This window comes from Oncorhynchus nerka, linkage group LG17 (genome assembly GCF_034236695.1).
Source record: "Oncorhynchus nerka isolate Pitt River linkage group LG17, Oner_Uvic_2.0, whole genome shotgun sequence".
NCBI lineage: Eukaryota > Metazoa > Chordata > Actinopteri > Salmoniformes > Salmonidae > Oncorhynchus > Oncorhynchus nerka.
Window position 1 is genome coordinate 15,012,554 of NC_088412.1, and position 121,896 is coordinate 15,134,449.

The 121,896-nt window shown below is 44.7% G+C and overlaps 3 protein-coding genes across 7 annotated transcripts in view; 2 read left to right on the forward strand and 1 right to left on the reverse strand.

The window, feature by feature from the left end:
• Positions 1-1,518, forward strand: part of LOC115144802 (ATP-binding cassette sub-family C member 8-like) — a 165,653-nt gene extending 164,135 nt beyond the window's left edge. For both annotated transcript variants that reach the window (XM_065002992.1, XM_065002993.1), the window contains exon 39: positions 1-1,518. This exon is cut by the window's left edge and continues 1,981 nt beyond it. The gene's annotated coding sequence lies outside the window, so the exon portion shown is untranslated.
• An 8,152-nt stretch (positions 1,519-9,670) lies between these two features.
• LOC115144759 (ATP-sensitive inward rectifier potassium channel 11-like) lies at positions 9,671-13,254 on the forward strand. Its single transcript, XM_029685804.2, has one exon. It carries the CDS (start codon positions 10,081-10,083, stop codon positions 11,248-11,250), a length of 1,170 nt encoding a protein of 389 aa, XP_029541664.1. The 5' UTR covers positions 9,671-10,080; the 3' UTR covers positions 11,251-13,254.
• Positions 13,255-14,816: 1,562 nt separating this feature from the next.
• On the reverse strand, positions 14,817-120,412 carry LOC115144760 (MOB kinase activator 2-like). Of its 4 annotated transcripts, none has more exons than XM_029685809.2 (5): positions 119,843-120,412; positions 23,502-23,662; positions 22,277-22,370; positions 15,598-15,722; positions 14,817-15,309 (listed from the first exon to the last, which is right to left on the reverse strand). In XM_029685809.2, the coding sequence occupies exons 1-5, from the start codon at positions 119,857-119,859 to the stop codon at positions 14,996-14,998; spliced, it is 711 nt and encodes a 236-aa protein (XP_029541669.1). In that variant the 5' UTR covers positions 119,860-120,412; the 3' UTR covers positions 14,817-14,995. The 4 variants fall into 4 exon arrangements, with proteins under 4 accessions (XP_029541669.1, XP_029541667.1, XP_029541668.1 ...); XM_029685807.2 differs by lacking the exon at positions 119,843-120,412 and adding an exon at positions 66,570-67,360; XM_029685808.2 differs by lacking the exon at positions 119,843-120,412 and adding an exon at positions 60,933-61,259.
• Positions 120,413-121,896: the final 1,484 nt, after the last annotated feature.

Genomic DNA, 121,896 nt, shown 5'->3' on the forward strand with positions numbered 1-121,896 from the left:
TTCAAACTTTTTTAACAAATCAAAAACTGAAAAATTGGGCGTGCAAAATTATTCAGCCCCTTTACTTTCAGTGCAGCAAACTCTCTCCAGAAGTTCAGTGAGGATCTCTGAATGATCCAATGTTGATCTAAATGACTAATGATGATAAATACAATCCACCTGTGTGTAATCAAGTCTCCGTATAAATGCACCTGCACTGTGATAGTCTCAGAGGTCCGTTAAAAGCGCAGAGAGCATCATGAAGGAGAAGGAACACACCAGGCAGGTCCGAGATACTGTTGTGAAGAAGTTTAAAGCCGGATTTGGATACAAAAAGATTTCCCAAGCTTTAAACATCCCAAGGAGCACTGTGCAAGCGATAATATTGAAATGGAAGGAGTATCAGACCACTGCAAATCTACCAAGACCTGGCCGTCCCTCTAAACTTTCAGCTCATACAAGGAGAAGACTGATCAGAGATGCAGCCAAGAGGCCCATGATCACTCTGGATGAACTGCAGAGATCTACAGCTGAGGTGGGAGACTCTGTCCATAGGACAACAATCAGTCGTATATTGCACAAATCTGGCCTTTATGGAAGAGTGGCAAGAAGAAAGCCATTTCTTAAAGATATCCATAAAAAGTGTTGTTTAAAGTTTTCCACAAGCCACCTGGGAGACACACCAAACATGTGGAAGAAGGTGCTGAGTCTGGGACGGAGATTTGTCTTCCAACAAGACAATGATCCAAAACATAAAGCAAAATCTACAATGGAATGGTTCAAAAATAAACATATCCAGGTGTTAGAATGGCCAAGTCAAAGTCCAGACCTGAATCCAATCGAGAATCTGTGGAAAGAACTGAAAACTGCTGTTCACAAATGCTCTCCATCCAACCTCACTGAGCTCGAGCTGTTTTGCAAGGAGGAATGGGAAAAAATGTCCAGTCTCTCGATGTGCAAAACTGATAGAGACATACTCCAAGCGACTTACAGCTGTAATCGCAGCAAAAGGTGGCGCTACAAAGTATTAACTTAAGGGGGCTGAATAATTTTGCATGCCTAATTTTTCAGTTTTTGATTTGTTAAAAAAGTTTGAAATATCCAATAAATGTCGTTCCACTTCATGACTGTGTCCCACTTGTTGTTGATTCTTCACAAAAAAATACAGTTTTATATCTTTATGTTTGAAGCCTGAAATGTGGCAAAAGGTCGCAAAGTTCAAGGGGGCCGAATACTTTCGCAAGGCACTGTAAGGAATTTGGCTAAAAAAAGACATGATTATTTGTCTCTCTGAAATGAAACCATCAAGTGATAGATTTTAAACAAATACATGCCTGTCACTGAAAAACCCCATGACATGATTAGATTGGTGAGTGTTTTCACTATCTCTTTCAGAAGTTCTTTAATCAAGAAAAGCTCATTTATCAACATTTCTGAAAATGGATATATAGCAATTTAGAATGAAACTCTTTACTTGTACCATGGGCTGTATATTATTATTCTATTTTTGTACATAAAATGTTAATTCTATGTTAATAAAAAACATAATCATTGCACAGCAGTGTTTTGCCTACAGTTTATTGACAGGAAGGTAGTTTTGTGTGACCTCACAATGTACAAAGCCAAGCAAGTCAGCTGTGGAAGTCTGGGTTAGAATGACACTTCAACTGACTCTGGGCTGTGATCTAGAAATAGTCAATCCTATCTAGCTGAAGCAGCTCCCAGACAGACAAAAGTCCCAGGGACAGTGTGTCTTTTTGGAGTTTAGGGTGAGATTAGGGTTCATGTAAGCGTTGGACTTGAGGTTAAGGGCTGTGAAACATGTGACACCAGGGTATCACAGTGCCAGTGCCTGCAATGTGAAAGTGACTGCTGCAAGCAAGGTTTATATTGGACGTGTTTATGGGAATGCCAAGGTTAATATTAACATTTATGGAGTCCCCTGGTTTGTTATGGGGGCCCCAGCACCCATGGACATTCTGGAAATGTGAACCCAGTTCAGCATGGGTTTTGTGTATCGTGACTGAGAAAGTTACACAAGGGATGTCAGAAACAAAGATTTAGGACCTGAATCATAGCCTTGAAAAACAGCATGAGAGGGATTCAGATTCCATGTGTATGTAATGGGCCTTCTCCAGGGTTGCTGGACAATGGTCCACAAACACCAACACAGTCGTGAAGAGGCCACGACAACATCTCTTCCCCCTCAGGAGGCTGAAAAGATTTGGTATGGTCCCTCAGATCCTCAAAAAGTTCTACAGCTTCACCATTGAGAGCATCTTGACTGGCTGCATCACAGCTTGATACTGCAACTGTTTGGCATCCGACCCCAAGGCGCTACAGAGGGTAGTACATAGGACCCAGTAAATCACTGGGGCCAAACTCCCTGCCATCCAGGACCTCTACACCAGGCGGTGTCAGAAGATGGCCCTAAAAAATTGTCAGACTCCAGCCACCCAAGTCATAGACTGTTCTCTCTGCTACCGCACGGCAAGCAGTACCGATGCACCAATTCTACAACCAACATGACCCTGAACAGCTTCTACCCCCAAGCCATAACATGACTACAACATTGTTTAAATAGTTAACCAAATAGCTACGCTGACTATGTGCATTGACCCTTTTTGCACTAACTGTTTTGATTCATCACATATGCTGCTGTTAGTTTATCATACGCTGCTGTTCGTTTATTATTGTGTCACGTTATTCCTAGTTACATGTACATATCTAGCTCAATTACCTGTCACGGTCGTCGTAAGAAGCGGACCAAAGCGCAGCGTGGTGTGAATGCATCATTTAATAGATGATAAAAAACACGAAGTAAACTGTACAAAAACAATAAACGACCGTGACGCTGTCATAAGAACTGAGCTGACACAAGCAACTAACATAGACAATCACCCACAAACAAACAGTGAAACCCAGGCTACCTAAGTATGATTCTCAATCAGAGACAACTAATGACACCTGCCTCTGATTGAGAACCATACTAGGCCGAAACATAGAAATCCCCAAATCATAGAAAAACAAACATAGACTGCCCACCCCAACAAACATAGACTGCCCACAAAACAAAGGAAATAAAGGTCAGAACGTGACATTACCTCGTAACCCTGCACATCGACTCGATACTGATACCCCTTGTATATAGCCAAGTTATTACCTCGTAACCCTGCACATCGACTCGATACTGTTACCCCTTGTATATAGCCAAGTTATTACCTCGTAACCCTGCACATCGACTCGATACTGGTACTCCTTGTATATAGCCAAGTTATTACCTCGTAACCCTGCACATCGACTCGATACTGGTAGTCCTTGTATATAGCCAAGTTATTACCTCGTAACCCTGCACATCGACTCGATACTGGTACCCCTTGTATATAGCCAAGTTATTACCTCGTAACCCTGCACATCGACTCGATACTGGTACCCCTTGTATATAGCCAAGTTATTACCTCGTAACCCTGCACATCGACTCGATACTGGTACCCCTTGTATATAGCCAAGTTATTACCTCGTAACCCTGCACATCGACTCGATATGGGTACCCCTTGTATATAGCCAAGTCATTACCTCGTAACCCTGCACATCGACTCGATACTGTTACCCCTTGTATATAGCCAAGTTATTACCTCGTAACCTTGCACATCGACTCGATATGGGTACCCCTTGTATATAGCCAAGTTATTACCTCGTAACCCTGCACATCGACTCGATACTGGTACTCCTTGTATATAGCCAAGTTATTACCTCGTAACCCTGCACATCGACTCGATACTGGTACTCCTTGTATATAGCCAAGTTATTACCTCGTAACCCTGCACATCGACTCGATACTGATACCCCTTGTATATAGCCAAGTTATTACCTCGTAACCCTGCACATCGACTCGATACTGGTACCCTTTGTATATAGCCAAGTTATTACCTCGTAACCCTGCACATCGACTCGATACTGATACCCCTTGTATATAGCCAAGTTATTACCTCGTAACCCTGCACATCGACTCGATACTGGTACCCCTTGTATATAGCCAAGTTATTACCTCGTAACCCTGCACATCGACTCGATACTGATACCCCTTGTATATAGCCAAGTTATTACCTCGTAACCCTGCACATCGACTCGATACTGGTACTCCTTGTATATAGCCAAGTTATTACCTCGTAACCCTGCACATCGACTCGATACTGATACCCCTTGTATATAGCCAAGTTATTACCTCGTAACCCTGCACATCGACTCGATACTGGTACCCCTTGTATATAGCCAAGTTATTACCTCGTAACCCTGCACATCGACTCGATACTGATACCCCTTGTATATTGCCAAGTTATTACCTCGTAACCCTGCACATCGACTCGATACTGGTACCCCTTGTATATAGCCAAGTTATTACCTCGTAACCCTGCACATCGACTCGATACTGGTACCCCTTGTATATAGCCAAGTTATTACCTCGTAACCCTGCACATCGACTCGATACTGGTACTCCTTGAATATAGCCAAGTTATTACCTCGTAACCCTGCACATCGACTCGATACTGGTACCCCTTGAATATAGCCAAGTTATTACCTCGTAACCCTGCACATCGACTCGATACTGATACCCCTTGTATATAGCCAAGTTATTACCTCGTAACCCTGCACATCGACTCGATACTGTTACCCCTTGTATATAGCCAAGTTATTACCTCGTAACCCTGCACATCGACTCGATACTGTTACCCCTTGTATATAGCCAAGTTATTACCTCGTAACCCTGCACATCGACTCGATACTGGTACTCCTTGTATATAGCCAAGTTATTACCTCGTAACCCTGCACATCGACTCGATACTGATACCCCTTGTATATAGCCAAGTTATTACCTCGTAACCCTGCACATCGACTCGATACTGGTACCCCTTGTATATAGCCAAGTTATTACCTCGTAACCCTGCACATCGACTCGATACTGATACCCCTTGTATAAAGCCAAGTTATTACCTCGTAACCCTGCACATCGACTCGATACTGATACCCCTTGTATAAAGCCAAGTTATTACCTCGTAACCCTGCACATCGACTCGATACTGATACCCCTTGTATATAGCCAAGTTATTACCTCGTAACCCTGCACATCGACTCGATACTGGTACTCCTTGTATATTGCCAAGTTATTACCTCGTAACCCTGCACATCGACTCGATACTGATACCCCTTGTATAAAGCCAAGTTATTACCTCGTAACCCTGCACATCGACTCGATACTGATACCCCTTGTATATAGCCAAGTTATTACCTCGTAACCCTGCACATCGACTCGATACTGGTACCCCTTGTATATAGCCAAGTTATTACCTCGTAACCCTGCACATCGACTCGATACTGATACCCCTTGTATAAAGCCAAGTTATTACCTCGTAACCCTGCACATCGACTCGATACTGATACCCCTTGTATAAAGCCAAGTTATTACCTCGTAACCCTGCACATCGACTCGATACTGATACCCCTGTATATAGCCAAGTTATTACCTCGTAACCCTGCACATCGACTCGATACTGGTACTCCTTGTATATTGCCAAGTTATTACCTCGTAACCCTGCACATCGACTCGATACTGATACCCCTTGTATAAAGCCAAGTTATTACCTCGTAACCCTGCACATCGACTCGATACTGATACCCCTTGTATATAGCCAAGTTATTACCTCGTAACCCTGCACATCGACTCGATACTGTTACCCCTTGTATATAGCCAAGTTATTACCTCGTAACCCTGCACATCGACTCGATACTGTTACCCCTTGTATATAGCCAAGTTATTACCTCGTAACCCTGCACATCGACTCGATACTGGTACTCCTTGTATATAGCCAAGTTATTACCTCGTAACCCTGCACATCGACTCGATACTGATACCCCTTGTATAAAGCCAAGTTATTACCTCGTAACCCTGCACATCGACTCGATACTGATACCCCTTGTATATAGCCAAGTTATTACCTCGTAACCCTGCACATCGACTCGATACTGGTACTCCTTGTATATTGCCAAGTTATTACCTCGTAACCCTGCACATCGACTCGATACTGGTACTCCTTGTATATTGCCAAGTTATTACCTCGTAACCCTGCACATCGACTCGATACTGGTACTCCTTGTATATAGCCAAGTTATTACCTTGTAACCCTGCACATCGACTCGATACTGGTACTCCTTGTATATTGCCAAGTTATTACCTCGTAACCCTGCACATCGACTCGATACTGGTACTCCTTGTATATTGCCAAGTTATTACCTCGTAACCCTGCACATCGACTCGATACTGATACCCCTTGTATATAGCCAAGTTATTACCTCGTAACCCTGCACATCGACTCGATACTGGTACCCCTTGTATATAGCCAAGTTATTACCTCGTAACCCTGCACATCGACTCGATACTGGTACTCCTTGTATATAGCCAAGTTATTACCTCGTAACCCTGCACATCGACTCGATACTGGTACTCCTTGTATAAAGCCAAGTTAATTGTATTATTACGTGTTTTACTTTATTATTTCTCTATTTTTTTCCCTCTCTGCATTGTTGGGAAGGGCCCTTAAGTATCCATTTCACTGTTAGTCTACACCTGTTGTTTACGACCCAGTTTCTACCCCCAAGCCATAAGACTGCTACATGATTGTTTAAATAGTTAATGGGTGTCAGAAACACAACACCTGCCCAAGACATCACTGAGACATCACTGAGACATCGCTGAGACATCACTGAGACATCACTGAGACATCGCTGAGACATCACTGAGACATCGCTGAGACATCGCTGAGACATCGCTGAGACATCGCTGAGACATCACTGAGACATCACACTCTTTTCCCTTCTTTAGCCCCTGTTTCTTGTTTTGTTTTAATCTCTGTTTTTTGTTTAGTATCTACTATTGTAAAGCACTTTGGGTTAATGAAAAATCGCTATATAAGTCCCATCTATTTGTATTATGTTCAGGTCTATTGTCTGAGATGGATGTAGTTTGATTGTGTGTTGTCTAATTATTTTCTTATTAATATATTATGGCATTAGTGTTTGGGAAGATTGTCTATAATTGAGAATGAATAAATAACCTTCCATATGTGAAAAGGTTCTATCTAATTCAATCATTTGAGTTGAAACATTGACTAACTAAATGTAGTTCATTGATCCCTAGAGGGAAATGCCATCAGCATAGCCCAGACTTTCAGATGATGTTTCATATTAGGCTACTGATCAAGTACAGCTGAAAGAGGAACAGTTTCTTCTGCCTAATGCCTTCCCTGCTCAAGCTCTGGTTTCAGCCAGGTCACACCAGATGGTGCACAGGACGTCGGGAGATGTCTTTAATACCGGCCACTAGGGGCAATGTGAGCCTCTATTACCATCTAGTAACATAATTGTCAATAATTGATTGGACTTATACAATGCTTTTTCTAGTCACCCAAAGCGCTTTAAGGGGGAAGCTCATCTCATCCACCACCAATGTGTAGCACCCAATGTCTTGAGGCAGAATGCTCACCACACATCAGCTATCGGGTGGAGAGGTGAGGAGGGATATATACCTATTAGTAATGAGGGGGATGATTAGGTGGCCATGTTGGAAATGGGGTCAGGTTGGGAATTTAGCCAGGACACCAGGGTTAACACCCCTACTCTTATGATAATTGCCATGGGATCGTTAGTGACCACAGAGAGTAAGAACACCTGTTTAACATTCCATCTGAAAGACAGCATCCTACACAGGGTGATGTCCCCATCACTACCCTGGGGCCTTGGGATATGATCTTAGGAATAGTTCCCCCTTCTGGCCCTCCAACACCACTTCCAGCAGCATCTGATCTATGGCTTAAACCACCAGCTCTGGCTCCCAAGATTGCGCCTTCAATTCCAGTGCTAGGGACTTGTTTTTATTTTTTCTGTCACTAACCTTAACCCTTACCTAACCAGTCAAAATTCATGCCTAAATTTAACCGTCAAGTTGTTCTGTTTTAACCCTATCCCAAACCTTAACCCTTACCTTAAAACAGTCGGATTGAATGGCTAAACTGAACCATCGAAATACTGAAGAGATTCTGTGAGATCTTGTTGCTAATTTAGCAGCACTGAGCTTCTTCTAACCTGCCTGTCTCCCATAGAGATAGTTAGATGACACAACATTGTATCTGTTCTATTATGGCATCTGTGAGAGCGTGGGCAGCGCCATTGAGGCAATCTCCATTTTGAAGTAATCAATTATCTTCTTCTACTACTTCTATGAGTTAGTAAACAAACTGGAAGGGTGCATACTGCCACTGAGTGTGTTGTTTGAGCAGGTATAAAGCCAAGGTTGGCAATTTACTGCCACTGAGTGTGTTGTTTGAGCAGGTATAAAGCCAAGGTTGGCAATTTACTGCCACTGAGTGTGTTGTTTGAGCAGGTATAAAGCCAAGGTTGGCAATTTACTGCCACTGAGTGTGTTGTTTGAGCAGGTATAAAGCCAAGGTTGGCAATTTACTGCCACTGAGTGTGTTGTTTGAGCAGGTATAAAGCCAAGGTTGGCAATTTACTGCCACTGAGTGTGTTGTTTGTTTGAGAGTGTATAAAGCCAAGCCAGGTTGGCAATTTACTGCCACTGAGTGTGTTGTTTGAGCAGGTATAAAGCCAAGGTTGGCAATTTACTGCCACTGAGTGTGTTGTTTGAGCAGGTATAAAGCCAAGGTTGGCAATTTACTGCCACTGAGTGTGTTGTTTGCCAAGGTTGGCAATTTACTGCCACTGAGTGTATAAAGGTATAAAGCCAAGGTTGGCAATTTACTGCCACTGAGTGTGTTGTTTGAGCACTGAGTGTGTTGTTTGAGCAGGTATAAAGCCAAGGTTGGCAATTTACTGCCACTGAGTGTGTTGTTTGAGCAGGTATAAAGCCAAGGTTGGCAATTTACTGCCACTGAGTGTGTTGTTTGAGCAGGTATAAAGCCAAGGTTGGCAATTTACAAGGTTGGTTTGAGCAATTTAAAGCCAAGGTTGGCACTGAGTGTGTTGTTTGAGCAGGTATAAAGCCAAGGTTGGCAATTTACTGCCACTGAGTGTGTTGTTTGAGCAGGTATAAAGCCAAGGTTGGCAATTTACTGCCACTGAGTGTGTTGTTTGAGCAGGTATAAAGCCAAGGTTGGCAATTTACTGCCACTGAGTGTGTTGTTTGAGCAGGTATAAAGCCAAGGTTGGCAATTTACTGCCACTGAGTGTGTTGTTTGAGCAGGTATAAAGCCAAGGTTGGTAATTTACTGCCACTGAGTGTGTTGTTTGAGCAGGTATAAAGCCAAGGTTGGCAATTTACTGCCACTGAGTGTGTTGTTTGAGCAGGTATAAAGCCAAGGTTGGCAATTTACTGCCACTGAGTGTGTTGTTTGAGCTATAAAGCCAAGGTTGGCCTGGTGACCTGTTTGATGGTAAAAGCCAAGGTTATGCCACTGAGTCCTTCCAAGGTTGGCAACTGCCACTGCAGTTATACTTCATTGGCTGAAGTCCCACCCAGTTGACTACTTAAAAATGGCGAAAGTCCTCTAAAATGGGCTTTTGGGAAATGGAGTCCTCTATGTATCTCTATGCTCCCTCATCAGAACAATGGGGCCGGGGTAGTTGTATCACCTCTGGGTAAAACACTCGGGTTAGTAGACGATTACACCACTCCTGTTACGATATATCTACCTCGTTAAAGGTTGGCCTATACATGAGCGAATTCTGTTTTCATCGTGTGGAAAGCGCGCCAGACCGGTGCGTCAACGGCGATGGAAATATCGAGTTGCAGTTCGTGACTGACAGCGGCAGCTGAATCTTCTCATGAGACCTGGGCGGCTATGGTGGTGCCCCTGCCTAACCGATGTGAGGAGCACACATACTTTTAGAGACTGGATGACAGCACAACACTCTCTCCGGACAGCTGCTGTCATTCGGAAGAGTACTGTCACCGGCGGTTGACCTTCGACTAGAAGACACAGTTGAGAAAAGGAATTCCTTAACCAATATATTTCATCAAGAGAAGAGGTAGCCAATCTTCGTAATCCAAAGCAAGTGGTTAGGGGGTGACTAGTAGGCTATGGGAGCATTATGCTTTCCCGAAAAGGACTGATCCCGGACGACTACTTGCTTACCCGCTTGGCTGAGGATGTCCAGCAGCCTAAATTCAAGGCGTTAAAAGCGCGGAAGGCTCGTTTCGTCGCCAAAAACGGAACCTGTAATGTGGCCCACACGAACATTCGCGAACAGGGACGGTTCCTACAGGATGTTTTCACCACTTTAGTGGATCTAAAATGGCTTCACACGCTTATAATTTTCACTATGTCATTTCTGTGCAGCTGGCTGCTGTTTGCAATGGTTTGGTGGCTCATTGCCTTTGCGCACGGCGACCTGGATCAAAAGGGTGACGACTTTGTCCCGTGCGTGACGGACATCCACTCCTTCTCATCTGCGTTCCTTTTCTCCATAGAGGTACAGGTGACCATCGGGTTCGGGGGGCGCATGGTCACAGAGGAATGCTTGTCTGCCATAGTGGTCCTTATCGTTCAGAACATCGTGGGCTTGCTGATTAACGCCATAATGCTGGGGTGTATCTTTATGAAGACGGCCCAGGCCAACCGGCGCGCCGAAACGCTGATCTTCAGCAAGCACGCCGTCATCTCCATCCGAAATAACAAACTGTGCTTTATGATCCGTTTAGGGGACCTGCGGAAGAGCATGATCATCAGTGCCACCGTGCGGATGCAGGTGGTAAGGCGCACCACCACTTCGGAGGGCGAGGTGATCCCCCTGGACCAGATAGACATTCACATGGACAACCCCGTGGGGACCAACGGTATTTTCCTGGTGGTCCCTCTCATCATATGCCACGTTATTGACAAAGACAGCCCGCTCTACGAGCTTTCGCCATTGGATTTACAAAATAATGATATCGAGGTGGTAGTGGTGCTGGAGGGGGTGGTGGAGACCACGGGGATAACAACCCAGGCCCGTACATCCTACCTGTCTGAGGAGATACTGTGGGGGCAGCGCTTTGTGCCCACTATATCCGAGGAGGAGGGCATGTATGCGGTGGACTATTCTAAATTCGGTAACACAGTTAGAGTAGCGACACCCAGCTGCAGTGCCAAGAGACTGGATGAGAAGGGAGGCATCGCCAGGTTTAAACTGCAAGAGCACGCGACCCCGCGGCCGTCGGTGAGAAGGCGGCGGCTCTCACTACGCATGAAGCAATACAGCACAATCAGCCCACTAGCCTAAATAGCCTACTTTTACAGGTATAAAGGAGTTGCCATTGCATTTTGTATGTGAAAGTAATAGATTTGTATTACCTATTGAATTTTAATGGATAACTTTGTAATACTACAGAAATGAAATGTTTATTATGTTCTAGCAGTGTTATTATTCTGTTCCATGGCACCCACAGGGTGTGCAGGCCTTTTTCTTGCCCAGTCCTAACACCTGCTTCAACCAAGGACGTGATTAGCAGTAGCGTGTGTAACAGTATAACTTTAGGCCGTTTCACATCCGTTACACGTGCATCATGGGTAAAACTCACTGCGGAAGCCAGAAAAAAAAATCGATAACCTGCTAGTTCATATGCCTTGCGACCGTGATACAACCATGGAGAGTTACTTCAAGTTGCAAAGAAAACGAGCTGCCTCCACTATTCCAGCATCATCAAATCACCTCTGCTTAGTCTAATACAGTGACAACTAAAAACAATTTAGTCCAATCAACATAAGCTAAATATGTGGCTGGCCGTGGTTCTGATTTGTGAGCGGGAAAAAACGTTGGGTCAATAATATCCATAAAACCTAGCAGTCAATCAAGGAAATGGTTCCAATCGTTTTTCCACCATTTTTCCCATTGTGGATTTTAGAAACACTGAAAATAAGGGCTGTGCTTTGTGTAGGCTTACACAGGAGTGACATTTTGATAACTGTAAATCTCTAGGACAAGGTGACATTTATCAAAATATTTTCCTGTATTTACCCCACAAAAATAAAATACTAATTAGCTGATGTGTCTATCAGAAATAACTACAAATGCAATGAGACTGCCGAATCAAGGCAAAGAATCTCTGGATTAACTATGTAATGTTAGGTAAATGTAGTAATTCATAAATTGGCAAAATGTCTTTAAATTAACAATTCTGTCAACTGTCTTGTGCAAGTTTTAAATTGACACAATACCTGCTAGTAAAACTGTCAGCCAGAGGTGACGTGCAGGATCTTGCAGGGATTCTTGCTTGAGAAATGAATCTTTGCTAAGAAGCCATTTTTGTTTCTTTTTGACTATTTTATATGAACATAATCACAGTAAGGTGCTTACTTGTTACGCCAAAATTTGAAATCGAGATAAAAATGTCTGCACTGGAACTTTAAATAAATAGAATGGTTAAATAGCATTATTTAGAGCCCCCAGATATTAGACTTCTGTTGCATTTAAAGCTGCAATTATGTAACTTTCACATAGAAATATGAGTTATAGATCTGTCAATCATTGAAAGCAATTCTAAGTGCAGTGCAACTTTAATGGGGCTCACACCCACTCCCCCCTGTAATTCATACTCAGCGCTGGACCAGAAGAAAAACCTTCACAGCCTGTGGGTATAGTAAAGACCAGGATCAAAGAACACTGTATTTTGTAGCCCAATAGCTCTATTATAGACTGCAATGTGAATGCGACATTACCTGAAGCATTAGGTGATTTTAGGTGCCTGAATGTCTTGTTTTAGCAATCCCACAATATGCACGTATCAAATACATTCTTAATCAGGGTCCTAAATGAAAACATATGCACATGTATGACGGAATGCAGTTTGATAGATTTATAACATTATGCAAAGTTATGCAAGTACTGTATCCAGTTGGGAGGCAGAAGCCAGTGTGTGTGTACTGGTGCCCAACACTCCCACTGAAGAACGAGCCTCCTGCAGGCTTTCCATCTGGCACTGCATTAAAACCAGTAGAACTGACACTGTGGCCCTTGAGAACTTCAGCACTGCTGATCTACATAATGATGCTCTTGTATGGTAAAAATCACTATGGTTTTTGATAGTGTTTATGCAAAGCTAGACTTCGGCAATAAAGAGGAAATGCCTGTTGAAAAGCACTTGACATGTACTGTGTGTGTGTGTGTGTATATATATATGTAAGGATGATATGCAGAGGAGAGTTTCCTTGACATGTACTGTGTGTGTGTGTGTATATATATGTAAGGATGATATGCAGAGGAGAGTTTCCTTGACATGTACTGTGTGTGTGTATATATATGTGTAAGGATGATATGCAGAGTTTCCTTGACAGAGGAGAGTTTCCTTGACATGTACTGTGTGTGTGTGTGTGTATATATATATGTAAGGATGATATGCAGAGGAGAGTTTCCTTGACATGTACTGTGTGTGTGTATATATATATATATGTAAGGATGATATGCAGAGGAGAGTTTCCTTGACATGTTTTCCGTGTCATATTTCTATGCATGTCACACATCATCAGGTTGACAGAAAACACGAGACCGAGCGGCATTTATGTATTTTATTCGATTATAATCAGCAGAGCTTAAAATATTAAATTGCTTTTAACTTAGTTAATAATTAAAATACATAAAAATAAAAGCCAGAACTGAAGAACCCTGCAAACAAAACCAAATTAAAATAAATAAACAGAGAATAAACCCTCCTCCTCGATACAGAGGCTGTCTGATTGATTCCTCTTTCCTCTCTCTGTACAGTGAAGATGAAGCAGACCGTGCAGCTTTCTATATATGTGTAGGATAACATCTTTCATTAACTACTTTCCTCTTTGATCATTTAAAAAGGGAAAATAAAACCCCAAAAGACAAGGGGCTGGGCTGGGGGGCTTCTTCAGCAATACAGAACAGTAAAGCAGACCACACCATACTTCTCCTTTCTCTCCTCCATTTCTCCCCTCTTTCTGGGCCTGCAGACATTACCAATGTCCTTGTCCTTCTCCTGTGCTGCTAGAGAGGGCAGGGTGGCCAACGCTCCATCACACCGCAGCAAACAGCAGTTCCCTGGGGAAGAGGTCTCCACTCTGCACCAATCTCCCCTGTAACCAGACATGGGCACCAGTCTGTCTTGTAATAGCGGGTCTGGTCATATTAAATAACTTACATAGAATTTTGATATCTTCTTATCTCCCTGTTTGCGTGGCAGTGCCACCCTATGTCTATACTGCCCCCTATGGGTGGCCTCTGGGACAGGGATGTTAAAGAGGGGTTCATCAGGTGAATACATGACTAAAGTAATACGAGAATGACAACTGTAATATTGAAGGGACAGAGTAGTTTTGTGAACAGAGAGAGAGCGAGGGTGGGAGAGAATAATAGCAGTGACTTGTGTTCTCTCTGGTCCTGAGTAGGAAGCGCTTTAATCATCTCAAGATGAACAACTCAAACAGTGATTGGCTAGTATTGTCCCACTAGGTAGTAACGTGGCTCCCTATAGACCCTCCCCCTTCAAGCGAGGAGCCAATACTCATTGTTGAGTCACCTTTTCTCCACACAATAACAACACTGTACAATAGTACGTTCAAGCAAAGCAGTCACCATCCTGAACTGTACTTTAGGCAGAGAACAGAGGGAGAGAAGGGCAAACAGAAACACTGTCTCAAATGAGAAAAACAAATACAACTGAATAAAACCTTTCCAACAGAATAAAATAAAAGTAAAATAAAACCAAAATTAAAATAAAAAACATTACATATTTGTTCCTAGTTTAAATTGCAGAGCAGATGGGAGGGATTTGCCCCTGGAAGGAACAGGCTCACACCAATTCCTGTTGGTGTGGCAACACCCCCTCAAATAAACCTTCCTTCCGGCTGGTTGGTGTCAGTGAAATATCAGGTTAGTGGAAGGTCTCTAAGTCCTGCTGCTGGAGCCTGAGGTCTAGGAAGGGGACCAGGAACGTTTCCATCTCTTCTCTATCTTCATCTTCTACCGTCTTCTTCCCGGGGCTGCTTGTCACGGCACCCCCTGCTCATCTCTCCGTCACGTGGTTGTGTGAGGAGGGGGCCGAGTTAGGGGAGGAAGGGGCGGCGGGTGCTGGGGTGGGGGGCACCGGGGCGCAGAGCATTTCGGACAGGTCGTCCATGATACAGGTCTCCTTGGGGTCGACCAGGTTGAATTCCCTTACGAAAACAATGAAATGTGCGTACAGAGTGTTCAAGTGACCCTGCAGGTCCAGGGCCACTGTCTCCTTAAAATGAGCCCAGTAGAGGTGAGCCAGGACGTGGAAGAGGTACCGGCAAATCTTCTTTACCAAAGAGTCAAACGAGTTGGGGAACTCTTTGCCTGCATGGAGAAAGAGAGGAGAGAAAAGGGAGAACGAGCATGATTAAAAAATATTGTGGTCTTTTTTAGTTGGTTTGGCATTGCCAAGCTATTATCACAATGCCAAAACTGTTCCTAAAGTCCAAAAATCATTTAAGGACTTCTACTACTTGAGACATTAGAGGGCAGCAACGGCACAGTTCCCAAAGTCCCAGCTTCAGTGTGACGTCAGAGGAGAAGAGGCTACAGTAGTGCCGACTGACCACAGCGAGGCTCTGCATGTCTGGAGTGGACCAGAGCTCAACTCACCATATTTCGTAGGGAAGTTTTCCTCTTCTGTGACCAGCTTCTGCACCAGACTCATGACGAAGTCGACGTACTGAGGGGCAGTGCATTTTGTCTTCTTCCCCCTCTCGTCATACCAGTAGTATATTCTGGACACAAACAGAAAGACAAAGTGGGTTATTTTTCTATGTCACTACTGCCTCATGTGTACATACATGCGCTTTGAAATGTACATCATCTCGGCTGTTATTCCTTCATCTAGTAGTTATTGCTGACAAGTCATCTGATATTTAACAGGAACAACCTGGTAGGTTCAATCACTACCTACATCTCATTATTAATCATCTCTGGTAAAAGGATGAGTACGAACTGAGGCAGCTTTCTTGCACGGCAAGGTGTGCTTTTACAGAAACTCAAAATGGCTGAATCATTCACTTCATAATGTTGAAAGATGGAAGACACTAGGCCTATGAGAGAGCTTGTGGTTAGAAGACATATACTCCTACTTTAATCAACAAGCCCCTTTAGAATCTGTGACAGAGCTGCCCCTTTAGAATCTGTGACAGAGCTGCCCCTTTAGAATCTGTGACAGAGCTGCCCCTTTAGAATCTGTGACAGAGCTGCCCCTTTAGAATCTGTGACAGAGCTGCCCAGAGCTTTAGAATCTGTGACAGAGCTGCCCCTTTAGAATCTGTGACAGAGCTGCCCCTTTAGAATCTGTGACAGAGCTGCCCCTTTAGAATCTGTGACAGAGCTGCCCCTTTAGAATCTGTGACAGAGCTGCCCCTTTAGAATCTGTGACAGAGCTGCCCCTTTAGAATCTGTGACAGAGCTGTCATGATTTAACAAGGAATGTAGCTTGTCTACAGCTTTAATGTATCCAATCACGTAGATACATTTTTATAGGCCGTAATTTCTGTAGGCCTAATGGAAGCTTGGGAGTGTAGAGGGAGAGGTCGGATGGAAATTAAGTGAGACATGTAACAGAGGGAAAATGTAGGGAGAAGAACTGTGACTTGGCTAGGTCCATTTTTTGTTGTAAGTCGCTAATACACATAACAAATGGAAAGAACACGTGTAGCAATGGTCGTTTTTGCGACAAAATTTCACCGGCCTGTTCAGGAAGCTACAAAACAGATTCCAAATGCCTGAAAGCTACTGTATGACGGCGATATAACTTCATTGCCCCCTTGCGGTCATACCACGCAATAGGATTTCATGTGGCATTTTGTTCAAATGCTCTTATTGTTTTGACGGAAAACTGGTAAAAAAATAAAATAATAAATCCATTTGTCACATATCCCTAGTGTGGATCTGCCAAACAGGCCTCCAGCCCAGCCAACCACCTCCTAAAATAGACATGTTTGCATATTTTCATTCCAGTGGACTTAGCGAACCCCGTCCTGGCCCTTCCATTTCCTGATTGGGCCGAATTCCCTGCAGTCTCGGAGTAACACGACACTGATCCCCCAGTTGCACGGCCGCTCACTCTGACTGGTCAAACATTTCCGGAGAGGGGTGACCCAGTTAGATGGTGGTTGTAACTGAATGCCGCCCCTCAGGGCTAGCCACGGGGTATCATGAGTTAGCAAGGTCAAATGGCAAGTCAGTGAAGCCGCCAAACAAAACTAGCAAGGCTAGCATGACACTGGCAACCAGGGAATCCTGTACTATAGCTAGCAGTGGGATAGTGACGCTAGGCTGGGCATGAGAGATAAAGGGGTCATAAATTACAGAACACATTACCACAGGCACCACGAGTCAAATAAGAGAACTCAGGGAAGGACCAGCAAGGTCAAAGCTAGCATGGCTAAAGCAAAAGGGAAACAGAGCTATCAGTAGGATAGCTATTAACTAATGAAGCTAGCAGGGTATGGTAGCTGACAGGCTGGCAAAACTAAAAGGGGTAACTGATCTAGCACAGGCACCAAATGAGGCCTTGGGCAGAGCTAGAAAGGTCTGTAGGATCTACCAAGGTCAAGCTAAAAGGCTAATAGCTTGTAAACAACGGTCGGACGATCTCAAAGCTAGCTAGAACGCAGTAGAGGGAAAGGGTGGGTGGAGTGGTGAGCCTTTTTGGCTGAAAATACGTTGACATATGTCTTTCAACCAATTGTGCTCACTGGGATGGTTGTGTTAGCACCAGCAGCGTGGTCTGGGATTACACATCCTGAATGTACATCATCCACATAACTGAACCTGCAGGAGGGATTTACTGACCACAGGCCCAGAACCAACACCAGGACAGGGACTCCACACTGAGGACCTACTGACCACAGGCCCAGAACCAACACCAGGACAGGGACTCCACACTGAGGACCAACACCAGGACAGGGACTCCACTGACCACAGGCCCAGAACCAACACCAGGACAGGGACTCCACACTGAGGACCTACTGACCACAGGCCCAGAACCAACACCAGGACAGGGACTCCACACTGAGGACCTACTGACCACAGGCCCAGAACCAACACCAGGACAGGGACTCCACACTGAGGACCTACTGACCACAGGCCCAGAACCAACACCAGGACAGGGACTCCACACTGAGGACCTACTGACCACAGGCCCAGAACCAACACCAGGACAGGGACTCCACACTGAGGACCTACTGACCACTCTATGCTGAGGAGTTTACAGCACTAACACTCACTGGCTAACATACACACCCCCAGCTACCCCAAAACACAAACTGACACACCCCCAGCTACCTCAAAACAGACAAGCTTACAAAGACTGGTACAGCCCACCAAAAAAAAACACCCACCCATTCACCCACCCACAGAAAATGGGCTTAGATAACTACCAAATGGTCCTGTTCCCATAGCTCATGGAAAGTTCCCCCTAAAATAGCTTCACAATGCCTGGGGCAAGAGGGCATGGACCGTGACTGTGTGTCTCAGTTGTGAGATGGGTGCGTTCATGCCAGGCGGAGGAAGGAAAGGTCGGGGTGCTGTTACTGTGGAACACCATTAGCCTGACTGGCTGGCTACAGGACGCCACCGCCTAAACTCAGCAACAAAAAAAAAAACACAGTTTTTCCATGCTTGTTCAATGAACCATAAACAATTAATGAACATGCATCTGTGGAACGGTCGTTAAGACACTAACAGCTTACAGGCGGTAGGCAATTAAGGTCAAAGTTATGAAAACTTAGGACACTAAAGAGGCCTTTCTACTGACTCTGGAAAAACACCAAAAGAAAGATGCCCAGGGTTCCTGCTCATCTGCATGAACATGTCTTAGGCATGCTGCAAGGAGGTATGAGGACTGCAGATGTGGCCTAAGACAGCGTTCCAGGGAGACAGTGGCAGACCACGTAACAACACCTGCACAGGATTGGTACATCCGAAGATCACACCTGCGGAACAGTTACAGGATGGCAACAACATCTGCCTGAGTTACACCAGGAACACACAATCCCTCCAGCAGTGCTCAGACTGTCCGCAATAGGCTGAGAGAGGCTGGACTGAGGGCTTGTATGCCTGTTGTAAGGCCGGTCCTCACCAGACATCACCGGCAACAACGTCACCTATGGGCACAAACCCACCGTCGCTGGACCAGACAGGACTGGCAAAAAGTGCTCTTCACTGACGAGTCACGGTTTTGTCTCACCAGGGGTGATGGTCGGATTCGCATTTATCGTCGAAGGAAGGAGCATTACACCGAGGCCTGTACTCTGGAGCGGGATTGATTTGGAGGTGCAGGGTTCGTCATGGTCTGAGGCGGTGTGTCACAGCATCATCAGACTGAGTGTGTTGTCATTGCAGGCAATCTCAACGCTGTTCGTTACAGGGAAGACATCTTCCTCCCTCATGTGGTACTCTTCCTGCAGGCTCATCCTGACATGATCCTCCAGCATGACAATGCCACCAGCCATACTGCTCGTTCTGTGTGTGATTTCCTGCAAGACAGGAATATCAGTGTTCTGCCAAGGCCAGTGAAGAGCCCGGATCTCAATCCCATTGAGCATGTCTGGGACCTGTTGCATCGGAGGGTGAGGGCTAGGGCCATTCCCCCAGAAATGTCTGGGAACTTGCAGGTGCCTTAATGGAGGATTTGGGTAACATTTCAAGGCAAGAATGGGCAAATCTGGTGCAGTCCACGAGGAGGAGATGCACTGCAGTATTTAATGCAGCAGGTGGCCACACCAGATACTGACTGTTACTTTTGATTTTGACCTCCCCTTTGTTCAGGGACACATTATTCAATTTCTGTTAGTCACATGTCTGTGGAACTTGATCAGTTTATGTCTCAGTTGTTGAATCTTGTGTAAATATTTGTACGAAGCATAACATGTCAAATTTGCTGAAAATAAAACGCAGTTGACAGTGAGAGGACGTTTCTTTTTTTGCTGAGTTGATATTACAGCTACAACCCTCCTTGGAAACACTGGAGGCATCCGGATTCATGGGGTTTGGAAAGGTACTTCACTACAATAATTGCACACTTTGTACAGCCACATCTATTTAGCCGTTTTCTACCATGTAGCGTATTATTGTGACCTAACAATATGCTTCACCATACAGGATCCCTTCACATGCCTGACACAGAACATCAACCTCTCCCACTCTTTAGGGTGTGGGTCCCCACAGTAGCAGAGAAGGGGACAGCGGGTGTGGGTCCCCACAGTAGCAGAGAAGGGGACAGCGGGTGTGGGTCCCCACAGTAGCAGAGAAGGGGACAGCGGGTGTGGGTCCCCACAGTAGCAGAGAAGGGGACAGCGGGTGTGGGTCCCCACAGTAGCAGAGAAGGGGACAGCGGGTGTGAGTCCCCACAGTAGCAGAGAAGGGGACAGCGGGTGTGGGTCCCCACAGTAGCAGAGAAGGGGACAGCGGGTGTGGGTCCCCACAGTAGCAGAGAAGGGGACAGCGGGTGTGGGTCCCCACAGTAGCAGAGAAGGGGACAGCGGGTGTGGGTCCCCACAGTAGCAGAGAAGGGGACAGCAGGTGTGGGAAAATACAGTAATGTTAAATGGGGTCAACCCTGTAACATGTTAGTCACCTGACAAATCTGGCATTTCTCAACAGCTTCTCCATTGTTTGTTTTTCCTCTGTCACTACCTCCCCGTGTTTGTAGTGTGGTTTAGCCTAAATGTGTGGATGTGTTTTTTTACGGTCCTATAACTAGCTGTAGGTGAGGGGAGCCTCTTTCTAAGACGCTACCCCGCCCCGACAGGGTCAACTCATTGGGTAAATACTCAGTCAACCTCCTCCACTCTGCTTGACAGGGATGAACAGGCCTCCATGTTATGTCTAACACTTGTTTCACTACTGCAGCGGGATGCCCTGCCTTTGTACCGAGGTAGATAAACAGGAGCTCTCTGTACTGAGTATAGGTATTCCTTTATGAACAACGATGGCTGACGGTGATATTTTACGACCCTGTTTGGACTTCTGAGCTAAACTATCAGAGTGCTGGTATAGTGATGACTCATGTTCTCCCATAATGACTTCTATATGTTTGAAAGGGTTTTACGACAGGGGCAATAACTATTAGCTAGATAGTTACGTTGGCATTGGAATGCACAGAAATAAAATCTCCTCAGAACGGTTTGATCTCTGCTCTCTATCCTCACTATGCACCAGTCCAGACAGGAACACTGTGTTCAGAGACCTGACTATGCACCAGTGCAGACAGAAACACTGTGTTCAGAGACCTCACTATGCATCAGTCCAGACAGGAACACTGTGTTCAGAGACCTCACTATGCACCAGTGCAGAAAGGAACACTGTGTTCAGAGACCTCACTATGCACCAGTCCAGACAGGAACACTGTGTTCAGAGACCTCACTATGCACCCAGTGCAGAAAGGAACACTGTGTTCAGAGACCTCACTATGCACCAGTCCAGACAGGAACACTGTGTTCAGAGACCTCACTATGCACCAGTGCAGACAGGAACACTGTTCAGAGACCTCACTATGCACCAGTCCAGACAGGAACACTGTGTTCAGAGACCTCACTATGCACCAGTGCAGAAAGGAACACTGTGTTCAGAGACCTCACTATGCACCAGTCCAGACAGGAACACTGTGTTCAGAGACCTCACTATGCACCAGTCCAGACAGGAACACTGTGTTCAGAGACCTCACTATGCACCAGTGCAGACAGGAACACTGTGTTCAGAGACCTCACTATGCACCAGTCCAGACAGGAACACTGTGTTCAGAGACCTCACTATGCACCAGTCCAGACAGGAACACTGTGTTCAGAGACCTCACTATGCACCAGTGCAGACAGGAACACACGATACCTCAGAAAGGCTCATGTGATTCGAGAATACTCGCAGCATATTCCAACATTCTTTGACTAACATTAGATACCTCTAAAGTTCTCAACTTTAGAACACACACACAGAGACAGACACACACAGAGACACAGAGAGAGAGAGAGAGAGACAGACAGACACACAGAGAGAGAGACCCAGAGAGAGAGAGAAAGAGAGACAGACGAGCCAGCGAGCCAGCCAGAGCGCCAGACAGAGACAGAGAGCCAGACAGAGAAGGGACACAAACAACAGAAAGACATAGGGAACATTGAGTACAGCCCTGTGGTCAGGAGCTCTCCTGCTTTCAACAGACGGTCTGTTGCCGTGTCAGCGCATCCTTGATAAATTATCCAATGGGTTTTGAGACTGATAGATAACCCAATTGGAGGTTAGAGAACTGATGAATAAACCAATGGTGGGGGAGATGACTTACGTGTTGCAGGCCGTCATGGCTTGACAGGTGTCCCCAGTACAGAACTCTGAGATGGTGCTGTACTGCAGGTTTATTAGATTGAAGAAGGTCGTCGCTGAAGGGAGAGAATAGAAACACACTCAGTAATACCCACAGTCTGCTCAAGGCCGAGCCTCGTCAAATAGTCTACATACATCAAATTCCTTCAAATACTTAGGCTGCTACTTTGAAGTATTTGATATGCTATTTGATCCAAGTACTGTTCTTGAACACAATCATTCTGCAGTGTAATGTTTACAGTGAATGGAACAAACAACCCAATGTTTTGTTGACTATATTTCACGTAGAACGGTACAGTTCTGCCCCAGGTATAAGACAGAGGGGGACGAGGTTGGAGGTATTGGCAGGTTACTGAACTGTTGGCTCCATTCATGACCGGAATTTGGCAACTTCTTTATATGTTTCTCAGGCTTCTTTGGCAAATGTTTGTGGCCAAATGTACATAGCATACAATGTTATTAACAGTTCACAAAAAAAGTGGCTGAAGTCAAGCATTCTTCCCAAGACGAGCGCCGTTTGAGTTCCAAGGCCAATTCTATTAGTGGTTGATACGAGTCGATACGGACGGGGCTTGGCCGAGTTGCCTAACTCCCTGATTTCACGCAGAAAAATGCAGTCGCAGGCTAAAACACGTTCCATTTGTTTTTACATGATGCGGTTTCTCAACACAGACTGATAAAACAGGGTGTTACAGGACTTACAAACCCCCAGAGAAGATGCCTGTAAACTATCAACAGCAGATATTCTTGTATCGTATAATATTTAAGATAATAGTTAACCATTTGGGGAGAAGGCACTAGATAAAAACACTATAGAACAGGCAGCGGATTGTCAATGGAGGATGTAGCCATTTCATCCTGCAGGAAACTACAGGGGCTCAGACACTTCCAGGCGAGATGTCTAAGATGGAGGTGCCTGAGATGATGTTGTTCTTATAGAGTCATTATATAACGTAAGGAGCTGAACCTGGAGCTAAACTTACAGAGGATTTATCTGCAGTGCTGTTATAGAATACACATCCAAAGAGAAGACACTGAAAAAGGCAGAAATTTAGATTCTGAGTACCGGGGCGATATAAGTAAATCTGTCGAGTGTTTAGCTTTTCTGGGAGCGTTATCTTGTGTCTGGTGGAACCTCAAATATGACCCAAAAATGATTTCATTCTGATCAGCTGCTGGTAACTCACTGTTGCTGGCGAGCCATTCGTTGAGGTCTATCTCCCTGGGCAGCAGCACCAGCTCTTTGAGGTCGAAGTCGACCACGCGTACTTTAGTGAACTCCGCCTCCAGATACTGCTTCTTCTCTTCCGCTGGCGGCTTCTTCCCATTGGGCTTCGTCTTAGACTTCCTGTAGGGGACAGGAAGAGAAAGGGGGACAGGTTAGAGCAATTCACAGGGACATTCACAGATGAAAGAGGAACTTTTTAGAACTCTTCAGTTGGACTCAAATCAAGACAGGGACTGCAGCTAGCAACTAAAGTATGACATTGTAAATGGGTGGTTTCGGATGCATTAAATGCACGTTAACGGAAAGTGGATCTGAATATGTAAACAGCCTTTAGCCACTGCTAGCAGACAACCCTGTGTTTCACACTCACAGGTCTGCGCCGGGGTCACCGTGTCTCTCCCACTGTGGGATTTTGAGCCCGCTGAGGTCCATGCACCCAGCGTCTGTACAGACAGCTTTTTGTTCAAGTACCTGACCCAGAGCGTGACTCCTGACCTGCCGTTAGGACCAGTTACCACACAGTTAGCCGCCCACAGCGCCATGTACTTCCAGCACTATTTTTTAGCAGGGGACTGTCATATCACACTCCCACGACACTTCCAGGTCCAAAACCCTCCGCCCCCCCACCTGAAAATCGTGTCCACTAATACAGCCTATCCAGGGGTTAACTGTTGAATGGGTTAACAGGCTAGTGAAACAAGTACAGACAAAGGCAGGGTTGTGGGACAAAGCAGGCTTGGCTCAATTGAAGGAAAGACCATTACAGCACAGAGAGGTATTACGTTTGTTTTCCTATTTTCTGGCATCCCTCTTCATGGCAGTCAAGTGTTCAGGGTTTAACATCTTGGGGTTTTCACTGAGCTCTGACTTCTATGGAGTTTCAGAGTACCACTCTAGAACACGATTAGCATTCCAACGGCTTAATTCCACGCTCCCTCTTCAGTATTTCCCTTCCTCTACATTTCCATTTCCTTCCCTCGCTCTCTCCCTCTCTTTTTGCTGTCTTCAGTTTGGGTTTGTTTAAGGACAGGGGAGTTTCACTTTCTGCCCTGAATTTATTGCGCCTCTGTTGACCTTAATTTCCACCCCTCCACTCCAGTCCACAACCTGTCTAAACACAATATAACCCCCCCCTCCCATGTGTTCTTGGCTCAAACCTTTCCCTCTCAGATCCGAACTCCTGGAAGACTGGCGCAGGTCCAGAATCAGGAGGAACAACGTGAGAGCAGTGTGGCTCTGATGACAGTCTATTCAGCAGGAGCCAATCAGAAGCATACATCTGTGCTTTCCAGTTAAAACACACACATTGAAAGACAGAGGAAACTACCATTAAATGTACAGATAATGTCTAGAACGTTCACTGCCAACTTCTCATGTTTGAGGACTTCTGTAACCTCTACTGAACTCATTTTGCCACGGGGGCCGAATTGAAAATGTGTTTTATTTCCTTGCCGTCAAAATGTGGAAAATAATTTCCTCTTGACATGGTGTTGGGAATATAATACTCCCTGACTGTCTAGCTTCCATTTCAGTCATTCTTACCGAGCCGGACAGTCAAGAAACTGCATGTATAAATGTCCATTATCCTTCTACAGTTTCCTTTTGAATTTATTGAATATATTTTGAATTTGAATATACATACATACAAACACTTATAAATATACATATATAGAAATATAAACATATATATAAATAAAAAGAATACACTACCATTCAAAAGTTTGAGTTCACTTAAAAATATCCTTGTTTTTGAAAGCACATTTATTGTCCATTAAAATAACATCAAATTGACCAGAAATAGTGTTGACATTGTTAATGTTGTAAATGACTATTGTAGCTGGAAACGGCAGATTTATATGGACTATCTACATAGGCGTATAGTGTATGTAAACTTCTGACCCATCAGTTAGGATCACCACTTTATTTTAAGAATGTGAAATGTCAGAATAATAGCAGACATAATTATTTATTTCAGCTTTTATTTAGTTAATCACGTTCCCAGTGGGTCAGACGTTTACATACATTCAATTAGTATTTGATAGCATTGCCTTGAAATTGTTTAACTTAGAACAAATGTTTCGGGTAGCCTTCCACAAGCTTCCCACAATAAGTTGGGTGAAGTTTGGCCCATTCCTCCTGACAGAGCTGGTGTAACTGAGTCAGCTTTGTAGGTCTCCTTGCTCGCACATGCTTTTTCAGTTCTGCCTACAAATTTTCTATAGGATTGAGGTCAAGGCTTTGTGATGGCCACTCCAATACCTGGACTTTGTTGTCTTTAAGCCATTTTGCCACAACTTTGGAAGTATGCTTGGGGTCATTGTCCATTTGGAAGTACCATTTGTGACAAAGCTTTAACTTCCTGACTGACTGAGATTTTGCTTTAATATATCCACATAATTTTCTTTCCTCATGGTGCCATCTATTTTGTGAAGTGCATCAGTCCCTCCTGCAGAACCCCCACAACATGATGCTGCCACCCCTGTGCTTCACAGTTGGGATGGTGTTCTTCGGTTTGCAAGCTTCCCCCTTTTCCTCCAAACATAATGATGGTCATTATGGCAAAACAGTTCATTTTTGTTTCATCAGACCAGAGGGCATTTCTCCAAAAAAGTACCATCTTTGTCCCAATGTGCAGTTGCAAACCGCAGTCTGGCTTTTATATGGCAGTTTTGGAGCAGTGGCTTCTTCCTTGCTGAGCGGCCTTTCAGGTTATGTCGATTATAGGACTCATTTTACTGTGGATATAGATACTTTTGTACCCGTTTTCTCCAGCATCTTCACAAGGTCCTTTGCTGTTGTTCTGGGATTGATTTACACTTTTCGCACCAGATTACGTTCAACTCTAGGAGACAGAACGCGTCTACTTCCTGAGTGGTATGACAGTTGCATGGTCCCATGGTGTTTATACTTGCGTACTATTGTTTGTACAGATGAACGTGGTACCTTAAGGCGTTTGGAAATTGCTCCCAAGGATTACATTTACATTTAAAGTCATTTAGCAGACGCTCTTATCCAGAGCGACTTACAAATTGGTGCATTCACCTTATGACATCCAGTGGAACAGTAGTGCATCTAAATCTTTTAAGGGGGATGAGAGGGATTACTTTATCCTATCCTAGGTATTCCTTAAAGAGGTGGGGTTTCAGGTGTCTCCGGAAGGTGGTGATTGACTCCGCTGTCCTGGCGTCGTGAGGGAGTTTGTTCCACCATTGGGGGGCCAGAGCAGCGAACAGTTTTGACTGGGCTGAGCGGGAACTGTACTTCCTCAGTGGTAGGGAGGCGAGCAGGCCAGAGGTGGATGAACGCAGTGCCCTTGTTTGGGTGTAGGGCCTGATCAGAGCCTGGAGGTACTGAGGTGCCGTTCCCCTCACAGCTCCGTAGGCAAGCACCATGGTCTTGTAGCGGATGCGAGCTTCAACTGGAAGCCAAGCAAAGAGGCACTGAGTAGATGTCCTAACCTACTTGCCAAAACTATAGATTGTTAACAAGAAATTTGTGGAGTGGATGAAAAACGAGTTTGAATGACTCCAACCTAAGTGTATGTAAACCTCCGACTTCAACTGTAATATATACATTTATTTTTTTGGGACCTCCCAGCTCTATGGTCTGACTCACTGTCCCGAGGACTAGAGGGCTGTAGATTAGAAATGAGAGACACACACAAACCAGTAGACAGGGCTGGTCCCTGGTCAGTTCTTGAGCATTACTGCGGGACCAGGATGGCGACAGCTGTCCAGGCAATGAGATGGACTTATAGAGAGAGGCAGAGCGATTGAAGTAGAGAGTGAGGGTCATTGACAGAGCCAACAGCTGTGAGATCCAGTCAACCATGCAGCTATTGAACCCACAACTGTCAGGCCCCTATAAAGACCTTCAATCAAATCTGAGTTGGCGAATTTGGTTATTGAATTTAAAAAAGGATTTCACACACACACACACACACACATTCCTCCCAGAATAAGACAGGCCCTCAGTGTTCAGTCTTGTCCGTTTCTCCTCCAGAAACCATCCTGAGACTTCAAAGTCATGCACGCAAAAACCCTGACAAATACAAACACACTTCAAGTAGTCTGATTGAATAACCCATTAATGTTGGCTAGACTAGGTCCCTGAACACTATTATTTGAGTCCCAGTCTTAAGAGACCCAGCTGGTGAGCGTGACTACATAGTCTATGGCATGCGTGGTTTCCTCCTAGTACCAGACAGTGCCAACTTCCTGTCCATTCACCAGCCAGAGACATGTCTGACCCTGGCCTCTGGTCTGATCTAGCCTGGTCAGCAGGATGCATACAATGCCTTTTATGGCAAAGACCCTGCCTGGGAGAACTTTACCAAGAGCAGGCACAGTCCTATGTGAGTATCAGGGGAGGGGTACTAGCAGAGAGGAAGTTCTCTGTATCCTAAAATAAACTAATTGCTCCAGGATGTACCTCCTTGTACCACACATATGTGGGAAGGAGGCAGGGTTTGGAAAATGAGGAAATTAGGGAAAAGGCGAGACAGGAAGTGGCTTAGTGATAGAGAATGTTTTCAAAAGAAAAAAAAAAAGTTGGCCAAGAGGGCAGAGAAAGATTAAGAGAAAGGCCTGAGCCAGATGAGAGACGGCAGTGTAAGGCCTCAGGCTCTTGACCCTGGACAGGTGAGAGGTTAGAGAGGGCAGTGTAAGGCCTCAGGCTCTTGACCCTGGACAGGTGAGAGGTTAGAGAGGGCAGTGTAAGGCCTCAGGCTCTTGACCCTGGCCAGGTGAGAGGTTAGAGAGGGCAGTGTAAGGCCTCAGGCTCTTGACCCTGGACAGGTGAGAGGTTAGAGAGGGCAGTGTAAGGCCTCAGGCTCTTGACCCTGGACAGGTGAGAGGTTAGAGAGGGCAGTGTAAGGCCTCAGGCAGTGTTAAGGCCTCAGGCTCTTGACCCTGGCCAGGTGAGAGGTTAGAGAGGGCAGTGTAAGGCCTCAGGCTCTTGACCCTGGACAGGTGAGAGGTTAGAGAGGGCAGTGTAAGGCCTCAGGCTCTTGATCCTGGACAGGTGAGAGGTTAGAGAGGGCAGTGTAAGGCCTCAGGCTCTTGACCTTGGACAGGCGAGTCTGTGGTCACAGAGAGGGAGAGACAGGTCGAGATGAAAGACAATGAATGATGGAAAAGGGAAGAGGGGAGGGAGAATAAAGAGGGAAATAGAAGGGGAAGAAAAGAGAGAGACTCATTAATAATTAGCTAGGAGTGTTATCTGCAGTGTCCCAGACTTTAAATTAGGCCAGGAAAAATCAGCCCACTGGTGCATGGGAAGACTGATGTAGCATGGGAAAATAGGACCTTTCCCACCACAAAGAAGTGGTAGACTGTGACAAACTCAGGAAGAGGAGAACAGAGTGACCGCGTTGGTGTTTCTGGAAACTTCTGTGGATCGTTTCAGAAGTGGACCATTCAGTGCCTGTGACCATCACTCTTCAAGTCCAGAAAATCCACAGGTTTATCTACCACTGTGCAGTTTCCAATGCTCCTCATCAGAAGTCAACTAGTATTGTAGGCCTGTAAGAAAAAGGCTGTGTGGCTGCCGAACGTGCAGTGTTCAAGACTAAAATAGATAACCCACTAACGAGGCAGCCTTCTGGCAGGTACCACACAAGACTGGCTGTTACTGCCCCAACAACCTGCTTCCAAGTAATAGCATCATCATCATCATCATCATCACCACCATCCTCATCATCACCACCACCACTTGGGAACACACGTTACAGAGGAATTAGCTGGAAGTGTTTTGACTGTATGTATTATGCCAACAGTGCTGGATTTAAGTAGGCAACCTTGGAATCGAGCCACATGGCCACTTTGTACACATGGCTGGTTAACTCTTTAGTTATCACCTGAACAACGAAACATGCACCAAGTCCACCTACACTGAGGCACGAACACACGGATACTTTAAGGATTGGAACAAGAGCTTTCCTCATTTATATTAGTGCATTGACTGCAGTATGCAATCTAAGCACATTTGGTATGACTTACCCCTTTGCTAACTTTACCCATGTATTTACTTTCCCCTCAGTCAGTGTCACCTGCTGCCAAGCCCAATATTGCACAACTGTTGCTTAAATTGCCTGGTGAATTTGGGAAGCATCTAACAATTGGCATATGGAAGTGGTTAATGCAATCTGTGACAGGGAACAACATTCAGCATCCATTCGACACAGTTCAAGTAAACAAGATGGCTTCCAGCACACTGAGCACAGATCTAGGATCAGCTAACCCTAACCCTCCCCAAAACCCTCAAAAAAAGAGGAAAAACACATTGTCCTCATGATGGTTGAGGTTTTGATTTAGGGAGAACTTGTGCTTGGAGCGTAAACAACAAAGTTATGCCAGACAATGTGAGGAGTTTTTCCCCCCTGAAGAGTAGCTATGATGGATTTCTGAAGCGCCGACTGAGCAGGTTTCCATGTAGCCCCGGTATGTGGAGGTGAACTCCGTCCACACCAGAGAAACATGCTGCTTTTCTTACCACCTGGACTTAATGCAACACCAGCTGACCAGCAGTGTTTTCAGTGGAAAACCACCCTACAGTATTTACAGTGACGACAGAAGAGACAAGACAACATCAGGAACAGAGGCGGAGATGTTCTTGCTGTACTTTTTGGACCAGCAAAACATAAACGTGAACAACAACCCTAGCAACAAAGCAAAACAACCCCAAGATAAGTCAGAGGCCAAAACATAATTTACATTTTATTTAACCAGGTAGGCTAGTTGAGAACAAGTTCTCATTTACAACTGCGACCTGGTCAAGATAAAGCAAAGCAGTGCGACAAACACAGTTACACATGAGATAAACAAACGTACAGTCAATAACACAATTGATTCACAAAAAGTGAATCAATCCAAAGTAAAAAAGGTTCCTTCCTCCTGTTGTGATCTGACATTGGCATTTTAGTCATTTAGCAGATGCTCTTATCCTGAGAGATTTACAGTAGTGAGTAGATACATATTTGTTCCATTGGCAGTTTTCATCCCAACTGTAATAGAGGATCAATACGTGAGCAAGATGCTTGAACCCTACTGCATACACTCAGCTCTTCTCCATTTTGTAAGGACAAACTTTGGCTTGAGAATATCAGCTTTAGATTCCTTGATTCCAGTTAGACCTACAGATCTATTTCAGGCATCTAAATTGAGTATACTTCTCAATGGCTCTTTTCCCTGAAAACCCACAGACCGAGGAGGTGCAGGCCGAGCCAGCCGAGCCATAACAGCCATTACTGGGTTATAAAGATACAGGAGTAAGGGCAGAAATCTCCATACGTATCATACTCAGCTAGTCTCGGAGGAAATGTGTAACAATGGCAGTCTTTTCTGATTTCTTTGACTTTTAGAAGTCACGGCCAAACTGTCCTGAGGCCTGTTTGATGCAAGTCTTCTATAGCCATGTGACGTCTGTTACATCGGTTTTTCTTATTAACCTTGTTGAATGTACTTTCATGCCATGTTACCCACAGTCACATTCATTTCCCTTCACGGCACAGAGGATCACTGGACAGAGGCTCGCGGTCCCTCCTCCCCATGCCTCTGTGCTGCCATAAGGTTACTTCTAAGCGTCACTCTGTTCACTACATGCGTGTGGGATCTTTGGAGCAGCGGACACTTACATTTTTACTTTTTTGATTTGACCCCCTTTTCTCCCCAATTTCGTGGTATGGTGCGTGATGAGACAAGGATATCCCTACCGGCCAAACCCTCCCTGACCCGGACGACGCTAGGCCAAAACCCTCCCTGACCCGGACGACGCTAGGCCTATTTCGTGGTATGGTGCGTGATGAGACAAGGATATCCCTACCGGCCAAACCCTCCCTGACCCGGACGACGCTAGGCCAAAACCCTCCCGGACGGCGCTAGGCCTATTTCGTGGTATGGTGCGTGATGAGACAAGGACATCCCTACCGGCCAAACCCTCCCTGACCCGGACGACGCTAGGCCAAAACCCTCCCTGACCCGGACGACGCTAGGCCTATTTCGTGGTATGGTGCGTGATGAGACAAGGACATCCCTACCGGCCAAACCCTCCCTGACCCGGACGACGCTAGGCCAAAACCCTCCCTGACCCGGACGACGCTAGGCCTATTTCGTGGTATGGTGCGTGATGAGACAAGGACATCCCTACCGGCCAAACCCTCCCTGACCCGGACGACGCTAGGCCTATTTCGTGGTATGGTGCGTGATGAGACAAGGACATCCCTACCGGCCAAACCCTCCCTGACCCGGACGACGCTAGGCCAAAACCCTCCCTGACCCGGACGACGCTAGGCCTATTTCGTGGTATGGTGCGTGATGAGACAAGGACCTCCCTGACCCGGACCCTAGGCCTATTTCGTGGTATGGTGCGTGATGAGACAAGGACAAACCCTCCCTGACCCGGACGACGCTAGGCCAAAACCCTCCCTGACCCGGACGACGCTAGGCCTATTTCGTGGTATGGTGCGTGATGAGACAAGGACATCCCTACCGGCCAAACCCTCCCTGACCCGGACGACGCTAGGCCAAAACCCTCCCTGACCCGGACGACGCTAGGCCTATTTCGTGGTATGGTGCGTGATGAGACAAGGACATCCCTACCGGCCAAACCCTCCCTGACCCGGACGACGCTAGGCCTATTTCGTGGTATGGTGCGTGATGAGACAAGGACATCCCTACCGGCCAAACCCTCCCTGACCCGAACGACGCTAGGCCTATTTCGTGGTATGGTGCGTGATGAGACAAGGACATCCCTACCGGCCAAACCCTCCCTGACCCGGACGACGCTAGGCCTATTTCGTGGTATGGTGCGTGATGAGACAAGGATATCCCTACCGGCCAAACCCTCCCTAACCCGGACGACGCTAGGCCTATTTCGTGGTATGGTGCGTGATGAGACAAGGACATCCCTACCGGCCAAACCCTCCCTAACCCGGACGACGCTAGGCCTATTTCGTGGTATGGTGCGTGATGAGACAAGGACATCCCTACCGGCCAAACCCTCCCTAACCCGGGCGACGCTAGGCCAATTTCGTGGTATGGTGCGTGATGAGACAAGGACATCCCTACCGGCCAAACCCTCCCTAACCCGGACGACGCTAGGCCAATTGTGCGTCGCCCCACGGACCTCCCGGGCGCGAACCCAAAGTCTCTGGTGGCAGCAGAGAACACCTTTTGGCAACATGAACACCTAGCCGTTCCCACTCCCATTCACAACGGGCGATAGCAGGTTCCATTTCACACCCTTTTTGTGACGAAAAGAGACACTGAAACAATGCGCTCAGCATATAGCTTCTCCGTAGAGCATGGAGTAAGCCATCGGACTAAGCCCCATTCAGAGCACCACTTCCCATACTGAGCACAAGGGACCACCCCGCTGACACAATGTAGGGTCATCAACATCACAACAGACGTGTGAGAGAGAGGAGAACATCTTCGGGGCCTAGCCCCGTCTGGTCCAGTATTGCACTAAGGTATCCTTCCGACATTTCCTTGAAGTAATTACTGATTTCACAAGATGCAAGGTTTTCGCCACACCTTGTTCACCGATCCAGTCATATCAGTGATTACATAGAGGGATTTTTCATGCACTCAAACAAAGTCAGGATTTCATTGTGCAGTCTTCTCACAGGCCCTAGTTATCCTAACCCATACATCTCAACATGAATTTACCCACTTCAACCTCCATGTAACCTGCCTCTATATTCAGCCGTTTCACTATTGAGGAAACAAGGTTGGGTAATGGTGTTTTCTTCCCTGTGAGCTGAGAACTAGGCATACTGTAGGCCTACTTATTAACTTCATATAACCATTTTGTTCCTCTTCCTCAAACGTCACTGGAAAATCCCCTTGAAGCTCATAAAAGCAAACCTTTAAAGGCGGTACGTGTTGGTAGGCCACATGCATCAACCAATTTCAAATCGCTGTGGTATTCTAAAGTAAATTAAGTTAGGCAAGGGTATGAAGAACTTGTCGTTACCCGTTAGGTTTTACAGATTGTGTTATCCGCTACAGTAATGTAGGGCTGACCCCATTTAGTCCACTGGTTGATTGGCTGTTGGTCGACCGAGATTTCTTCAGTTGAGCAGTAGTGAAAACAACAACAAAATCTATATATAGAGTGTACAAGAGACCAGTCTGATTCGTGCATGTCTGAGTGGACTAATCCATTGTGGACGTGGGGATGGTACTCTAAGACATGTGCTACTGAAATTGTATATGGTTATATTACATAAGAACAATTATGCAACACTAATAAAAATTATTTTATAACAAATGCGCTTTCTCCCGCATTGGATAGTGGTCGCTGTCCACGGTTCTGAAAGATCAGAACGCTGTTGAATTTGCACCTTTTCCTAGAACATGTTGCTATGTGCATAATTGCAATGTTAACCAGCATTTTGGTGTTGAGAAGAATGCAGCGGAGGCAGCAGCAGAACGAGTAATAGACAATAAGGCAAAGGCTGTTTTCTCTAAGTAAAGTGAAGAGGGAGTAAACCCCAAATTAATTAGGTGTATAATCAATAGCCTAACTGTTAAATGTGCCTGGCTTTATAAATGATCTATTTATAGAAATAAGACAGATCCTGCTTCTGTTGCCTGTTTGAGTGTTTGTTTAATAGCCTCCTGATTCCGTGAGCACCAAGCCTCATGGAACGACATGTCATGCAAACAATTTCACAAACTGGGCTGTTTTTAAATCTTTGCTTTGCTGTAATAAAGGCCTTAAACTTTTTATCCGTTAGGACAGGATCTCTGGTATTATTTCATGTATTTAGTGTCGCTTACAATGTTCCAAATCGCCCGAAAAACGCTCCTTTTTCTTGTTCTCATTATTATCATCATACTTTTAAAAAGTAATGTCATTATCATTAGTAGGCTTAGTATCGCAGCCTTGAATAACCACCATTGAGCTGTAAAACTAAGAGCACATCCTGTAACTTACTGAGGCCTATATTCCAGACAGGCTACTGTATCAACCCATCATTCATTCATGTCATCACACAGCATACGAGTCATTCATGATTTGAAATGCAAATCAAGCATTTTAGTTTTAAAATCAAATAAAGCAAGCTTTGAACAATTAGCTTAAACAAAAAAATAAACCGTTTCATTTCGGAAATTGCATTCACAAATGAATGCGACTGTTTTTAGTCTTTTCTGTGATAAATGCGTAACACTCTCTGCGAAGCTGATCATTTGTTTAGTGTTGTTTACATTGTTCCACACTGTCAGAAAAAGTATATTGTAATTTAACAGCCCGTTTGGCACACATAATATGCACGCAGCACTCACGCAACCAGTTGCCTAAACATTCCCGTTTGGTGTTTGTCACGTCCTCTGCATCCATTTAGCTGTTACAGTGTTCAGAGTTTGCTATAACCAATTTTTTGATGTGATTATGATATGCTATAGATCAGGCCCTATTGGTCACGTGCATGCGATGCATACATGCATCACAAAGAGAGCAATGGCTGAGGGAATGTTTTTCCTAAACAAATGAGGGATTTTGGTAACTTTTTGGTAACAGTGTGCTTAATGCAGACAAGCTTAGTGAATATAGTTGATTTGAGGTCGACCGATTATGATTTTAACACCGATACCGATTATTGGAGGACCCCAAAAAAAGCCATTATTAGGACTATGTGTTTCCAGGCTTTTGCCCTTTGTGCTGGTTGAAAAAACTCCTGTGATGGAGGTGGAGGTAAGAGGGGAAACTTAAGAGAGAAACCAGCCAGCATGTCAGTGTGGCCACTCTGTCCCAAGAAGGATTAGCCTCATTATGTCTCTCAAAGACTTTACACGGAAAGGCCACACAGACAGGGCCCATGGTTAGGGCCACACTGACAGGGCCCATGGTTAGGGCCACAAGATTTAAACTGACTACGTTGACGAGGCAAAATACTTGGCCAGCGAGTCCAAATTACGGCCTATTTTGGTGTTTATAAAAGAGTTTTCTGATTTTAGGCTAGGTTGAAGATAAAAGGTTAAGACAATGGGATTCTAATTTCCCATAACTCTTTGCAAAAATGGAACCAGCGAATTTGTTTATTTTCAAAACGTTAAGTCTGAGTTATGTCTTAGCCATTACTGGGTTATGTCTTAGTATGCAGTGCTGAAACAGGCAACCTCAAAAAAACATGCTTTGTGTAACAGTGCATGTATAAGTGCTGTTGTAATGTTTAGAGAATGAAATGAGTTTATGGTATTTCAATCTAAAACACCTCTAAATATGCAGTGTTTGAATAAAACGGAGGCTTTAATTATTTACAGCGGTTGAGGAGGCGTATCACATTGCTCTCATTCTTGTTCAGTCTTGCTGTGGAGATCTGTCGTGAAGTCGCTGAGTGCTGGAAGCCATGTAAAGCTTAGGGGGTTTTGCCACATAGCAGCAATTCACTAGTCAGAGGTAGCCTAACACGGAACTGGAGAGTTAAATAAGCCTGTAATAATTACAACTGAACACAGACAGCAATTTCCTTTTTAAATTCTGAGCTGTGAAGAATATTGCAAGGAGAAAACAGTATAATTAGGCTTATGCAAGTATAGCTTTGCAGTGGGAAAGTTGACAGCACATTTGCGTTTCTAAAAGTATCTAGATGTTCAGTGCCAGACTTCATAAAACTGTCTGCAACGTGGTCTCAGAACATTTCGTATTATTCTGTACGTAAACCAAGACAATCCATAGTATATGTTAAGTTTCGTATGCATTAAATTTGTGGATGTCCAGCACCCATTTCATATGATCCACTATACAGACACTTACAGTTGACCGGGGCAGCACTAGCAGGGAAGAAATTTTAAATGACTTGTTGGAAAGGTGGCATCCTATGACAGTAACACGTTGAAAGTCACTGACTTCTTCAGTAAGGCCATTCTAGCGCCAATATTTGTCTGTGGAGATTGCATGGCTGTGTTCTCGATTTTATACACCGGTCAGCAACAGGTGTAGCTGAAATAGCCAAATCCACTATTTAGAAGGGGTGTCCACATACTATGTAGAGTATTACGAATTTCCAAAACGTATGATATGTTGCAAATTCCAATTGGTTGGGGATAACACTAGCTAGGTGGCTAATGATAACATTTCCTAGGCTAGGGGTTAGGTTAAAGGGCTAAGGTTAGATAACATGCTAAGGAGTTGCAAAATAGCTTTAAAAAATAGTAAGTACACTGAACAAAAAAACGCAACGTGCAAGAATTTCAAAGAATTTACCGAGTTACAGTTCATATAAGGAAATCAGTCAATTGAAATAGATTAATTAGGCCCTAATCTAAGAATTTCACATGACTGGGAATTTCACATGACTGGGAATGAATTTCACATGACTGGGAATGCATCTGTTGGTCACAAATACCTTAAAAAAGGTAGGGGCATGGATAAAACATTATTTTTTTAAAAGTTAGTATCTGGTGTGACCACCATTTGCCTCATGCAGCACGACATATCTTCACATAGAGTTGGTCAGGCTGTTGATTGTGGCCTGTAGAATGTTGTCCTGCTCCTCTTCAATGGCTGAGCAAAGTTGCTGGATATTGCCAGGAAATGGAACACGCTGCTGTACAAGTCAATCCAGAGCATCCCACACATGCTCAACGGGTGACATGTCTGGTGGGTATGCAGGCCATGGAAGAACTGGGACATTTTCAGATTCCAGGAATTGTGTACAGAACACTGTGACATGGGGCTGTGCATTATCATGCTCAAATATGAGGTGGTGGCGGTGAATTAATGGTAAGACAATGGGCCTCAGGATCTCGTCACAGTATCACATTGCCATAGATGAAACGCTATTGTGTTCATTGTTCTTAGCTTATGCCTGCCCATACCACAACCCCACTCTGTTCACAATGTTGACATCAGCAAACCGCTCACCCACACGACGCCATACACGCAGTCTGCCCCGTACAATTGAAACCAGGATTCATCCATGAAGAGCTGCAGTTGTGAGTCCAGATGGACGTACTTTAACATTTTCTAAAACAAAGTTGGATGCAACTTATGGTAAAGCAATTAACACATTCCTGTAGTCAGCATGTCAATTGCATGCCCCCTAAAAACTTGCGACATCTGTGGCATTGTGTTGTGACAAAACAGCACATTTTAGAGTGTCCTTTTAATGTCTCCAGCAAAACCTGCACCTGTGTAATGATGTTGCCGTTTAATCAGTTTCTTGATATGCCACACCTTTCAGGTGGATGGATTATCTTGCAACCTGTGGATTGCTAGACGTTCGCGTTTTACGCCCGAACAACCACCCTCCTTTTGTTTTTGCCTTAAGTAACCATACCAAACGTAAGATAATTGAATTGTCCCGGGTTTACTTTTACTATGTTACGTCTAATCTTTGATACCAGTCTGTAAATCTACATGTTTGCGCATCCAATTTCTGCTGCCACGGATCAAACCAAGAACGGATTCAGAGACGACCTTTAACCGATATGAAAATGAAGGTATTGGCTATCTACTTCTAACATTTTGGCCGTGACACACAACATGGCTAGAAAACACTGTTGCTGCTACTACTACGGAATCGTGTCTAGTCGATAGCCTACTTTGTGCATATTTTATCCAAACTGTACTCCAACGTTTTAAAAATCCGAAATAAATCTAAAACGTCAAGTATATGCTTAGCAGATCATTTTTTTACAACAAAATGATATTTCCCAAATCAGACGGTGAAAGTTCCTTTTGCTGTCCCATGGAAAGTTCCACCATAAACCAAGCATGCTGCTGTCATGCGTACCGTCGCGAGCCCACTGTTGCCTTGTCTTCACATTATGGAGAAGGCTCGCAACAAGTATGATGAATATAAACCATTTAAACCTGACATTCAAACATATTGTTATTTTACCTTAAAACTTTGCCCACCGCCTGAAGAACCATTTTACAACTTAATCCGCTTTTTGCGTTCCTCTGTGAGTGCATATCCGTATTTTCGCCTGAAATAGAACAGTAATCTCCGACCATACTTGAATGGAAAAACGTTTAAAAACTTTATCGACTCCGTCGCTCTCGGATGAGGCTCCAAAATTAAACACTTTAACTTTCACTGTACATGAGACCTGAAGAGAAACGTATGTGGCTTTCGCAACTGCCAGCCCCCTTCTCCACTTGCAGCCAATCCGTGGAGAGGAGAGTCCTCGGAGTGCGAAAAAAGAACCCACACAATACTTACGTCACAGCCTTATTATGTAGAGGTGACCCACGGTTGTCACTAGTTACCATAGCCACAAAATCTAAAATGGTCTATATCGTAAAAATGTATCTCCTAATAATTCGAAAGATCGATTAAAAACCTGATTTTCTGAGCAGATCATGCATACTTCGATTTTGACTGATTATGATAATCAGTGTACGGTGTTTACATGACTAATGCCATGCTAGCTGTCTGATTTATGTTCCACAGGCCTCCAGTCATCTCACCTAGATAGGTTAGCTGTCTGATTTATGTTCCACAGGCCTCCAATAATCTCACCAGACAGGTTCGTTGCATTGAGAGGCCCAACGCCAGAAGAACGTGCTGAGTGCGTTTAATAGGCTACATGTTGAGACGATAAGGCCACATTCTTGTGTCTGGCTGAACCTCACTTGGAACTAAACTATGAGGCCGGGAGACGAGCAGTAGATGGACATGTAGCTACTTGACTTCACAACAGGGCTGGTGGTGAGAGACGGTGCTTTACCACAACAGGGCTGGTGGTGAGACACGGTGCTTTGCCACAACAGGGCTGGTGGTGAGAGACGGTGCTTTGCCACAACAGGGCTGGTGGTGAGAGACGGTGCTTTGCCACAACAGGGCTGGTGGTGAGAGACGGTGCTTTACCACAACAGGGCTGCTGGTGAGAGACGGTGCTTTGCCACAACAGGGCTGGTGGTGAGAGACGGTGCTTTACCACAACAGGGCTGGTGGTGAGAGACGGTGCTTTACCACAACAGGGCTGCTGGTGAGAGACGGTGCTTTACCACAACAGGGCTGCTGGTGAGAGACGGTGCTTTACCACAACAGGGCTGCTGGTGAGAGACGGTGCTTTACCACAACAGGGCTGGTGGTGAGAGACGGTGCTTTACCACAACAGGGCTGCTGGTGTTACTGGTGAGAGACGGTGAGGCAAACCTCCAATCATGGAAAAGGGGATACCTAATCAGTTGTACAACTGAATGTATTCAACTGAAATGTGTCTTACGCATTTAACCCAACCCCTCTGAATGAGAGAGATGCGGGGGGCTGCCTTAATCAACATCCACATCTTCAGCGCCCAGGGAACAGTGGGTTAACTGCCTTGCTCAGGGGCAGAATGACACATTTTTACCTTGTCAGCTTGGGGATTCGATCCAGCAACCTTTCAGGAATGAGTGTGAACACGGGAGTTGGTGTTTTTAATAGTTTGGGCCAAAGTCTGAGGTCTAGTTCATAGAGGCATGACAATGTAGACTTGGTTGATATTGATCCTCAACTTTGAGTACAAAGACAGTAGAAAAGCAATCTTGAAATAGGCCTACTACAGTAAAAGGCAGTGAGAAGGAGGAAGGTCAGGTTATGACAAATGATCATGAGTTAAAAGGAATACAACAAACCGTTCTCTCCCTACTTTCCTCAGACACGTCTCTCACCATCTTTCATTCTCCCTTGCTTTCTTTCTTTCTTTTTTTCTCTTCTGAACCCATCTCTTTCTCTCAATTCTCCCCTTTCTCTGGCCAGGACTGGTATCCATTAAAGTATCTCATAGTGCTAATCTACGATCAGCCCCCCCATCCATATAATGTCATTCATTATGATCTAAATCTCCTACTCAAGAGATGCTATGTGAATATGGGCCCTAGTCTCTCTCCCTGTCCCCCCCTCTCAGGCTGGACCGGTGGGGTTGCAGCTACAGCGGACTACTGTAGCATGGACACTCAAAGACACAGTAATCTGGGGGACCTCTGGAGCCCAGATCACTCCCAATGTGTGTGTGTGTGTGTGTGTGTGTGTGTGTGTGTCACAGTCAGTGTGTAAGTGTCAGTATGTCAGGGTCTGGGCTCCAATCATTGTGTGTCAGGGTCAATTCCATTTCCACCAGTCAATTTTTATACGCGTGTGTGTTTGCAAGAGAGAGCCCCTGCGTGTTTATGCGCTGTGTGACGACCCTCCCACTCTTGTCTGCCGTATTCTGTCTTTGTTCTTGTTTCTTTATTAGGATGCCGGTGGGCGGAGTTGGGAGGGTCGTCAGCTACATGGGAAACACCTGGGCCAGGTGTCTCCCAGGATAAATAGACCTCTTCCACATTCATGGAGGAGACTCTCTCCATGCAGACACCTTTGTAGATTGTGTTGTGGTTCTTGGTGACTTTTTGTTTGTTTGCATTGGCACCTTTCAACACCCTGCATTATCACATTCATGCATGCAAAACACTCACTTACACTACTGATTACTGATTACACACACCATTGTATATTTTCCTTAGTTGCTTTAGTTAATAAATATATATTTTGTTACTCCTTATCTCCACGTTGTCTCCCTTTGTTACGGGCTTTTGAGCCGGTTCGTGACAGCTGTGAGTTGCTATCTATTTGTGTGTGTTTCTGTGACTTTCTGAGAGTGAGAGAGGTGGTCTGATAGGGCCCTGTACAGGTCCATCTGCACACTCAGCCAGCACAACTCCTCTCAAGGCGTCAGGTCAGCTAGCTCACATAATCCCTTAGAAGACTTCCGCTTCACAATTTCACATCTAAGATGTTTGGTGCAGTATTCCTCAAGTGAAAAAATGTGCATGAAAACGATTAGTCTCTCATTGAATGACAAACACTTCAATGAAGAATCCCTACTGTTGACCAATCACCAACGAAGGGGCATAGACTTTGGCTACTGACTTTGGCTTGCCCCGAGAGAAAAAAATGTGCGCACGAACAGCTGAAAAAAACCATGCCGGACACCAAAACAAACAACGTCCCAAAATGTCATCATAATATATGTACAAACTGTTTCGGATGGGAAGCATACGGACGCCTTTAGGCACGTCTCCCCGTCTGGCCCAAGCACAGCGCTCACTCTGGGGGAGAGGGGAGGGTGGCTGGGGGGTGGAGCTCTGGTGATCCAGAGCCTCGCTTTGAGTGGCTTCTGCTGTGGTGAGTAGAAAGAGAGAGAAGGGGAAGGAGAGAGGGGAAAGAGGCCAAAACAGGGTAGAGACTTTTCCCAGGAGCTATTTCTAACCTCTGCCTGCCTCTGCCTGGCTCTGCCTGGCTCTGGGCTATACCGAACAGAGAGAAAGGGGTGAGAGAGGGGAACAGAGTGAAGGAGAGAGAGAAAGAGAGGGGGTGAAGACAGAGACCGGGGTAGGTGGTGAAATTACACTCACAGAAGTTACGTTTACTGTTCAACAATAAAAATTATTTCACTTCTGTTAATTATCTACTTCACTTGCTTTGGCAATGTTAACATATGTTTCCCATGCCAATAAAGCTTTGAATTGAATTGAGAGAAAGCAACAGTAGTGAGAGCGACACTAGGGCCATGAGTCAACAGTCCTACCTGGCTTCAGGCCCTACGTACTTGAGGTGGTGAATGGAATGGAAATTTCCATAGATTAGCTTACAACTATTAGATCAACTATTAGAACCTCATATAGAGCCTTACACTGTTCACGCCACTCGTTGGTGGAGTGAATTTAGCAGATTTAAAGATTATTTCCTGCAATTCTACACATTTTGTCATGTGGTGCAAAGAACATTTTGCAGTTTTAAATCAAATTTTCAATTCTGTACATTTTGCCATGTCTAATGTGTATTCATGTGATATTTGCGCCCCACAGTTTGGGAACCACTGTCCTATGTAACCCAACCTCATATAGAGCCTTACAGGTAGAAATCAAACCACTGACTACAGATCCAGCCTACAGGTTGTAATCCTTCACACAAATAAACATCATTCTTACATTCTTACAAATAAACATGATTCTTAGCTACTGTTGACGTCTGGGAAGAAGCTGCCAAGAAGCTACAAGACATCACTCACCTCGGTCACCTGGTTTTATCTCAGGCTATAAACATTATCTCACGTTCTCAGCCATTAACTAAATTCCATGGAAGAAACACACATCTAGGCTAAACATTGCACTTGCATAAATCCTATTCTGTATAACAAACACTAAACATTAACTAAATGTCACTGGATTGGTATAAACAATCCTTTGTTTGACATGCTAAGTTCTTCTTCCTAAACATGTCACGCCATAGGACTCATACGGCCTAAATCACATTCTGAATCATTCAGTGGGGACAGTGGGCTCCTGAGTGGCGCAGCGGTCTAAGGCACTGCATCTCAGTGCTAGAGGCATCACTACAAACATCCTGGTTCGAATCCAGGCTGTATCACAACCGGCCGTGATTGGGAGTCCCATAATTGTCACAGCGTCGTCCGGGTTTGGCCGGTGTAGGCCGTCATTGCCAATAAGAATTAGTTCTTAACTGACTTGCCTAGTTAAATAAAGGTTAAATAAAAAATATAAACTAACCAATAGGGTGGTGAGAAGATATCTGACCCAGTTTCAGATGGGCAACTTCTAGACTACTTACACCGTCAAAGACAGCTTCCCAGCAAACCACAGTGTCCTGCTTTGAGGCCCATATTAAATAAAAACACACGAGGAAGGGGAAAGGAGGAGTAAGAAGAAAGAATTGAGTAAAAAGGTTGCTCTAAACACTGACGTCAATGGCCAGGTCTGTTGACTCGTTTCTCCAGGAAGGACTTTGGAGTGAGGTATAGTCTAAATCGGATTACTGTTGCTCAATCAACCATCTATTGATATCTATCATCCAACTCGAGAGAGAATGCAAGCGAGATAAAAAAAAAAGGCGGTATGGAAAAATGCCATTAATTAAAAAAATGTAGGCAAACGTCACAGTGACCAGAAAAGGGCTTGGTGGTATGTCCGTCACTGTAGAGAAAACAGTCAAAGTCAGTGAAGAAACTAGTCAATTAGTAGGCCAGAGGTAGACAACTAGATTCAGCCACGGGACGATTGTTGTCCGAGCGGATGGTCGGGATGCTGCAACATAATTCTAAATCATTTGTAGCTCAGTTGGTAGAGCGGGGTGCTTGAAACGACAGGGTTGCCCACAGGGGACCAGTATGATTTTCATGAAAATGTATTGCTCTCACTGCACTTCTGTATGTCGCTCTGTAAAATAGCTTCTACTAAATGATTAAAATGTAAAAGTTTACACTGCAAATTTACTACACAAGTAAATAACAATCATTTCATACTATCATTACATTGAGAAACAGTCATGTCTCTTGAATATGTTTTGTTGTTGTTGCTGAAATCCTGGTGATTTTACACATTTTCTCTAATCTTGGGGGGGGGGGGGGGGCGAAATTGTACAATTATGTAGTAAGCTATTTAAAATAACTATGAGAAAACATTCATCCATTTTCACTAGGGCTGTGGCGGTCATTACATTTTGTCGGCCAAAACTTGAAGCTAGTTCGTTCATGGTGTTCAAAACTAAAAGCTACTTCCTGTTGTCTGTTCCGATACAATTTGCAGCGTTGGCTGGTCCAACGGGTTGGGTGTGAAAGTCAGTGAACGGACCTTCCACCTTTTTAACACCAAGAAAACACAGACTCAGCCAGCAACAGATAAATCACACAGCAGTAGATACGCCACGGGCCTGGCAAAAGCTCAGCCCACCCCGTCAACCCCACAATATAGCCAAAGGCACTGTAGAATCACCTTGAGTGACTGGTGCATTGACCAATGGACTGGCAGAATTTGGGTGCGGTGTGTGGACTGTGGACTTGGTGGGAGTAGTGTGTGTGTATATGAGAGAGAGTAGTGTGTGTGTACCTTGTGTCAGGTGGGTGTGTGTGTATGGTCTGTGCAAGGCAAATCTGGACAAGAGAACGTGTTAGCAAACACAGTAAAGTAGCAAATCAATGGAAGTGTACCTTTGCGCTGACTGACAGGTCAAATCTTGTTTGCTTAACTTGCTCAACCCACTACCCCAAAGATGTTGGTTAAATGAGGGGCTTATGGGTAACGACAAATTGTAATTTGCCATCACAAAACATTTTGACCTCAAGGTAGGTAATTAATTCATTGACTATACAGGTGTATCATTTCTAAAACATAGCATTTTACACACATCTACTCTTTCCCCTGTATTCCTTCACCTCACCATGTTGGTCTGTCTTTTGCAGGCCACTTGGGGGCCCGTATCCCTTCACCTCTCCATGTTGGTCTGTCTTTTGCAGGCCACTTGGGGGCCCATATTCCTTCACCTCACCATGTTGGTCTGTCTTTTACAGACCACTTGGGGGCCCGTATCCCTTCACCTCTCCATGTTGGTCTGTCTTTTGCAGGCCACTTGGGGGCCCGTATTCCTTCACCTCACCATGTTGGTCTGTCTTTTACAGACCACTTGGGGGCCCGTATCCCTTCACCTCTCCATGTTGGTCTGTCTTTTGCAGGCCACTTGGGGGCCCGTATTCCTTCACCTCTCCATGTTGGTCTGTCTTTTACAGGCCACTTGGGGGCCCGTATTCCTTCACCTCTCCATGTTGGTCTGTCTTTTACAGACCACTTGGGGGCCCGTATTCCTTCACCTCTCCATGTTGGTCTGTCTTTTACAGACCACTTGGGGGCCCGTATTCCTTCACCTCTCCATGTTGCTCTTTTGCAGACCACTTGGGGGCCCGTATTCCTTCACCTCTCCATGTTGCTCTTTTGCAGGCCACTTGGGGGCCCGTATCCCTTCACCTCTCCATGTTGCTCTTTTACAGACCACTTGGGGGCCCGTATCCCTTCACCTCTCCATGTTGCTCTTTTGCAGGCCACTTGGGGGCCCGTATCCATTATTTTCCCTCCATATACTCTACCTCAAGCCCTGCATTCCAGCTGGGGAAGGGCTGCTTGCACCAACATGTCATCCCTCGCTCTACACACAGCCTGGCTAAACAAAGGAAAGACAAAACATAGAGAGACAGACGGAGAGAAAGGGTGGGGAGAATACGATATCATTTCTAAGAACATGGATCCATCGCAAAAGTTGTTTATTTACTTTGGATGGTGTACGTTCCCAGAGTAGAAACATTAAAACCTCTTCAACATTCAACAACTAACTGTGACATTAAAGACAATTACATAATTACAACCACATTCATAGCCCCATTAAAATCACCAACAAAAACTGAAATGTCAAACCATTCTTGCTGGCTCTGAAAGAGGATGTATGAGTGGAAAAGGAAGGGGAAGCTGTAAGTCGCTTTGGATAAGAGCGTCTGATAAATGACTCAAATGTAAATAATGGTTTGAGTTCTGACTGATGAAGGAGAAAGGGGGCAACGACACGATGGAGCCAACGACAAGATGGAGCCAGAGTGAATGAGAACTACCAGACCTCCCTCCGTCTGTTTCTATCTACATAGCTACAGTTTGTATTAACTGGATCAGATGAGGTGGAACAGGATGGGAAGGGAGGATGAAGAGTTAGAGGACAGGAAGGAGAAGAGGATGGAAGGGGATGAGAAGAGGACAGCGAGAGAGAAGAGATGGACAGTGGTTGAGGGGAAGTGAATGAGGAATGAAAAGTGACAAGAGGGTTAATACAAAACAGAGAGAGTGAAGGAGGAGAGAGGGAGTGGATTAAAAGAGGAGAGGAGTGAGTGTGTGCAGTAGGAGCGGGGAGGTTGTCACAGCATGCCCTGGCTCAGCGTTCTGTACTGTCCTCCCTACATTCCACAGACAGAGGAGGCCTCAATGTGCTGCCTCAGCCAGAACATCCAGCCCATAACTCACCTTGCTGTCTCCATTTCCTCCCAAGGGGTTTTCACCCTCTCTCTTCACCTTATTTTTTTTATTATCTTGTTCTAACCTCTCTCTCCATCATCACTCAGGCCTATCTTATCTTCCTCAACCTCTTCTCTGTGTGGAGAGAATACAGGCTGTGTTTCAGGTGAGAAGTTGGAACGAGAGCTGCACTGCAGGGTCAGGGGCACAAGTGGCCACCAGGACACTGGTCTGAGGTCAGATGGTCATTTATGAGATGGTCTTTATAAGGGTCAAGAAAGTTCAAAGGTGCACTATGGAGAAATCGCACCGCCATTTCCTGGTTGCTAAAATTCAAATAGTTAGTCTAATTTCAATTTGTGTGACAAAACAAGCAAGTAAAGGGGGGATACCTAGTTAGTTGTACAACTGAATGCATTCAAATGAAATGAGTCTTCCGCATTTAACCCAACCCCTCTGAATTAGAGAGGTGAGGGGGCTGCCTTAATTGACATCCATGCCTTCGGCACCCGGGGAACAGTGGGTTAACTGCCTTGCTCAGGGGCAGAACGACAGATTTTTACCTTGTCAGTTGGGGATTTGATCCAGCAACCTTTCGGTTACTGGCCCAACGCTCTAACCACTAGACTCCCGACATACTGTAGAGAATCATTGTACCATCTAAACCGCTGTGAAATATATTTTCCATAACTAAAAATATAGTATTTTCAGCTGTTTGAAGCCGTTGTACAAAAACAAAACAGGCAAAACAAAACATAACAGGAAGCATAGAATAAGCACATATAGAACAGATCTACTGCTTCTTAAGACTTGCTTTCAATGAGAATGAGATCTATCACTCACATTTCTATGTGAATTTGGTCAGGTTGCCCAAAAAGTATACTGCAAGATGTAAGGATGGAATGTACTGGGGGAGTCAACCTTTGGAATCAGAGGGGGTCAATCTCTGGAATGAGAGCCAAAACTAACACAGGTCAGGTTCATTGCCTGTCTGTCTCTGACATTGGCAGTTAACCCAAGCCTCCTGTCAGTTATGAGATGTAAAGTTCCTGTTAATACATTGAGGTCAGGGCTCTAAATTAAACAAAATATAATTGGTAGCACTGGTGCACACAACTTTAAAAAAGCTAGGAGCGCAACATCAAATTTAGGAGCACCAGAAAATAGGATGTAGCTAAGAATTCCTATAGTATATATCTGAAGCATGTCGTGCCCTAATATGTACAACTAATATGTAACCGTTAAATAGATTTGTTTAATATGAAGCTAACATGTTGATATAAATATCTGTCATTGAAATTAAAAAGTAATTTGTGGAATATGATGTAAAATCACTATTTTCCTATTGAGATGCATTACATTGTTTAAAGGATACATCAGGCTTTTGGCAAGGAGGCCCTTTAACTACTTCCCCAGAGTCATATGAACTGGTGGATACCATTTTAAACGTCTCTGTGTCCAGTATGAAGGAAGTTGGAGGTAGTTTCAGGAGCCAATGCTAACTAGCGTTACCCATAGACTCAGTCATTGTGATATGTGTGCTAGCCTGTCTAAATAAAAGTTAAATAAACTGTCATTGGATTGCATTATTGTTATCAATGATATTATGAATAGGAATGGTGTTTACGTCACATACAGTGGGGAAAACAAGTATTTGATACACTGCCGATTTGGCAGGTTTTCCTACTTACAAAGCATGTAGAGGTCTGTAATTTTTATCATAGGTACACTTCAACTGTGAGAGACGGAATCTAAAACAAAAATCCAGAAAATCACATTGTATGATTTTTTTGTAATTAATTAGCATTTTATTGCATGACATAAGTATTTGATCACCTACCAACCAGTAAGAATTTTGGCTCTATAGAGAGAAATAGTCCTATAATTCCTATAATAACTACAACCTAAAACTTCTTACCTGGGAATATTGACTCATGTTAAAAGAAACCACCAGCTTTCATATGTTCTCATGTTCTGAGCAAGGAACTTAAACGTTAGCTTTTTTACATGGCACATATTGCACTTTTACTTTCTTCTCCAACACTTTGTTTTTGCATTATTTAAACCAAATTGAACACGTTTCATTATTTATTTGAAGCTAAATTCATTTTGATGTATTATATTAAGTTAAAATAAGTGTTTATTCAGTATTGTTGTAATTGTCATTATTACAAATAAATAATTGTAAAAATATATATATAAAAAAATATTCGTATTATTTTTTTAATACACAGATATATATACATATATATATATATCATTTTTGTAATTTTTTTATTTTTAAATCGGCCGATTAATCAGTATCGGCTATTTTTGGTCCTCCAATATTCGGTATCGGCGTTGAAAAATCATTATCGGTCGACCTCTACTGGATATAGTGGTAAAGTTACCAGGTGGTCATGCTGGATATAGTGGTAAAGTTACCAGGTAGTTAAGCTGGATATACTGTTGAAGTTACCAGGTAGTTAAGCTGGATATACTGTTGAAGTTACCAGGTAGTTAAGCTGGCTATCTAGTTAGTTAACAAACATGACTGAACAAAGTGTGAAACAAATGTGGCTCATTTTAGAACGGCCAGTGACCTGGTTTCTGAATGTAAATTGCAACCCTATGATATGGGTTGCGCCTGTAATATGGGTCAGATCCTTTGAACAGTTTGGTCTAGAAACAAGCAGTTTTCGTTGTATAAATGGTACAAGCATGATGCTAACAAAACAACGGTACAGCAAAGATTTAGCGTTACAACAAATGTGTTTATTTTTACTTTTTTAATTTAAAAAAGTTTGCACTGGTGCTCCCAAATGAACACTCCACGGGCACAGACAAATATTTAGTTGCATTTTAGAGCCCTGTTTGAGGTTACTTATGATGGGGGTCAGCTTGACTGATCCTGGATCTGCTCTATTGATCTACTTCTGACTCATCCACTATCAACGTGTAGCACCTCTGGGTTACACAACCACAGCCATTTTGCAACAGAAAACTCCAAATACCTCCCGTCAAACAAAAAACACTGCTTTGACCTTAATCTCCTCAGACAGGTAGGATGTACAGGTAGTCATGTTCACATGACACCAGATGTCCCAGCCCAGCGCCAGCCAGTCAACACAGGTGTGCACTGTTGCTGTGAGTCACGTTCCTGTTGTCTATGACTGGAGGAGGGAGTCTGTCTGTTTGTGGCTGGTCTGAGGTCAAGTCATACTAACAGTACCAGGCTTTTATCAGTGGAAGGAAAGGGGAGTTACAGAAGTACAGATCTGGCAACAGAGTTATGACAGAAAGGGGAGGAAGATTTAGCTAGTCTTTAAAATACTTTACATTGTTATTCCTTCTCTTGCCCGAGGAGCAGTGTATGTGTGTCACTCCTGGTGTTCTGTTCGAGGGAGTGGTTCCCCAATGCCACAGTCTTCCCATTTCTCAGAAGCGCTCTTGAAAACAGCAAGGAGACGAATGTTCTTTTATCAGAAATAATATGATAGGAACCAGTAACCCTGACGACAAAACCAGATGATCATATTAGCATAAACAGAAACTGATCTTGAGACATTTGGCGACCATGAGGGTACAGACTTACTGCACCAAGCATGACAGCACTGTTTCACCAGGAGGCTGCAGACTTACTGCACCAAGCATGACAGCACTGTTTCACCAGGAGGCTGCAGACTTACTGCACCAAGCATGCCAGCACTGTTTCACCATGAATGTTCCATTCAGAGGCCAGTGTTGTCTTTAGGAACAATAGCGCCACCTACAGGCAAATGTCTATGCACAGACCCTGACAGACGCTTATAACTTCAGAGTTATATTTTTCCCATTCTCCATTTCCTAGTATATTTATATAACGAGGGCGTAGATGCTGAAGGATGTTTGTGTTTGTGATGCGTGGGTGAACTCAGTTTCCTGAAACCTGAACCTAACCCACTACTTTCACAGCTCTACGCTGCAGCATCAATTCACAGAGAGAGATACTGCTGGCTCCATATCACGGTTACTATGTACAGAAAAGTAGTATCAAAAAACTATGATCTAAAATGACACAGGAAGTGAGACAGACTTGCCTTTAAAAGCTGCTGCTGTAACTTTCTCCAGATGCAGCATCACACTACGATTGAAACCAGTGAAGCCTGAACGAATCTAACAGAGCCAGGAGCAGGTGAACTACAGACTACCAGACAGAAGGCCGGGCATTAGAACAGACATCTGAAGACTGGTGTAGCTTAGTAGAACACCACTATCGCCCATCATCATCACCACTATCGTCATCACTCTTCGTATCATCATTGGACATGATAGAGTGAAAAGGGGAGACTGTAGAGGTAGAGGGATGCAATGAGGGAGAGATGGAGGGAGGAGTGGAAAAGAGAAGGGCTTGGTGTAGCAGTTGGGCTAGGGATGAGGGACATGCGATGGAGCAATGGCGGGAGGACTAACGAGCGAGGTAAGGAGGGAGGAACGGAAGGGAGAGAGGAGGCTTGTGTAAGAGATGAGGAGAGGGAGGCGGGAGAGTTGAGGAAAAGAGAGGAGGACTTTGTGCAAGGTCAGGAGGGAAAAGGTAGGTACTAGGTAGACTGTCCCACACCCTGTCCTGTCACCACTAATGTTTTCTCAGGAAGCCAGACGGACAGAGGGAGACTGTGTGAAGGAAGGAAAGGTGGAGGGGTAGATAGAGGGAAGCAGGACTGTGTAAAGGAAAAGGATGGAGGGAGAGAGAGATGGTAGCCGGCGCCACCCATATTTGCTCAGGACGTGCGTGTGGACAGGGGACAGGCCAGTGGGATGCAGCGGGAACAGAGTGGTCTTTTCATGGAGCAGTAAACCTGGTGGACAGAGAGAGACAAACTGACTCACTGCCAGGTCAGAGTTACTGGGGCTACACAACCAATGTCAGTTCTCCTACGTAGAGTGAAAAAGTAAACAGGTCAATGTTAGTAAGGAGTAATAAAGTAAGAGGCAGAGAGAGGAGGGTTAAGCAGCATGAGGGGAGAAACGGACAGCATGACGCGAGAAATGGACAGCAGGACGGGAGAAACTGACAGCACGACGGGAGAAACTGACAGCACGACGGGAGAAACTGACAGCACGACGGGAGAAATGGACAGCAGGACAGCAGGACGGGAGAAACTGACAGCACGACGGGAGAAACGGACAGCAGGACGGGAGAAAAGGACAGCACGACGGGAGAAATGGACAGCAGGACAGCAGGACGGGAGAAACGGACAGCACGACGGGAGAAACTGACAGCACGACGGGAGAAACTGACAGCGCGACAGGAGAAACGGACAGCGCGACGGGAGAAACGGACAGCGCGACAGGAGAAACGGACAGCGCGACAGGAGAAACGGACAGCGCGACGGGAGAAACGGACAGCGCGACGGGAGAAACTGAAAGAATGTGTGAGAAATGAGAAACATCTCATACATCAAAGAGTCTGAACGTGAAGAGTAATCTTCAAGTTAATCAAAATGTCACACCCCCTTGTTTTCAGGACTGATACTATCTCCTGCAAACGTTGTTCACATTCAACTGACCGCAGTCACGTGTTGTGTCCAAAACATCTACATTTATTACAAACCCCCCCCAACTGTCTATTTCTCGATATGTTGTGCAAAGTCTGCTTGATATAGCCATTCTCATGGTTCATGTGACCAAAAACAACGACAAACATGCAGAGGAAGAGAGCGAGAGAGCAAAACGAAGAAATAAAAAATAAAGCGTGAGAGCGAGAGAAAAAGAGGGAGACATTGAGAGGTTAAAAGGCCCACCTCCCTGGAAAGTTGGCCAAACAGAGATATGTAGCCTAAGCTCAATTTTAGCACAGGGCTATTTAACTAGGCAAGTCCTTTAAGAACAAACTCTTATTTATAATGATGGCCTACCCCAGCCAAACCCTAACCCGGCCAACGCTGGGCCAATTGTGTGCCTACCTATGGGACTCCCAATCACGGCCAGTTGTGACACGGCCTGGAATCGAACCAAGATCTGTAGTGACAACTCTAGCACTGAGATGCATGCCTTAGACCGCTGCGCCACTCAGGAGCCCAACATCTCATTGGGGCTGTTTCATCAAAGAGCCTTTCCACACTCTGAAGTCAGGAGGACTTTGCGTTAGGTAGCAGCCAGACTAGTAAAAAGACATCTGTAACTACTTGATGAGCATGATGCTGATCATCAATGCCTGGAGAGAATTAGGGGACAAACACACGCGCCAATAGTTAGGAGAGATGTGTGTGCTCATCTTCAAAACAACAACTGCTTGTTCAGACAGGAAAAGTCAGAGAAGAGAATGCAAGGCCAGCTGAAAAACTGCCCAATAGGAACATCAAGATCGGTCTGTATAAAGTAGTATAGGTCATCAAATATACTACCTTCCTTCAGACTCGACAAAAACAGCAGAGAAGCTTTAGATCTCCCCTGAGACACTACAGCAGCCTGGGGAGAGAAACATGATGCAACCATTACCCTTCATCTGCTATAGCTAACACAACAACATTTAGCTACTAGCCTGCTACAACTACCACAGCAACAAGAGCTACTAGCCTGCTACAACTACCACAGCAACAAGAGCTACTAGCCTACTACAAATACCACAGCAACAAGAGCGACTAGCCTGCTACAACCACCATAGCAACAAGAGCTACTAGCCTGCTACAACCACCATAGCAACAAGAGCTACTAGCCTGCTACAACTACCACAGCAACAAGAGCTACTAGCCTGCTACAACTACCACAGCAACAAGAGCTACTAGCCTGCTACAACTACCACAGCAACAAGAGCGACTAGCCTGCTACAACCACCACAGCAACAAGAGCTACTAGCCTGCTACAACTACCATAGCAATAAGAGCTACTAGCCTGCTACAACTACTATAGCAACAAGAGCTACTAGCCTGCTACAACTAGCAAAACAACAGCTAACCTGCTACCGACACAACTACCGGGATGTCAAAATCTATAGTTCAACTTATGAGCCAAACTTCTTCTGTCAAAAGAATGTCATACCAGTGCTAATGAGATGTCTGTCCATTAGCCATGAGGAATTAATACGACTCAATGTACTGCAGTACATGCCTGTCTGTCAGGGAAAATCACACTCAACTCACTAACCTGTTGAACAAACCTCTCAAGAATTACTGAAATGTGGCAGATGACTTGTGGTGCAAGAACTTAACTAGGGCCCCGAGTATTTCCTTGTTCCTTCACAATGTAAACAGATCAGGGAAAGCTGAGGGCCCTATACATAACAGATTGTAACAGTGTTATGGCGAGTGTTTAGACAGAGAGGAGAATGTTATGATGGAATCCAGGACCAAGCTGCACGTTTTCCTCCTGGAGGGCACTGTTGGCAGAGAGACCAGACACACCCTGACCATCTCACAACGGCAAACACCATACACTCCCCTCCTTCCCTCTGAAGACACACAAACACTCAACAAAAATCAGAAACAGGCAGTTCAACATCGAGAAGACAGAAAAACAATAGTGCAGCCACATGTTCCTGCCTCTTTCTCTCTGACTTTCACACCCAGATGGTGTCGTAATGAGCGAGGGAGGAAGTGGGCGAAAGAGGCTCCCATTCATGTTCGAATAGGGAAATAGAGGAATAACGGAGGGGTGAGAGGTCAAATCAATAAGTACCTTCTGTGAGGTGAAGGGAGGAAGCAGTGGCTGACGTCTATGCTCTGACAAATGGCAAGCTCTAGGTTCCTCAGTGTAGACCAATCAAAGGGGTACGTCGTCTACCCCACAGTGAGGGACAAAGTGATACTATGAGCTCATCCTTTTTATGAACCGATGAGATCAGCTGCTAGGCCTAGAACACCCAGGGGAGCGGGGGAACATCAATGATCTCATCCAGCCGCCCAGGTGTAAACAAGCCTGTGATTGGCTGGCTGGCTGGCAGCACCTGGCTGACTCCTGGGGAGGCAGGGGATATGAGCTCCAATTTAATGATTGCGCTCATTAGGTTTCTATGGAACTGCTTTGGGTCCCATGGGCTTGTGATGAAGAGACCTACATAGGCACAGTGCTGTTGGTCTTGAAAAGTCACCTTTCATTCTCTCCTTTCTTCCCTGACCACCAGCTTAGCAATAAAATAATAGGAATAACAGATTGGAATGTTACCTCGGGAACATTGCTGTCGTCAGCAAAATTTCTGCCCCCCTTTGTGTCAGTCCACCTCTCAGGTTAGCCTAAACAGTCAGTGTGTGTGACTCATATGAATCATCTCTCAGAGTGGAAGTAGAAGCGAACCACTGTTCTGTGAAGGTGGAAGACATGACGATACTGTCTGTACGTGCAAGAGTGTGCTTCCTGTGCCTCAAACTTTTCCTTCCCTCCATCCTTGGTAGCTGCGCCACTTCAGATGGCTGATAACTGAAACAAATGAGGGGTACAGCTGCCAAGCGCACTGCAGCACCCAGCTATGCAGGCAGGGGTGTATGTGTGTGTGTGTGTGTAGAGGGATAGAGAGCAAGTGTGTGGATAGAAAGAAAGCAGTCTGAAGAGTGAGGGTATGAGGTGAAAAAGAGAGCATGAGAGAGTGCGAGAACAAGAGAGTGAGTAAGCAAGAGAGGGAGAGAAACCATAGGGGCAGAACATTGTGTATGTGAGGCATTTTAAGGACTTGCCCGCCTGCCTACCTACCACCCCACTCTCCCTCACTTGCAACAAACTCCATAAACAGGAAGTGATACACCCAGGCACTTCCTGTGTCCCTTATTCTGTGCCTTATGTCCCCAGAGTCCCTTGGGAGGGGCACACAGCTATGGTTTCTGCCCCTAACCCTTACTCATAGTCTACTACCCTTCATCTCATCCCACTGCAGGAGCCAGAGGAGATGTGAGAGGATGACATTGAATCATCCAGCAGCATTAGCCAGCCACAAAAAGGCCAAGTTTTCATGGAGAGAGTGTGTGTGTGTGCGCGCGCGCTGACGGTGCAGATCTAAATGTGGAGGTAAGGTTACAGCAAAACTGTCTCTTCTCTCTCCAAAGGCGGACTGGCCATCTGGCATTTCTGGCAAATGCCAGGTGGGCTGGTCCACTTTTAGCCCAGGGGCCTGTAACTCAGGTTTTTTTTATAGCAAAATTATCATTATCTGGCTAATAATGTGGACATTTAACAACAACAAAGTGGCCACCGAAGGGGCCCTCCAAAATAATATAAATAAAAGGTCCGGTGTGTTAGAAATACAAGGGCCGATTTTTGGTCCCAGCCACCTCTGGCCAGACCCAGGTAGGACTGTGCACACACACTACAAACACTTAGCTGTGCATTACAGTCTAGTGCAGACTGCTAAGTCCAGGTGAAAGCAGAGAAGGACAGGGAGTCTGTCAGTCTGTCAGCCTCCTTATCTGAACTGGCCAGTAGGACTGGGCAAATCCAGTATGTTACACTGCTTGCATGTGGCTTACAACACCTCAGACTGAGACCAGAGAGTTTATGGTGCTTCACATGGGGCCAATCTCAATTGATTTTCTTGATTCATACCTCCTTCTCAAAACCCATTGCCTTCCCCTCTGACCTCATAGTCCAATGGGTTTTGAGGAGGTGGTAAGAAGAGAGGACACGAGGAATCAAGGAAAGGCAAATGACATTCAAGCCTATGGTGCAGTCAGTCAGTCACCAGATGACTGTCCCATCAGCAAATATAGGAAAATAGCCATGCCATTATTCAGCCTAAATGGTGGACCTTATCAAACACTTATACACAAGTAATCAAAAAAAACATTGTCACTTGTGTTGAGGCTTGCCAAGCCAAGTCCAATTGAGCTCTATTTGAGTGACATACAGGGTTTTAGGCCAGGGGATATGCAGTATGGAGGAGTGACGTGGTTTAGGACAGTGTACCCCAAACAGCACACATTTTTTGTAACCCTGGACAAGCACACCTGATTCAACTTGCCAACTAATCACCAAGCCCTCAATGAGCTGAATGAGCTGTGTTTGTCCAGGGCTATAATGAAACCGGTGTATTGTTGGGGTACTGGAGGACCAGGGTTGGGAAACACTGCTCTAGGTTACTCCAGTCTAGACAGGTACTAGAGGACCAGGGTTGGGAAACACTGCTCTAGGTTACTCCAGTCTAGACAGGTACTAGAGGACCAGGGTTGGGGAACACTGCTCTAGGTTACTCCAGTCTAGACAGATACTAGAGGACCAGGGTTGGGAAACACTGCTCTAGGTTACTCCAGTCTAGACAGGTACCAGAGGACCAGGGTTGGGAAACACTGCTCTAGGCTACTCCAGTCTAGACCGGTACCAGAGGACCAGGGTTGGGAAACACTGCTCTAGGTTACTCCAGTCTAGACAGGTACTAGAGGACCAGGGTTGGGAAACACTGCTCTAGGTTACTCCAGTCTAGACAGGTACTAGAGGACCAGGGTTGGGAAACACTGCTCTAGGTTACTCCAGTCTAGACAGGTACCAGAGGACCAGGGTTGGGAAACACTGCTCTAGGTTACTCCAGTCTAGACAGGTACTGGAGGACCAGGGTTGGGAAACACTGCTCTAGGCTACTCCAGTCCTACACAGGTACTAGAGGACCAGGGTTGGGAAACACTGCTCTAGGTTACTCCAGTCTAGACAGGTACTGGAGGACCAGGGTTGGGAAAGGGTTGGTTTAGGAGAACACAGCCCTTGTTGAGCTCTGTTACGGCACTGTAGAATGGGCCAGGCCTGCCAAAGATTTTAAATATCTAATAATATTTAACCTTTATTTAACTAGGCAAGTCAGTGAAGAACAAATTCTTATTTACAATGACGGCCTACCGAGGAACAGTGGGTTAACTGCCTTGTTCCGGGGCAGAACAACAGAACAACAGATTTCAGCTCAAGGATTCGATCCAGCAACATTTCACTTACTGGCCCAACGCTCAAACCACAAGGCTACCAGCCTAATGACAGACACATGACACAAACACACAGACACATTCTCAGAGACCATTATTCTGGTGTCTAGAGCCTCAGGTCCTGAATGTTCCAAGCTGTAGTCACTAGTCACCCTCTGCGGCAACAACACAGTGACAGGACAACACTACATTTCCGCATCGCCAAAACACAGACGCTCAAATCCTGAGAAGCAAAAACATGTTATAAAACAGCATCTTCATCTCATGTTTTATTACAGTCTGCCTCTCCCCATCTCTACAACCTTAGAGAGATGACCGTTAGGTCTGGAAATTGCCAGGGACCTCACGATACGATATTATTATGATACTTAGGTGCAGATACAATGTATTGCAATTTTCACAATTCTTTATGTATTGCGATTCGATACTGGGTACTGGGATGTCATTTTGATTTTATGTTGCAAACATATTGCTCACTGTACGTCTGCTCCAGAGAGACAGAGCTTGAAGAAAAGGTTCTGAAAACACGTTGGCTCACTATTTATAAAGATGGAGAACAAGCTATAGGATGACAAATACTCCAGTTTTTACACAGGTACAGCCGACTAGCTCTAGCTAACGCTACCGACAGTAAAAATATAAATGACTAAAAATATGTATAGGGATATAACTATCGACCCCCCATCATCATCACTAATGACTGCCCTGCTCTTGACCTCCAGCTGATAACACACACCTCTAGTCTTAGGAGAAAACAGACAGAGGAACCGCTGGGCTAAGCTCCAAAGCAGGTAGGCGTCAGATACAGATAGGCCAACATATGAATGAACCGTGGTGTATAGGGCTAAAGGCTAATTGAAGTGTACCTTTTCCTCTGCATTATGTTAGCCTGCCCTCCAATCACACAGATCCAGTGTTAGATCAGTTATGTGAGGAGGGCCCAGGTTAATGACTGTGTGTGTGTGTTTAGGTCAAACAGGGCATCAACTGTTCTACCATCATACAGACCTAAAGCCAAGGCGAAGGTTAAAATAGGCTACAACTCACTGAGAATCTGACTACTCTCCTCTGTGGAGCTGTGTCTGTCCAATACAGCAAAAACATGCTTCAGTTCACTTGCTGCTTATAACACATTCCCTTCTCAATCTATCCTCTCTGTGTCTCACCCTTACAGTGATCATCTGGCGAGCACCTGTTTTAAACCCAGACTGACAGGAAGCTAATCTGAGAGAAGGGCAAACCACAGGACAAACACACGGTTCAAACAAGCAGGAAAATCATCATGACGCGGGCTCAAAATGTAAGACAGAGTGAAACTTGTGGTCAGAGCAGAAAGCAGAGCACACAATGCTACTTTAGTTCAGCCATTTCTGTCCGAGAGTTGGGATTGGACTGTGGCTAAAGTCAACAAGGACCTTGTCCATGTGAGTGTTTCCAAAACCAACACTCATCAATCAAACCCACGACAACACCAAACCCCCTGAGTGGCTGACAGAGGTGCCAAGGTAGACAGGAAGTAGTGCCAGAAATAGAACTGATCGGTCACCCAATTAGGCGTCAGCACAGGAGCCAAGTCCCGCCTCAGGACTGGTGATAATTGCCCTGTAAAGAAAAACTACAGTTTCTGGAACTGGGCTGTGCTTTCACAGAGCTACTGTGTGTGTTTTACCTATAGACGTACGCACACACACACAGTCATGTGTTTGGACACACATGTGAACAGAAATACAAAGGGCAGGCTGTTCTTCACGCTAGCTAGGTGGAGGGAGCGAATGTAAACAGAGTTCTGAATGGCACAGGGGGTCTGATGGTCTAATCCGATTCAGGTTTACAAGTGTGAGTGTGTTAGGTCTGAGCGGTATACCGTATTTGACTATATACCGGTATTGATGCACGGACCGGTTTAGGTTTTGACGTTACCTTGTATAGCGGCATTTCAATGTTTGGTTTGTTAAATGTGTTACCCTCTCTGCCGTGTGAAATAATTTACTTTTTTATATAGTTTCCTCCATTTTCTACTTGAGTCCTCTGTCTCCCACTCTCTTTCCACATGCACCAAGCCCCGCCACTCAACGAAAGCAGTTTTTGTCTAACCACGAGACACAACAACCATCTGTAATGACAATCTGCATGGTCAATGCTGCTGGTTTTGGGACAACGATTAAATATAAATCTATGAGCATTATAGAATTCCTGTTTGCAAACTGCTAGTTTTTCCTTTTCATAGCAAGTTGTGGATAAAATAAATAGTTTTAGCCAATAATGCTAATCGCTAGTTAACCAGCTTGCCAGCTAGCTAGCTAAATGTACTTAGAGCAAACGTAGCTAGCTAGCTAATACAGCCTGATAGCAGTGCTGGTGTAGATCAGCATGTTTGTGCAACTATATATTTTAAATCAAAGTGGAATAAGCAAAGCATGAATATTTTAGCTACAGTAAGAGAAAACATGTAATGTAACATCCACTGGGAAACATGGACCAAACCTTTGGTTCCTACCTTGTCACAATAACCTCTCCCAGGCCTTTTCATTCGTTGTCATGTCTAACACATATTCAATGTGGTCACTTCATTCAATCTTTTGGTTGAAGTTTCATTGAACAGTATACAACATCCAGAATGGACAAAGCCCCATTAAAAACAATTAGAATGTATGTGGTGCAACCCTAGGGTCAAGTATATTTATAACTTTAATTATTAAAAAAACTCAAATATGAAAAATATAGTGATATGATATTATGGCAATATCGTTCAGCCCTAGTGTGCATGTGTTTGAGACCGTTTGGTCCTCACCATTAAACCCTCCATAATGAGCTGATGTTTATATATATATATAGCCGTAGTGCAGCTAAAGTGAGTTCTACAACTACATATAAGGAGGGGGGGGCCCATCCACCCAGTCTGCCTGATTTAACTCACTCATCTGGTAGCATGATGCTGGGTCGACAACACCCTCTGAACCCTCAAGAGCAGGTAGGAGTAGTGGAAAGTTGCTTCTAGACGCTGCTACAAGGTCTGTTGTATGTTCTCCCGAGTGGTTCAGGTTGTGATTTAGAGAAGATGAGCTGATACCAGATCTTTGTCCAAAACTGAACGTGGCCCAGGTAACCATGCTATGCTTACTAAGCTAGCTAACATGGCTCAAGTAACCATGCTAACTAAGCAAGAAAAGTAAACAACTTTTTCCCCTCCCAAAACTAGGACCCCTTTAACTGTATGAGAAGGTCAAAGTCTAGCTAGCAGACTACCTCACTGCTCTCCTGTACCAAACAGAAAGGTCTTGGGAAGGAACACATTGACTGTGTGTACAAACAAACAGACAGAGACCATCCGACCGGCCAGCAGGGCAGTGGACGGGAGGTTGGGCTGGCTACATGCCATTCCTCCTCTAACCAGCCTTAAACCTGGGCATACCTTAGTCTCTGGCCCAGTGCCATTCCTCCTCTAACCAGCCTTGACTCCTAACTCACTACATGGCACTGGATCTGTACCATTCTGCCACAATTAGCTTGCTCCCTTCTCCTCGGGGTTACTAAAGCCAAATCTGTGTCGCTACATCGTCTCCTTCAAACCACACCGCAGAATCAGAAACACAAAGCTACAGAGAAGTTTCAGCCACAGAGAGGCAGGGGGAGGGAGTACAGCACCAAAATTAAAACAAAAAGTTACATCAACACAACCAGGAAAAACAACCAACAGCGAGAGAGAGCCATATAGAAAGAGAGCGCAAGATGGAGAGAGAGATGGGGTGAGCAGAGCAAGAGTAGCTAATTACCTATAGAAGAAGCAGTCACAGCAGACCAGGACCCCCATCCAGCTGGTATTAGAGACAGTGGCAGGTCTGTGAGGGTCCCACCCAGGTCTTTCACTCTTCCCTCACTCCTTCTACAGGTGAAGGGGGGGCTCTATCCGAGCACACAGCTCCAGAATAGCACCTCCCGTTTTCTCTCTCTCTCTCACATACACCGCGGTAACTGGCGAACTGCGAACTGCGTCCACACACACACACTCTTAGCGGTCCAATCAGCAAACAGGCCACCACTGATGAATGTCCACAGCACGTTACAGACAACCTCTCACAGCAACTTGGAGCCCGTTCAAAGTGTCTTCCTCTCTCTTTCTCGCTAGAACTACTGCTGCCTGCCTCTTTCCTTCCCTCTCCATCCCTCGCTCCCCCTTTCTCTGGCTGGCTCCCACTTGAAAGGAGGGAAGATTAGCTTGGCAAACAGACTCGCATAAACAAACTGCTGACTGCTGGGTAGGACAGGGTGGACTGCGGGAGAGAGAGAGTAAGAGAGAGAGGCACACAGGAAGGGTCTGGGCTCTAGCAAAAATCTCTGCCATCTGTATATCCCAAACAAGGAGTAAACACACTTGACCACACACGCCCAAAACAAATTGGCTGATTTGAGATTGGCTGGTTATTGAGTGATACACCTCTGTTAGCTGGCCCATAGCCTGTACTGAAAAACAGAACCTGCAAACCAAGCCTGCCTGTTGAAACTGGGAGATGGTGCCAGGTGTTGCAAAAGAAAAGCTAATGGCAAATGAACAGAGGGACCAGAACAATTTGGACACACACATTCACCTGTCATTCTTCCACATAGGGTGGATTAGAATATGCTAGGCTCTGGTCCATGGCCCGTGATGTGAACAGGCAAAAGTGTTGAGGAAGGAGCACCCTTCTCAAATGGAACAGTAATCTGTGCTGCTCAGTCATGTTGTCAACAAGGCAGCACGTGTATCGTCCAGAAATAAACATCTCTTTTCCCCGAAAATATGTTACAATTTTCATTCTTTTCATTGAAAAGGCAGATAAAGCATTATAAAAAGTGATCACTTCTGCATGTGAAAATACATAATCCCACTCATTACTCCACAAACTGAATTATGTCACTTTTGCTTTGAGGCAACTTTGACGTGGGCTTGGAACGCGGCACCTCGCTCACGCCAGGGTTTAAAACACACCCAATTAACTTTCACCTGGTGCAAAACCTGGGCCAGATGAATCTAATCCCCTCATTGATGCATAGGCAGAAAGTGGGAGTGGCAAGAACACCCCACCAAGATTGCAGCCAATCACAGAAGAGCTCTGTGACAGTCAGTGCAGGCATACAAGATGAAGGACACTCCACTTCTCCCTCCTCCTCTAGCTCACTCTTTCCTTCTTTCACTCTCATTATTTCTCTGACTTTTTCCATCTCTCTCCAGACTGCAGTGCCCCATTGGGTGAGTGAGTGTGTGTGTGTGTGTGTGTGAGAAACAAAGAGATTCACCTCCATAAGGCCATATTGGATTAGAAGTAGCCTGGAGTTGTGTTGTGATTTAGTTACCAACTCGTTAAAAGGCCCAACAACAAGGTGACACTAATCTCTTCCTGACAAACACACACGACCCAAGCAAGTCTTAAGGTGTCCACAGGCTTTCCAGATGAAACAGTTTGTTCATTTTGGACTTCGGTAAGGTTTTTTTACGGCTGTTCGGGCACATATTCTTCTCGAGTCAAGCCGAAGTCAGTAGCCAAAGTCTATGTCCCCTCGTCTGCGATTGTTCAACAGTAGGGATTCTTCAATGAAGTGCTTGTTGTCATTCAACGAGAAACGACTCATCCTTATGCACAACACTTCCCCACCCTTCCCTCCTCTGTGTTCCTCTTCCTCCTCTCTGTTCTGTTCTTTATCAGATGAAAGATGGGAGAGGTGCCGCAGTAGCACAGCAAAGCACTTTAACAGCCAATGATGTCATATCCCTCCCCCCTTTCTTCATCCCTAGCTGCCTGTCACCAAGGGCCTCTGCTGCTACTGCCTCGCTTTGAATTACACCTACCTTCACACGCAAACACGCACTACCTGATTGAGGGAAACAATGTGCCCAAACACCCACCTTTCCGTTCTCTTTCCTTCCCTCTCTCACACACCCTTTGATTGAGGAGGCAGGGATTGGTCAACAGTCGGGATTCTTAAATTAAGTGTTGTCATTCAACGAGAAACAAGTCGGGAACACGCAATTTTTTTAAATTGATAAATACTGCACCAAACATGTAAAACTGCGTGATTAAGATCTCCCTGGCAAAAAACGTTGCAATTAATGACAGATGAGGTATCTTAGATTGACTATTTTGAGGAAGTGTATACTGGCTACAGCGTCTCAAAATGGAAAACAGTACTATTGCAGCTTTTCTCATTTTTCAAGGTAAGGTCTTAAGCGAGTATGTGAGCACACTCGTTCAGCTAGCCGAACTGAAGCATTCTCTCCTCTGGGTCTGTGTGATACAGTTTGTGTGAGTAGTGGAAGGGCCTGTGGCTGATAACAAGGCCAGTGGGTATAGGGTGCCAGGGGGAGATGGAAGGAAACTGCCATTACATCAACACTAATTTTCAACAATTAAAACTGAGGGCATGCGTGTGTATAAAACACGCGTGTGTGGCATGCTTGTTAAACAACAGAGAGTGTGTGTGTGTCAAAACACCCCCCAAAAAGAGAAAATGACAAGGAACTGGGCATAATAGTTACAAGGGCCGGATTTAAGAATTTAAATTGCAGAAAGTTTGCCTGGTTTAGCGATGAGGAAGACAAAGCACATCTATTCATTAAACTTGTGAGTTGAAGATATACATAATGAGGGAGAGAATGAATTACATCCCAGGGAGAGGAGAGAGAAAGAGAACTTGTGGGCTGGGATTCTCATGGCCCTACTAGGCAGTGGGCAATCATGTCAACTGAAAGTGGGTGAGGAGACACCACACACCACAGGGGAGATATTTCAGTGGATATTTTTTTATGTAGGGGGAGAGGTGGAGAGTGGGGGAGAGGTGGAGAAGGGAGGGAGTGGGGGTGGAGAAAGGGGAGTGGGGGTGGAGAAAGGGAGGGAGGGAAGGGTGGAGAAAGGAAGGGAGGGAGGAAGGGTGGAGAAAGGGAGGGAGGGAAGGGTGGAGAAAGGGAGGGAAGGGTGGAGGGAGGGAGGGAGGGAGGAAGGGTGGAGAAAGGAGGAGGGAAGGGTAGAGAAAGGGAGGGAGGGAGGGAGGGAGGAAGGGTAGAGAAAGGGAGGGAGGGAGGGAGGAAGGGTGGAGAAAGGGAGGGAGGGAGGAAGGGTGGAGAAAGGGAGGGAGGGAGGGAGGAAGGGTGGAGAAAGGGAGGGAGGGAGGGAGGGAGGAAGGGTGGAGAAAGGGAGGGAGGGAGGGAGGGAGGAAGGGTGGAGAAAGGGAGGGAGGGAGGAGGGTGGGAGGAAGGGTGGAGAAAGGAGGGAGGGAAAGGGTGGAGAGAGGGAGAAAGGGAGGGAGGGAGGGAGAAAGGGAGGGAGGGAGAAGAAAGGGAGGGAGGAGAGGGGAGAAAGGGGAGAGAGGGAGAAAGGGAGGGAGGGTGGAGAGAGGGAGAAAGGGTGGAGAGAGGGAGAAAGGGAGGGAGGGAGGGTGGAGAGAGGGAGAAAGGGTGGAGAGAGGGAGGGAGAAGAGAGGAGGGGGGAGGGAGAAAGGGAGGAGAAGGGAGGGAGGAGGAGGAGAGAGAGAGAAAGGGAGGGAGGGGGAGAGAGAAAGGGAGGGAGGGAGGGAGGGAGGGGGAGAGAGAAAGGGAGGGAGGGAGGGAGGGGGAGAGAGAAAGGGAGGGAGGGAGGGGGGGGAGAGAGAAAGGGAGGGAGGGAGGGAGAGAGAGAAGGGAGGGAGGGAGGAGAGAAAAGGGAGGGAGGGAGAGAGAAAGGGAGGAGGGAGGGAGAGAGAAAGGGAGGGGGAGAGAGAGAGAAAGGGAGGGAGGGAGGGAGGGAGAGAAAGGGAGGGAGGGAGAGAGAGAGAGGGAGGGAGGGGAGAGAGAAAAGGGAGGGAGGGAGAGAGAGAGAAAGGGAGGGAGGGAGAGAGAGAGAAAGGGAGGGAGGGAGAGAGAGAGAAAGGGAAGGAGGGAGGAGAGAGAAAGGAGGGAGGGAGAGAGAGAGAAAGGGAGGGAGGGGGAGAGAGAAAGGGAGGGAGGGGGAGAGAGAAAGGGAGGGAGGGAGGGAGGGGAGAGAGAAAGGGAGGGAGGGAGGGAGGGGAGAGAGAAAGGGAGGGAGAGAGAGAAAGGGAGGGGAGAGAGAAAGGGAGGGGGGAGAGAGAAAGGGAGGGGGAGAGAGAGAAGGGAGGGGGAGAGAGAAGGGGAGGGAGGGAGAGAGAGAAAGGGAGGGAGGGAGAGAGAAAGGGAGGGAGGGAGAGGGAGAAAGGGAGGGAGGGAGGGAGAGAGAGAGAAAGGGAGGGAGGGAGGAGAGAGAAAGGGAGGGAGGGAGGGAGAGAGAAAGGGAGGGAGGGAGGGAGAGAGAAAGGGAGGGGGGAGGGAGAGAGAAAGGGGGGGGAGGGAGAGAGAAAGGAGGGGGAGGGAGAGAGAAAGGGAGGGGGAGGGAGAGAGAAAGGGAGGGGGAGGGAGAGAGAAAGGGAGGGGGGAGGGAGAGAGAAAGGGAGGGGGGGAGGGAGGGAGGGAGAGAGAGAGAAAGGGAGGGAGGGAGAGAGAGAAAGGGAAGGAGGGAGGGAGAGAGAAAGGGAGGGAGGGAGGGAGAGAGAAAGGGAGGGAGGGAGGGAGAGAGAAAGGGAGGGAGGGAGGGAGGGAGAGAGAAAGGAGGGAGGGAGGGAGAGAGAAAGGGAGGGAGAGAGAGAGGGAAGGGAGGGAGGGAGAGAGAAAGGGAGGGAGAGAGAGGGAGGGAGGGAGGGAGGGAGGGAGGGAGGGAGGGAGGGAGGGAGGGAGGGGAGGGAGGGAGGGAGGGAGGGAGGGAGGGAGGGAGGGAGGGAGGGAGGGAGGGAGGGAGAGAAACAAGTGTAATAAATATTTGCTTTGGCAATGTAAACATGTTTTCCATGCCAATAAAGCCCTTTGAATTTAATTGAGAAAGTAAGGTGGTGGGGGGGTTACACACAGCTCGGGGGGGGTTTACACACAGCTCGGGGGGGGTTTAAACACAGCTCAAACTGCGCGCCACCCAATACACGTCGGAATCACAATGGCAAGGGTCTGGGGCCAGAAAATTGGTTTAAGATTGACATCATCAAACCATTATTCGAACGTCAACCACGTCAAGTCTGCCGTTCACGAACCCTCAAATGTTTTAAACGCGTATTTTCATTGGCGTGGCAACCGATGCAATAGATAAATAGTCGTTATTTTAACCATGATCAGTGAGTTTTCAGTGAAACGGGTTGTGAGTGAGAGCAGCTACTTCCATCCATACAGCGTGCGTATCATAACCACGTTTCAATTCAACAATAGAAATGCTCGAAGAGTCACAATCACGACACAAGCAACTGATCATACCGATCATATTGATCATACCGACGACATTAAAGTCACACAATAAACATTGATCAACAGCGTCTGGAAAACTTCACAATGCACTGTTTGCGTATATCTGTGTCGAATATAGAAAGAAGCCTAACTCGAGTAGTGAATGGATGAAGTAACTTACCTATTCAATGTATAGGAGCCGTTCCGCTTAAACCTCATGCCGGACGATAGGAATCGGATAAAGAAATCCAGAATTGATTACGTTCAGCTTTCGATGCACCTGAAAACGCCCGTGCCTTTGACGGATGTAGACGAGAACAATAAAAACGGAGTTGTCGTGCAGACCTCACTCTTCCTTTTACCCTATATCTCTCGATTCTTCCTTCCAAACCTCCGCCCTCTGTTCGGTTCCCCCAGCTTCCGCTGGGCAGGGTTTACAAGTCGGGGGGCAAGGATGTCAAAACAAATGCTTAGATGAAACAAAAGAACGATAGCTCATCATTCAGATCGCTACAATTGCAGCAGTGAGGATGTCGGAAAATAATCCGAGCAATGATAGTGTTTCTTTAGATATGATGCCCCAACTTCGTGTACTCAGTAGCCCGCTTAAGTAAATCAGACACTTTCTCAGACACGTCACTGACTTAAAATAACTTTAAAGCTTTTCGATTGTAGTACAATCTACTAAAGCTATATCAATATCTAACATTACTCGCATGATTTGTATATTCCCTACTTCTACCACCGAATATAGACTCCTTTGTCAATCAATGCACACTCAGAAATACATCACCTGCTTTCCAGTCATGAAAAATGATTCATAGTGCCTATTATTCATCCTTGCCCTACAGATCCACGGATACAGAGGGCGCAAGCAACATTTCATGTTTCAAGTGCGTTTTATATCTCGCAGGCTATATTTTCCTCCTGTATGCTATAGGGAGAGGACAGAACACAGACTCCAAGCGAACACTTGTCAGCGTGTGGACTGTGAGACAGATTGAAGCTAAAAATAGACTAAGGAGCCATTAAAGCCTGCTAAATCCACAGCTTCAAGTGTGTGTGTGAGAGAGAGAGTCGGATTCCAGACCTAAGAACATAATAGACCTACAGGTCCCTATGAGCAGTACTTGATAGCTAAAATGGTCATTGCTCCATCTTGCCCACTGGTAAACTAGCACCATCCATAACATTTCGGAGCCAAGACTTGTGTGGAGCAGAGGGGGCTGGTGGGACGAGCTATAGGAGGACATTCTCATTGTAATGGCTAGAGTGGAATTAATGGAATGGAGTCAAACATGTGGTTTCCCTATATTCGACGTGTTTGATACCGTTCCATTCATTACGTTCCAGCCATTAATTAGCCAGTCCTCCTTTAGCCCCTCCCACCAGCCTCCTCTTGTGCAGAGTAAGGACTTGGCCCAGTCTTCAGACTGATCACGTGCTAAGTGAAATGAGGTGACCGTAATCACTAATCAGGGCTGCGCCTGACAACAACAAAAAATTGTGGTTGACCAAAAGTCGTCTGTGCTTTATATTTGCTACTGCTCGGCTAAAGAAATAACCTTAGTCGACCAACGGCCTATTGACCAAACATTCAACTGATTGGGGTCAGCCCTAGTAATCATATTACCTTGACATAGAAGGGACAATGAATGACATACAGTGGGGCAAAAAAAGTATTTAGTCAGCAACCAATTGTGCAAGTTCTCCCACTTAAAAAGATGAGAAAGGCCAGTAATTATCATCATAGGTACACTTCAACTATGACAGACAAAATGTGAGAGAAAAAAAATCCAGAAAATCACATTGTAGGATTTTTAATGAATTTATTTGCAAATTATGGTGGAAAATAAGTATTTGGTCACCTACAAACAAGCAAGATTTCTGGCTCTCACAGACCTGTAACTTCTTCTTTAAGAGGCTCCTCTGTCCTCCACTTGTTATCAGTATAAAAGACACCTGTCCACAACCTCAAACAGTCACACTCCAAACTCCACTATGGCCAAGACCAAAGAGCTGTCAAAGGACACCAGAAACAAAATTGTAGACCTGCACCAGGCTGGGAAGACTGAATCTGCAATAGGTAAGCAGCTTGGTTTGAAGAAATCAACTGTGGGAGCAATTATTAGGAAATGGAAGACATACAAGACCACTGATAATCTCCCTCGATCTGGGGCTCCACACAAGATCTCACACCGTGGGGTCAAAATGATCACAAGAACGGTGAGCAAAAATCCCAGAACCACACGGGGGGACCTAGTGAATGACCTGCAGAGAGCTGGGACCAAAGTAACAAAGCCTACCATCAGTAACACACTATGCCGCCAGGGACTCAAATCCTGTAGTGCCAGATGTGTCCCCCTGCTTAAGCCAGTACATGTCCAGGCCCGTCTGAAGTTTGCTAGAGAGCATTTGGATGATCCAGAAGAAGTTTGGGAAAATGTCATATGGTCAGATGAAATCAAAATATAACTTTTTGGTAAAAGCTCAACTCGTCGTGTTTGGAAGACAAAGATTGCTGAGTTGCATCCAAAGAACACCATACCTACTGTGAAGCATGGGGGTGGAAACATCATGCTTTGGGGCTGTTTTTCTGCAAAGGGACCAGGACGACTGATCTGTGTAAAGGAAAGAATGAATGGGGCCATGTATTGTGAGATTTTGAGTGAAAACCTCCTTCCATCAGCAAAGGCATTGAAGATGAAACGTGGCTGGGTCTTTCAGCATGACAATGATCCCAAACACACCGCCCGGGCAACGAAGGAGTGGCTTCGTAAGAAGCATTTCAAGGTCCTGGAGTGGCCTAGCCAGTCTCCAGATCTCAACCACATAGAAAATCTTTGGAGGGAGTTGAAAGTCTGTGTTGCCCAGCAACAGCCCCAAAACATCACTGCTCTAGAGGAGATCTGCATGGAGGAATGGGCCAAAATACCAGCAACAGTGTGTGAAAATCTTGTGAAGACTTACAGAAAACGTTTGACCTCTGTCATTGCCAACAAAGGGTATATAATAACAAAGTATTGAGATAAACTTTTGTTATGGATCAAATACTTATTTTCCACCATAATTTGCAAATTCATAAATCCTACAGTGTGATTTTCTGGATTTTTTTCCCTCATTTTGTCTGTCATAGTTGAAGTGTACCTATGATGAAAATTACAGGCCTCTCTCATCTTTTTAAGTGGGAGAACTTGCACAATTGGTGGCTGACTAAATACTTTTTTGCCCCACTGTATACAGGTAACAGCCAAAATAAAGGAAACACTAGATAGTTTAGTGACCTAGATCATTTGTGTGGATGTATTGATATGTAGGCTACGTGTGCCTTTAGTACATTTTTTTCATGTAGTTCTGTCCTTGAGCTCTTCTTGTCTATTAATGTTCTGTATTATTTCATGTTTTGTGTGGACCCCAGGAAAAGTAGCTGCTGCTTTTGCAACAGCTAATGGGGATCCTAATTAAATACCAAATACTAAAGTAAATGAAGGATACAAGTATACTGAAAGTAGGTGCTTCCACACAGGTGTGGTTCCTGAGTTAAGCCATTAAAACATCCTATCATGCTTAGCGTCATGTATAAAAATGCCAAGTTGTCCATTATTTTGCCTACCATCACTAGAAGAGATCTCAGTGACTTTGAAAGAGGAGTTTTAAAGAGAGCATGGGGGTTTAAAGGGTGTATGTGTTTCCCAGTCACCAGATCTCAACCCAATTGAACGATTATGGGACATTCTGGAGACTATGAAAGCGTCCCTCCAATAGAGTTCCAGACACTTGTAGAATCTATGCCAAGGCACACTGAAGCTGTTCTGGCGGCTTGTGGTGACCCAACGCCCTATTAAAGGGAAAGGGGGATACCTAGTCAGTTGTACAACTGAATGCATTCAACTGAAATGTGTTCCGCATTTAAACCAACCTCTCTGAATCAGACAGGAGCGGGGGGCTGCCATAAAGACACTATGTTGGTGTTTCCTTTATTTTGCCAGTTAGCTGTAGCTGACATTATTACAGTGACATACAGGTGACATTGGGCAGTGCTGTCCTGTGGTTGAGTTGACCCCCCCCCCCAGGTCCCACCACCCTGGCTAATCCACTCCTGTTTCTATATCAGATATGTGTGTGTGTGTGTTACCTCAGGGAGAGATTGTCTGGTTTTTACTGTTAGCATTTCTCTATCATGTGGGGGTTTGATTTAGATTTATTAGGCTCCCCATTAGCCAACGGCGACAGCTAGTGTTACTGGAGTCAGACACATAACGAAAAAGACATTACAGACCAAAGACAATTTACATGTGTGTGTGCATCTATCAGTTACACATACATGTCAGTACATACACACACAACATGTAGGTCACATGTTGGAGAGGTGTTGTGCCATGAGGTGTTGCTGTATTTGTTAATTGAAACCAGGTTTGCTGTTCACTTGCACTATATAAGATGGAAGGGAGTAACATGCATTAACGACTGTATAATACTGTACATTTCCTTGAATTTGTTCTGGACCTGGGGATTGTGAAAAGACGGCATGTCTGGTGGGGTAAATGTGTGTCAGTCTTTCCTCAACTCTTAACCAAAAGACACTGGCATGCATAGTACTAATATTAGCACAATGACTACAATGAAGAGCAAGACGAGGCCCTCTGTTCTGGGCCAGCTGCAGCTTAACTAGGTCTTTCTGAGCAGCACTTGACCATATGACTGGGTGATAATAAAGAGAAGATAAAACTAGAGCCTACAGGACTTGCTTTGCGGAGTGTGGTGTCAAAAAAAGCAGAGCATCTCTTTATTACGGACAGACCTCTCCCCATCTTTACAACCATTGAGTCGATGATTTGACCATGGCAGTTTACAATCTAAGGTAACACTAAGTAATTTAGTCTCCTCAACTTGTTCAACAGTCACACCATTAATTACCAGATTCAGCTGAGGTCTACAACTTAAGGAATGATTTGAACCAAATGCAATGCTCTTAGTTTTAGAGATGTTCAGGACCAGTTAATTACTGACCACCCATTCCAAAAACTCTGTTATAAGGGTTTCAGTGACTTCATCAGCTGTGGTTGCTGATGTGTGTAAGGTTGAATCATCAGCATACATGGACACACATGCTTTGTTTTATGCCAGTGACACATCATTGATAAAAATAGAAAAGAGTAGGGGCCTAGAGAGCTGCTTTGCGGTACACCACACTTTACATGTTTGACAATAGAGAAGCTTCCATTAAAGAAAACCCTCGGTTATATTAGATATATACAGTAGCTCTGAATCCATAATATGGCAGAGGTTGAAAAGCCATTACATATAAGTTCTCAACAATAGGTTTTGGTCAATAATATCAAAGGCGGCACTGAAATCTAACAGTACAGCGCCCACAATCGTCTTACTATCAATTTCTTTCAACCAATCAGTCATTTGTGTCAGTGCAGTACATGTTGAGTGCTCTTCTCTATAAGAATGCTGAAAGTCTGTTGTTAATTTGTTTACAGAGAAATAGCATTGCATTTGCTCCCAAAAAAATCCAACACTTTGCTAAGAGCTGGCAGCAAGCTGATTGGTCTGCTGTTAGAAACAGTAAAGGACGCTTTACCACTCTTGGGTAGCGAATTACTTTGGCTTCCCTCCAGGCCTGAGGACAAAGACTTTCCCCTAGGCTCAGATTAAAGATGTGACAGATAGGAGTGGCTATAGAGTCAGCTACCATCCTCAGTAGCTTTCCATCTAAGTTGTCAATGCCAGGAGGTTTGTCATTATTTATTGATAACAATAATATTTCTACTTCTCCCACACTAACTTTACAAAATTCAAACTTAATGCTTTTCTTTAATTCTTGTTTTATTATGCATGAGTACAATGGCTCACTGTTCATTGTTTACAGTTCCTGACTAAATTTAACCACTTTGCCAATCATTAAAATAATTGGTTAACATCTAAATTGTTTTGTGATGAATAAGCCATCTGATTTGATGAAGGATGGATTTGAATTTGTCAGTCTGCCCATAATTTCATTTAAAATACTACAAAGCTTTATACAGAATAATTGATCTTGGCTTCATAATACAGTTTCTATTTTTGTTGTTGAATTTAATCACATTTCTCAATTTTCAGTAAGTCAGATGTGCAGCAAGACTTATTAGCCACTCCTTTTGCCCATCTCTTTGAACCATACAGTTTATCCATTCCTCATCAATCCATGGAGCCTTAACAGTTCTAACAGTCAGTTTCTTAACAGGTTCATGTTTATCAGTAATTGGAAGAAGCAATTTCATAAATTCATTAAGTGCAGTGTCTGGATGCTCCTAATTAATCACATCAGACCAACAAATATTTTAACATCATCCATATAAGAGTCGCAGAAATTGTTTTTGTATGATCTCTTATATACTACTTTAGGCCCAGCTTTTAGAATGTAGGCTTTTCTGGATATAGCCACTATATTGTGATCACTGCATCCAATGGGTACGGAAACAGCTTTAGAACAAAGTTCTACAGTATTAGTAAAGATGTGATCGATAAATGTGGATGATCTTGTTCCTGTAGTGTTTGTAAACACCCTGGTAGGTTGATTAATAACCTGAACCAGTTTACAGGCACTCGTTACAGTGAGAAGCTTCCTCTTGAGTGGACAGCTTGATGAAAACCAGTCAATTTTCAGGTCCCCAAGAAAGTAGACCTTTGTTTACATCACATACACTATCAAGCATTCCACACATATTATTTAGATACTGAGTGTTAGCACTTGGTGGCCGATAGCAACACCCCAAAAGAAAAGGCTTTAGATGTGCCACACCACTTCCATAACACTTGACATGAGATCTTCTCTAAGCATTACAGGGATATGGCTCTGAATTATATACAGCAACACCTCCCCCATAAGCATTCCTGTCTATTCTATAGATGTTATGTCTTTATATTGCTACTACCGTATCAAACTAATTATCTAAGTGAGTCTCAGAAATGGCTAATATATTCATTTCATTTGATGTTAGCAAGTTATTGATTGATTAATATGGTCTATTTTCAGCCCTTTCCTGAGTAGCTCATCAGAGATAGACATCACATGGGAAAAGAGCGAAAAAATACATATACTGTATTTAACAGTCAGTTTGTGTGTGTGTGTTCCGAGGTTGAAGCTACGAACACATAGGCGTGGCTCTCATCCCTTCCAGAGTTTTGGGAGGGAGGGTGGACAATGAGCCTGTCATAGCGGATGTAAGCAATGTCCCCACGTGCTCTGGCAGCTTTCATGGCTGGGATAAGTTATTTTCTCTTCTGTTGCACAGCTTCAGGATAGTACTCGTTGAGGAAGATATCCTTTCCTCTCAAGTTCTTGGCTCTTTCCAGAGCAGCTACCTTGTCCTTGAACCCCAGGAACTTCACCACTATCGGCCTGGGCCTTTCACACGGGCCAGTGGAGCGTTTCTGTCCTGTGGGGACATTCCACCTCAATCTTCCTGTGGTCAATCTTCAGTTTCTCCGAGATCATTTCCCTCACTTGACCTCAGACTCCGTCCAGGTCTCATGTGTAGATATTGCAATTCCATCCACGACCATGTTGTTCCACCTTATTTGTCCGTCAAGATAATTTGATTTCTCCATCATTGCTATAATGGATTCACACACACAGAACTGATGTCCTCTCTCAATGACTTACAGATTGCTGTCATCGTGCCATTCTCCCGTTTAAACTCACCGAGCTGATTCTGAGAACTACAAACTGTTCTTCAGTCCTGGACCTCTCTGGTCAGGTCGTCCATTATTTTATTAGTGGACTCCACCAGTATTTGGACACAACACTTAAAGCTATTATATTGTTGTTGTAAAAAGTGCTTGTAGAACTCTTTTTGTTTGTTTTAAAATATCCCAGAGAGAGACACCACCGTTCTCACGGTAGTCCTGCCGGCTTTGGTCTTTGTCATGGTAACAACGTAGGTTACGCTGTTACTCCTCGCAATTCCAGACAGGGCAGGTCGCAGGGAAGATTGGAAACAACAAACAGCAGGGAGAGTTAAAGAGGTTGCAAAAGATCATGTCATACATTTTAAATTGGTAGGAAGTAGAGGTCGACTGATTATGATTTTTCCACGCCGATACCGATTGTTGGAGGACCAAAAAAAGCTGATACCGATTAATCAACAGATTTCTATTTATTTATTTGTAATAATGACAATTACAACAATACTGAATGAACACTTATTTTAACTTAATATAATACATCAATAAAAATCAATTTAGCCTAAAATAAATAATGAAACATGTTCAATTTGGTTTAAATAATGCAAAAACAAAGTGTTGGAGAAGTAAAAGTGCAATAAGTGCCATGTAAAAAAGCTAACGTTTGAGTTCCTTGCTCAGAACATGAGAACATATGAAAGTTGGTGGTTCCTTTTAACATGAGACTTCAATATTCCAAGGTAAGAAGTTTTAGGTTGTAGTTAATATAGTATTTATAGGACTATTTCTCTCTATACCATTTGTATTTCATATATCTTTGACTATTGGATGTTCTTATAGGCACTATAGTATTGCCAGTGTAACAGTATAGCTTCCGTCCCTCTCCTCGCTCCTCCCTGGGCTCGAACCAGAAACACATCTACAACAGCCACACTCGAAGCATCGTTACCCATCGCTCCACAAAAGCCGCGGCCCTTGCTAGGCAAGGGGAATAACTACTCCAAGTCTCAGAGCGAGTGACGTTTGAAACGCTATTAGAGCGCACCCCGCTAACTAGCTAGCCATTTCACATCGGTTACACCAGTCATTAGGCTGATAGGCTTGAAGTCAAACAGCGCTGTGCTTGCGAAGAGCTGCTGGCAAAACGCACAAAAGTGCCGTTTGAATGAATGCTTACGAGCCTGCTGCTACCTACCATTGCTCAGTCAGACTGCTCTTTCAAATCATAGACTTAATTATAACATAACACACAGAAATACAAGCCTTTGGTCATTAATATGGTCGAATCCGGAAACTATCATTTCGAAAACAAAACGTTTATTATTTCAGTGAAATACAGAACATTTCCCTATTTTATCTAACGGATGGCATCCCTAAGTCTAAATATTCTTGTTATATTGCACAACCATCAATGTTATGTCATAATTATGTAAAATTCTGGCAAATTAGTTCGCAATGAGCCAGGCTGCCCAAACTGTTGCATATACCCTGACTCTGCGTGCAATGAACGCAAGAGAAGTGACACAATTTCCCCTGGTTAATATTGCCTGCTAACCTGGATTTATTTTCAAATCAAATCAAATTTTATTTGTCACATACACATGGTTAGCAGATGTTAATGCGAGTGTAGCGAAATGCTTGTGCTTCTAGTTCCGACAATGCAGGAATAACCAACAAGTAATCTAACTAACAATTCCTAAACTACTGTCTTATACACAGTGTAAGGGGATAAAGAATATGTACATAAGGATATATGAATGAGTGATGGTACAGAGCAGCATAGGCAAGATACAGTAGATGGTATCGAGTACAGTATATACATATGAGATGAGTATGTAAACAAAGTGGCATAGTTAAAGTGGATAGTGATACATGTATTACATAAGGATGCAGTCGATGATATAGAGTACAGTATATACGTATGCATATGAGATGAATAATGTAGGGTAAGTAACATTATATAAGGTAGCATTGTTTAAAGTGTCTAGTGATATATTTACATCATTTCCCATCAATTCCCATTATTAAAGTGGCTGGAGTTGAGTCAGTGTCAGTGTGTTGGCAGCAGCCACTCAATGTTAGTGGTGGCTGTTTAACAGTCTGATGGCCTTGAGATAGAAGCTGTTTTTCAGTCTCTCGGTCCCAGCTTTGATGCACCTGTACTGACCTCGCCTTCTGGATGATAGCGGGGTGAACAGGCAGTGGCTCGGGTGGTTGATGTCCTTGATGATCTTTATGGCCTTCCTGTAACATCGGATGGTGTAGGTGTCCTGGAGGGCAGGTAGTTTGCCCCCGGTGATGCGTTGTGCAGACCTCACTACCCTCTGGAGAGCCTTACGGTTGAGGGCGGAGCAGTTGCCGTACCAGGCGGTGATACAGCCCGCCAGGATGCTCTCGATTGTGCATCTGTAGAAGTTTGTGAGTGCTTTTGGTGACAAGCCAAATTTCTTCAGCCTCCTGAGGTTGAAGAGGCGCTGCTGCGCCTTCTTCACGATGCTGTCTGTGTGAGTGGACCAATTCAGTTTGTCTGTGATGTGTATGCCGAGGAACTTAAAACTTGCTACCCTCTCCACTACTGTTCCATCGATGTGGATAGGGGGGTGTTCCCTCTGCTGTTTCCTGAAGTCCACAATCATCTCCTTAGTTTTGTTGACGTTGAGTGTGAGGTTATTTTCCTGACACCACACTCCGAGGGCCCTCACCTCCTCCCTGTAGGCCGTCTCGTCGTTGTTGGTAATCAAGCCTACCACTGTTGTGTCGTCCGCAAACTTGATGATTGAGTTGGAGGCGTGCGTGGCCATGCAGTCGTGGGTGAACAGGGAGTACAGGAGAGGGCTCAGAACGCACCCTTGTGGGGCCCCAGTGTTGAGGATCAGCGGGGAGGAGATGTTGTTGCCTACCCTCACCACCTGGGGGCGGCCGTCTGGGCTTGCAGCCTTGCGAGGGTTAACACGTTTAAATGTCTTACTCACCTCGGCTGCAGTGAAGGAGAGACTGCATGTTTTCGTTGCAGGCCGTGTCAGTGGCACTGTATTGTCCTCAAAGCGGGCAAAACAGTTATTTAGTCTGCCTGGGAGCAAGACATCCTGGTCCGTGACTGGACTGGATTTCTTCCTGTAGTCCGTGATTGACTGTAGACCCTGCCACATGCCTCTTGTGTCTGAGCCGTTGAATTGAGATTCTACTTTGTCTCTGTACTGACGCTTAGCTTGTTTGATAGCCTTGCGGAGGGAATAGCTGCACTGTTTGTATTCGGTCATGTTACCAGACACCTTGCCCTGATTAAAAGCAGTGGTTCGCGCTTTCAGTTTCACACGAATGCTGCCATTTAGCTAAATATGCAGGTTTAAAAATATATACTTCTGTGTATTGATTTTAAGAAAGACATTGGTGTTTATGGTTAGGTACAGTCGTCCAACAATTGTGCTTTTTTCGCAAATGCGCTTTTGTTAAATCATCCCCCAGCGTTGCATCCATTGTATGCAACACAGGACACGCTAGATAAACTAGTAATATCATCAACCATGTGTAGTTATAACTAGTGATTATGATTGATTCTTTTTTCATAAGATAAGTTTAATGCTAGCAAGCAACTTATCTTGGCTTCTACTGCATTCACATAACAGGCAGTCTCCTTGTGGAGTGCAATGAGAGGCAGGTGGTTATAGCGTTGGACTAATTAACTGTAAGGTTGCAAGATTGGATCCCCCAAGCTGACAAGGTGAAAATCTGTCGTTCTGCCCCTAAACAAGGCAGTTAACCCACCGTTCCTAGGCAGTCATTGAAAATAAGAATGTGTTCTTAACCTCTCTGGGATATGTGGGACGCCAAAAGCCATGGAAAATGCAGAGCGCCAAATTCAAATAAATACTATAAAAATCAAACTTTCATTAAATCACGCATGCAAGATAGCAAATTAAAGCTACACTTGTTGTGAATCCAGCCAAAATGTCAGATATCAAAAAGGCTTTTCGGCGAAAGCAAACGATGCTATTATCTGAGGATAGCACCTCGGTAAACAAAAAGAGAAACCATATTTCAACCCTGCAGGTGCGACGCAAAACGCAGAAATAAAAATATAATTCATGCCTTACCTTTGACGAGCTTCTTTTGTTGGCACTCCAAATGTGTCCCATAAACATCACAAATGGTCCTTTTGTTCAATTAATTCCGTTGATATATATCCAAAATGTTTGATCCAGAAAAACACCGGTTCCAACTTGCTCAACGTGACTACAAAATATCTCAAAAGTTACCTGTAAACTTTGCCAAAACATTTCAAACTACTTTTGTAATACAACTTTAGGTAGTTTTTACGTAAATAATCAATAAAATTGAAGACGGGCTGATCTGTGTTCAATACAGGAGGAAAACTAACTGAAGCATGCTTTCTGGTCACGCGCCTCTAACAGTACACATGACGTGACCCTCATTCAAGATGGCCGTACTTCTTCATTACACAAAGGAATAACCTCAACCAATTTCTAAAGACTGTTGACATCCAGTGGAAGCGATAGGAACTGCAAGAAGGTCATTTAGAAATCTAGATTCCAAATGAAAACCCATTGAAAAGAGAGTGACCTCAAAAAAATAAATCTGAATTGTTTGTCCTCGGGGTTTCGCCTGCTAAATAAGTTCTGTTATACACAGACATGATTCAAACAGTTTTAGAAACTTCAGAGTGTTTTCTATCCAAATCTACTAATAATATGCATATCTTATCTTCTGGGGATGAATAGCAGGCAGTTGAATTTGGGCATGCATTTCATCCGGACGTGAAAATACTGCCCCCTGTCACCTTGAAGTTAACTGACTTGCCTAGCTAAATAAAAGGTATTAAAAAATTAAAAACATTTTTTTAAATTCCGATTGTTACGTAAACTTGAAATCAGCCCTAATTAATCGCCCATTCCGATTAATCGGTCGACCTCTAGTAGGAAGGATTTGAAAGTATTTGAACAGGTACCTGTTCATTCTGAGAATTTCTCTGAGCTGGATGGAGAGAAGGATAAGAGGGAGGAAGGGATGAAGAGAAGGTGGGAATGGATGGATGTGTGGAATAATGTATGGTGACTGGAAAGAGGTGCAGAAACAGTGAGGTTGATGATGTAATGTCTTTGGCTCTCAGCTGCTCACCACATCTCTGAAAGGCCCTATCATTCGGTATACAGATGTGCACGGTTATTTGAATATTCAAATATCCAAAAGGACCATAGTATTCAAATACTTGTGCGAGGATGTGCCATGACATTTAAAATCATTCATTTCATAAAACAAACTTTTCTATGGAGTTTTTATGACATAAAAAGACCAGTAGCCTTCACGTATGTAGCTTGTTGTTTATGTTGTCGATTCAAAGAGGCTCAATCTGTAGAAAGTGGAATGAGAGCTCACTAATGCAATGTAAGACGTTAGAGAAGTGAGAAGGAGTAGGCTTCAATTAGCAGCCAACAGGTAGACTGTTGTTTTATCTGAATGGGGAGAAAACGCAGCATGTAGCCTCAATTAGCCTAGCTAGCTACTCTAGGCCAATGTTTCCTAACCGTGGCCCTTGAGTACTCCCAAACAGCACACATTTTTTGTAACCCTGAACAAGCACACCTGATCCAACTTGCCAACTAATCATCAAGAGCTGAATGAGCTGTGTTTGTCCAGGGCTATAATGAAACGGGTGTATTGTTGGGGTACTGTTGGGAAACACTGCTCTAGGCTACTCCAGTCTAGACAGGTACCAGAGGACCAGGGTTGGGAAACACTGCTCTAGGTTACTCCAGTCTAGACAGGTACCGGAGGACCAGGGTTGGGAAACACTGCTCTAGGTTACTCCAGTCTAGACAGGTACTAGAGGACCAGGGTTGGGAAACACTGCTCTAGGTTACTCCAGTCTAGACAGGTACTGGAGGACCAGGGTTGGGAAACACTGCTCTAGGCTACTCCAGTCTAGACAGGTACTAGAGGACCAGGGTTGGGAAACACTGATCTAGGTTACTCCAGTCTAGACAGGTACCAGAGGACCAGGGTTGGGAAACACTGCTCTAGGTTACTCCAGTCTAGACAGGTACTAGAGGACCAAGGTTGGGGAACACTGCTCTAGGTTACTCCAGTCTAGACAGGTACCAGAGGACCAGGGTTGGGAAACACTGCTCTAGGTTACTCCAGTCTAGACAGGTACTAGAGGACCAGGGTTGGGAAACACTGCTCTAGGCTACTCCAGACTAGACAGGTACCAGAGGACCAGGGTTGGGAAACACTGCTCTAGGTTACTCCAGTCTAGACAGGTACTAGAGGACCAGGGTTGGGAAACACTGCTCTAGGCTACTCCAGTCTAGACAGGTACTAGAGGACCAGGGTTGGGAAACACTGCTCTAGGTTACTCCAGTCTAGACAGGTACTAGAGGACCAGGGTTGGGAACACTGCTCTAGGCTACTCCAGTCTAGATAGGTACTAGAGGACCAGGGTTGGGAAACACTGCTCTAGGTTACTCCAGTCTAGACAGGTACTAGAGGACCAGGGTTGGGAAACACTGCTCTAGGTTACTCCAGTCTAGACAGGTACTAGAGGACCAGGGTTGGGAAACACTGCTCTAGGTTACTCCAGTCTAGACAGGTACTAGAGGACCAGTGTTGGGAAACACTGCTCTAGGTTACTCCAGTCTAGACAGGTACTAGAGGACCAGGGTTGGGAAACACTGCTCTAGGTTACTCCAGCCTAGACAGGTACTGGAGGACCAGGGTTGGGAAACACTGCTCTAGGCTACTCCAGTCTAGACAGGTACTAGAGGACCAGGGTTGGGAAACACTGCTCTAGGTTACTCCAGTCTAGACAGGTACTAGAGGACCAGGGTTGGGAAACACTGCTCTAGGTTACTCCAGTCTAGACAGGTACTAGAGGACCAGTGTTGGGAAACACTGCTCTAGGTTACTCCAGTCTAGACAGGTACTAGAGGACCAGGGTTGGGAAACACTGCTCTAGGTTACTCCAGCCTAGACAGGTACTGGAGGACCAGGGTTGGGAAACACTGCTCTAGGCTACTCCAGTCTAGACAGGTACTGTAAAATGGGATGATAGCATTGTGGCTGCTAGAAGTTAGCTAGTGTTGGCTTTAACCGAGTTGCCTTGGCTACAGCATCTCTCGTTCTCCCTCGGTCTGCTGGCTCCCATCTCACACACTGCCCCCTCCGCAGCTGCAGCAATGCACCAGCCTCTCTCCCTCAACACAGCATGTTAAAAACTTTCATATTTTTTTTTAAAATAAACTTCTTTTTTTAAAGATATATATATATATACCATTAATACATGCTTTTCAAATATCCGACAAATTCATGATACTATTTTAATATTGAAATTATTTCAAACCAGTTACGTGTGTGTGTTAAGGTTTGTACACCCTAGTAATAAATGGCACCTCCTGTGGAGCAGTGTGTAATAAGCACAGTGTGTGTGTGTGTGTGTGTGTGTGTGTGTGTGTGTGTGTGTGTGTGTGTGTGTGTGTGTGTGTATTCTCTCTCTCCTGCACCAGACCGCTTAGGGATGGTTGTAGTGGCTCCAGGGTGGTTTATTATCAACACAGCTGATCACTCACTCTGCTAGAGCCACACAGCTGATCACTCACTCTGCTAGAACCACACAGCTGATCACTCACTCTGCTAGAGCCACACAGCTGATCACTCACTCTGCTAGAGCCACACAGCTGATCACTCACTCTGCTAGAGCCACACAGCTGATCAATCAATCACTCTGCTAGAGCCACACAGCTGATCAATCAATCACTCTGCTAGAGCCACACAGCAGAGTTATGCAATACTGGCACTGGGGGGGGAACTGCAGACCACAGACACCTTTAGCCAGTCCTTTATTGCGCAACTCTGAACTTAAAACCCTCCCCTTTTCCATCCATCCTGCCATTCCTCCCCCGTTGGTCCCTTTCTCATTCCCTCCCGTCTTCTCCTCCCTCCATTCATCTTTCCATCTCTTCATTCATTCTGCCGTTCTCTATCCTTCTCTTCATGCCTTCCTCTTTTGACATTCATCCCCAACTTGCATAATTGATCATTTTCATTGCGTCCTGGTGTGAGTTTCATAAGAGCAGTATAGTGTGCTTGTATGGTTTCATGCTAATGACCAAGCAGTCAGTGTTCCCTTCACCTGTTGACATCATCTTCATGATCATCATCATTCCCACCCAGACAGAACTCTCCTCTCTGCCTTCCCCTGTTTTCTAGTAGTTTTGCTACCAAGTCAGAGAAGAAAATGCAGCTTTTTCTGTCCTCCTCTCAGTAACAGCTGCTGGGTTCTGAGGCTGAGAAGTTAACAGGCAGAAAGAGAAGGTTTTCAGAAAAGCTTCCAACACTGCAGTGCATAATAACAGTCCCAGTCCTCTCTCTTCCCCCTCACAGGCTTTCCAGGAATACAGACAATGTGTACAGGCCTAGTCGGATTCTCTGCACCTCAACCCATGTTGGTTGAAGCACTGTCTACCGTCTACTCCTCATGAGAGAACCTCGGACAGGGCCGGATTGGATGCTCCAGTTATGTAAGTCAGTCTTTATTTTACTCACGCCTCCAACCAGGGTTCACATTGCATTATTGACTCAGTGGTGCTGGTCCGCCTGGACGACCAATGGGAATACTTTTAGAAGGGGCGTGCCCACATCCATACCTTCAGTAACACTATTTGGGAGGGTTCTGCTCTGTTATAGTACATCTTGGTATCACCCTCAGGCACCCCTGTAATTCAAATAGTTTAAACGACTACTGACTTTTGGTTGGTTAATTCCCACCGAGATCCAATCTATGAGAGAAATAATCCTTGAAGGGGTGAACGGTTTGACTGAGCCCTGCATTGCCTGCCCTATAGGCTCAAACAACAACAACCCTGGGTTTCTCTAGTCTAGACAGCTGCTGGACATGAGAGCTGTGCTCTGGCACCACCCAATGGTTCCAAGTGCTACTGAAATCTATTTTTTCCCGATGGGCGAGAAGGGGAGAATCTCAATTGCATTACCTTGATTCCTCACGTCCTCTCTCCTCGCCTCCTAAGGAGAAGCTAGTGCAGCTACTGAAGTACCGCCACTGGGGCTGCTATGATCGCTTGTATGTGCTGGAGTTGATGTCATGTGATCAAAGAGATGAGGAAATGGAAGGAGGTGAGGAAAGGAGATGAAATGGCAGGAAGGGAAGAGAGAAGCAGCCATTAATGTCGAGCTGTCTGGTTTGGGCTGGCTGCACAGAGAGAGACATGACAGAGACAGAGGATCTCTGTGTTGACTGGCTGATATGCTGTCTAGTATGCCGACTGGTATTCCTGATATGCACTGGACTTGAACTCATGCGATGAAGGGAAGGAGACAAGTTAAGGAGATGAGCAGAGGAGACAAGGAGCCATAGAAGAAGCCATTGATCCTTTTGTTGCTGAGAATTTCCCTGTGCAAATGAGTTTAATTATTCAAATCAAATTTTCAAACATTTTGCAGATGTTGTTGCGGGTGTCAAATCAAATTTTATTTGTCACATACACATGGTTAGCAGATGTTAATGCGAGTGTAGCGAAGTGCTTCTAGTTCCAAAAATGCAGTAATAACCAATGAGTAATCTAACCTAACAATTCCACAACTACTACCTTATACACACAAGTGTAAAGGAATAAAGAATATGTACATAAAGATATATGAATGAGTGATGGTACAGAGCGGCATAGGCAAGATGCAGTAGATGGTATCGAGTACAGTATATACATATGAGATGAGTAATGTAGGGTATGTAAACAAAGTGGCATAGTTTAAAGTGGCTAGTGATACATGTGTTACATAGAAGATACAGTAGATGTTATAGAGTACAGTATATACATATGAGATGAGTAATGTAGGGTATGTAAACATTATATTAAGTGGCATTGTTTAAAGTGGCTAGTGATACATTTTTTCCATCCATTTCCATCCATTTCCATTATTAAAGTGAGCTGGAGTCCTTATGTTGGCAGCAGCCACTCAGTGTTAGTGGTGGCTGTTAAACAGTCTGATGGCCTTGAGATAGAAGCTGTTTTTCAGTCTCACGGTCCCTGTTTTGATGCACCTGTACTGACCTCGCCTTCTGGATGATAGCGGGGTGAACAGGCAGTGGCTCGGGTGGTTGATGTCCTTGATGATCTTTATGGCCTTCCTGTAACATCGGGTGGTGTAGGTGTCCTGGAGGGCAGGTAGTTTGCCCCCGGTGATGCGTTGTGCAGACCTCACTACCCTCTGGAGAGCCTTACGGTTGTGGGCGGAGCAGTTGCCGTACCAGGCGGTGATACAGCCCGACAGGATGCTCTCGATTGTGCATCTGTAGAAGTTTGTGAGTGCTTTTGGTGACAAGCCAAATTTCTTCAGCCTCCTGAGGTTGAAGAGGCGCTGCTGCGCCTTCTTCACGATGCTGTCTGTGTGAGTGGACCAATTCAGTTTGTCTGTGATGTGTATGCCGAGGAACTTAAAACTTGCTACCCTCTCCACTACTGTTCCATCGATATGAATAGGGGGGTGTTCCCTCTGCTGTTTCCTGAAGTCCACAATCATCTCCTTTGTTTTGTTGACGTTGAGTATGAGGTTATTTTCCTGACACTACACTCCGAGGGCCCTCACCTCCTCCCTGTAGGCCGTCTCGTCGTTGTTGGTAATCAAGCCTACCACTGTGGTGTCATCCGCAAACATGATGATTGAGTTGGAGGCGTGCATGGCCACGCAGTCGTGGGTGCACAGGGCGGGGTCGAGACCCAGGGTCTCGAGCTTGATGACGAGTTTGGAGGGTACTATGGTGTTAAATGCTGAGCTGTAGTCGATGAACAGCATTCTCACATAGGTATTCCTTCATGATGACGGAAGTGAGTGCTATGGGGCGGTAGTCGTTTAGCTCAGTTACCTTAGCTTTCTTGGGAACAGGAACAATGGTGGCCCTCTTGAAGCATGTGGGAACAGCAGACTGAGATAAGGATTGATTGAATATGTCCGTAAACACATCAGCCAGCTGGTCTGCTCATGCTCTGAGGACGCGGCTGGGGATGCCGTCTGGGCCTGCAGCCTTGCGAGGGTTACCACATTTAAAATGTTTTACTCAAGTCGGCTGCAGTGAAGGAGAGTCTGCAGGTTTTGGTAGCGGGCCGTGTCAGTGGCACTGTATTGTCCTCAAAGCGAGCAAAAAAGTTATTTAGTCTGTCTGGGAGCAAGCATCCTGGTCCGCGACGGGGCTGGTTTTCTTTTTGTAATCCGCGATTGACTGTAGACCCTGCCACATACCTCGTGTCTGAGCGGTTGAATTGCGACTTTACTTTGTCTCTATACTGACGCCTAGCTTGTTTGATTGCCTTGCGGAGGGAATAGCTACACTGTTTGTATTCGGTCATGTTTCCGGTCACCTTGCCCTGGTTAAAAGCAGTGGTTCGCGCTTTCAGTTTCGCGCAAATGCTGCCATCAATCCACGGTTTCTGGTTTGGGAATGTTTTAATCATTGCTGTGGGTAAAACGTTGTCAATGCACTTTCTAATGAACTCACTCACCGAATCAGCGTATTCGTCAATGATTATCCCAATCCACGTGATCGAAGCAGTCTTGAAGCATAGAATCAGATTGGTCGGACCAGCGTTGAACAGACCTGAGCGCGGGAGCTTCTTGTTTTAGTCTCTGTCTGTAGGCTGGAACCAACAAAATGGAGTCGTGGTCAGCTTTTCCGAAAGGAGGGCGGGGGAGGGCCTTATATGCATCGCGGAAGTTAGAATAACTAATAATGATCCAGGGTTTTACCAGCCCTGGTTGTGCAAACGATATGCTAATAGAATTTAGGGAGTCTTGTTTTCAGATTAGCCTTGTTAAAATCCCCAGCTACAATGAATGCAGCCTCAGGATATGTGGTTTCCAGTTTACATAGAGTCAAATAAAGTTTGTTCAGGGCCATCGATGTGTCTGCTTGGGGGGGAATATATACGGCTGTGATGATAATCGAAGAGAATTACCTTGGTAGATAATGCGGTCGAAATTTGATTGTGAGGAATTCTAAGTCAGGTGAACAGAAGGACTTGAGTTCCTGTATGTTGTTATGGTCACACCACGTCTCGTTAATCATAAGGCATACCCCCCATGTAGTGAAATGCTTGTGTTCAAAGTTGCTTAGGGGCCTGAAACAAGGCGGCCATGTCTATCGGTGCCATCTTCTTCTGATTTACAGAAATTCACTGAAAACCCACACTAACACGGAACCCAAACCGGCAGCACACGCGCTCGCGCGCCATCGTGCATACATTTATTTTGTCCCCCCACACCAAATGCGATCACCGACACGCAGGTTAAAATTAGAGGTCGACCGATTAATCGGAATGGCCGATTTAATTAGGGCCAATTTTTTTATACCTTTATTTAACTAGGCAAGTCAGTTAAGAACACATTCTTATTTTCAATGACGGCCTAGGAATGTTGGGTTAACTGCCTTGTTCAGGGGCAGAACAGCAGATTTTCACCTTGTCAGCTCGGGGGATCCAATCTTGCAACCTTACAGTTAACTAGTCCAACGCAATAACGACCTGCCTCTCTCTCGTTGCACTCCACAAGGAGACTGCCTGTTACGCGAATGCAGTAAGCCAAAGTAAGTTGCTAGCTAGCATTAAACTTATCTTATAAAACACAATCATAATCACTAGTTAACTACACATGGTTAATGATATTACTAGATATTATCTAGCGTGTCCTGCATTGCATATAATCTGACTGAGCATACAAGCATACAAGTATCTAAGTATCTGACTGAGCGGAGGTAGGCAGAAGCAGGCGTAAACATTCATTCAAACAGCACTTTGTGCGTTTTGCCAGCAGCTCTTCGTTGTGCGTCAAGCATTGCACTGTTTATGACTTCAAGCCTATCAACTCCCGAGATGAGGCTGGTGTAACCGAAGTGAAATGGCTAGCTAGTCAGCGCACGCTAATAGTGGTTCAAACAAAACTCGCTCTGAGCTTTCCAGTAGTTGTTCCCCTTGCTCTGCATTGGTAACGCTGCTTCGATGGTGGCTGTTGTCGTTGTGTTGCTGGTTCGAGCCCAGGGAGGAGCGAGGAGAGGGACGGAAGCTATACTGTTACACTGGCAATACTAAAGTGCCTATAAGAACCTCCAATAGTTGAGAGTTAATGAAATACAAATGGTATAGAGGGAAATAGTCCTATAATTCCTATAATAACTACAACCTAAAACTTCTTACCTGGGAATATTGAAGACTCATGTTAAAAGGAACCACCAGCTTTCATATGTTCTCATGTTCTGAGCAAGGAACTGAAATGTTAGCTTTCTTACATAGCACATATTGCACTTTTACTTTCTTCTCCAACACTTTGTTTTTGCATTACTTAAACCAAATTGAACATGTTTCATTATTTACTTGAGGCTAAATTGATTTTATTGATGTATTATATTAAGTTAAAATAAGTGTTCATTCAGTATTGTTGTAATTGTCATTATTACAAATAAGTAAATAAAATTTTAAATTTAAATTTGTAAAAAAAAAATGTTTTATTAAATCGGCCGATTAATTGGTATCGGCTTTTTTGGTCCTCCAATAATCGGTATCAGCGTTGAAAAATCATAGTCTGTTGACCTCTAGTTAAAATATCAAAATAAACTCTGAACCAATGACATTAATTTGGGGACAGGTCGAAAAGCATTAAACATGTATGGCAATTTAGCTAGTTAGCTTGCACTTGCTAGCTAATTTGTCCTGGGATATAAACATTGAGTTATTTTACCTGAAATGCACAAGGTCCTCTACTCTGACAATTAATCCACACATAAAACAGTCAACTGAATAGTTTCTAGTCATCTCTCCTCCTTCTAGGCTTTTTCATCTTTGAACTTATTTGGTGATTGGCATCTACACTTTCATAATATTACCACGACAACCGGCAAAACAGTTCGTCTTTCAATCACCCATGTGGGTAGAACCAATGAGGAGATGGCTTGTGGGTACCCGCTTCTATAAACCAATGAGGAGATGGGAGAGGCAGGACTTGCAGCGTAATCTGCGTCAGAAATAGGAATGACTTCTATTTTAGCTCTTGGCAACACAGATGCTCGTTGGCGCACGCGAGCAGTGTGGGTGCAATAATTGAATAACATGGATTTCTAAATTTATTTTGCAATGCACGCAACGGTCTGGTCAGCATGTAACACACGGTTATATTAACAGCACTGCACTTTTCATGTAGCCTACTTTTGGCCAGATAATAGCCTAACCACCGATCAAGCAACATTATGGACTATTTGCTGTGACAATATTCACTATGTGTACAAAACATTAGGATCACCTTTCTAATATTAAGTTGCACCCCCTTTTGTCCTCAGAACATCCTCAATTTGTCAGGGCATGGACTCTACAAGGTGTTAAAAGCATTCCACAGGGATGCTGGCCCATGTTGACTCCAATGCTTCCCACAGTTGTGTCAAATTTTCAGGATGTCCTTTGGGTGATGGACCATTCTTGATACACAGGAAACTGTTGAGCGTGAAAAACCCAGCAGCATTGCAGTTCATGACATACTCAAACCGGTCTGCCTGGAACCTACAACCATACCTTGTTCAAAGGCACTTCAATATTTTATCTGAATGGCACATATACACAATACATGTCTCAATTGTCTCCTCCCCTTTATCTACACTGATTGAAGTGGATTTAACAGGTGACGTCAATAAGGGATCATAGCTTTCACCTGGATTATAATGGAAAGAGCAATGTAGGTCCAATGAAGATCCTACACCTGTAAGTAACCAGAACAGGGCTCCGGGCAGCCGAGCAGAAATGGAGGAAAACTCGCCTCCCTGCGGACCTGGCATCCTTTCACTCCCTCCTCTCTACATTTTCCTCTTCTGTCTCTACTGCTAAAGCCACTTTCTACCACTCTAAATTCCAAGCATCTGCCTCTAACCCTAGGAAGCTCTTTGCCACCTTCTCCTCCCTCCTGAATCCTCCTCCCCCTCCCCCCCCCCTCCTCCCTCTCTGCAGATGACTTCGTCAACCATTTTGAAAAGAAGGTCGACGACATCCGATCCTCGTTTGCTAAGTCAAACGACACCGCTGGTTCTGCTCACACTGCCCTACCCTGTGCTCTGACCTCTTTCTCCCTCTCTCTCCAGATGAAATCTCGCGTCTTGTGACGGCCGGCCGCCCAACAACCTGCCCGCTTGACCCTATCCCCTCCTCTCTTCTCCAGACCATTTCCGGAGACCTTCTCCCTTACCTCACCTCGCTCATCAACTCATCCCTGACCGCTGGCTACGTCCCTTCCGTCTTCAAGAGAGCGAGAGTTGCACCCCTTCTGAAAAAACCTACACTCGATCCCTCCGATGTCAACAACTACAGACCAGTATCCCTTCTTTCTTTTCTCTCCAAAACTCTTGAACGTGCCGTCCTTGGCCAGCTCTCCCGCTATCTCTCTCAGAATGACCTTCTTGATCCAAATCAGTCAGGTTTCAAGACTAGTCATTCAACTGAGACTGCTCTTCTCTGTATCACGGAGGCGCTCCACACTGCTAAAGCTAACTCTCTCTCCTCTGCTCTCATCCTTCTAGACCTATCGGCTGCCTTCGATACTGTGAACCATCAGATCCTCCTCTCCACCCTCTCCGAGTTGGGCATCTCCGGCGCGGCCCACGCTTGTATTGCGTCCTACCTGACAGGTCGCTCCTACCAGGTGGCGTGGCGAGAATCTGTCTCCTCACCACGTGCTCTCACCACTGGTGTCCCCCAGGGCTCTGTTCTAGGCCCTCTCCTATTCTCGCTATACACCAAGTCACTTGGCTCTGTCATAACCTCACATGGTCTCTCCTATCATTGCTATGCAGACGACACACAATTAATCTTCTCCTTTCCCCCTTCTGACGACCAGGTGGCGAATCGCATCTCTGCATGTCTGGCAGACATATCAGTGTGGATGACGGATCATCACCTCAAGCTGAACCTCGGCAAGACGGAGCTGCTCTTCCTCCCGGGGAAGGACTGCCCGTTCCATGATCTCGCCATCACGGTTGACAACTCCATTGTGTCCTCCTCCCAGAGCGCTAAGAACCTTGGCGTGATCCTGGACAACACCCTGTCGTTCTCAAATAACATCAAGGCGGTGGCCCGTTCCTGTAGGTTCATGCTCTACAACATCCGCAGAGTACGACCCTGCCTCACACAGGAAGCGGCGCAGGTCCTAATCCAGGCACTTGTCATCTCCCGTCTGGATTACTGCAACTCGTTGTTGGCTGGGCTCCCTGCCTGTGCCATTAAACCCCTACAGCTCATCCAGAACGCCGCAGCCCGTCTGGTGTTCAACCTTCCCAAGTTCTCTCACGTCACCCCGCTCCTCCGCTCTCTCCACTGGCTTCCAGTTGAAGCTCGCATCCGCTACAAGACCATGGTGCTTGCCTACGGAGCTGTGAGGGGAACGGCACCTCAGTACCTCCAGGCTCTGATCAGGCCCTACACCCAAACAAGGGCACTGCGTTCATCCACCTCTGGCCTGCTCGCCTCCCTACCACTGAGGAAGTACAGTTCCCGCTCAGCCCAGTCAAAACTGTTCGCTGCTCTGGCCCCCCAATGGTGGAACAAACTCCCTCACGACGCCAGGACAGCGGAGTCAATCACCACCTTCCGGAGACACCTGACACCCCACCTCTTTAAGGAATACCTAGGATAGGATAAAGTAATCCTTCTCACCCCCCCCCCCTTAAAAGATTTAGATGCACTATTGTAAAGTGGCAGTTCCACTGAATGTCATAAGGTGAACGCACCAATTTGTAAGTCGCTCTGGATAAGAGCGTCTGCTAAATGACTTAAATGTAAATGATATTCTGAGGAAACAAAGTCCCACATGTAGTGTCACGTACACTATAGGCCTAAGCATCAGACAGGAAGCAGCAGGCCTAAGCATCAGACAGGAAGCAGCATTGAGGTCAGGTCATGCCAGAGAGAAGTGAATCATCTATCTAATGATAAACTGACAATGTTACAGTAAGGGGCTTTGGGGACATTTGTGCCCCGGCTGGAATTTAAACTAGGGAAAAGATTGAAGCACCCTACGATCAAAAGACATCGGAAAAACATTGAAAAATACGTTGAACATACATATTTGTGGTTGGGGTTTGTAAGCCTGTAGCTAGACTTAGCCTGTCTAGAAGGAAATGCTCAACTCCAGCAGTTAGAGCTCAACAGAGAGACGAGGCCAAGTCCCTGACCCAGTGTTCCTCAATGAGAGGAAACGGAAGTGGGGTTGTCAGCACCTCCACACACACCGAACACAGAGCAGGAATGTAAAAAAACATCGGCCAAACCTATAAAGACATCCTCTTGACCTATAGCGTAAACACATCCATACAGAAATGCTAACATGCGCTTGAAAACACACACAATCGTCTTGCATACAAACACTAACACATACAAAGCGAGAGAAGAAGAGGATGAGAAGGGGAAAGGGAGCCTGTTTTTCCATTCCTGATGTTATTGTTTTCATCTGAGCCCAACGGAGACCAGCAGAGCCCAGCTTTTATTGCGTTTACCTCAGAGTATATGTGATGAAGAGGTCATATTAAAAGGCCATGGTAACGAGGCCAGGGAGAGAGCAGCTAAAATGCAATATGTAAGAGGGCGAGTGTATGAGTGTACTTGTGTGTGAGAACAGAACCCAGGCAGTGTGTTTCCCTAGAGAGACCCTGTTGTGTAAGACATCAGTCACTGAGACTTATCAGTGTTCACACACATTTCCTCAAGAGGATATTGTTTGTTTGAGTGTGTGTGTGTGTGTGTGTGTGTGTGTGTGTGTGTGTGTGTGTGTGTGTGTGTCACTCTTCCCTGACAGAGGGGGCTGAAGAGCAGCTCATCAACATGGACCGGAGTCTGCTGATGGAAAGGCTCATTTACATTTTCCGTTGTGTGCCCTAATTAACACGACCCTGCCTGCTCCCCTCTGCCCTTAAAGGGGCACTATGCAAAAATCACTCTGCCATTTCCTAGTAGATAAAATTCTAATAATTTGCCTAATTTCACTTCATGTTACAAAACAAGTGTAGAGAATCATTGTACCATCTAAACCACTGTGATTTTTTCTCTCTCCTATAACTAAAAATATAGTATTTTTAGCTGTTTGAAGCTGTTGTACAAAACTGAAAGTAAAAGGGTTAGGGTCAGGGGAATAGCAGACATCAAACAGACACTTGTTTTCAATGAGAATGTGAGTTATCGATATGTCATTTCTATGCGAATTTGGGCGTGTCGCCCAAAAAGGTACACATTGCAGCTTTAAAAGAGCTCTCTCCTCAGAAGAGCCCACATCACACTACACTCCCACTTAGAAGGGATGGACAGCACATATGCCCTATACCTGCCTCCCCTGACCCCTGGCCTCCCCTGCTTCCACTATCTTCCTCTATATGCACACACAGTCCTGTGTGCATATAGGCTACCAGTGGTGTAAAGTACTTAAGTAAAAAATACTTTAAAGTACTACTAAAGTAGTTTTTGGGATATCTGTACTTTACTTATTTATATTTTTGACTACTTTTACTTCACTACATTTTCCATGACACCCAAAAGTGTCACTTTGAATGCTTAGCATGACAAAAAAATAAATCAATTCACTTATCAAAAGAACATCCCTGGTCATCCCTACTGCCTTTGTTCTGGCGGACTCACTAAACGCAAAGGCTTTGTTTTTAAATTATGTCTGAGTGTTGGAGAGTGACCCTGGCTATAAATAAATAAAAACAAGAAAAATTGTGCCATCTGGTTTGCTTAACATAAGGATTTTTTATTTTAATTGTACTTTTACTTTTGATACTTAAGTATATTTAAAAACAAATACTTTTACTCAAGTAGTATTTTACTGGGTGACTTTCACTTGAGTCATTTTCTATTAAGGAATATTTACTTTTACTCAAGTATGAGAACTGAGTACTTATTCCACCACTGTAGGCTTGTGTGTGTGTGTGTGTGTGTGTGTGTGTGTGTGTGTGTGTGTGTGTGTGTGTGGTTGACAGCAGGAAACAGAGGAGATGTAAGGGCCATGAGACATGCTGCTGGTGCATTACAAGAACCAGTGGGTGTTGTGGGACATATGATTGAACCATATGGACTTGTGTCCCAAAATGGCACCCTATTCCCTACATAGTGCACTACTTTTGACCAGGTCTCTATGGGGGAATAGGGAGCCATTTGGGACATATACATGGACAGTGATATCCTATGAGTAATCAGAACCACACTCTTCTGTTTAATCTTCCTGCTCTCGCTCATAATTTCTGTCACACTGACTAGGCGTACAGGAAGCCCTGGCATACCTACAGGGTTCTACAGGGTTGACATGACAACAGCCTGGAACACAGAATGGCATCTACTCTCTTCTCCCCCGCCTCTTTTCTCGTCTCATATTGACTGATAGAGAATTTTTCTTTATCATATGACAGTGGGGTCTGTGTGTGTGGGGGGGGGAGACGAGACGATGAGAACCTCATTTATGTCTCTCTTACTGCCATGAATGCCTCTGCTGATCCCACAGCTATTGTAGGCAGCAAGCATGTGCCTATAAACCAGAGTGATACTGTTATCTCTGAGGTAGTGTATCATAGTAGGAAGTTCACTGTGTGCAGCTCACCCTGCAATAACAACATGAGCATGTCTACCACTGCTAAGCTTCCCAGTAAATCAATAAAAAACGATCAAGAATCCCAGAAGAAAAATGCTAAAAATAGCCCACGTTAACATATATAGTTTTAGAAACCAGGTTCATGAAATCAATAATTTGCTAGTAACAGATGACATACATATTCTGACTATCTCTGAAACTCACTTAGATTATACCCTTGATGATACAGTGGTAGGAACACATGGTTATAACATCTACAGAAAAGACAGAAATGCCAAAGATGAAGGTGTGGCTGTTTATATTCAGAACCACATTCCTGTAAAGCTTAGACAGGATCTCATGTTAAATACTGTTGAAGTAATATGGCTACATCTGCCTCACCTAAAGCTCATTCTGGTGGGAAGCTGCTATAGACCACAAGTGCTAACAGTCGGTATCTGGATCACGTGTGAAATGCTTGATAATGTATGTGAGATATCAACAGAATGGTATATTTTCTGGATGATTTAAATATTGACAGGCTTTCATCAGGCTGCCCACTCGAGAAAGCTTCAAACTGTAACTTTGATTTGATTTAGTGCCTGCAATCTGGTTCAGGTTATCAGTCAACCTACCAGGGTAGTTACAAACAGCACAGGAATTAAATTGTCAACATGTACTAATCACATCTTTACTAATGCTGCAGAAATGTGCTTTAAAGCAGTATCCAAATCCATCAGATGTAGTGATCACAATATAGTAGCACTATCTAAGAAAAACTAAGTTCCAAACGCTAGGCCTAATATACTGTATAAGAGGTCATACAATAAGTTTTGTAGTGATTCCTATGTTGTTGAAGTAAAGAATATTTGCTGGTCTGTGGTGTGTAATGAAGAGCAACCAGACGCTGCACTTGACACATTTATGAAATTGATTATCCCAGTGACTAATAGGCATGCACCCATTAAAGAATATGACTGTAAAATCTGCTAAATCCCCATGGATTGATGAGGAATTTAAAAAATGGTATGGTTGAGAGGGATGAGGCAAAGGGAATGGCAAAGAAGTCTGGCTGCACAACTGGTTTGCAAACGTACTGAAAATTGAGAAATCATGTGACTAAACTGAATAAAAAGAATAAGAAACTACACAATGTAACAAAGATAAACCACATAAAGAATGATAGTAAAAACCTTTGGAGCACCTTAAATTAAATTTTGGGCAAAAAGGCAAACTCCACTCCATCATTCATTGAATCAGATGGCTCATTCATCACAAAACCCACTGATATTGCCAACCTCTTGAATATTTTTTTAATTGGCAAGATTAGCAAACTTAAGCAAGACATGCCAGCAACAAACGCTGACACTACGTTTCCAAGTATATCTGACCAAATTCTGAAAGACAAGCACTGGAATTTTGAATTCCGTAAAGTGAGTATGAAAGAGGTGAAAAAAATGGTTGTCTATTAACAATGACAAGCCACCGGAGTGTGACAACTTGGATGGAAAATGACTGAGGATAATAGCGGACGATATTGCCACTCCTATTTGCCATATCTTCAATTTAAGCATAGTAGAAAGTATGTGCTCTCAGGCCTGGAGGGAAGCTAAAGTCATTCCGCTACCCAGGAATAGTACAAATTGGTGTTTGTCCAGATACACTGCTATTTTACTGTAAACAAATTGACAACAGACTTCCAGCACGCTTATTTATAGTGAAGGACATTCAACAAGCACAGCACTTACACAAATGACTGATGATTGGCTGAGAGAAATTGATAACACAAATATTGTGGGGGCTGTTTTGTTAGACTTCAGTGCAGCTTTTAACATTATCGATCCTAGTACGCTGCTGGAAAAACCCTGCTATATTGTGGATAAAACGTTAACTGTCTAACAGAACACAGAGGGTGTTCTTTAATGGAAGCCTATCCAACATTATCCACGTAGAATCAGGAAATCCCCTGGGCAACCTTACTTTTTTCAATCTTTACTAACGAGCTTTGAGTAAAGCCAGTGTGCCTATGTATGCGGATGACTCAATACTATACATGTAATTTACTACAGCGACTGAAATTACTGCAACACTGAGTTACAGTTAGTTTCAGAATGGGTGGCAAGGAATAAGTTATTCCTAAATATTTCAAAAACTAAAAGCATTGTATTTGGGATAAATCATTCACTAAACCTCAACAAAATATTGTAATGAATAATGTGGAAATATAGTTGAGGTAACTAAACTGCTTGGAGTAAACCTGTATTGTAAACTATCATGGTCAAAACAATGATACAACAGTAGCTAAGATGGTGAGAAGTCTGTCCATAATAAAGCGCTGCTCTGCCTTCTTAACAACACTATCAACAAGGCAGGTCCTACAGGCCCTGGTTTTGTCACACCTGGACTACTGTTCAGTCGTGTGATCAGGTGCCACAAAGAGGGAATTGCAATTGGCTCAAACAGGGCAGCGCGGCTTCCTCACTACCTGTATTTGCGAGAGATTTTGACATGTTGAATGCACCGAGCTGTCTGTTTGAACTACTCGGACACCCAAGCATAGCCCACAAGACATGCCACCAGAGGCCTCTACACAGTCCACATGTCCAGAACAGACTATGGAAGGCGCACAGTACTACATAAAGCCATGACTACATGGAACTGTATTCCACATCAAGTAACTCATGCAAGCAGTAAAACTAGATTTAAAAAACAGAACAATACACCTTATGGAACAGCGGGGACTGTGAAGCAACACAAACGTAGGCACAGACACATGCATACAAACACAAAATAACATATGCACTAAACACACACGTACACATGGATTTTGTGTTGTAGATATGTGGTAGTAGAGTAGGGGCCCAGAGGCCACACACTTAATGTGTTGTGAAACCTGTTGAGGATGTCATGTAATGTTTTTAAAAAATGGTATAACTGCCTTAATGATGCTGGATCCCAGGAAGAGTAGCTGCTGCCTTGGCAGGAACTAATGGGGAGGGAGATAAAACGTACTGACTTGACTGTCTCATAGAGGTTGGCAAAAAGACACACGCCGACAAGCACGCACAGCATGCACACACACCTACTAGAGGTCGACCGATTTATGATTTTTCAAAGCCGATACCGATTAAATCGGCCGATTTATATATATATATATGTATATATATATTTGTAATAATGACAATTACAACAATACTGAATGAACACTTATTTTAACGTAATATAATACATCAATAAAATCTATTTAGTCTCAAATAGATAATGAAACATGTTCAATTTGGTTTAAATAATGCAAAAAAAGTGTTGGAGAAGAAAGTAAAAGTGCAATATGTGCCATGTAAAAAAAGCTAACGTTTAAGTTCCTTGCTCAGAACATGAGAACATATGAAAGCTGGTGGTTCCTTTTAAAACGAGTCTTCAATATTCCCAGGTAAGAAGTTTTAAATTGTAGTTATTATAGGACTCTCTCTCTCTATACCATTTGTATTTGATATACCTTTGACTATTGGATGTTCTAATAGGTACTTTAGTGTTGCCAGCCTAATCTCAGGAGTTGACAGGCTTGAAGTCATAAACAGCACAATGCTTGAAGCACAGGGAAGAGCTGCTGGCAAATGCAGGAAAGTGCTGTTTGAATGAATGTTTACGAGCCTGCTGCTGCCTACCACCGCTCAGTCAGACTGCTCTATCAAATATCAAATCATAGAATTTAATTATAATATAATAAACACAAAGAAATACGAGCCATAGGTCATTAATATAGTCGAATCCGGAAACTGTCATTTCGAAAACAAAACGTTTATTCTTTCAGTGAAATACGGAACCGTTCCGTATTTTATCTAAAGGGTGGCATCCCTAAATCTAAATATTGCTGTTGCATTGCACAACCTTCAATTCAGTTGTCATAATTATGTACAATTCTGGCAAATTAATTACGGTCTTTGTTAGGAAGAAATGGTCTTCACACTGTTCGCCACGAGCCAGGCGGCCCAAACTGCATCAATTATATGCAACGCAGGACAAGCTAGATAAACTAGTAATATTATCAACCATGTGTAGTTAACTAGTGATTATGTTAAGATTTTTTTATAAGACAAGTTTAATGCTAGCTGGCAACTTACCTTGGCTCCTTGCTGCACTCGCGTAACAGGTCGTCAGCCTGCCACGCAGTCTCCTTCCTCGTGGCGTGCAATGTAATCGGCCATAATCAGTGTCCAAAAATGCTGATTACCGATTGTTATGAAAACTTGAAATCGGCCCTAATTAAATAGGCCATTCCAATTAATCGGTCGATCTCTAACACCTACACACACACCCACCCACCCACCCACCCACACACACACACACACACACACACACTTCCTGGTCAAGTTCAAACCAGGCGGCCAGGATGGGCCGGTCACAGACCCATGATGACATCACAGTCAGTTTCCTGTCCAATGCAGCTATACAGTAAGTCCACTGCAGCTACTGTATACAGGATGTGGACTGGGGGGCTCCTCCTTCACTCCTATCCTCTAAACCAGTGGTCACCAAGGCATCTCCAAGGCATTCCTAGTCCATCACCCTACATTTCTGTAAAAACCCAGACGACAAAGCCTAGCGTTCCTTTTGTTTGTATTGTTTTTATTTGTTTGTAGAAGCACAAGCATTTCACTACACCCGCAATAACATCTGCTAATCACGTGTATGTGACCAATAACATTTGATTTGTGTATTCTTTAATTAATGAGGAATATTTCGCTTTCTTTGGTCATAGGAGTAACAACATCCATTGGTGCATGAGGCAGAAATAATGCACTGCGACTTGAGATTCGCCATCAGCTGGAAGACTGTGTCCTCTTTTCTCAGAGGAGGGAGGGAGAGAGAAAGGATGGTGAGTCAGGTGACAGGCAGCCTTACAGCTGCTCCCTCCCTCCCCTCAGACTGACCATCAGATGCAGGCCATCAGTGTCCCTCCCTCCCTCCCCTCAGACTGACCATCAGATGCAGGCCATCAGTGTCCCTCCCTCCCCTCAGACTGACCATCAGATGCAGGCCATCAGTGTCCCTCCCTCCCCTCAGACTGACCATCAGATGCAGGCCATCAGTGTCCCTCCCTCCCCTCAGACAGACCATCAGATGCAGGCCATCAGTGTCCCTCCCTCCCCTCAGACTGACCATCAGATGCAGGCCATCAGTGTCCCTCCCTCCCCTCAGACTGACCATCAGATGCAGGCCATCAGTGTCCCTCCCTCCCCTCAGACTGACCATCAGATGCAGGCCATCAGTGTCCCTCCCTCCCCTCAGACAGACCATCAGATGCAGGCCATCAGTGTCCCTCCCTCCCCTCAGACAGACCATCAGATGCAGGCCATCAGTGTCCCTCCCTCCCCTCAGACTGACCATCAGATGCTGCCATCAGCCCCCTCCCCAAAAAAGCTAGTGATTATGCCTCACAATACAACAAAGTATCTATTACCAGTGTGATATAATTTCTAATTAATAAAATATAATTTCTAAATGGTCTGAGAACAGCAACATTGGAAGGGAAATTCAAGCATAGCCAATATGCAGTGATAATGTATTGGGCCTACTGCACAAACCTCATTGCTACAGTACTGTTTTTTAATTGGTTAATGTTGCACAGGCTTACGTTTTTTAAGTCATGTTTAAAAATAAATCTGAGCGGTAGATCTCGGCTTGCATTTTGACTCAGAAACAGTTGGTGACCACTGCTCTAAAAGTCACTCTCCTTCCTTCCTGCTCTTTCCTGACCTCTATCTACCGCTCGCCCATCTCCATCACTGACTTTCAATTGTCTGTCTGTCCTCCTTTTTCCTCCCCTCCTTTCCAGTCTCCACCACTCTTTTGTCATGTTCTGTCCGCTCTTCTCCTCTCTCTCAGCATACACTGGACAGAGGGCCTGTAATCCCATTAAGAGAGGGAGAGCCACTGGCTGGCCGGACGCGAGCGCACACACGCACACACACACCAGAGAAAACAGTGCTTTAGAAGAGTCTTCCTGTCTGATGCAACACACAGTTCTTTCATCCGTTTACAGTTTAAACCAGACTTAACCCACAGGCCTCAACCACCAAGGACAAACCCTGGGTTATTACAGTTTAAACCAGACTAAATCCACAGGCCTCAACCACCAAGGACAAACCCTGGGTTATTAGAGTTTAAACCAGACTTAACCCACAGGCCTCAACCACCAAGGACAAACCCTGGGTTATTACAGTTTAAACCAGCCTAAATCCGCTGGCCTCAACCACCAAGGACAAACCCTGACTTTAGCACTAACACCATGACTATCTACTCTCCCCCTCCCTGTCAATCTCCTCCTCTCTACAGGAAGTGTGGCAGGACAAAATATAGGTCACCCGGCCACACACAGACACCACTGCACAGAAGCCCTACAGCAAACCTGACAGGACAAGAATAGCAGTCACACACAGAGACAGAGACACACACACACACACAGTCACACACAGAGACAGACACAGTCACACCCACACACAAAGACAGACACAGTCACACCCACACACAAAGACAGACACAGTCACACCCACACACAGACAGACACAGTCACACCCACACACAGACAGACACAGTCACACCCACACACAGAGACAGACACAACCACATACAGAGACAGACACAGTCACACCCACACACAGAGACAGACACAGTCACACCCACACACAGAGACAGACACAGTCACACAGAGACACTGTCACACCCACAGTCACACCCACACACAGAGACAGACACAGTCACACCCACACACAGAGACAGACACAGTCACACCCACACACAGAGACAGACACAGTCACAACCACACACAGAGACAGACACAGTCACACCCACACACAGAGACAGACACAGTCACACAGAGACACTGTCACACCCACAGTCACACCCACACACAGAGACAGACACAGTCACACCCACACACAGAGACAGAAACAGTCACACACAGAGACAGACACAGTCACACACAGAGACAGACACAGTCACACCCACACACAGACAGACACAGTCACACCCAGAGACAGACACAGTCACAACCACACACAGAGACAGACACAGTCACAACCACACACAGAGACAGACACAGTCACAACCACACACAGAGACAGACACAGTCACACCCACACACAGAGACAGACACAGTCACACCCACACACAGAGACAGACACAGTCACACAGAGACACTGTCACACCCACAGTCACACCCACACAGAGACAGACACAGTCACACCCACACACAGAGACAGACACAGTCACACCCACACACAGAGACAGAAACAGTCACACACAGAGACAGACAAAGTCACACACAGAGACAGACACAGTCACACCCACACACAGACAGACACAGTCACACCCACACACAGAGACAGACACAGTCACACCCACACACAGAGACAGACACAGTCACACCCACACACAGAGACAGACACAGTCACACCCACACACAGAGACAGACACAGTCACACCACACAGAGACAGACACAGTCACACCCACACACAGAGAGACAGACAGAATAAAGGTTACAAAAAATTATCACAAAAACACACTAGGTGAGTGAGGGCAGTGTGGAGTGCAATTGAGATTGCGTCTTCTATGGATCTGTTAGGGCAGTATGCAAATTGGAGTGGGTCCAGGGTGTCTGGGATGATGGAGTTGATGTGTGCCATAACCAGCCTTTCAATGTGACCCTTCACCACCCATTAATAAGGTTTGATTATAGAACCTGTTGTGACCCATCACCATCCATCATTGGAGTTTGGGCGGTCCCCCCCAGCGTTATGAGACAGTCAACATCGTCAAAGCACGGTCACTCCTAAAACCTATTCTAAACAGAAAGGGAAAACATAGAAACAACACACACAATAAATAAAAAATCTTGAATATTTTTTGTTTTTATATTATAGGTTGTCCAAGGGATAGGGTGGGCCGCCAGGGTTGTTTAGGATTGGTGGGGTGGTTTCCCCTTTTGAGACAGACAGACTTATGCATGCATATTCGGTAAAAGCCAAAGTGCAGTCATTCTGGTATGACTTTCATTTCTGCGCCTCACCCTGCCTGAGAGGGAGAGATGGAGGGAAGGAGAGAGAAAAATGATCTCAAGAGACCCCAGAGAGAGTGCAGTGCTGTCTAACCAGGTGTGTGTGTGTGTGTGTGTGTGTGTGTGTGTGTGTGTGTGTGTGTACCCTAGGCCATTTACCTCAGAAAAGGGCTCAAAAGAACCTTTATATCGTTTTCCATTTCCTTCTAATAGCCTTACTTAGACACAGTATCTAGGCCTGGGGTCACAGGGTTCAACCCTCTATTCCTTCTCCTGTTTCAACTCACTTCTGTGCAAAATGCTAGTGGAGAAGAGCTAGCTGTAGCTAGCTTAACTGTGACGACACCTTCCATGACACCTGAAGGAACGGTTGCCCCACAGCCTGTGGTGTGCTGTGCCACGCAGACTGTGCTGATCTTCGCATGCCTTTGCTGCTGTCAGATGCCCTTAAGTGATGCCTCAGTTGTTGACTGCAACAAAACCATGTCAAAGCCACTAGACTGAAATGCTACTAAATGAAGTGGCTGAACATTATGTGGGGAGGAAAGCTGGCAAAGAAGGGAATTCGTGCCTATTCCCAGTTTTCCCAAATGAGAACTTTCCCCTCCCTTCCGCTCTCTCCTCCCCTCGCTCCTTTCTTCTGCTAACCACAGCTCCGCTAGCTAGCATATAGTTGCCCCTGGCTAACCCCAGCTCCACTAGCTAGCATATAGTTGCCCATGGCTAACACCCAGTGATGCTAGCTAGGCTCTAGTTGCCCCTGGCTAACCCCAGTGATGTTAGCTAGGCTCGAATTGCCCCTGGCTAACCCCAGTGATGCTAGCTAGGCTCTAGTTGCCCCTGGCTAAACCCAGCTCAACTAGCTAGGTTGTAGTTGCCCCTGGCTAACCCCAGCTCCACTAGCTAGGCTCTAGTTGCCCCTGGCTAACCCCAGCGATGCTAGCTAGGCTCTAGTTGCCCCTGGCTAAACCCCACCGATGCTAGCTAGGCTCTAGTTGCCCCTGGCTAACCCCACCGATGCTAGCTAGGCTCTAGTTGCCCCTGGCTAACCCCAGTGATGCTAGCTTGGCTCTAGTTGCCCCAGGCTAACCCCAGTGATGCTAGCTTGGCTCTGGTTGTTGCCCCACTGGCTGAACATGCTTGCTCCATTTACCCCAGGGTTGGCCTGCTTGGGTTGGCCGCTGTTCTCTGCTCAGTGCTGAGCAGCCTAGCATCTACAACAGCCTAGCCAGCAAACATCTCCACACATCAGTGTTCTATCAAAGAAAGAGAGCGAGAGTGAGAGAGCAAGAAAGAGAGTGAGAGAGAGAGCACCAGAGAGCAAGAAAGAGCAAGAAAAAAAAAAAAAAAGAGAGCAAGAAAAAGAGCGAGCGAGAAATGGAGCGAGCGAGCAAGAAAGAGCGAACAAGAAAGAGCGCAAGAAAGAGCCAGAAAGAGAGCAAGAAAGGGAGCGAGCGAGCGTGAACGAGAGTGAGCGAGCGAGAAAAATAGCAAAAAAGAGAGCGAGAAAGAGCAAGAGAGAGCGAGCGAGAAAGCAAGAAAGAGCGAGAGGGCAAGAAAGAGCAAGCATAAAAGAGATCGAGCAGACAGGTCTTACAGTAAGCTGTGTGTTTTCGGATCTCGGATCAATTATAATATCCTCGTAACTGACTTAAGACGCCACACACCCCCTCATGGAGAAGGACCTGGTGTGTAGGAGTCAGAAAGCATATTAGAACAAGCCTAACAAAGAGAAAGAGAGTGAAAGAACTTGGTGGAGGAGACAGAGTTGACTCAGGGGCAAAGAAATGTTCTGTTAGTCCCTGTTCCATCCAGCCTGGAGAATGCAGCGACAGATTATGTCTCCTGATCAGGACATACAGTTGAAGTCGGAAGTTTACATACACCATTGTCATATACATTTAATTCCCTGTCTTAGGTCAGTTAGGATCACCACTTAATTTTAAGAATATAACATGTCAGAATAATAGTAGAGAGTGATTTAATTCAGCTTTTATTTCTTTCATCACATTCCCAGTGGATCAGAAGATTACATACACTCAATTAGTATTTGGTAACATTGCCTTTAAATTGTTTAACTTGGGTCAAATGTTTCGGGTAGCCTTCCACAAGCTTCCTACAATAAGATGGGTGAATTTTGGCCCATTCCTCCTGACAGAGCTGGTGTAACTGAGTCAGGTTTGTAGGCCTCCTTGCTCACACACGCTTTATCAGTTCTGCCCACATATGTTCTATAGGATTGAGGTCAGGGCCACTCCAATACCTTGATTTTGTTGTCCTAAAGCCATTTTGTCACAACATGTTGCTTCAATTTATCCACACCAATTACCCCTCCTCATGATGCCATCTATTTTGTGAGGTGCATCAGTCCCTCCTGCAGCAAAACACCCCGAAAACATGATGCTGCCACCCCCGTGCTTCACGATTGGGATGGTGTTCTTTCGGCTTGCATGCCTCCCCCTTTTTCCTCCAAACATAACGATGGTCATTATGTCCAAACAGTATTATTTTTGTTTCATCAGACCAGAGGACATTTCTCCAAAAAGTATGATCTCTGTCCCCATGTGCAGTGCAAACCGTAGTCTGGCAATTTTATGGCGGTTTTGAGCAGTGACATCTTACTTGCAGAGCGGCCTTTCAGGTTATGTCGATATATGACTCATTTTACTGTGGATATAGATACTTTTGTACCGGTTTCCTCCAGCATCTTCACAGTGAAATGCTTACTTACAGACTCTAACCAATAGTGCAAAAAAAGGTATTAGGTGAATAATTGTTGGGAAAATTACTTGTGTCATGCACAAAGTAGATGTACTAACCGAACTTGCCAAAACTATAGTTTGTTAACAAGAAATTTGTGGAGTGGTTGAAAAAGGAGTTTTAATGACTCCAACCTAAGTGTATATAAACTTCTGACTTCAACTGTATATAATTCAGCTCTAGAACTACACAGCAAATTCTCCAGTGTTAAATCAACACTGAGTGTTGAATAACAGTGGTCCATTGTCTATACGGGTCCACAGCTCTCAGTGTTAAATTAACACATTGCTTAGTGTAAAGCCTCATTTGCATATTTCCCAGAGTGCCTTGCATTTCGAGTGAATTGGAAAGTTATCACCCATGACTGTATTTGTTAGTGACAGAGACATGGTTATTGAATTCATCCATTTTCAGTCCTGTGGCCTTTCAACAACTGAGATCCTAAGCAAATATGTTAGCATTTAAACAAAATGATTTAATACAATAGCACATGTATTTCATAAGGCCTCATTTTGAGGTCCTAGTTTTACCCTGATATAGTGGCCTGAATCTCATGGTTTACAGGACACATCAGGCCTGCAAGTCACATTATGCTGGCTTGCAAAGTGATGTGTGATTCTTATTGGAATCCAGCCAGAGTGGGGATATCAAACATTTGGAATTTGTATTCACCCACAACCTGCATTCAGAATGACTGCCGGGTTAGGAAGACTAAGACAGGAGAATACCTAAACCATTTAAACTGAAACAACCGTTTATGTATTGGGTGCAATCAGTCCAAGTAAAAGATTGGATTTGTTTAGAAAATGTATGTTATTGATATTTGAGTAGCACAAGATTAATCAATCAATCAATGTATATGCAAAAACATAAATAATGAAAAAAACAATTATAAAAATCAACAAGCAATAGAGCATGCTGGGAAATATGATAATGATGGGCGTGGTTTGGTTTAATGATGGTTATTAACACCAACACTGGGATAGGGCTGGGCAATATGGCCAAAAAAAATCATATAAAATTTATAGGTGACTCACGATATACAGTACCAGTCAAAAGTTTGGACACACCTACTCATTGCAGAATTTCTCTTTATTTTTACTATTTTCTACATTGTAAAATAATAGTAACATTTAACATTTAAGTCATTTAGCAGACGCTCTTATCCAGAGCGACTTACAAATTGGTGCTTTCACCTTATGACATCCAGTGGAACAGCCACTTTACAATAGTAAGACATCAAAACTATGAAATAACACATATGGAATCATGTAGTAAGTAATAAATTGTTGAAGAAATCAAAATATATTTTAGATTTGATATTCTTCAAAGTAGTAACCCTTTGCACACTCGTGGTATACTCTCAACCAGCTTCATGAGGTAGTCACCAGGAATGCATTTCAATTAACAGGTGTGCGTTGTTAAAAATGGAATTTTTTCCTTAATGCGTTTGAGCCAATCAGTTGTTGTGACAAGGTAAGGGTTTAATACAGAAGACTGCTTATGTGAGCTGCCAAATAGGGCTAAGAAAAACAACAGTTCATCATTACTTTAAGACATGAAGGTCAATCCGGAAAATTTCAAGAACTTTGAAAGTTTCTTCAAGTGCAGTCGCAAAAACCATCAAGCGCTATGATGAAACTGGTTCTCATGAGGACCGCCACAGGAAAGAAAGATCCAGAGTTACCAGAGGATAAGTTCATTAGAGTTACCAGCCTCAGAAATTGCTGCCCAAATAAATGCTTCAAGGAGTTCACATCTCAACATCAACTGTTCAGAGGAGACTGCGTGAATCAGGCCTTCATGGTCGAATTGCTGCAAAGAAACCACTACTAAAGGACACCAATAATAAGAAGAGACTTACTTGAGCCAAGAAACACAAGCAATGTACATTAGACCGGTGGAAATCTATCCCTTGGTCTGATGAGTCCAAATGAGATTTTTGGTTCCACTGCTGGTGACACTGTCTGTGATTTATTTAGAATTCAAGGAACACTTGACCAGCATGGCTACCACAGCATTCTGCTGCGTTACACCATCCCATCTGGTTTGCGCTTAGTGGGACTAACATATATTTTTTTTCAACAGGACAATGACACAACACACCTCCAGGCTGTGTAAGGGCTATTTTACAAAGAAGGAGAGAGATGGAGTACTGCATCAGATGACCTGGCCTCCACAATCACTTGACCTCAACCCAAATTAGATGATTTGAGATGACTTGGACCGCAGAGTGAAGGAAAACAAGTACTCAACATTTGTGGGAACTCATTCAAGATGGTTAGAAAAGCATTCCAGGTGAAGCTGGTTGAGAGAATGCCAAGAGTGTGCAAAGCTGTCATGAAGGCAAAGGGTTACTACCTTGAAGAATCAAAAATATATTTGGAATTGTCCAACACTTTTATGGATAGTACATGATTCCATATGTGTTATTTCATAGTTGTGATGTCTTCACTATTATTCTACAATGTAGAAAATAGTAAAAACAAAGAAAAACCCTTGAATGAGTAGGTGTCCAAACTTTTGACTGGTACTGTATATCTCTATATTTTGTATGATTTCTCTAAATAAGCATTGTTGTACAATTAAAAGGTCAAATACACTGTATTTTAACCAGTCAGCAATAATCTAATGAATTCAGGGTTTGTGGAGTTATACCTAGTTTAAATATAAGCCTTCCACAAACATCAGACCACTAATCATTTAATTAGTTTAACAAAATAGCGTAATTATTTTTTTTTTGCAATAATCACTGATCTGGCTTTCAAGTCTAGCTATGAAAATGCCCTTTTCTGTTACAAATTTAACTAGAACCATGCATAACGCACATTCACCAATAATGACTAACTTCGTGTAGCAGGCATTAGACTATATAAAATGAACACAGGTCTCATCAACAATCTCTCAAGCCCATGTGCTAGAGATTAGCTAGCTAATCTTTGTATTTCAAGTTTAGCCAACTTGGATCTATTTGCTAGCTAACGAGGTTGGAACAGTTGAATTGTTATAAAAACATCCTTTTGTCTGTATCCAACTGTTTGAACAGCATGTAACACGGAACCCAAACCGGCTGCGTGCGTGCGTCATCGTATGCCATGGTGCATACATTTTTATTTATTTCACCTTTATTTAACCAGGTAGGCTAGTTGAGAACAAGTTCTCATTTGCAACTGCGACCTGGCCAAGATAAAGCATAGCAGTGTGAACAGACAACACAGAGTTACACATGGAGTAAACAATTAACAAGTCAATAACACAGTAGAAAAAAAGGGGAGTCTATATACAATGTGTGCAAAAGGCATGAGGAGGTAGGCGAATAATTACAATATTGCAGATTAACACTGGAGTGATAAATGATCAGATGATCATGTACAGGTAGAGATATTGGTGTGCAAAAGAGCAGAAAAGTAAATAAATAAAAACTGTGGGGATGAGGTAGGTGAAAATGGGTGGGCTGTTTACCAATAGATTATGTACAGCTGCAGCGATCGGTTAGCTGCTCAGATAGCAGATGTTTGAAGTTGGTGAGGGAGATAAAAGTCTCCAACTTCAGCGATTTTTGCAAACATGTATTTCCATCGTATGCCATGGTGCATACATGTATTTTGTCCACCCACACCAAATGCGATCACGACACGCAGGTTAAAATATCAAAACAAATTCTGAACCAATTTCATTAATTTGGGGACAGGTCGAAAAGCATTAAAAATGTATGGCAATTTAGCTAGCTAGCTTGCTTGCACTTGCTAGCTAATTCGTCCTATTTAGCTAGCTTGCTGTTACTAGCTAATTTGTCCTGGGATATAAACATTGAGTTGTTATTTTACCTGAAATGCACAAGATCCTCTACTCCGACCATTAATTCACACATAAAACGGTGAACCGAATCGTTTATAATCATCTCTCCTCCTTCTAGGCATTTTTTATCTTGACTTTATATTTCGATTGCAACTTTCATAAATTCGGTGCATTACCGACCTTGTATAACCAACGACGAGATGGCAGTGGGTACCTGCTTCTATAAACCAATGAGGAGATGGGAGAGGCAGGACTTGCAGCGCGATCTGCGTCACAAATAGAACTGACTTCTATTTTAGCCCTTGGCAACGCAGACGCTCGTTAGCGAGCGCGAGCAGTGTGGGTGCAATAATTTAATAATATAGATCTCTAAATGTATTTTGCGACGTGAGCGGTGTAGTCAGCCTGTTAGCCTGTCCACTTAGTTCAGATGTTGAAATCAAGTGGCCTACCATATTTCTCAGAATGAAAATTAGTTGCCAATTCCTGATAGAATTGTTTTATTTTCTGCTTATTGAACATTTATAAAACACAGACAAGACGGCTAGTATAACATTCTTGTACACCAATGCTACACATGACCAACTGAGCATTCATTTTCCAGAATCAATGTTCATTGATACTCTCGTTTAAGTAGTGTCTGCTCTGCGCGCAACTTGAGTAGTTGAGACATAAAAGGGTATAGTTAGAAACGTTAACTTGTCCTCTATTACAGTAAAATAACGTCTCAATGTGTTTCAGTGTCCATATGACCCATTCTGTTGGACCAAACCTCAAATGCAAATAATGAGGTGAAAGCGCTTGTCAGAGAGGAAGATGTGATCTCTCAACTGTTGGCGTGAGAGGCAGGGGAAGGGCTTGGTGAACGTTTAAACCATAGAGGAAGAGGCGAAGCAAGAGGTTTCACTCCCCCTAAAATCAGTACAAAAATAAGTAAATGTGTTTCTATGCGTTTATTTTGGACCTGCTGTGAGCTTGTTGCCTGCCTTCCCGTCTTTAGGACAACAACTCCCATTGTTAGGGCGGAGACGTGCATCTAATCATTATATACAGATCTCTGGTATAAATGGGAAGGTGCACACAGCACAGAGGAGCGAAGGAGACGAGACCAAAAACACAACATGAGAACAAGCAGACAAACGCTCATAAAACAAAAACAACAAAACCTTGATTTTTGCGATACAAACATTTGGAATATCGTGTAAAAACAAATTCAAATTGATTTGATATATCGCACAGCACTACACTGGACTTCTTTTACATCGCTGACTTAATTTAACACTTACAGTGTTCATTTAACACCAGAATCAACACTATAAATGCTACACTGCAAAATCAACACTAGGTAATACTGGCCAATTTGCTGTGTATATCTTCAGCTCTAGCAGAGAACTCACTCACACTGCTGCGGTGTGTGTGTGCGCGCTAGCATGCGTGTGTGTGTGTGTGTGTGGTGTGTGAGATGGTACAGATAAAGCACAAGGGTTGAGATGAGGACATGGCTGCGAATGAGCATTGACGTCAGCTATGAAGTGTACCAGGACATTTAGATAACTTTCTATGAATACACACCATGAGTCAAATGTAAGAAGAGGTAATGCATACATAAAACAGAAACACACAAACAGGTATACAGTAGATCTACTCAAACAATACATATACAAAAGTATGTGGACACCCCTTCAAATTAGTGGATTGGACTATTTCAGCCACACCCACTGTTGACAGATGTATACAATCAAGCACAAAGCCATGCAATCCACATAGACAAACATTGGAAGTAGAATGGCCTTACTGAAGAGCTCATTGACTTTCAATGTGGCACCGTCATAGGATGCCACCTTTCCAACAAGTCAGTGCATCAGATTTCTGCCCTGCAATAGCTGCCCCAGTCAACTGTAAGTGCTGTTATTGTGAAGTGGAAACGTCTAGGAGCAACAATGGCTCAGCCACGAATAATGGTCTGGGGCTGTTTGTCATGGTTCTGGCCCCTTCGTTCCGGTGAAGGGAAATCTTAACACTACAGCATAAAATTACATTCTAGAAGATTCTGTGTTTCCAAATTTGTGGCAACAGTTTGGGGAAGGCCCTTTCTGTTTCAGCATGGCAATGTCCTTGTGCACAAAGTGAGGTCCATACAGAAATGGTTTGTTGAGATCGGTGTGGAAGAACTTGACTGGCCTGCACAGAGCCCTGACCTACAATCCATCGAACACCTTTGCCATGAATTGGAACACCAACTGCGAGCCAGGCCTAATCGGCCAACATCAGTGACCGACCTCACTAATGGTCTTGTGGCTGAATGGAAGCAAGTCTCCAGCAGTGTTCCAACATCTAGTGGAAAGCCTCCCAGAAGAGTGGAGGCTGTTATAGCAGCAAAGGGGGACCAACTCCATATTAATGCCCATGATTTTGGAATGAGATGTTTAACAAGTAGGTGTCCACATACTGGTCATGTAGTGTATTTATAAAACACACACATATACACAGACAATGAAACACACACGCACACACAACATTTGGCTGTGTAACTATGGTGTGAGTGACGATGCTTTAATAAATAACCAGACCCGGCCCTGTGCGTAATGTGAGTTTATATATAGCTCTATGAATCTCCCCTCCAGTCATTTCAGCTGCCCATTGGCCAAAGGTCATGTGACTCATCAGCAGCAGCAGCAGCATCATCATCGTCGTTATTATTAGGTGTACAGCTCGCCTCCAGAAGCACATGGTCGCCCGCTGGTTATCCAGTCTCACATGACTCCAATCTAACCACGAAGGGTAAGCATGTGCTAGCCCAGTCAGATTCCAAATCAAACCTTCAACATATGATGCCTATTCATGTGTCTGAGTTTGTGAAATATTTGATGTTATCAGGAGCATTGTTCCCATATTCTACAGAGCCTATGGAGACAAGAACTGTCTCCATGTGTGTCTGCCACAGGCTGATGTCGGTATTGGAAAATATCTAGTCTGTGTTTGAATCATTTCCATCCACTTACCTACTCAAATAAAGACAGACGCACCACTAAGTGCATCCTGCCGGGCTGTTTCACCGCCTGATAAAACAACTGCACAGTCCACAATCTCAGGGCTCTCCAGAGGGTGGTGCGGCCAGCCCAACGTATCACTGGGGGCCCACTGCCTGCCCTCCAGGACATATCCAGCACCCGGAAGTCAAAGGAAGGGAAAGAGAGACTGAAAAACAGCTTATATATCTCCAGGCCATCAGACTTAAATAGTCGCCACTAGCCAGCATCCACCCAGTACAATGCCCTGAACTTAGTAACTGTTCCTAGCCGGCATCCACCCAGAACAATGCCCTGAACTTAGTAACTGTTCCTAGCCGGCATCCACCCAGTACAATGCCCTGAACATAGTAACTGTTCCTAGCCGGCATCCACCCAGTACAATGCCCTGAACATAGTAACTGTTCCTAGCCGGCATCCACCCAGTACAATGCCCTGAACTTAGTAACTGTTCCTAGCCGGCATCCACCCAGTACAATGCCCTGAACTTAGTAACTGTTCCTAGCCGGCATCCACCCAGTACAATGCCCTGAACTTAGTAACTGTTCCTAGCCGGCTACCACCTGGTACAATGCCCTGAACTTAGTAACTGTTCCTAGCCGGCTACCACCTGGTACTCTCCCCTGCCCCTTAGGGACTGCTGCCGTATGTACACAGTAATTTAACACTGGTCACTTTAATAATGTTTACATACTGTTTTACCCACTTTATATGAATATACTGTATTCTAGTCAAGTCTCATCCTATATAAGTACTACTGTACACACCTTTCCTATTCATATACATTTACGTCCACACGGTCTATACAAGCCATCATATACATATATATTGATATTTCGGAATCTGACATTGTTCGTTCTTATATTTCTTGATATATTAATTAATATTTTGGGGATGTGTGTATTGTTTAGTTCGGTATCACTGTTGGAGCTAGAAACATAAGCATTTCGCTGCACTGATATCATCTGCAAAATGTGTACGCGACCAATACAATTTTACTTGAAAGCCATTGTTCAGGTCATGCACCCTAAAGTTAACACCACTTAGTAGTCATTTTTCTCTCTCGCTCCCTCCCTCCTGCTGGATTGGTAATGCATGAGGGATTAAACACCTATCCATTTCAAAGGGGTACATTCAGTCATGGGACCAACATACACAAGAATACACAAACACAATGACACCCCAATCATCTACCAACCTTGTGAAGGTCCGACAACAAGCCGTTGCACAATGCCTAGACGGACACACAGTGGTGGAAAAAGTACCCAATTGTCATACTTGAATAAAAGTAAAGATACCTTCATAGAAAATGACTCAAGTAAAAGTCAACCAGTAAAATACTACTTGAGTAAAAGTCTAAAAGTATTTGGTTTTAAATATACTTAAGTATCAAAAATATAAATAATTTCTAATTCTTTATACTATGCAAACCAGACAGTTCCATTTTCTTGTTTTTTAAATTTACGGATAGCCAGGGGCACGCACCCACACTTAGACATAATTTACAAACGAAGCATGTGTTTAGTGGGTCAGCCAGATCCTAGGCAGTAGGGATGACCAGGGATGTTCTCTTGATAAGTGTGTGAATTAGACCATTTTCCTGTCCTGCTAGGCATTCAAGATATAACGAGTACCTTTGGGTGTCAGGGAATATGTACGGCGTAAAAAGTACAGAATTTTCTTTATTAAATGTACTGAAGTGAAAGTAAGTAAGTTGACAAAAATATAAATAGTAAAGTACAGATACCCCAAAAACCTAATTAAGTAGTACTTAAGTATTTTTACTTAAGTACTTTACTGCACACACACACACGTTGTCTTTGATATCATCATTCCGACCACGACACACCAAAGTGACCTATTAGCTCTGGCATTTATTACTGTACCAATCAATGACCTCAGTGGACAAGCTCAGCTTTACTCACTCCAGCTTTCACCTATCAACAACTCCCATATCGTCTTATATCTATCCATTTTGTCATGGTCCTGTCAACCTTCTCTTTATCACTTCATCTCTCCCCCATTAGGGGTTCTCATATCACCCTCTTTTTCCCTCCATCATTAAGTTTTTCATCCCTCCATCATAACAACGAGAGCATCTCTAAGCTACAGGGCTGTTTTTCTAGCACCGACGGGAATATGTTGTTTCGGGAGTCATCCGATGGTATTGAGGAGTTTACCACATCAGTAAACCTACTTCATTAATAAGTGCATCGATGACATCATCCATACAGTGACCATAAGTACATATCCCAACCAGAAGCCATGGATTACAGGCAACATTCATACTGAGCAAACGGCTAGAGCTGCCGCTTTCAAGGAGCGGGACACTAACCCGGACGCTTATAAGAAATCCCACTGCGCCCGTCAATGAACCATCACACAGGTAAAGCATCAATACAGGACTAAGATCGAATTGTACTACACCGGCACTGACGCTCGTCGGATGTGGGAGGATTTGCAAACGGGGCGGCAGCGTAGCCTAGTGGTTAGAGTGTTGGACTAGTAACCGGAAGGTTGCAAGTTCAAACCCCCGAGCTGACAAGGTACAAATCTGTCGTTCTGCCCCTGAACAGGCAGTTAACCCACTGTTCCTAGGCCATCATTGAAAATAAGAATTTGTTCTTAACTGACTTGCCTAGTTAAATAAAGGTTAAAAAAAAATAAAAAATAAACTACAACGGATTACACAGGGAAATCCAGCAACGAGCTGCCCAGTAACGCAAGCTACCAGATGAGCTAAATGCCTTCTATACTCGCATCAAGGCAAGCAACACTGAACCATGCGTAGAGCACCAGCTGTTCAGGACGACTGTGTGATCACGCTCTCCGTTGCGAGTAAGACCTTTAAACAGGTTAACATTCATAAGGACGCAGGGCCAGATGGATTACCAGGACACGTACTCAGAGCATGCGCTGACCAGCTGGCAAGTGTCTTCACTGACATTTTCAACCTGACACAGTCTGTCACACCTACATGTTTCAAGCAGACCACCATAGTCCCTGTGCCTAAGAATGCCAAGGTAACCTGTCTAAATGAATCTCGCCCTGTAGCACTCACATCTGCTGCTATGCTTTGAAAGGCGGGTCATGGCTCATATCAACACCATAATCCCAGACACCCTGACACCCACTCCAATTCGCCATAATCCCAGACACTCACTCCAATTCACTTACCACCCCAACAGATCCACAGATGATGCAATCTCTATTGCACTCCACATTGCCCTTTCTCACTTGGACAAAAGGAACACCTACGTGAGAATGCTGTTCAGCATTCAACATCATAGTGCCCACAAGCTCATCACTAAGCTAAGAACCCTGGGACTGAACACCTCCCTCTGCAACTGGATCCTGGACTTCCTGACGGGGCACCCCAAGGTGGTAAGGGTAGGCAACAACACATCCGCCACGCTGATCCTCAACACGGGGGCCCCTCAGTGGGGCGTGCTTAGTTCCCTCCTGTACTCCCTGTTCACCCACGACTCCAATACCATCGTTATGTTTGCCGATGACATGATGGTGGTAGGCCTGATCACCAACGATGAAGAGACAGCATATAGGGAGGAGGTCATAGACCTGGCAGTGTGATGTCAGGACAACAACCCCTCCCTCAACGTCAGAAAGACAAAGGAGCTGATCACGGACTACAGGAAACGAAGGGCCGAGCACGCCCCCATTCACATCGATGGGGCTGAAGTGGAGTGGGTCACAGTCGTGGAGGGCACAACAACACCTCTTCCCCCTCAGGAGGCTGAAAATATTTGTCATTGGCCCTCAGATCCTCAAAAAGTTCTAAAGCTGCACCAGTGAGCATCTTGACTGGCTGCATCACCACTTGGTATGGCAACTGCTTGGCTTCCGACTGCAAGGCGCCACAGAGGGTAATACGTATGGCCCAGTAAATAACTGGGGCGGAGCTCCCTGCCATCCAGGACCTTTATACCAGACAATGTCAGAGGAAGGCCCAAAAAATGTCAAAGACTCCAGTCACCCAAGTCATAGATTGTTCTCTCTGCAACCACATGGCAAGCAGTACTGATGCACCACACCCACTGTTGACAGTGGAACCACTTTTGGTCTGGAACCAAAAGGACCCTGCTCCGCTTCAACCCCCAAGACATAAGTCTGCTAAATAGTTAGTTAAATCATTAGTTAACCAAATAGCTATCCGGACTCTCTTTTCTGACTCATCACACACGCTGCTGCTACTGTATATTATCTGTCACTTTATTCCTAGTTATATGTACATATCTACCTCAATTACCTCGTACCCCTGCACATCGACGCAGTACTGGTACCCCTTGTATATAGACAAGTTATTACCTCGTACCCCTGCACATCGACGCAGTACTGGTACTCCTTGTATATAGACAAGTTATTACCTCGTACCCCTGCACATCGACGCAGTACTGGTACCACTTGTATGTAGACAAGTTATTACCTCGTACCCCTGCACATCGACACAGTACTGGTACCACTTGTATGTAGACAAGTTATTACCTCGCACCCCTGCACATCCCAGGCCCGTCTGAAGTTTGCTAGAGAGCACTTGGATGATCCAGAAGAAGATTGGGAGAATATCATATGGTCAGATGAAACCAAAATATAACTTTTTGGTAAAAACTCAACTTGTCGTGTTTGGAGGACAAAGAATGCTGAGTTGCATCCAAAGAACGCCATACATACTGTGAAGCATGGGGGTGGAAACATCATGCTTTAGGGCTGTTTTTCTGCAAAGGGACCAGGACGACTGATCCGTGTAAAGGAAAGAATGAATGGGACCATGTATTGTGAGATTTTGAGTGAAAACCTCCTTCCATCAGCAAGGGCATTGAAACGTGGCTGGGTCTTTCAGCATGACAATGAGCCCAAACACACCGCCCGGGCAACGAAGGAGTGGCTTCGTAAGAAGCATTTCAAGGTCCTGGAGTGGCCTAGCCAGTCTCCAGATCTCAACCACATAGAAAATCTTTGGAGGGAGTTGAAAGTCTGTGTTGCCCAGCAACAGCCCCAAAACATCACTGCTCTAGAGGAGATCTGCATGGAGGAATGGGCCAAAATATCAGCAACAGTGTGTGAAAACCTTGTGAAGACTTACAGAAAAAGTTTGACCTCTGTCATTGCCAACAAAGGGTATATAACAAAAAAACTTTTGTTATTGACCAAATACTTATTTTCCACCATAATTTGCAAATAATTTCATTAAAAATCCTACAATGTGATTTTATCCCCTCATTTTGTCTGTCATAGTTGAAGTGTACCTATGATGAAAATTACTGGCCTTTCTCATCTTTTTAAGTGGGAGAACTTGCACAATTAAGTGGCTGACTAAATACTTTTTTGCCCCACTGTATGTATGTATGTATGTATGTATGTATGTATGTATGTATGTATGTATGTATGTATGTATGTATGTATGTATGTATATTTACACACACACACACACGACAGCAGCAGAATATGGGCCACATCTTCCTTTGTCCAGCTGGGCATTGTGCTTTTTGTCAAGGCCTTCATGAAGTGGGTAGATGACAGAGTCATAACTTCATTGACCTGAACAGTAGCTGATAAAAGGTACATTAGGTTAAGTTTGTGCTGTGTAGTAGACTACAATTGCTCTCTGTCTGATCCTCCCTGTCTGCAAGGCTAAACAATGCTGCACTTAAACATGAATTACAGACATATCAACCAGTTCAGGTCTGAAAGTACAAACTGAAGGGGGAAAAAACAGTCTGAAGGCAGAGAGGGAAAGGCAAAGAGAGAGAGGCAGAGGATATGGAGAAAGATCATATTTATCAGTCTGAAGGCAGAGAGGGAAAGGCAAAGAGAGAGAGGCAGAGGATATGGAGAAAGATCATATTTATCAGTCTGAAGGCAGAGAGGGAAAGGCAAAGAGAGAGAGGCAGAGGATATGGAGAAAGATCATATTTATCAGTATGAAGGCAGAGAGGGAAAGGCAAAGAGAGAGAGGCAGAGGATATGGAGAAAGATCATATTTATCAGTATGAAGGCAGAGAGGGAAAGGCAAAGAGAGAGAGGCAGAGGATATGGAGAAAGATCATATTTATCAGTCTGAAGGCAGAGAGGGAGAGGCAAAGAGAGAGAGGCAGAGGATATGGAGAAAGATCATATTTATCAGTATGAAGGCAGAGAGGGAAAGGCAAAGAGAGAGAGGCAGAGGATATAGAGAAAGATCATATTTATCAGTCTGAAGGCAGAGAGGGAAAGGCAAAGAGAGAGAGGCAGAGGATATGGAGAAAGATCATATTTATCAGTCTGAAGGCAGAGAGGGAAAGGCAAAGAGAGAGAGGCAGAGGATATGGAGAAAGATCATATTTATCAGTCTGAAGGCAGAGAGGGAAAGGCAAAGAGAGAGAGGCAGAGGATATGGAGAAAGATCATATTTATCAGTCTGAAGGCAGAGAGGGAAAGGCAAAGAGAGAGAGGCAGAGGATATGGAGAAAGATCATATTTATCAGTCTGAAGGCAGAGAGGGAAAGGCAAAGAGAGAGAGGCAGAGGATATGGAGAAAGATCATATTTATCAGTCTGAAGGCAGAGAGGGAAAGGCAAAGAGAGAGAGGCAGAGGATATGGAGAAAGATCATATTTATCAGTATGAAGGCAGAGAGGGAGAGGCAAAGAGAGAGAGGCAGAGGATATGGAGAAAGATCATATTTATCAGTCTGAAGGCAGAGAGGGAAAGGCAAAGAGAGAGGCAGAGGATATGGAGAAAGATAATATTTATTTTTCACAGATGAAAAATGAGAACATGAGACCTGTCAACACCACCACATCAACCAGAAGTCAGACAACGAATGCCAGAAAAAAACGATTTGTTGTAGCTGGTGCCTGGTTCATATTTTGGCAGCGGTTCCAATGAGGCCATGATTACATTGTTGTTACCTCTTCAGCCAGAATGTCATGTTGAGGAGAACCAGCCAAACAGCAGGCCTCCACCCCTTCCTCTACCCTCCCTCACACTGACGGCGGCACACCTTTCAATGGGGACTTAAATCCTGCCGTGACACCGCTGCCGGGCAGACAAAGGAAGTGCTATGTTCTGTCACTGTGTTATGTTCTGTCACTGTGTTATGTTCTGTCACTGTGTTGTGTTTTAGATCCTTGCTGGGAGATGATATCAGTGCTGGCCCAGGAGCACACAGACAGAGACAGACAAAGACAGACAGAGACAGACAGGAGATGTGTGTCTTTATGAAGAAGGAGCATTGATCTCTCCATAAGCACACACACGGACACACAAATAACAGACAGATAGGCCTAATCTTTCAAGTGTGCTTAGATATGTCATCTGACAATACAGAGGTATCTTCTATACAGTATCAAGCAACAAATGACTGAAATAATATCATAACAAAATACAGCAGGGTAAACATTAGAAAACACACTGCAAAGTGTGTATACCGCCGTATACTCCTTGAGTGAGTTCACAAACAGGCAAATCTGTCTATCTGCTAATTATTTGTATGTCCTGGGCTTATCATGCCAATGCAAAGTTGTCGATTACATTTTCATTACTCTCCTCTCTTTGCACGCAAATATGAATTAAGACTCTACCCATGCCTGATTCGCCGGAGTTTGCATTGTAAATAGTGTGCAACTAAGTCATGAAACAAATCTGTGGTCAATAAACAAAACTAAGGCAAATGAGAGAATACACTTGTCTTGCAATGTCTCACATGTCATGATGGAAAAACTGGAATTGGATTTTCAGATTTAGGACTCCTAAAACGGAAGTGTCAAACAAAAATAAAGTGACAGGTCAGCATCGCATACGCGGCTCGAAAGGTGTCAACTCGCATGATGTCACCACCAAAACCACACACTTGCATTTCAACACAATTGATCTGCACAAACTACACTGTGATGATAACCTCTGAAATGAAAATCTGCTACATTGTAGATATAACATGTATTTTAGACTCGAAAAAGTATCATCATCCGCAGAAGTCACCGGGCCTGTGTGCTGTCAGCCAGCTAGCCCTCCAGCTAGCTTGTTAGCTGTCCAATTTACAGTAAATACCAAGCCAACGTAGCGTAGCTAACTGTATAAATAGCCAATAAACTAGCTAGCTACTTGAAACCTGTTCCAAATGTTAATCAAACAACGCACCTTGCGAGGGAAATAACGTTACACAGAACACGGCTAGGTTGCTAGCTAAATAAATCTGCCTAAAAATAAACTAGTGTGTAACAATACATTTTCAGGACCTAATCTGGGCCGCTGGTTGTGCTACACAGGCCACGGGATGCTCCGCCCGCAGGTTAACGTTACCGTTGTTTCCTAAAAATGAGACGATTGCATAATGATCTCTACTTGGCAAGCTAACTAGCCATCTAGAGGAAAGTGCACTAATTTTCACAGGTAGTCTTGTTCATAGTACATGTTCTGATACAGTAAACCTCTGATTTGTTGTCAAATATCACCGGCCACAAAAATGGATTATTAACTGGTAACGTTAGCTATGTGCTGTCAACGTGACAGCTGGAAAGCGGTAGCTGTACTCACCCCATTAACCAATCCATGGTGAATGCTTGTATCTAGGAACAAATCCACCAGCAAGGGTTGGAGGCGACCCCTTACTTTATCCGGCCAACCCTCGCTTCACCACCTGGTCCCGACCCGTCTCTCTCCGTGGATCGGTGTCTCTCGGTCCCTAATTTGGTCGTCAATTGTCAAAAACGTATCGCTGGTGTCCTTGTTTTGAACCTGAGCTTAGATAACAACAAGAACATGAACAACTATCTCGTTAGTTCGAGACGAGGTGCTGCGCCGAGGGCGAGCGAGAGGAGCGCAGCATTGAGTGACTTTGAGCTCGGAGACGAGTGGAGGAGAGCGGGCAACGGTCTCGGTCCACTTTCCGGTCAGCGAGGTATCTCGTAGCTTCGGTTTTTATGTCGCCGTCCGCTAGCGTACCCAATGTCATTCGCCGATTGAATGAACCAAATCTTGTCTCGGGACGCCGCTTGTCTAGCTAGCTAGCTACACTCTGTCATGAATGCTAAATTGCAGGAAAATTACTATGCAGCTCAAACCGCTAGCTACAGCGGTCTTCAGCTGCTGCTGCGAACGAAATCCGGAAGTAAACACAGATCCGACCAACCCCCTCCAATGCGTGTGCGTTGTGTTTCGTCACAACCAATGAAAATAGATGGGATATGTAGTTCAAAGAAGACCCATCTTCCTTAAAATTACCTTTCAGTTATGCATGCAACAAAATAAATCGAATGTAGCTTTATTAGTATGGCATATCAACAACTGTATTTCATGCAGTCATCCCATTCATTGCAGCTAATTAGGAGGTATTGCATTATGCATTGTTCATGTGTGACAATTGGCACTTTTTTGTGATGCATCAGGGATATTCAACTCTTAAACTATGGACTGGAGCCTGGTATCCCATGTCTAAATCAGTCTCTGATTAGAGGGAAGTAAATGAAAAAGAAAGTGGAACTGGCTTCATGGTCAAGAGTTCAATATGAGGTTGATACATGATATATCCACAACGTTGCACTGACAAAGACTTATATTATTGTTGTTAACTAGGTACAGATTTGATTTGAATCTGGGTTGTGTGCCACAAGACTGTTCGTCCATTGAGCTGAAGCCTAGAAAAGTACTCATATCTTCCTTGGCCTCTCTTTTTATATTTGTCTCTGTTCTCTTCCAGTCTCCCTCTATCAGAGGATGGAGCATTAGTCTAAAACACGACAGCCTGGAAGGAGAGGATCAATGTGTACTCTGCACTACTAAAATGACTGGTTGTCTTAATCTCCCTCTCTCTCTGTCTCTCTCTCGCCCTGTCTCTCTCTCTCTCTCTCTCTCTCTCCCCCTCTCTCTCTCTCTCTCGTTCTCTCCCTCCCTCTCTCTCCCTCCCTCTCTCCCCTCCCTGTCTCTCCCCCTCTCTCTCTCACTCTCTCACTCCCTCCCTCTCTGTCGCTGTCTATGTCAATCTCTCTCTCCCTCACTCTCTCTCCCTGTCTCTCATTCTCTCCCTCCCTCTTTCTCTCTCCCCCTCCACCCACCCACCTCTCTCTCTCTCTCTCTCCCCCTCCACCCACCCACCTCTCTCTCTCTCTCTCTCCCTCTCTGTCTCTTGCTCTCCCTCCCGATCTCTCTCTATCTGTCTCTCACTCTCTCCTTCCTTCCTTCCTTCCTTCCTTCCTTCCTTCCTTCCTTCCTTCCTTCCTTCCTTCCTTCCTTCCTTCCATCCCTCTCTGTCTCCCGCTCTCTCCTTCCATGCCCCTCTCTCTCTCAGGCTCATGCTCCCCCCCCTCTCTCTCTATCTCAGTCTCTCTCTCTCGCTCTCTCCTTCCATGCCCCTCTCTCAGGCTCACGCTCTCTAGCTCTCTCTCTCTCCCTCCCTCTCTGTCTCTCGCTCTCTCTCTCTCGCTCACGCTCTCACTCTCTCTCTCTCTCTCTCTCCCTCTCTCCTTCCATACCCCTCTTTCTCTCAGGCTCACGCTCTCTCTCTCTCAGGCTCACGCTCTCTCTCTCTGTGCCTCTCGCTCTCTCCTTCCATGCCCCTCTCTCTCTCAGGCTCACGCTCTCTCTCTCTCTCC

Excerpts from the sequence above, each read along its gene's own strand:
- LOC115144759 (XM_029685804.2), top strand. The coding sequence starts at position 10,081 with ATGCTTTCCCGAAAAGGACTGATCCCGGACGACTACTTGCTTACCCGC.
- LOC115144760 (XM_029685806.2), bottom strand. The coding sequence starts at position 38,509 with ATGGTCGGAGATTACTGTTCTATTTCAGGCGAAAATACGGATATGCAC. Across the intron at positions 23,663-38,393 it reads GCGGTGGGCAAAGTTTTAAG|GAAGTCTAAGACGAAGCCCA; the intron begins GTAAAATAACAA and ends TGTCCCCTACAG. Across the intron at positions 15,310-15,597 it reads AAACTTCCCTACGAAATATG|GCAAAGAGTTCCCCAACTCG; the intron begins GTGAGTTGAGCT and ends TTCTCCATGCAG.